The 144179-nt window shown below is 38.7% G+C and overlaps 1 non-coding gene across 1 annotated transcript; it reads right to left on the reverse strand.

Moving 5' to 3' along the window:
* Positions 1–116606: 116606 nt before the first annotated feature.
* Positions 116607–116713, reverse strand: LOC113898925. Its single transcript, XR_003512782.1, has one exon. It is a non-coding gene; the product is annotated as a U6 spliceosomal RNA (small nuclear RNA).
* Between the last annotated feature and the right edge of the window lie 27466 nt (positions 116714–144179).

Below are 144179 nucleotides of genomic sequence, written 5' to 3' on the forward strand. Positions count from 1 at the left end.
AACTGATGCAGTTCTTATCTATTAAAGAGATCCTAACTGAAGTGTAGACCAGATGTTGAATCAGAGACAGTATTGTTCAGTGGTTGTAGGATGGAAGTGAAAATCAGCATTCCATTTACAGGATTTACTTATTTAATAAGGATCAATTAAATCATATGCAGTGACTCTCATGGGTTCATTTGTTAAGCAGTTGGTAAACTTTCAGTGAGTGACTCCCCTTCCTTGACCACAGCAGGAGAAGCCTGACTCAAATTGAAATAGTCAGAATCTCCTTTATATAGGAACTGAGCTGGAGAAAGGCAAGGAAAGATAGAGATGGTGGAAACAAAATCACCTGATGGTAACATTTCCATGAATTCCTGCCACAGCAGCCTCTAATGTTGCATGACTTCCTTCCTTAAAGCAAGAGAAATAGTCTCTTTCCATTTTAGAATTTTCTGAGAATAATTGGAGTCTGTTTCTTTTGTCTGAACTGGTTCAACCTATTTTTTGCTTAAATAAGGTATGCTGCTGCTGCTGCTGCTAAGTCGCTTCAGTCGTGTCCGACTCTGTGCGACCCCATGGACTGCAGCCTACCAGGCTTCTCTGTCCATGGGATTCTCCAGGCAAGAACACTGGAGTAGGTTGCCATTTCCTTCTCCAATGCATGAAAGTGCAAAGTGAAAGTGAAGTCGCTCAGTCATGTCTGACTCTTAGTGACCCGATGGACTGCAGACTACCAGTCTCCTCCATCCATGGAATTTTCCAGACAAGAGTACTGGAGTGGGGTGCCATTGCCTTCTCCCAAATAAGGTATAGAATATGGCTGATTAAGAAACTTAATTTTCACATAACAGTAAAATATTTTAATTCACAAGAGATATTAACTCGCTAAAAATTATTGCTGTGAGATACAATTACTCATAGAATTGGAGGTAAACAAATTGTGAAGAAGCTAAATTTATCCTGGAGTTTTATGTCACATTTTTCTGGACTCTTTATTACCATCCTTCTCCTACTCATACTCCTCAAAAATTTTTCTTTAAAAAATTTTTACATTGTTTTTAATTTAATTTTTTTTTACACCAAAGACATTTTGTATTGGGGTATAGCCGGTTAACAATATTATGATAGTTTCAGGTGGACAGTGAAAGGACTCAGACATACATGTACATGTATCCATTCTACCCCAAATGCCACTCCCATCCAGGTTGGCACATAACATTGAGCAGAGTTCCATGTGCTCTACAATGGGTTATTGTTGGTTATCCATTTTAAATATAGCAGTGTGTACATGACCTTAGCCATTGGTATAAGTGACCCTATGCGGTTTGGGTTTATGTCTGTTGCGCTGGAGTAATTACTAATGACTCCTCCCTTTACTTTCAAAATCCCTCAGTTTATGGTCATCTTTCTTAAATGTTTTTAATAGCCTTGATAGAAACTTCTGCTATGAAGAAAAGTTGAGATGATCAAGTGATCATCTAATTATTGAATTTTTAAGCAATCTGGTTTTTAAAAGAAAATAGATATAAAGATGTCATACAACTCTCTACCAAAAACAACTACAACAAAAGAACAATATGATTTAAAAATGGGCAGAAGATTTGAATACACATTTTTCTAAAGTAGACATACAGACGTCAACATAAAAATATACTCAATATCACTAATCACCAAGGAAATGCAAATCAAAACCAAAATATGGTATCAACCTTATACTTGTTCGAATAGCTATTATGAACAAGGCAAAAAAAAAGATATGAAATGCTTGTAAGGGTGTGGAGAAAGGGACCCTTGTACACTGTTGGTAAATATGTAAATTGTGTGATTTGAAAAGCTATCCATTTATTGAAATAGCTAAAGTCATATTTTAATTAAGCAACTTTCTGATATCTGTGAAGAATTTCTTCATCCCATTGTGCTTATGTGCTAAGTTACTTCAGTCATGTCTGATCTTTGTGACCATAGCCATGGACTATAGCCCACCAGGCTCCTCTGTCCATGGGATTCTCTAGGCAAGAATACTGGAGTGGGGTGCCATGCTCTCCTCCCGGTCATCCCATTGTTCAGTTCAGTTCATTCACTCAGTCGTGTCCCACTCTTTTGTGACCCCATGAATCGCAGCACGCCAGGCCTCCCTGTCCATCACCAACTCCCGGAGTTTACTCAAACTCATGTCCTTCGAGTCGGTGATGCCATCCAACCATCTCATCCTCTGTCGTCCCCTTCTCCTCCTGCCCACAATCCCTCCCAGCATCAGGGTCTTTTCCAGTGAGTCAACTCTTCACATGAGGTGGCCAAAGTATTGGAGTTTCAGCTTCAGCATCAGTCCTTCCAATGAACACCCAGGACTGATCTCCTTTAGGATGGACTGGTTGGATCTCCTTGCAGTCCAAGGGACTCTCAAGAATTGCCAGTCCAGGTTTGATGCAGGATACAGAATGCTTGGAGCTGGTGCACTGGGATGACCCAGAGGGATGGTACGGGGAGGGAGGTGGGAGGGGGGTTCAGGATAGGAAACACATGTACACCCATGGCAGATTCACGCTGATGTACGGCATAACCAACACAGTATTGTAAAGTAATTGCCTCCAATTAAAATAAATAAGTTTATATTTAAAAAAAAAGAATCTTCTCCAACACCACAGTTCAAAAGCATCAATTCTGCAGTGCTCAGCTTTCTTCACAGTCCAACTCTTACATCCATATATGACCACTTGAAAAACCATAACCTTGACTAGACGGACTTTGTTGGCAAAGTAATGTCTCTGCTTTTGAATATGCTGTCTAGGTTGGTCATAACTTTCCTTTCAAGGAGTAAGCATCTTTTAATTTCATGGCTGCAGTCACCATCTGCAGTGATTTTGGAGCCCCCAAAAATAAAGTCTGACACTGTTTCCACTGTTTCCCCATCTATTTCCCATGAAGTGATGGGACCATTGTTGTAACTTGGACTTATTTCTTTTGTTTGAAACTTTTCTGCCTTAGCTTCAGTTTTAAACATGTCAGTATTTTTATAGGGTCCAATAATAGCTTATTCAGAAATAGGACTTCAATAACAACAGAAAAGAAGGTCTGGATATCCAATCACTGAATTTTGGGTATAAAATAAACTGAAAATTTTTCTTTAAAGGCAGCATTTCCATAAAAATGGTAGAAACTATTGCCCTTCTTTGAAAACACATGTATTTGCTAATCTGCCAAGTAAATGTACTGTTTCCACTTGGCTTTTTAGAAGTTTTTCTGTATTAAATGTAGATAAATAGAGCACAACATCATCTCCAAAATACTGCTCCTTAATTCTCTGTGCAATTGTCTTTATTGCAGATGTCTTTCTTTAAACAGATCTGATAAGCTTTATGAGGTTTTGACTTCAAAAGGGGCTCTTGAATTTTTAATCACCTTACTCAGGAACAATGTTTTCTTGGTGTGCCTTCTATTTCTCTTTTATATGGGGAAATTACACACATTTTTACTAAGTCATCAATTCCTGCTTGAAATTCTGCCCTCAGTTTCATGCATGCATGGCTTTATAAAAGTGGGATAAGTTTTCTGTGCTTCAGGGACTGTGCAGTGAAAGCAGGATCCAGCAGAGATTTGGCCATATCCAACAAATGCCTGCTGTCAAATTTTCCCTTCTCCTCTGTTTGACATGATGGAATCCCTTATAAATATGTCGATTCAGACCAGCACGCTGCATACTAAATTATGATAGCAGTATTCACACGTTAGCATAAAAAAAAGTGGACTCATCATGTGGTATTGTTTTGAAGTGAAACCTTGATGATGAGACAAGAAAAGAAGACTATCCATCAATTATCTCAATATTTTGAAGGCTGTAGCATAGGGAGGATGTTTGACTCTTGCCGTGGGATGGCAGGTTTGCTGTGATTTGTGTGAACTTCACTGTATGATTTTGGTTTTGATGACAGATGTTAGAGGAATAATATTCAACTTTCTGATGTGTTCTAATATCCTTGGGGTAAAATGAATCTACGTAGAATTGAAGAATATTGTAGTTGTATTTGTTAATTGAAGCTGCTGTGCTTTGTACTTTATTTCGGAGCATCATGCCTGAGCAGACACAGAAGAAAAGCAATTATTTTTAGCAAATGTGAGACTGGTTTGCAGCATGGCTGGCATGCAGCAAGCCTCTAGAACACACACAGGAAAGGGAAATGGGGGGAGGGGTCACAGGCTGGTTTTCACTTGTAGAATACTCTTGTCATTTCTGGAAAGCAATATTGTTTTACATGTGTCTTGTTCCAACCATTTATGCATGATAAACCAGTTTTAAATATGATGAAGTTAAGTGGACATGTCTGTGACAACTGAACATTCTACAAACATTCAATCATTTTTCAATGATTCAAAAACTTAGCTATTTTAAATACTTATCACAGTCGCATTGAAGAGTATACTTTCTTGTTCCACATTCAGGCTGGAAATCATTAGACTAGGAGAAATCCCTTAAATATATCCAGTGGAAGGGGTCTCAATACATGTAACAGGAGAGGGATAGTCTATGGGGAATGGACACTCAGGACCAAATGCTGAGACAACTGAAACAACCACACTGCTCTCTTTGTTAAAAAGGCAATGGGAAATGAATTTAACAAGACATTCTTTTGTTGAAACCATTCTGAATACCACTTCAGTATTAACTCTTAAATGTATTTTGTGTCACTATTTTGTAAAAACAGTTTAAATGACCCTCTATTTCCTAAAGGACAATGGCTGTGTGGCACATTGCTATGCAAGGTCTTTCTCAAACAGGCTGGCAAATCTAATCCCCTAGGTAGACTCTCCTGTTCTTACCTTTGGGTTTCTACTAAAAAACAATTGTGGTGTCTAGCCTAATGGAGAACTTCTTGCCCATCATTAATAGTAAGTGCTAACATTTTTAAGTGCCAATCAATCCACTGAATGTCACGGAATGCATCAGTTCCTTTATCTCTTTTAGCTCATTTAACTCATATCATGACAACACCGTGCAGCAGGTTTTATTTTCTTCATGATGGGAGTAAAATATCCAGAAGGATGGAACTTCCCTGAGGTTGCAAAGATCAAATGTAAGGCAGTCAGTCTGACTCTGGAATTTAGAGTAATCAAGCCACTAAACTGTACTGTTTCCATTCTGCTCCAGTTTTTCTCTGCCTTATCTCTGGATTCTGCCTTAGACCAACCTCTTGAGCTGGCTACCTTGGCTGATCTGTCTTTGTGACTTTCCATTTTGCACCTGAGCCCTGTCTCATGTCAAACTTAGCTTCACATTTCCTAATCCCTAAACTGCCCTACTTCCTCTAGATACAGTCTGACCTCTGCTTCCTGCTGGGGACACCCTCTCTGCCAGCATTCTGAAGAATGATTATATTAAATTGCCTATGTATGATCACATGCATATACTTCTTTTTCTGTCTTGAAAGCATCTCCATAACCATCAGTTAATGAGTTTCCCTACTGTGGCTTTCTGAAAACAGCATTAATCTGGTTCTTTCTCGTCCTCTCTACGTTTCCTCCTTCCTTTTCCCCCTAAACTTGGGCACTCTGAATGTTCTGAGTGTCTTTCATTGTATCTTTTCACTTATCTCTCCACATCGTATCTTTAGAAATCTCATCCACTTCCATAGCTTGTTAAGTTTGTTAGGTGGATAATTCTTAAATCTGGACTTTCTCCCAGGACCTGTTATATACTGCCTTGCTTTTATTTGTCCTCTGACTAGTTTTTCCACCTCAACTCCGTATTTCTGTAACTAATCTTTCATCCCCACATGTACTTCTTTCCTATTTGCCCTAAACCTTCTCCTTCTCCTTTTGATCCACCCCCCTCCATATTTTAAATACTCTTACTTCATATATCTAGGATTCAATTTCAGTAGGATTTTATTTCTCCCTATCTTTCTTAAAATGAATGACATCAATAACAGTACTATTACTATGTACCAGATAGTGCTCTAAGTTTTGCATGAATTATCTCATTTAAATTTGAAGTAGCTACCCATTGTTATTCTTCACTTTATGGACAGAGACCCAGTCAATCATACTTTCCTGTTATTTTGGTCACAGCTTCTCCCTTATCCACCTTTCTGTCAGTGGTATTAGCAGCAATAGTTTATACTGGTATAGCTCCAGTTTTACACTGGTCTTTTATCCTCTTGACCTTCTTCTCCTCAGCAGTGCCTTCATACTTGCCAAGGGTTATTATTCCTAAAATATTGTTTTGATAGTGCCACTCTCTGACCCCAAGACCTTTCATGACTTCTTTTGTTTCACATGTTGCAGTCCAAATTTTCCCCTTATATTCACCACCTGTATTTCCAAACTTATTTTCTACTGCCTTTTGCACAAAAACTGTCTTCAAACTAATTTCTTCCAACATCTTCTGAATTTTCAAAGTTATTTCTTTCCAACCTCCTGACTTTGGTTATTTGATTCTCTGAATGTGAGCGCCAGTCATCTCCCTCTTCCTCACTCCTGTCTCTGTCTATAGAAATCTTATTGAGTACAAGGGCTGGGCTTGAATGCCATTTTGCACACTAAGCACCCAAACAAAAGGGATGTCCCTTTCCTGAAATTTCATGGGACATTTGTGCCACTCGCATAAAACCTATTATTTGTTTCTGGTCATTTTTATGTGCTCCATTTTTTTCCTACGAGGCTGTAAACCTCTGGGGAAGTTGTAGCTGTCACGTTCACCATGTATTCCCCTTGGTATAAAGGATATTTTTATGGAAGAAACTGTTAGAAAACATTTGACTGTAGGACTGAATGAAGAATCTCTTTTATAATGTGTCCATTTTCTTAGTTCTTAGTGTTTTGGGCATAGTGCCTTTTTAGAATCTGATAATACTGAGAATTTTTGCCAGAAAATAGAGAACTACACATAGGGGCAAGATTTTGTATGACTTCAGTGCATTCCTGGATCCCCTGAAGCCAATTCAGGTTAAGAAACTTTCAATTCCATTCATTCATGTGTTTTATGGTCTGCAGTTAGGCAGCAGCATAAGGATGGGGGTCACTCAAGCTGGGAAGGGTCCCTTCACATTTCTGTGGCAAGGTTTCCAAACTATAAAAAATACTTCTGTGTCTGCCCCAGTGGAATGTTAGGTAATAATAAATACATCTGGAAAGAATTTATTGGACTCAGGGTACGTGGCATGTAGGGTACTATATTAGGGATAGGGAAAATTATAAAGACTGCTCTCCCCAATCATTCTTACTTTCTGAAGCTATAATTTTTATATCCTGATGAGGTAGAGAATGAACGACCTCAGCCACGTATGTAGGGTACAGTTGCTTGCTGCTGCTGCTAAGTCGCTTCAGTTGTGTCCGACTCTGTGCGACCCCATAGATGGCAGCCCACTAGGCTCCTCTGTCCCTGGGATTCTCCAGGCAAGAATACTGGAGTGGGTTGCCATTTCCTTCTCCAATGCATGAAAGTGAAAAATGAAAGGGAAGTCGCTCAGTCGTGTCTGACTCCTAGCGACCCCATGGACTGCAGCCTACCAGGCTTCTCCATCCATGGGATTTTCCAGGCAAGAGTACTGGAGTGGGGTGCCATTGCCTTGCTTACCTTATTATAAATAAAACTCATATCCACTTCACAATTCTTTCTTCTAGGATGCTTAATGAAAAGAAGCAACAATATTGTCAGTGACTATATCAGAATTATGTGTGGATGTTCCTTCTCCCTTTACTAGCAGTCCTCATCTCTGAACTCTGGAGAAAACAGTAATGATTTTGAAGAATAGATGTAACCATCAGTTCCACTAGCCCATCAATGTAGAGGGATCAGAAGATCAACCAAAATTCAAGATAAGGAAAATAGAAGGCAGAAGAGTAGGGTGCCTGACCTTCTATAACTCTGTGGGTGTCATTAGTGGCTGGCTACTGAGTTTATATGGGAAGTGTGGCTTTTTTTGGAATCACACGCTAACTTCTTGGTTATAACTCCACAGTTACTGCCTTGATGGTGATCCAAAGACTTTCTCCTTCCGTTGCTTCTTTCAACTGCTCCTGACCTTGCAAGAGAGCCATATTTGAAGTTTATTTCTAATAGAAAGGATGATCCACAAAACTCAAGTGTCTATGTGAATTCATTTTAACTTCTCTTTGTAAAGGTTGAAGGTAGGTAGGTTTTAGGGGAGGCAACATTGTAAGAGGGACAGATGGAATAAATAGCTAATTAAATCAACAAGTATTAAGCACAAATGAAGGCCTGTACACTAGATGTTGGGAAGCTAGAAATGAATAAGACATAATTTGTGTTTTTAAAGTAGTTAGAATCCAGGAAGAAAGGCAGGCATCTCAACATACAAGACTTTTCTAAGAGGAGTGACTAATATATTCTCTAGCCATTGTGGGAGTACAGAGAAGGAGCATCTTAACCAAACTGAGTGGGTTAGGGAAGACTGTCTTAAAAGAGCCACCATTGCTATTAAAATTCATATTCTAAATTGCTAACATTTGTGATGTTTTGTTGATGTTTTATAGAGGCCTATGTAGAAAGGATCCTGGTCCTCTGAGACCACATAAAGTAACATAAACATACTGATTTAAATAGAATGTAAGACAACACAAGAGCAGACATGTTTACAGTAGTAAACACCGCTCAGAGTGTGTCTACAGAAGGTAAATAGTTCAGTGTGTGTGTGTATGTATGTATGTGTGTTTATTCCTTAGGTCCACAGATCAGTCTAAAAATGAATGTTTTAACTAGTGTAAAATTTTATGATGTGATGGAAACCACTGAATGGGCTAAAGCCAATAATTCATTGCACAAAGGTCTCTGCAGCTAATTTCAGATAGGAATACCTTTTGCTCTCTGATGAACTGATATGTATGTGAGAGTTAATGTCACCTTCCAAGTCTCAGGAGCAATCTATCCCACTGTCACATCTTTCTTTTGAGCCATGACATTCTGAAAAAATTGTAATTCTTTCTTCTATTATTTCACAAAGGTTGTATTGTCAAGCACTCTCCAGGAGGCATATTTCTAAGATTTGGCTTCCTCTCTGGAATTGTGAACTCTTCAGATGCTATGATAATGGACTTGAAAGTCATCTATGAGCTGGTGATTCTATTAATTTGAATAACAGGTATTCTAATTTCTAGTTATGTTTTCAGTGATTGGAACTTTCCACATTTTTCTTCCTGGCAGATGAAACATTCTAGTTAGAAAATGGACCTCTGGCCCATTCCCCAAGGAAGTAACAAGTACTTTAGAAACTTTTAATTACAGACAGAAAATTTGGGATAACAGAGTGAGAATATATGTAATAAAATCACATAGTTTCAATTAGACTTGAGGAAAAGAACATAAGTCATTGATGACATTGATTTTATTTTAGAAAAAGATGCTGTGTAAACTTATCTACAGTTTATGCATCTACATAAATATTTGACTTGCTGACCTGATCTACATTTCCCTATTTGTAATTAAGTTTCAGGCATTTTTGCCTTGAGAAACATAGTCTGTTTATCTATATCCATTGAAATATCATCTATCTAACTATGCATCTATCAATAGCTATATCAATTATCTATGTTCTATCTCATCTATCTGTCTAAGCTACGTATTATAGATAATTTTGAATATACATAGGTACCATTTTCTAATGTTACAGTTACTATTGCACATGCTTAAAAAAACAATATTCATCGCATATTACTTTAGTTCAGTTCTGTCACTCAGTCATGTGTGACTCTTTGTGACCCCAAGGGTGCAGTATGCCAGGCTTCCCTGTCCATCATGAACTCCTGGAGTTTACTCAAACTCAAGTCCATGGAGTTGGTGATGCCATCCAACCATCTCATCCTCTGTCATCCTCTTCTCCTCCAGCCTTCAATCTTTCCCAGCATCAAAGTCTTTTCAAATGAGTCAGTTCCTCGCATCCAGTGGACAAAGTATTGGAGTTGCAGCTTCAACATCAGTCCATCCAATGAATATTCGGGATTGATTTCCTTTAGGATGAACTGGTTGGATCTCCTTGCAGTCCAAGGGACTCTCAAGAGTCTTCTCCAACACCACAGTTTAAAAACATCAATTCTTCAGGGCTCAGCTTTCTTTATAGTCCCACTCTCACATTACTACATGACTACTGGAAAAACCATAGCTTTGAATAGATGGACCTTTGTTAGCAAAGTAATGTCTTTGCCTTTTAATATGCTGTCTAGGTGGGTTATAGCTTTTTTTTCAAGGACCAAATGTCTTTTAATTTCATGGCTGCAGTCACCATCTGCAGTGATTTTGGAACCCCAGAAATAAAGTTTGACACTGTTTCCATTGTTTCCCCATCTATTTGCCATGAAGTGATGGGACCAGAGGCCATGATCTTAGTTTTCTGAATGTTGAGTTATAAGCCAGCTTTTTCACTCTCCTCGTTCACTTTAATCAAGAGTCTCTTTAATTCTTACTCACTTTCTGCCATAAGGGTGGTGTCATCTGCATATCTGAGGTTATTGATATTTCTCCCTGCAATCTTGACTCCAGCCTGTGTTTCGTACAGACCAGCATTTCTCATGATGTACTCTGCATATATGTTAAATAAGCAGGGTGACAACATACAGCTGTGATGTATTCCTTTTGCGATTTGGAACCAGTCTGTTGTTCCATGTCCAGTTTTAACTGTTGCTTCCTGGACTGGGTACAGATTTCTCAGGAGGCAGGTCAGGTGGTGTGGTATTCCCATCTCTTTCAGAATTTTCCACAGTTTACTGTGATCCACACAGTCAAAGGCTTTGGTGTAGCCAATAAAGCAAAAGTAGATGTTTTTCTGGAACTCTCTTGCTTTTTTGATGATCCAACAGATGTTGGCAATTTGATCTCTGGTTTCTCTGCCTTTTATAAATCCAACTTGAACATCTGGAAGTTCACGGTTCACATACTGTTGAAGCCTGGTATGGAGAATTTTGAGCATTATTTCGTTAGTGTGTGAGATGAGTACAATTGTGTGGTAGTTTGGGCATTTTTTGGCATTGCCTTTCTTTGGGATTGTAATGGAAGCTGACCTTTTCCAGTCCTGTGGCCACTGCAGATTTTTCAAATTTGCTGACATAGTGACTGCAGCACTTTAACAGCATCATCTTTTAGGATTTGAAATAGCTCAACTGGAATTGCATCACCTCCACTAGCTTTGTTTGTAGTGATGCTTCCTAAGGCCCACTTGACTTCACACTTCAGGATGTCTGGTTCTAGGTGAGTGATCACATCATCGTGATTATCTGGGTCATGAAGACCTTTTTTGTATAGTTCTTCTGTGTATTGTTGCCACCTCTTCTTAATATCATCTGTTTCTGTTAGGTCCATACCATTTCTGTCCTTTATTGTGTCCTTCTTTGCTTGAAATGTTCCCTTGGTATCTCTAATTTTCTTGAAGAGATCCTAGTCTTTCCCATTCTATGTTTTCCTCTATTTCTTTGCATTGATCTTGGGGGAAGGCTTTCTTATCTCTCCTTGGTATTCTTTGGAACTCTGCATTCAATTGGGTATATCTTTCCTTCTCTCCTTTGCCTTTTCCATCTCTTCTTTTCATACTGTTCATGGGGTTCTCAAGGCAAGAATACTGAAGTGGTTTGCCATTCCCTTCTCCAGTGGAGCACATTCTGTCAGACCTCTCCACCATGACCCATCTGTCTTGGGTGGCCCCACACAGCATCGCTTAGTTTCATTGAGTTAGACAAGTCTGTGGTCCATGTGATCAGATTGGCTAATTGTCTGAGATTGTGGTTTCAGTCTGTCTGCCCACTGATGCCCTCTCTCAGTGCCTACTGTCTTACTTGGGTTTCCCTTACCTGAGACATGGGGTATCTCTTCATGGCTGCTCCAGCAAAGCACAGCCACTGCTCCTTACCTTGGATGTGGGGTAGCTCCTCTCAGCTGTGCTTGCACTGTCGCAGCCTCCATGCTAGGACACTGAAAGATGAACTCCCCAGGTCGGTAGGTGCTCAATATGCTACTGGAAATCAGTGGAGAAATAACTCCAGAAAGAATGAAGGGATGGACCCAAAGCAAAAACAACACCCAGTTGTGGACAAGACTGGTGCTAGAAGGAAGATTCAATGCTGTAAAGAGCAATATTGCATAGGACGTGGAATGTTAGGTCCATGAATCAAGGCAAATCGGAAGTTGTCAAACAGGAGATGAAAAGAGTGAACATCGACATTTTAGGAATCAGTGAACTAAGATGGACTGGAATGGGTGAATTTAACTCAGATGACCATTATTTCTACTACTGTTGTCAGGAATCCCGTAGAAGAAATGGAGTAGCTATCGTAGTCAACAGAAGAGTCTGAAATGCAGTACTTGGATACAAGCTCAAAAATGACAGAGTGATCTCTGTTCATTTCCAAGGCAACAAACCATTCAATATCATGGTAATCCAAATGTATGCCCTGACCAATAATGCTGAACAAGCTGAAGTTGAACAGTTCTATGAAGACCTACAAAACCTTCTAGAAATAACACCCAAAAAAGATGTCCTTTTCATTATAGGGGATTGGAATGCAAAGGTAGGAAGTCAAGAAACCCCTGGAGTAACAGGCAAATTTGGCCTTGGAATACGGAATGAAGCAGGGTAAAGGCTAATGGAGTTCTGCCAAGAGAATGCACTGGTCATAGCAAACACCCTCTTCCAACAACACAAGAGAAGACTCTACACATGGACATCACCAGATGGTCAACACCGAAATCAGATTGATTATATTCTTTGCAGCCAAAGATGGAGAAGCTCTATACAGTCAGCAAAAACAAGACTGGGAGCTGACTGTGGCTCAGACCATGAACTCCTTATTGCCAAATTCAGACTAAAATTGAAGAAAGTAGGGAAAACCACTAACCCATTCAGGTATGACATAAATCAAATCCCTTATGACAATACAGTGGAAATGAGAAATAGGTTTAAGGGACTAGATCTGATAGACAGAGTGCCTGATGAACTATGGATGGAGGTTCATGACATTGTACGGGAGACAGGGATCAAGACCATCCCCATGGAAAAGAAATGCAAAAAAGCAAAGTGGCTGTCTGAGGAGGCCTTACAAATAGCTGTGAAAAGAAGAGAAGTGAAAAGCAAAGGAGAAAAGGAAAAATATACCCATTTGAATTCAGAGTTCCAAAGAATAGCATGGAGAGATAAGAAAGCTCTCCTCCAAGATCAGTGCAAAGAAATAGAGGAAAACAATAGAATGGGAAAGACTAGAGATCTCTTCAAGAAAATTAGAGATACCAAGGGAACATTTGACGCAAAGATGGGCTCAATAAAGGACAGAAATGTCATGGACCTAACAGAAACAGAATATATTAAGAAGAGGTGGCAAGGATACACAGAAGAACTATACAGAAAAAAAATCTTTAGAACCCAGATAATCACAGTGGTATCATCACTCACCTAGAGCTAGAGATCCTGGAATGTGAAGTCAAGTGGACCTTAGGAAGTATCACTATGAACAAAGCTAGTGGAGGTGATGGAATTCCAGTTGAGCTATTTCAAATCCTGAAAGATGATGCTGTGAAAGTGCTGCACTCAATATGCCAGCAAATTTGGAAAACTCAGCAGTGGCCACAGGACTGGAAAAGGTCAGTTTTCATTCCAAAACCAAAGAAATAAATGCCAAGAAATACTCAAACTACTACACAATTGCACTCATCTCACATGCTAGTAAAGTAATGCTCAAAATTCTCCAAGCCAGCCTTCAACAATATGTGACCCATGAACTTCCAGATGTTGAAGCTGGTATTAGAAAAGGCAGAGGAACCGGAGATCAAATTGCCAACAATTGATGGATCATGGAAAAAGCAAGAGAGTTCCAGAAAAACATCTATTTCTGCTTTATTGACTAGGCCAAACCCTTTGACTGTGTGGATCACAACAAACTGTGGAAAATTCTGAAAGAGATGGGAATACCACACCACCTGACCTGCCTCTTGAGAAACCTGTATGCAGGTCAGGAAGCAACAGCTAGAACTGACATGGAACAACAGACTGGTTCCAAATAGGAAAAACAGTACATCAAGCCTGTATATTGTCACCCTGCTTATTTAACTTATATGCAGTGTACAGCATGCAAGACACTGGTATGTATGAAGCACAAGCTCGAGTCAAGATTGCTGGGAGAAATATCAATAACCTCAGGTATGCAGATGACACCACCCTTATGGCAGAAAGTGAAGAAGAACTAAAGAGACTCTTGATTAAAGTGAAAGAGGAGAGTGAAGAAGTTGGCTTAAAACTCAACATTCAGAAAACTAAGATCGTGGCCTCCGGTCCCGTCACTTCATGGAAAATAGATGGGGAAACAGTGGAAACAGTGGCTGACTTTATTTTTCTGGGCTCCAAAATCACTACAGATGGTGATTTCAGCCATGAAATTAAAAGACATTTGGTCCTTGGAAGGAAAGTTATGACCAACATAGGCAGCATATTAAAAAAGCAGAGACATTACTTTGTCAACAAAGGTCCATCTAGTCAAGGCTATAGTTTTTCCAGTAGTCATATAGGGATGTTAGAGTTGGACTATAAAGAAAGCTGAGCGCTGAAGAATTGATGCATTTGAACTGTGGTGTTGGAGAAGACTCTTGAGAGTCCCTTGGACTGCAAGGAGATCCAACCAGTCCATCCTAAAGGAGATCAGTCCTGGGTGTTCATTGGAAGGACTGATGTTGAAGCTGAAACTCCAATACTTTGGCCACCTGATGTAAAGAGCTGATTTATTTGAAAAGACCCTGATGCTGGGAAAGATCGAGGGCAGGAGGAGAAGGGGAAAACAGAGGATGAGATGATTGGGTGGCATCACCGACTTAATGGACATGGGTTTGGGTGGGCTCTGGGAGTTGGTGATGGACAGGGAGGCCTGGCGTGCTGCAATTCATGGTGTCACAAAGAGTTGGACACGACTGAGTGACTAAACTAAACAGAACTCTCTTCTTTTCACAGCTATTTCTAAGGCCTCCTCAGACCACTATTTTGCCTTTTTGTATTTCCTTTCTTGGGAATGGTCTTGATTCCTTCCTCCTGTACAATGTCACAAACTTCATCCATAGCTCTTCAGGCACTCTGTCTGTCAGATCTAATCCCTTGAATCTATCTGTCACTTCCACTGTATAATCATAAGGGATTTGATTTAGGTCATACCTGAATGGTTTAGTGGTTTTCTCTACTTTCTTCAATTTAAGTCTGAATTTTGCAATAAGAAGTTCATGATCTGAGCCACAGTCAGCTCCTGGTCTTGTTTTTGCTGACTGTATAGAGCTTCTCCATCTTTAGCTGCAAAGAATATAATCAATCTGATTTTGGTATTGACCATCTGGTAATGTCCTTGTGTAGAGTCTTCTCTTGTGTTGTTGGAAGAGGGTGTTTGCTATGACCAGTGCATTCTCTTGGTAAAACTCTACTAGCCTTTGCCCTGAATTATTATAATTTCAACCATCTTATAAAAGGTAAAGATTGCATATATTAGTTATTCCAGTTGTTCTTGCTGTTTTCTGCTAATTTGGGGATTTTAATTGTGTTAAAGCTGATTAAAAAATGAATGAATTTACACATTCATTTTCCCACACCAAGTATTAAGAATAAAAATATTTATTTCAAACAATATGTCCCTTGATATAAACATGTGCTAGGTCAGTTTCTTTGCTATTTTTTGAAATATATCTAATTCAAAAGTTTTTTAGAACGGAACATTGTACATTTGATAGGAATTATGACTGATTTTCATGATACACTGATGTAGCATGTCAAATCTTAGGCAGTTAGTTAAATTCTGGGACAGAAATTAAATTTTTCTATAGTTGCAATTTTTTCTCCTAACAATGAAAGAAGGCTCTCCTTGTTCATTACTTTCTTTTAGCATCACTTGTGCTTCCTTGGTGGCTCAGGTCATAAAGAATTCGCCTGCAACGTGGAAGACCTGGATTCGATCCCTGGGTTAGGAAGATCCCCTGGAGTAGCGAATGGCTATCCACTCCCATGTTCTGGCCTAGAGAATTCCATGGACTGTATAGTCCATGGGGTTGTAAAGAGCGAACACAACTGAGTTACTTTCACTCTCACTTTCAAGGGTACTCTAATTTTTCTGTCATATTCTGACATCATTTTGTTGGTTTCTGTTTTCAATCCCAATTCTGTCCTTGAAATACTTGTGCAAATTCAATGTGGAATTAAGTGTGGGAAAGAAACTATTTCAATGTTCTGTCCTCTATTTTTTGAGAAAGAATTTTCTCCTTGCATTAGTATCTCCTGCCCAAAGCATGTTTTGTAGAGCAGTGAGTAATAGGACGTTGATAATCTTCTCTCTTAAAAAGTAAACATTTTTATATTGTCCATCTATTTTAGTTATTAAGTAAATTACAAAAGGAAATATACAAAGTGTTTTGGTTTTATAAGGCTAGTTATAGAAGGTATATGTTTGAAATAAACCAAGAGGTTTAGAAGACCATAGCATTAGTATTTAAACTATCTCCAGAAAAGAAATTTAGATTTCTTCATATTGGTCAATAAAATAAATTCCTAAGAAAAAATTCTCTTCTCCATGCCATCACCTTATTTTGTGCATGCTGAACAGGGCATAAAAGTAACACAGCCCAGACAGCCACAGCAGGGCAGGTAAAGTTAGTGCAATAGAGCTACATGACAGAACTCTATTACAGTAAGTCATGCAATTCCAGAAATAACCTATGTGGAACATATTGCTTCTGCTACACATGTCAGAAACTGAACTTTGATTGATGTCACAACACAAAAATATATACTAAAACTTGGTAATTATGATGACTGTGTAAAAATATGACTGTGTAAAAATAACAACCTTGCCAGTAGTGTCAGTGGCTCTTAAAATTAACAAATGGGCAAAAGATATCAATTTTGTATGCAGCTCAGGTCTTACAAATGTTTCTGGTTGTTGCCATCAGCATGCACATAAGTAGGAAGACATGATGGTCTGGTGATCATCACCTCTGAGATGGGGAGACATCCTCTGGGGATTGATTATTTACAGATAACCACACCACCTGGGGTGCCATATTGGTACTCTAAAAATTCATTAATGTGTGAGAAAAATGTGTCTTTTGTGCTGGAAGAGGAAGTTAGCAATTTAGAATACTAAACAGTGATATCCTGGCTATGGTTTGCACCCACTAAATCCTAGAGAACACTCACCCCAAAATTGAAATGCTCTTTCATTTAAGCAAGTTCATAGCTTAAAAAAATAGCTCTAACAAATGTTCACAGCATTTCTGTAGAAGCATTTGCTCACAGGGAAAGTGGCAACTAGGTTTTAGATTGTCTAGAGAATTGGCTTATTTTGAAAAATGAGTGATTTGATTTAGAAAAAGTTGGCTAAAATTTCTGAATTTTTAAAAAGTAAATTTTCAAATTGAAGTTAAAATGTGGGACATTTTTATTTGCTCCCTTTTTTTTATTGCAAAGCTGCCTTATAAAGGAAATTAAAGAAAAGAAAAAAAAAAAAAAAAAAGACACATGGGCTAAACCTATACACTAAACCTATACAATTTTTTCTATATTTCTTGCTGCCTTAGTTAGTCCATAGCAAGTTAAAAAGACAACTGAATACAATTTTGAAAAGAACCAATTATGATAGCAAATGTTTATAAGGAATTTATACACTTTTATAGTTTAAATAATTTCTATAACTAAATGTTATATTGTAATTAAATATTTTCCAGAATATATTTTGCCAATGAATATGCTGAAATAACTAATAATTTCAACATCTCATAGAAACAGTCTTAGTTAAAGTCATCTATATATTCCTCTAGCTTTGTTCATAGTGATGCTTTCTAAGGCCCACTTGACTTCACATTCCAGGATGTCTGGCTCTAGGTCAGTGATCATACCATCGTGATTATCTGGGTTGTGAAGATCTTTTTTGTACAGTTCTTCTGTGTATTCTTGCCATCTCTTCTTAATATCTTCTGCTTCTGTTAGATCCATACCATTTCTGTCCTTTATCGAGCCCATCTTTGCATGAAATGTTCCTTTGGTATCTCTGATTTTCTTGAAGAGATCTCTATAGTCTTTCCCATTCTGTTGTTTTCCTCTATTTCTTTGCATTGATCATTGAAGAACGCTTTCTTATCTCTTCTTGCTATTCTTTGGAACTCTGCATTCAGATGTTTATATCTTTCCTTTTCTCCTTTGCTTTTCACTTCTCTTCTTTTCACAGCTATTTGTAAGGCCTCCCCAGACAGCCATTTTGCTTTTTTGCATTTCTTTTCCATGGGGATGGTCTTGATCCCTGTCTCCGCTGGATCATGGAAAAAGCAAGAGAGTTCCAGAAAAACATCTATTTCTGCTTTATTGACTACGCCAAAGCCTTTGACTGTGTGGATCACAATAAACTGTGGAAAATTCTGAAAGAGGTGGGAATACCAGACCACCTGATCTGCCTCTTGAGAAATTTGTATGCAGGTCAGGAAGCAACAGTTAGAACTGGATATGGAACAACAGACTGTTTCCAAATAGGAAAAGGAGTACGTCATGTCTGTATATTGTCACCCTGCTTATTTAATGTCTATGCAGAGTACATCATGAGAAACGCTGGACTGGAAGAAACACAAGCTGGAATCAAGATTGCCAGGAGAAATATCAATAACCTCAGATATGTAGATGACACCACCCTTATGGCAGAAAATGAAGAGGAACTAAAAAGCCTCTTGATGAAAGTGAAAGTGGAGAGTGAAGAAGTTGGCTTAAAGCTCAACATTCAGAAAACAAAGATCATGGCATCTGGTCCCATCACTTCATGGGAAATAGATGGGGAAACAGTGGAAACAGTGTCAGACTTTATTTTTCTGGGCTCCAAAATCACTGCAGATGTTGACTGCAGCCATGAAATTAAAAAAGATGCTTACTCCTTGGAAGGAAAGTTATGACCAACCTAGATAGCATATTCAAAAGCAGAGACATTACTTTGCCAACAAAGGTTCGTCTAGTCAAGGCTATGGTTTTTCCTGTGGTCATGTATGGATGTGAGAGTTGGACTGTGAAGTAGGCTGAGTGCCGAAGAATTGATGCTTTTAAACTGTGGTGTTGGAGAAGACTCTTGAGAGTCCCTTGGACTGGAAGGAGATCCAACCAGTCCATTCTGAAGGAGATCAACCCTGGGATTTCTTTGGAAGGAATGATGCTAAAGCTGAAACTCCAGTACTTTGGCCACCTCATGCAAAGAGTTGACTCATTGGAAAAGACTCTGATGCTGGGAGGGATTGGGGACAGGAGGAGAAGGGGACGACAGAGGATGAGATGGCTGGATGGCATCACTGACTCGATAGACGTGAGTCTGAGTGAACTCCGGAAGTTGGTGATGGACAGGGAGGCCTGGCGTGCTGCGATTCATGGGGTCGCAAAGAGTCAGACATGACTGAGCGACTGATCTGATCTGATCTGATATATTCCTCTGTAAGTGTCTGTCTGTGTGGGTAAAATTTTAAGTAGATATAATTGCAAGGATTTGTTTTAAACTTTTTTCTAAAGAGTCTGTAAAACTAGGAATATTTGTTTTTGCATTGGTTACAAGACTGATTTTTCCCCCCAGATGAAATTCAAAGGTTGTTAAAGGTTTGGATCTAAATTTTAGAAATTGGAAATTAACTCATTTTTCTTTTCTTTTAAAAACAAATTATAATCCACCTGCTCTGTTTTTATTTCCTCTTAACTCATTTTAGTTTTTAAATATAAAATAAATAATACTACTACATTTGGTTTAACCTTTAATTTCCAAGGTAGAATAAGGAAAACAGGCAGAAGCATTTAAACTCTGTGAGGCATAAAGCTGTGCCTGTCTCGTTCCCTGCAGTGGTAAAGAATTTGCCTGCCAATGCAGGGGACACAAGAGATGTGGGTTCATCCCTGGGTTGCAAAGATACCCTGGAGTAGGAAATGGCAACCCACTACAGTCTTCTTGCCTGGAAAATTCCATGGACAGAAGAGCCTGCTGGGCTACAGTGCATGGGTTGCAAGAGTCGGACATGACTAAGCAACTGAGCATGCATGCACGTCTTGTTCTCCATTAGTCTCTCATCATAATGGTGAACATTTGTTGAGAAATTGATTTGTGCCAGTTGTGGTTCAGAGCTCATTCATGTGATATCCTGTTTGGTCATCTTGACCATTGCTCCTTTCTCCCTCAACATAACTAGAGTAAATGTTTTAGAGACCCACAGCACTGAGAAAGATTACACTGTCTCATCTCCTACTTTTTGATATATGTAATTCTTATTTTTTAAAGAAAAGTAAACAAATTCAAAGGCAAAACATGTTCGTAAGTACTGAAATTAAGTCCCTTTTTAACTTAGATTGTTTTGATCAAATAATGGTAAATCGAATTAGTTAAAGTTCATTTTAACCTGCCCCCCCCCCCAACTGATGTAGTCATTATGTGCTTAATTTGTCTTCTGTGGAATTTATCTATGACTCTCAGTGCCTACTGCAGTCCTGGAGCCATACTTCAGTGCCAGCTGATATGGTGATAGAAACAGGTCTATGACATTACCACTGTCTTCAAATAACTGGAGAGACAGGACATGCACATTTTTAAAAACAATTTATTTATTTATTTTAATTGGAGGCTAATTACTTTACAATATTATAGTGGTTTTTGCCATACATTGACATGAATCAGCCATGGGTGTATATGTGTCCCCCATCCTGAAACCCTATCCCTCAGGGTTGTCCCAGTGTACCGGCTTTGAGTGCCCTGTTTCAGGGCATGCACATTTTACGGAAAGCTTAAAAATAAAAGAACATTTTAAGGGAATGCCAATAAAAGCTTACTGGTAGAATAGCACCTGTTTCCATTTCACTTATTGGTTCATTATTATTATTATTTTTGGTTTCTGTATTGTTCTATGTAGGGAGTTTGGGGAAAAGACACATTGAGCCCATACAAGGAAGGAAGTGTTGATGGCATGCAAATGATACAAAATAAATGAAAGAAAATACACACTCCAAGTCCTAATAAGATTTACATGTTTCAGCATCAGCAGAGTAGGGTCAAAAGTGCCCAAGAGCACTGGGTTCCAATTCTGCCATTGAGCTGCTTGAAACAAGCTACTTAATTTATCAGGTCTTCAGTTTATCTGTAAAATAAAGTTGGTGAGTAGCAGACTATGATGATTCTTGTGGATTCTTGCTCTTGTGTTCTCTTTAGACTGTTTCTCTCTTGATGTTGTTTTCCTTTTCCAGAGATATCTTTCAGAAGCATTGGGGTATCAACTCATGGAAAAGTGAAAGTTGACATTCAAAAAAAAAAAAAAACAAAACAGATGAGAGTTATGGTTATTTTTCCAATAGTTTCATTCTGGCTACATGTACTGAGTCTGCACCTGTGGTGTGTAAAATATTGTGGTAATGCAAAGAGGTTGAAGGTAGAGTCTTTGTCCAAGACACAGTTCTAGAAAATGATCAAGGGGAGAAACATAGAATAGAATCTTTAAAGTGAGGAGAGTGGAATGTGGGAGGACTTCATGGCAAAGGTTACATCCGAACTTCATCTTTTAGTTGGTCAATTATCATTACATCTATTGAAAGGTGCCATGTTTTACCTGAAGCATATCGTGTGGTCATCGATATAGGAAACATAAGCAAGATATAGACCCAAATTTGATTTGCACCAAGTGAAATTTCAAGAAAAGTAAAGTTTATTTTAAAAATATTGCCTCTGATTTTCTTAGCATTTGACATTTAGGTGAGACGTGAATAACTTCACAGAGTTTTCAATAATTCATATTTTATTGGGAAAGAAACAAAATTATTTCCATTGTCTTAGTCAAATAAGATTTATCTCACTTGAATTATTGTTAATTCAGTAAAATGGCCTATAATTTCATGTTGGTAGGAACATTACTGCATCCAATAGAATGTAGTTTACTATTCTCTGTCCTTTCCAAAATCATGCTCTGCTTGAAACTTTTGGTTTATGGGCTTTTCCCCTCATGAGAGTACTAACCTGAATGTGTCCTGTGAAATGTCACACTACACAAAATTGGCTGTTCCAGCTTTCATGAAGAAGATTATATAGCCCATGGGTTCTGCTTGGCAAGTTTTTCCTCACTCTACACCTCTGCTTGTGGTGATCCCCACAGACTGCCAGCAGCTCTGCCTTTAATGGGTGTTACTACATTTCCTCAGTGACTGATTTTTATTAGTTTCAAAAGATAACAGCATATGTACACACACACGCTGATGTTTCTGAAGGGCACTGTGGTGAAAGATTAGAGTGATTTTGCTTTCTTCCTGATCAAACAATGTGTCTTGGAGAGCACGGGTGAATTTAGTTTTGTGTCACCAGAAAGAATAAAACCTGTTGACATTGTTACTTATCAGCTTTTTTCAATCTTAATGCCAAGGTCTGCCTGTTTGGTTAGTAAAGGTTGAGATTATGAGGTTAGATATTACATAAAATCCAGAATTTTCAGAATGTATGCTAATCCAGAAATTATTTCAAAGGGAAGAGGCAAGAAGCCCATGATTTAAGCACAGGTGTTTAATGGCCAACCATGGAGTTAGGTTCACCTCATAACAGTGAAAACCTCTACCTGGGGGACCGAAAATTGACACAGAGTGTAGGACTTCGTTAGAGTGAATACCAATGAGAGAAAAGCACAATTGTGAGTTGTGAGATTTGAACAAAATTAATTCAGCTACACCTGGCAAGCTGTATATTGTAAAAGACTTTAGCACACATACTGGCAGCAATATAAAAGAGCAAAAGGAAATCGCCAGGTCTGGCAAGATACATCACTGTTTTATCTTAGCCACTGAGATCCTTGGGGTATTTCAAATCCTCAGTTATAGCTTCTGTAATGACTTATTTATGCAGTTATGTCAAACAACCTAAGTATAATGTATGAAATGGCATCAGTCACATCCACGTGAAGCATAGGAAGTCTGTCTGCAAAAGCAGAGGACTTTTCTTTGCAGCCTAGAAATCTCATCTTAAACGGATAATGTGTGAAGCACATAAGGAACAACTTCTAATGTTATATTCACTCTACAAACATATATGGTGCTTCAATGATGTACTGGATACTGTAGTAACAGACTCAATAATAATGTGAATAAAATGCTTAAACGGTGGGCTCTTTCTTCAGACTGTTCAAGGGCTGATAACAGGGTAATCTTAAGCATCTTCCAACTAGATGGGACATGATCTGTACAAGGAAGGCAAATCATCCCCAAGCAGCACTTGCATAGATGGTTTAAGATAGTATTCCAGTGGGTGGAAAGTCTAGAAATCACAACTGAATGGTCAGTGAAGAAGAGTTATTTAATGATGATGGAAAATCTATATGACAAAAATTTGTATAGCTTCTATTTCATAAGTTTTGTCTTCTGATACTTTCAACATCTTGGTAAGAAAAGGTCAGCATCTTTGGGTTGTATTAGAAACCTGAAACCCCAATATCCTTTGACTTAGAACAAACAAACAAAACAAGTTATCTCATATACTTGCAAAATCCAGGGGTAGGCCTGACTGCAGCACTGATCTCTTCACATTTTGGGTGTGCTTTACAGGGGATTGGGGTCATGCCAGACTCCACCTGGTAATAGCTCAATGAAAGAGAACATCTTTTCCCAGCAGCTCCCAGGTAAGATTTTGAGTTCCCTCTACTTAAATGTCCGGAGAAGGCAATAGTACCCCACTCCAGTACTCTTGCCTGGAAAATCCCATGGATGGAGGAGCCTGGTGGGCTGCAGTCCATGGGGTCGCTAGGAGTCGGACACGACTGAGCGACTTCACTTTCACTTTTCACTTTCATGCATTGGAGAAGAAAATGACAACCCACTCCAGTGTTCTTGCCTGGAGAATCCCAGGGATGGCGGAGCCTGGTGGGCTGCCATCTATGGGGTCGCACAGAGTTGGACACGACTGAAACGACTTCGCAGCAGCAACTTAAATGTCATGTGCACATCCTACTTCTCACTCTGCTCTCTTCTGCTCTCCTGCCCTCTCTTCTTACTCTATAGCTATCCCTGGTGATCTCATCTATGCCTAACTTCAGCCCCCACCATCATGCTCATGACTCCCAAGTCCACTTTTGGAGCTCCTGTAGTGTTCCTGAACTACAGACCTATGTCAAATTGCCTGCTAGAAATCTTTATGAAGTGTCTCGGAGCTTCCTAGGTGTTTAGAAGGCTTTGTTGTGTAGTCTGCTATCTGCTTTATTTCAAGAACAGGTATGAGACTGTGCAAAGTGGATGTTGAGGAGAGGGGTATGTATCTGTAAACTATTCAGTCTGAGAACTGAGATTATGTCTTGCTTCTATACTTGCTACACTAAACATCAGTTTCATCATTTGCAAATGAACACCATTTATATTGCAAGGTTTTGTAAAGGTTAAGTATGCAAAAGTTTCATTTGAGTATTGGAAATTTAATAGACTAAGGCATGTTGACTCTGATTAATGGTGATTATTGGCATGCGCTGTTAGGAAGGTTTCTGATGAAATGTCCAAGCTCTTCTGGAAAGGGATTGGTAATTGGTCAATGATATCTAATCTGAGAATGAGATGGGGAAGAGTCAGTCCTCAGGCCTCATACTTGCTTCTCTAATAGGAACTGAAGGAATAGAAGTAACATTTTTATGTTCAGTTGTGGTTGTTAATATCCCCATCATTTTTATTAAAAACTTTTAGTATATAATTTTCAGGTGTGCAGCATTGTAGTTTAATGCCTGTGTACACTACAAATTTATCACCACCACCATCCCTCACCATACAGTTGATCTGACTGACCCATTTCACCTAATCCCCAACCCTTTTCCCCTCTGGTAACTACTGATTGGTTCCCTGTGTGTATGAGTTTGTTTTTGTTTTATTTTGTTCATTTGTTGGCTTTATTTTTTATTTACGTGTTTTTAATATAATTTAAAATTTATTTTTTAATCTTTGAAAATAAAAGTTTATATTTTCTTCAGATTATAGGGTTAATCACAATCATTTGTGCCTCCCTGTCCCTTCATTGTTCTTGCCTGGAGAATCAATCCCAGGGACGAGGGAGCCTAGTGGGCTGCTGTCTATGGGGTCGCACAGAGTCGGACACAACTGAAGCGACTTAGCAGCAGCAGCAGCAGCAGCAGTCCCTTCATTTTTCCTAGAGAGAACAAATTTCAATTATTATAGTTATTTCTTTCAGTTTTTACTTCTCAGACTCTAAATAATATGATTATAATGCTACTTATTGATTTTTATTTTTTTTGTCACTATCTGTAGTGATAAAGCCTAGCTTTCTTTTACAACCATTCCAACAAACACATATATAATTTCCATCATCCCAAACAAACAAACAAAAAAATTGGAGAAGGAAATGGCAACCCACTCCAGTACTCTTGCCTGGAAAATTCCATGGACTGAGGAGCCTGGTAGGCTACAGTCCATGGGGTCACAAAGAGTCAGACATAATTGAGTGACTTCACATAAATAAAAAATATTTCTAGATCAATGTTTGGTATTTGCATTATTATGGTTATTATTTATTATTCATTCTCTGATTACATTGTTATTCTTATACACCTTTTTGTTTTTCATATTCAGTTGGCTTCTTTATTTGCTTTTTCAATATATGTCCTTAATTCACCCCCAACTGTACCACACATACAACTGTCTCAGCTATTATGTTAGTATCATCTTTACTGTGATCCTAAGGATTCTTTTCACACCCCTCCTCCTTTGGATCTTCCATTTTCTGGATCCACTATCTTATTCCTTGTTCATCTTTTTGGTGGAACATATTTTCTAGAAGTAATTTTTCCCCAAAAAAGGATCCATTGGAGGTAAAGTTTTTGAATACGGTGTTTTTTGTTTTGTTGTTGTTGTTGTTATTGTTTTTGTTTAGTCACTCAGTCGTGTCCAGCTCTTTGTGACTTCATGGACTGTAGCCCACCAGGCTCCTCTGTCTGTGGGATTCTCCAGGCAAGAATACTAGAGAGTGGGTTGCCATTTCCTTCTCCAGGGTATCTTCCCAACACAGAGATCTACGTGATTGAAACTATTCTTTTTTCCTACCCTCACACATGATTCATGACTTGGCAGAAGATTCTCTTGAAAAAATGGCAGAGTTGCCACAAACCTTCTGTTTGTAAAATGCAGGATCTGTAAAGCACACTGTAATGTATCACAATAAAATGATGTATGTCTGTACAAATACTAACTTCAATGGGTGTGCACTTAAATGTAAAATCTCAAGATGTGAAACTTTATAAAGTAGAAAATCTTCAGAATTTAGGGAGAAGCAAAGTTTTCTTAGACTTGACACTGTAAGTATGGTTTATAAAAGGAAATACATGATAAACTGGACTTTATCACAATGAAAAATATTTTGTTCTGCAAAGTATTCTAGTAAGAGTATAAAAGACAAACTGCATACAAGGAGAAAGTGTTTGCAAATCACATATCTGACAAAGTATCTAGAATATATCAAGAACTCTCAATAGTCAGCATAAAACACCAAACTGTCTAATTAGAAAATATGTGAAAGACATGATGAGACATTTGATGAAAGATGAATATAGATGACAAATAAGCACATGAAAAGATTTCAACATTAGCCATTAGAAAATTGCAAATGAAAACCATGACTATCACCATATACCTTTCAGAATTGGGTATATAAATTAGGATACAAATCAGTCCTGAATATTCATTGGAAGGACGGATGCTGAAGCTGAAACTCCAATACTATGGCCACCTGATGTGAATAACTGACACATTAGAAAAAACCTTGATACTGGGAGGGATTGGGGGCAGGAGGAGAAGGGGACGACAGAGGATGACATGCTTGGATGGCATCACTGACTCGACATGAGTTTGAGTAAACTCTGGGAGTTGGTGATAGACAGGGAAGCCTGGCGAGCTGCAGTCCATAGGGTCACAAAGATTCAGACACAATTGAGCGACTGAACGGAAATGTAGACAAGTGGCATTATGTCACCTTCCCTTAAAGAGTACCCCCCCCCCCCTTTTTTTCCCTGGCTTGGAGTGAAATCATTGTTGAATACCTTCTATACTGTGAGGGTTTAGTTTTTGTTAGAGTTGGCTATTTGGTTTTGTCCTCAATCCTATGGCATTTTCTTTTCTCTAAAATTGATTCTTATTACTAAGCAATCATCTTTCTGGGGTCTCAAGGAATTAGTGGTGTCTTAGTAAGATCCCTCTAATCTGGCTGTGTTAGACCTCCCATAACTACCAGAATTGTATAACCGTGGTATATCCACTAAGCTCTCAGCCCCACACAATCTCTAGACTTTTCAGAATCCCTCCCTGGGCCATGATCCAGCTTTAGTTAAGGATCTCTAAAGAACCTACACAGAATTCTGGAGAAATTCTAGCTTATCTTAGCTCCTATATTTCTGGCAATGTGCCTGCAAATTATAGCTTCTTCAGAATCCACACTCTCATCTCTGCTTCTTTATCTCAAATTGTCTGCCTTGGCCCCACCTCCATCATTTGCTCCCAGGCAGAAAGCTGAGGCCAATCTGAGGCTCAGACCATATGTTACCTTCATTCCAGAATCATAGGTTTGTATTTATTATGTCCAACGCCTAAAAACAGTTACCTCATATACTTTGCCAAGTTATAAGCTATTTATGGGAGGAAAGTGTGTCTGAGACTGATAATTCCAGCATAGCCAGGAGGAAGTTTGGTTAGAAAATATTACATTAATTTTCTTCTGGCCCTATTTTATATGTTTAAAATTTTAAGTCAAGTGCAATTTTTTTTTGTCACTGTTGTGAGGTAAAAATCTAAACGTTTCTTCCTTAATTTATGGAACAAAATCTGTCAATATACTTACTGACTTTTGTTGTTTAACTTGTGGTATATTTAACTTTTTATATATTATGTTCTGAAGATATATAATATGCCGTATTATCTTGGTTCCTTTTACTCTGATATCTAATGGTTTTATTTATTGTTGCTTTATAAGAGATTTAATGTCTGTTAATCTACTATTACTCAACATGTAAAATCTCAGTAATATTTTGTTGTTGTTCAGTCACTAATCATGTCTGACTTTTTGCGACACAATGGACTGCAGCATACCAGGCTCCTCTGTCCTCCACTATCTCCCAGGGTTTGCTCAAATTCACGTCCATTGAGTCATTGATGCTATCTAACGATCTCATCATCTGCCACCTCCTTCTCCTTTTGCCTTCCATTTTTCCCAGCATTAGGGTCTTTCCCAATGTTCGGCTATTTATGTCAGGTGGCCAAAGTATTGGAGCATCAGCTTAAGCATCAGTCCTTCCAATAAATATTCAGCATTGATTTCCTTTAGGATTGACTGATTTAATCTCTTTGCCTGCCAAGACAGTCTTCTTGCATCTTCTCATGCACCATAATTAAAAAGCATCAACTTTTTTAGGTGCTCAGCCTTCTTTATGGTCCAAGTCTCACATCTGTACATGACTACTGTAAAAACCGTAGTATTGACTATATGGACCTTGTTGGCAAAGTGATGTCTGCTTTTTAATATGCCGTCTAGATTTTTCATAGCTTTCCTTCCAAGGAGCAAGTGTCTTTTAATTTTATGACTGCAGTTACCACACACAGTGATTTTGGAGCCCAAGAAAATAAAATCTAGCACTGCTTCTGCTTTTTCCCCTTCTTGCCATGAAATGATGGTATTGGATGCCATAAACTTGGTTTTTCGAATGTTTAATGTTGAGTTTTGAGCCAGTTTTTACACTTTTCCCTTTCACCCTTGTCAAGAGGCTCTTTAGTTTCTCTTTCTTTCTGCCATTCTCTTGGTTTAGAATTATTTTATAACATTAAAGAATTCAACCCAGACATTTAGATAATATTGTTTCATGCTTAAAATAACATGAGGAAACTGTTCTTATTATATCTTTTCATGGACAGAATTAATTTGAGGAAAAAGAAAATATTCGTGTCTTACTTCTAGAGTTTAGAGAGGGTAACTAAACTAGGGTCTTACTTCCTCTGGTTTAGAGAGGGTCTCTTTCACAAAGTTATTTCTATATATACTGTTAGAGATATGTTTACTCTTTTCTTTGATAGTACAGCAAGGACTGGGAAAGAGTAAATAAATGAAGGTGATTTAGCAGTCTATTTCAAAATATCTGCCCATGGTTGTATTAAGTTGTGTATCATGTTCTTTTTCACTTTATAGCGAAAGACTTTATCATTAGAATGAACCCATGTGATTAGAGTCTGGCACAATTTACCAGGCACTGGTGAGAGAATTCCTGAAATATATATTGTCACAGAGTTTTAGTTTATCAAATATGTTAATAGGTATATATTTAAAGCAAGTCTTTGAAGCAAACCCTCATAAAATAGTCATAATGATAAAAACTGTGATTGTTGCCATGGGAATGTGTTTACATGGTGATCAAGCTTTTCCTATTTACTTAAAATTTTTGTACTTTTAAATGAAGAAGTCAACTTGGATGATTGTCATCTCTATTTGAACATGTATTATTGAATACCAGCATGAGATTCTATAGTGTTGAAATCTTCATAAAACCTTCAGGTTAAATTCAAAACTTTTTCAGAGTCAGATTTAATAGGATATTTATTTCCCTATCTGTGTTTTGAAGATTTAGAGTACTTTCTACAGAACTGCTAAAAATACACATCTTTTAGTTCAATTCAATTCAGGGAGAACATGCTTCCTTCTCCATGTGTTTGTGTATGTTCCATAACTCATAATGACCATAACGAAACTCCATCATCCTTTTTACTTATCACTAGGAAATATAACGCTGGGCTGCCTTTAGCACTGGGTTAAAATTCATTTTAGGAAATGCTTAAAATGTCATTACCTCAGAGAAGTTATTCTGCTGAAATGAGAGAAAACAGCTTTCTGGTTACATTGCTTTTTTCCTACCTGAGGTTCACATGTATTTTTCTTTCTTTGTTCATTATTTTTTGGGCGTTGGTGACCATAATCTAGTAAAATGCGTCTGGTTGGTATGTGACCTGCACTGCTAAAGTTTCTAAAACTAATGTGTATATAATTATTACCTTTACGTTTTTGAAGCAAAGTTTCTACATTTCTTTATTGGAAAAAAGGGCAATGCTGTACTATTGGATAAGGAAATGGCAACCCACTCCAGTATTTCTGCCCGGAGTATCCTGTGGACAGAGGAGCCTGGTGGGGTGCTGTCCATGAGGTTGCACAGAGTTGGACACGACTGACGTGACTTAGCAGCAGCAGCATACTTTATTAAAATTAGACAAATGGAGAGTAGCTTTAGGGGAAATAGATAAAGATAAAATTCCAGGAGTATAATAAAAAAACGCATGTGTCACTTGGAACTAGATTAAATTAGATACTGGTACACAGTAGACATTGCTGAGATTAGAGTGAGAAGAATGGGATGATTCATAATAAAAATAAAATAATAATGATCATTTATTGAGCACTAATATGTCAGATACTGTGCTAAACACTAAACATGTATTTTTTCCAAATATAATTCTCAGGTAAACCCTGTCATCCAGATGCTATTATTATCATATCCTTTGAATCTCAAAAAGTGACTTGCTCAAAGATAAAGTAATTTTAATAATACAGATGTCTGTAGAATATTAGGAGAGGACTAGATCTGGAAGACCATTTAGTCAAATGATAAAAATAATAATGACAACAAGATCAGTCACTGTAATTGCTAATGTTTATTATGTGCTTACTATATGCCTTTCACTTACTGTACAGGTATTATCCTATTTATGGCCACAATTAGTCTATGAGATAGGTGCTATTGTTCTCATTTTACAGAAAATAAAATTAACACTCTGGAAAATTATAAAACTTTGTCTTTTAAAGTATCAGCACTTTCCCCCCAAATTCTGAACCTGTTGAAAAGGAATCCAAAATGTCAGATAGTGGAAAATCAAAATACCACATTTATGACTGATATTAGAACGTGGCTTATTTCTGTGGGCAACTGACTTGCTAAGAGCAAAGCTGAGGCAAAGCCCTGCTAACCTAGGCAGGCCTCTCAAAAATGGGGTGGTGGTCTGTAAGATGTGGGGCATTATGGAGCAGAGAAGCTGTGCTCTCCATTGGTGGGTCCATTCTGGAAAGAGAGAAAAAAAAATGCAGGTATTTAGCCTTGAAGTCTCACTTCTACCAACTCACTTTTCCAAACAGGTAGCCATCCCTTCCCAGGTTAACTAAGGCAATGAGATCCAGAGGACAAAGATGCCTCCAGGTGGAAGGAAAGAACAATAATGCAGAGCTAATGTCTTCTCCAACTGCTATGTGATGAAGCAGATCTACCCATTGGGATAAACCAGCATCTTTTCTAGTATGTCAGTAAGATAATTAATACAAAGCACTTAGTACAGTATCTGGTACTTGGAAGCACACAATAAAAGGTGGCTATTAATATTATTATCAATATAGAAGCTGATATTCAGTCTTGGAGTCAGGTTTCCCTGCCTCCTGAGCTCACACACTTAACCCTGTATTGCTTTCCAAGGCTTCCTCATGGGAGGGGAGTGTGTTTTCATTGTGATTAGCTGGTGATCATTCAATAGAGTAGCTTTGTCTTATACTCAATCTCATAACGCAGGACAGTGAGAGGCAGAGATGTACAACGTGCATCGACAGACTTCAGCAGCTGCACAGGGAGCCTTTGGCCCTCACTCAGTAGGAAGGAGTCTGTTTTGCAGTGGCCCAGCAGTGGTTTAGGAAACTCAGGCTTTGTTCTTTCCAAATCAGGCTTAAATAGGTCTCGAGTAAAACAAAAGTAATGGATTTTTAGCAAACTACTGCTTTGTCTATGAACACCTTGTCAACTTCAAAGACTTGCTTCTGTGGGAACTAAACAGCTTGAGCAGAATGCTGCCAATTTACAGGATGTTTGACTACTGTTGGAGGGTCTTTGATGGCAGCAACTACTTTTTCCATTAATTTGAAAGGCTCTTTTATGAGTAGATCACAGCTTGAAGAAAAAATAAAATGAAGTGAAAAATACTTTGACAAAAGTTTGTTTTTTTTGTGCGAATTTCTGGGTAGTAGAGTCAGGTGTTAAAGATTTTTAGGTGTGTTTATGTGTTCCATTATATATATATATATGTGGTGGTGGTTTACTTGCTAAGTCATGTCCGACTCTTGTGACCCCATGGACTGTAACCTCTTAGGCTTCTCTGTCCATGGGATTCTTCAGGCAAGAATACTTGAGTGGGTTGTCACTTCCTCTCCAGGTGATCTTCCTGAACCAGGAATCAAACCCAGGTCTCCTGCATTGCAGGCAGATACTTTAGCAACTGAGCCACTGAGCCACAAGTTCATACATATATGAGATAAATAAATAAATAAATAAAAACTAAAAAAACCCCAAAATATATATCAGTTCAGTTGAGTCACTCAGTCATGTCCGAATCTTTGCCTGTAATGCGGGAGACCTGGATTCAATCCCTGGATTGAGAAGATACCCTGGAGAAGGGAATGGCAACCCAGTACAGTATTCTTCCCTGGAGAATTCCATGGACAGAAGAGCCTGGAGAGCTACAGTCCATGGGGTTGCAAACAGTTGGGCATGACTGAGTGACTAACACACACACACACACACACACACACACACAAGAATCTACCTCAGTGCCAGTACTGTTCGCTTAACACATTGTCCCTGATCCTTAAAACATCCTGCAAGGTAGGAGTTATTATTTCAGTTTTACAGATGAGGAAAACTGGTCTCAGGAAGGAGAGCTGACTTGGTCATGCCATGCAGTTAGTGAATGAGGTGTACAGAGAACTCAAAGCAGGGCTGACTTCAAAAGCTTTGCCTTCATCAGCTGTTGCTACTCTTCATGATTTATGATAACATTATCAATGAATGTTTTATAATTGAATCTTCTTATTTCATTCATTTACCAGAAGCCCCTTGACTATTTATTATAGTCCTACTCTTATTTACTGGAAATATGGTTACTAGCCCAGAGAATCAGCAAAAAATTAGATTACATCAAAAGTATCTAATCCTCAGTAAATTCAAAATAGCTAAAAGTAAAGAAATGAATATTTTTAAATGTAATGGCAAAAATAGAGCATATAATAAAACTTGCATATTCTAAGCAAATAATAGATGAATTCTTTTGCATTCAGCTTATTTGACTCACATATTTTTAAATAATTTATCTCTAACTTCTATAAATAAAGCCTTTATTCTTTGATCTTAATCCTGTTTTTCATTCACAGGAAAATGATATTTTTATGGGCCAGTGAAGCTTATATACCGTTGAGTGACATTTAGGAACTATGGTTATTTCCATGTGAAGAGAATTAATCTCTTCAAGGAGAGGAGTCAGCCCTCTCCACTTCTGGTTCTGTCCAAATATCTCCAGTTATACTTGCTGCCTGAAAGAGCACAGTCTTCAGTACTGTTTTAAATCTTAAATATAGAAAAATTTTCAGAAAGCTTCAATATAATAATGTATCTTTTGAGCTACCTTTGTTCCTGCTTTGTGACTGATAATTAACAAATGTATTTTTCTATGTTTTGACTGTCACTTATATTAGAAATTAATCTTACTTGCTTCCTAGGATTATGAAAGGCTTGAATGTGATAGTGAGTGAGAAAGTGATTTAAAATTTTTACAGCTGTAAGCAAACAAAAAAATATGTATATATATTATAACATGTTCATGGAAATGGAATTGTAGATTTTATAGCGAATGAAGTGTTTTTAGAAGAATTAAGTATCTCAGGTCGATTCTTTTTAAATATTGATTTAATTTTTATGGTTTAATTTTATTTTCAATCTTGTTTCAGGGGATCTTTTCTGTTTTTTCTTTAATTTTTCTTTCTTTTTAATAAAGAACTGTCTGACTTTCTTCAGGCAGTGCTCATGTGTTTGTTAAATGTGCAATTTTTCTTTCTTTATCTGCCATTCTCCCTTCTTTCCTCCTCCCTGTCTTGAAGTCTTATTCCTTGGTTCCTCTGTAACAACACAGAGTAACCCTCTTTTACTTATGGCTAACCTGAATATAAAGCCCACTGGGGATGCTTTCAGTTTTGTGTTTAGTCTTGTTTAGTCTGGCCTTTGGCAAAGGTCCATGACAGACAGCAAATTGCTCTATGGAAAAAAAAATGATAGTTTAGTGACTGATTGGTAATTGGGAGTGGATTTTACCCTATAGATTTGTTTCAAATTTCCATAGTGGGGCCAGTGTTCCAATTGGAATTCAGTTGGCATTGAGCTTGGTTGTCTGCTGCCATTGGGACTTCCTGGGATTGCTTTGTCTGTCTATTTATATTTCTGTATCATTTTTGTAATTGAATCACTAAGCTGTGTTGGAAAATTGAATGTAACTCAGGTGGTGAGATTAAAAAAATGGGAGAAGAGAAGGAGAGAAAGGAGAAAGATTCATTTGTTTGTGGTAAAAATCCCCAAAGAAACTCAAATTCAGCGTGAACCACGTTTCCTCGTTAGTATTCAGCTTTTAGATAAACGACAGCAGTAGGATGTCTGAGGCAAGAGTGGAAGAAGGTGATGGAACTAGTCCTAATCATTAGAGTAAGAGACAAAAACTGTGGGATAGGCGAGTCCTCTGTGTCAGGAGCAGGCAAGTCTAATATATCTGTTCCTGACTGTCAGATACATCAGGTTGCACAAATTATAGGCTTTTACTGAGAGGATTTTGGGGCAAGATTAAGGTTTTAATATGAATTTCTTCTGGTGACAATTATCAGTTTGAAGAACCTATATTATACCTTGCAGAAAGAGGGCACCCATCTGAGGTCACTGAATGCTCAGTCTTCCAGTCCTGCTTGAACTATCCTCTGTAGCAAAATGCATGCCTGATTTAAGCAACTCAAACAGAGGCAGGTGTTTTTAGAGAAAGAATGTGGAGTTGTGCACAAGCCCTTCAGGCTTTAATCCTGCATCTCATGGGAAAAAATAGCTTCCCAGAAAAACAAACACCATTCTATTTACATCGTGCTCTTTAAAACATAATTACTTATCTTCAGTTATTCTTGAAGCAGGTGAATTTTCACATTGTTTGGTCCCCCCCTCCCAGAATAGATGTCAGCCCTTTTCCCTTAATTTTAGTGATTCAGTATGTGGAATTTTTGATGCTTAACATTTATTTTTTTGTTGGATTATTTTATGGCTTGGAAGGTTACTTTGAATTTTATATCTTATTCCCTAATAGATTAATAGGGTATCTGTACCTTACAAAGAGACTAATGAAATGTGTAATTTGAATGGGAAAAGGGGAAGGTAGAAATAGGAAAAAGCCATAGCTGGTTTTTTTCTTTTTTTTTCTATCATTGGAGGTACAAAAAGCATGGTTTGAATGAAAAAGAAAAATAAGGAAGTAAATACCAGGCATGCTTAGAAAAAGTGTAGTCAAATGTATGTGTGTGTACATGTTTGCTTGTATGTGTGTGCATGTGTGTAAAAGAGAGAGAGATAGAGATTATGAGATTGGTTTAAACACAATTGGTTTCAAGAATTGCAGAATTCCATTCATCCTGTATTAAGACGTAGTTCTTCAGACTTCCTTTCTGTTTAGTTGTTTTTTTTTCTTTTTTCTTTTCAGTTCGTTTCTTACGAGCCCTTCACTGTTAGTGTTTTTCTGCACCCTTATAATAATGAGGATAATTTTTTAAATTTTAAATGTGGAATTTAAGGTGGACCAGAGAGCATTTGCTTCAGGTCTTATGGATGAAACATAAGTTACATTCTCCATGGAGTTTCAACATGATGTTCTGGCACAGAAACCACTAGACGTCAACTTCACTGGGGACAAAGGATCTTCATGGGAAAAACCCACTTCTCAGTGGAGAGTCAGTGCTTCAAAATTTGTTCTAATGTCAATGCTCAGGGCTCCGTGGTGAGGGGTAAAGAGATGTCAGTCTGCTACATTCCTTTCCTTACCACTTCTTGGCGAGTAGAATATTGGGAACACAAAACATCTCTGTTTTGGTATAGACATAATATAGTGCCACACAGGAGTCATGGGGACATCACCCCATCTGTGGGCAGAACCCAGCATGGTTTTGTGTGTTCAGGTGTTCTGGAGAACATAGCACAGCTATGGCACATTGATGGTCCAGACTCCCAGAAATGATTCAGTCCCCAGATTGACAAGACCAGTACCTGGGTCCAGTAGAACAAGCACTGGAGTTGCCACCATATGTGAGGAATATCGCTGGTACCTTTTGAAGCTGCAGAAAGCATCACCTTTGCACAGAAGTCAGGGCCCTCATCGACATTAGAGGTTTATGATGCAGCAGCAGTTGAGACAAGACTTGGGCCAAGAAAGACCCTGGAGATTCCATCTAACTGTTGGCTTAGTACCTTGTGGAGCTAGGATGCTGTGGAGTGCCTTCTGTGTCAGAAATGTCAGGCACTGGACTGGGCTAACATAGAACTTAAACATATTCTTAAGAGAGTGAAAGCAGGGGAGGGGGAAAAACCAGATGCCCCTTGATAGTCTGGAGGGCTTGTTTCTAAACATATGGGATCTTTCCTTGGGTTTGCTGGGATAATTGGAAGTAGGAGTGAAGTGGGGTAGCAGTTAGGGTGACACGCGTCAGGCAATAATGGATAAGTCCTAGAGCCAAACAATATTGTATTTTTTGTAGTGTAACTTGACTTTATCCTGCCTGCCTCTTTGTTGCTCTTCTCACCTCTACCCTTCATCAGACTGGAGAGACCCACTGAAACATGTCATATAAACATTTATCACCTGGCACTACTTATATTTTGAGTGGGAACATGTACAAAATCCCTAGCTACAGAATTCGAAAGACCCAGAAGTAAAACAACTGCTTTGAAATTTCAAATTTCTTACATAAAATTCATTTTCTGCCTTTGATAACTACACTCCAGACTAAATAACTATTTCCCCAAATAACCAGTTAGATATGTTTTTTGAAATATTTGAAAACACATTGCTCTGCTGTTTTAATCAAATGTAAGCATAACAGAACTGAATAAAATCTTATTCACTATTTTTTCATCTAGTTAATGTCCTAATACTCAATATTAAACTCCTTACAGACCTTCATCTCCAGGAAAAACTTGTTAATTTGATTCGGCTTCTTATCCTGTCCTTCAGAAGTTATAGTTTTGCTAAACCGAAACATAATATTGAAATATTCCCCTTTCATTTAAAGAAGTTCTATAAGATAACAAAATTGTTACTTCGAGAGGCAATTATAACTTTGCCATAAAGGCCGTGTAAGAATTAGCAATTATCCTCTGTGTTTTCTGGAAACAGTTTCTCATGGCAGGGGAAGAACAAATATTAGACAGGCAGTTGGACTGTTTGCTTTTTTGGCTCAAGAACAAGCGATGATATCTCACAGGAGGCTGAGCAGTGTTCACAAGCATTCCACAGTATGATTTATTTTTATGACTTACTGACATATGTTATGGGCAGTGGAATGGGATGTCTTCTTTTTTCCCTGTGGCTTGTTAAGTATTTAAATGAGCAGACAGAACCATGCATCTCCTTCCTTCAAGAGCCCTGTGGGTCATGCTTTTTCATCTTTCTCCTTATTGAAATAGACAAGGAAGGAAATGTTTGCAAATGGGGCTTTCTTCCTAATTTAGCCAGGTTCAATAAAGTGCTAACTTCTTTCCAAGTATTATCTCCAAATGCTCTTTGAACAGATTCATTTTCTCTGTTCAGACTTTACAAGGCTGCAGGCCATGGAAGAAGTTTGAAGCCCTCCACTTCCTCTACTTACAATGGAATACTATTGTTCACCTCTCTAGTCTATCCAAGTTATAAGTTGCTGACTTCTCTGTTCTAGAATTTAAGAATTAGAAAGAAGAAAATAAAACCACTCAGAAAAAAAAAAAAAGTCCCCAAGTGAGTCAGTGTCAATTAAAGGGACTCCTTGATGCAAATACCACATCAGCATCAATTTTGTCACTTAAGAATTTTAAGATCAGAAGCAATTACATTCAATAGCACCTTGTTTTTATGTGTCTACCCTTCATAGCCTTGGCTAGTAAGTCAGCCTGCACCATAATTTACACTGACATCTAATTTCAGTGGATCTGCAAGCAATCTAACAGAAGATGGAGGCACTAAGAGGAGAGCAGTCCAACTTTATCACTGCAGACATAAAGATTCATTATTTTTGCCAATTTCAAAAGTGAACCTTATAAATATCTATGCTTCTCCCCTCTGTTTTGCATATCTCATGACTTGAATTAATTTATGTTTTAGGCAAATGATTTCTATTTAAAACTAGATGATTACATACTTTAGCTGGTTACAGAAAAGCACCTAAGTATGGTAACTACTTGAGTTATAGATTTTTTTCCACCTTAGATTATGTGCTAAAGAAAGAACAAACACTAAGACTTTTTTTAATGTATAGTTATTCTAAGAAAGTTCGATTTTGTGGTGCACACTATTGGAATGTCTACCCAGCTCATTGCCATTTTCCCACTCCGAGAATGGCATCCATACAAAGAAGGGGGCCTCCAGAGGCCATCCAGGCCCCTCCCTCCCTGAAACCTCTCCCTTCCTGGCTACAGTTGATTGGCAGCTGACTCAAATAAGTCTATTTAGAATACATCCTTGAGAGCTATAAAAATTGAAACTAGGAAGAAATTTTTTCTTTGATGGTGAGACCACTAGACAAATGACTTGAAAAATTTTGTTACTGAATATATGGAAGGAGTAGGATGGAGTAGCTGAGGGTTTCTCAACTGTGGGAGCTGTTGATACTTGGAGCCAGAAAATATTTTTTGTGGGGACTATCCTGGGCATTGTAGGACATTTAACAGCTTCCTTGATATCTACCCATTAGATTCCTGTAGCATTCCACAGTTTTAACAACCAAAAATGTCTCCAGACATGCCTGATGTCCCAAGGGGAACAACATGACCCTATGCCTCCAAGGACAATCATTAGAGTAGAGGAAAACAAAGGCAACACATGGAGAGAAACAGAAACTGGGGGTGGCAGAGAGTTTCTTACAGACATTGTCTGGAGAACTTAGAATTATTTTTCTTATCTTTAAGCCTCAGATGTATTCCTGCCCTCCTGTATTTCATTATTACATTAAACAGTTGGCATAGGTTTTTTTCTTTTTCTTTTTTTCATTCTTACTTCCTAAAAATTTGAGTTGAGCATATAATGTTGGGAAACAAAAATAGTCCTGCTTGATATGGTAATAGATTGTGGTAGATTAAGCTTATTTTAAAAGACCATTTCAGAAGGAAAAGATCTACATCCTCGAAGTATCCACCAATCTTCTCTGAGTTTTAGAAACAGAGGTTTTTAATAAGTAAATTTAAGAAGATAGGTGTGGGTGGGTGGGGTGGAATGGGGAAAAATTGTTAAATGGGCACAGAGCTTTAGTTCTACAAGATGAAAATAATTCTGTGGCTGAGTGTCGGTGATGGTAATTCAACATAATGTACATATGTACATAATGCCACAGAACTGTACATTTAATGCTGTTTATGATGGTAGATTTCTGTGTTATGTGTATTTTACCACAATTTTAAAAAACAGGTAGGTGTAGGTGAGAGAGAAGGAGAGACGATTGGGTTAGGCCAGGTTCAGGTAATGAGCTTGAAAGTGAGATGAAGTGGAAGTGTTAATCGCTCAGTCATGTCTGATTCTTTGTGACTGCATGGACTATAGCCTGTCAACCTCCTCTGTCCATAGAATTCTCCAGGCAAGAACGCTGGGGCTGGTAGCCATTCCCTTCTCCAGGGCATTTTCCTGACCCATGGATCAAACGTGGGTCTCCTGCATTACAGGTGGATGAGCCACCTGGGATGCCCGAGCAGGGGTGGGTGTGAGGGAGATGGATGGTGGTGGTGGTGGTGGAGGGGCGGCAAATTTATAAAATCATTCAAAGTCCCTTAACTCCTTAATCATTTAGTCAGATCACCAATTTTCTCAACAGAATCCATCTTTTGCCCTTAAATTTACAGATGGAGTTGTTGATCAGGCAGTAAGGCCATGATCAAATTTCTCCAAGAGTAAGTAAATAAAACCCCCAATTTTCATAAAAGTAGAAAATGAAGAAAAATGAGCAAAAAAGGAATACCCACCAGATTTTCTAATGAAATTAATATTTCCCGATAAACAACTGTATTAGAAATATAGGAAAGGCTTTGAGACAACTGAAATATTTTCCAGGTATTCAGCTTTCAATTATAGTTACTAAATATTCTGCACTTTTATCAGGATTATTATATCCAAGGCATAAACACAGTTAAAATGATTGAAGTCTTAATAGTATAAATCTCTCTTAAACCAATAATTCTCTGGTGTAGTATTTCTCAGTAACATTAGGTGCACAGAGTGCTCTGATATCTCACTGAATGTTATGTCACTGAATGGATGGAACACAGGATCCCATCTAAGGCGGTGCAGCCAAATTCTCAGTGTCACTTATTTGTTTTCATACCCACTGCCTTTTCTCATATCTATAATCTGAGGCAGCATGGTCTTTTGGTGAGATAGTCTTAATTGTAAAAGTCCTTGTTCACATGTGTTTTCAAAGGAGCAAATGTGTATTTTGTGAGAAAAAAATAAAAGATTTCTGTTTGTAAGTTACAGTACACTGCATAAAAGCTTGAAGAGATGTGGAGTTTGAACTTTGGTTGGACCATGAACACCTTTGAGAATCTAGGATAATCATATAATTTATCATATAAACTTGAACACTTTGAGAGAATAATGAATAATTATTCTGAGCAAAGAGGCAGCATAAATGAGAATTATCCCAGCCACACTGGGAGGTATAGCCATTTTAAGAATTTGATAAAAAGTATGGGCCCACATTTCATGCAAACATGGGCTCAATAAAGGACAGAAATGGTATGGACCTAACAGAAGCAGAAGATATTAAGAAGAGGTGGAAAGAATAGACAGAAGAACTGTACAAAAAAGATCTTCACGACTCAGATAATCACGATGGTGTGATCACTCACCTAGAGCCAGACATCCTGGAATGTGAAGTCAAGTGGACCTTAGAAAGCATCACTACGAACAAAGCTAGTGGAGGTGATGGAATTCCAGTTGAGCTATTTCAAATCCTGAAAGATGATGCTGTGAAAGTGCTGCACTCAATATGCCAGCAAATTTGAAAAACTCAGCAGTGGCCACAGTTTCACAACTGACCTGAAAAGGTCAGTTTTCATTCCAATCCCAAGAAAGGCAATGCCAAAGAATGCTCAAACTACCACACAATTGCACTCATCTCACACGCTAGGAAAGTAATGCTCAAAATTCTCCAAGCCAGGCTTCAGCAATACGTGAACTGTGAACTTCCTGATGTTCAAGCTGGTTTTAGAAAAGGCAGAGGAACCAGAGATCAAGTTGCCAACATCCATTGGATCATGGAAAAAGCAAGACAGTTCCAGAAAAACATCTATTTCTGCTTTATTGACTATGTCAAAGCCTTTGACTGTGTGGATCACAATAAACTGTGGAAAATTCTGAAAGAGATGGGAATACCAGACCACCTGACCTGCCTCTTGAGAAACCTATATGCAGGTCAGGAAGCAACAGTTAGAACTGGACATGGAACAACAGACTGGTTCCAAATAGGAAAAGGAGTACGTCAAGGCTATATATTGTCACCCTGCTTATTTAACTTCTATGCAGAGTACATCATGAGAAAAACTGAACTGGAAGAAACACAAGCTGGAATCAAGATTGCCGGGAGAAATATCAATAACCTCAGATATGCAGATGACACCACCCTTATGGCAGAAAGTGAAGAGGAACTCAAAAGCCTCTTGATGAGAGTGAAAGAGGAGAGTGAAAAAGTTGGCTTAAAGCTCAACATTCAGAAAACGAAGATCATGGCATCCGGCCCCATCACGTCATGGGAAATAGATGGAGAAACAGTGGAAACAGTGTCAGACTTTATTTTTTGGGGCTCCAAAATCACTGCAGATGGTGACTGCAGCTATGAAATTAAAAGACACTTACTCCTTGGAAGGAAAGTTATGACCAACCTAGATAACATATTGAAAAGCAGAGACATTACTTTGCCAACAAAGGTCCATCTAGTCAAGGCTATGGTTTTTCCTGTGGTCATGTATGGATGTGAGAGTTGAGTGCTGAAGAGTTGAAGGCTGAGTGCTGAAGAATTGATGCTTTTGAACTGTGGTGTTTGAGAAGACTCTTGAGAGTCCCTTGGACTGCAAGGAGATCCAACCAGTCCATTCTGAAGGAGATCAGCCCTGGGATTTCTTTGGAAGGAATGATGCTGAAGCTGAAACTCCAGTACTTTGGCCACCTCATGCGTAGAGTTGACTCATTGGAAAAGACTCTGATGCTGGGAGGGATTGGGGGCAGGAGGAGAAGGGGACGACAGAGGATAAGATGGCTGGATGGCATCAGTGACTCGATGGATGTGAGTCTGAGTGAACTCCGGGAGTTGGTGATGGACAGGGAGGCCTGGCGTGCTGTGATTCATGGGGTTGCAGAAAGTCGGACATGACTGAACGACTGAACTGACTGACTGATGGGCCCACTTGTCAGAAAAAAAAAAAGTGCTCATGCATGAACATTGCATGTTTTGCATAGATCACTTTGTAGAATTCATATTTTCATTTTAAGATCCCTGGGACCAGATACATTTGTCCAACATTTATTATTTTTTTTGTCAGTCTCTTTTGTCCCAGGCACTGTTTTTAAATGCTGGAGATACAGCACTGCACAAAACTCAAACATTCCTGCTCTCATATGATTTATATTACATGGAGGTAGTCTGACTATGTGGTAGGAAGAATTTTAAAGATGGTTCCCCAAGATTCCCATCACCTAATGCAATCAAACTCTAATTTAGATACTGCTGTGGAGGGACTCTGCCATTGTAATTAACGGTTGTTGTTGTTGTTTTAATTGCTCAGTTGTATCTGACCTTTACACGACCCAATGGATTGTAGCCCACCAGGCTCCTCTGTCCATGGGATTTCCCAGGTAAGAATACTGGAGTGGGTTGCCATTTCCTTCTCCAGGGGATCTTTCCAACCCAAGGATTGAACCCACTTCTCCTGCATTGGCAGATGGATTATTTACCACTAATTAAGGGAAGGCCCTTAATTAAGGGTAAAGGCCTTAAAATAGGGAGAGTTTCCCGATTATTTTCCCAGATAACCCAGTTGGGCCCTATCTAATCACTCGAGCCTTGAGAATCAGAGAATTTCCTTCAGCTGGAGTGAAAAGAGACTTGGAAGAAGACCTAAGGAGGGATGAGGCCAAAGGGTAAAGAGATTCAAAGCAGGATAAGGACTAGATCTTCTGCCTGAGCCTTTCAGTGTGAGGAAGAGGACTAAGAATGCAGACAGCTTTTGGAAGCTGAGGCTGACAGTCGAAAAAAGAGATGGGGGCTTCAGTCTCACAACCACATTGAACTGAATTCTGCAAGTAACTTTAATGAATTTGGAAGCAAATTCTAGAGTCTCTTGCTAGGAGCCCAGTCAGCTAACACTTTGATTTCAGCCTCACAAGACCTGGAGCAAAGAGGCCCATTGGACTACAGAACTGTAAGATAAATTTCTGTTGTTTTTAAGTTATTAAGTTTGTGGTAATTTGCTTTGCTAACAATTCAAAACCAGCACAGACAATAAACAAGAAAAACAAGCAAAACATTTGCTAGTAAATTATGAAATGCTAAGGAGTAAAACAAAACAAGAAAGGAAGATATTAAATGGAAGGGAAGGCCTTCCTGAGAAGGTAACATTTTGAGAAAAGACTTGAAGGTCTTGAGCGAGTGAGCCATGCAGCTACTACTGGGGGCAAAGAGTATTTCCTGGAGTGGGAACAGTAAGAGGAAAAGCCCTGAGCTGGGAGTAGGTTTGAGAGTGTGAGGAGTAGCAGGGAGGCTGGTATAGTTTGGCCAGAGTGAATTCAGGAAAGAGTGGAGGGGATGAGGTAGATAGTGTGGCGGCTGCTTTCTGAGTGCCATGCTGGTCATAGCAAAGACTCCGGCATTTATTCTAAGTGGCAGGAGTCATGAGAGCATTGTGAGGAAGGGACGGGGTGCTGTGATTTGCCCTGTGTGTGAACAGAATCACTCTGGCTTCTGTGTTGAGTGCACACTGCAGGAAGGTAGGGGTAGAACCAGGGGTATCAGCTAGAAGGCTACTGTAACTCTCTGAGCAAGAGATGATGTTGGTTTGAACTTAGTTTTGGGTAGTAAGGACTGGTGAAAAATAGTCATATTTAATTTTAAAGTGTAGCTGATAGGTTTCTCTGGCTGACTGTGGAGGATGTATTAATCATACCATGATCTCCAACCTTTTTGGCAGCAGGGACCAGTTTTGTGGAAGACAATTTTTCCATGGACTGAGGTGGGGGTGGTTTTGGGATGATTCAAGCTCATTTCATTTATTGTGCACTTTAATATAATGTCACTGCAGATCTGACAGGAGCTCCAGGTCTGAGGCCTGGAGGTTGGGGACTGCTGATGTAATAAACTTTTTAATGTAATAAACTCTTTAACAACTCTGGTCATAAGACAAACTCAAGATTATACAATGTGTTGGACAAAGGTCCGTCTAGTCAAAGCTATGGTTTTTCCAGTAGTCATGTATGAATGTGAGAGTTGGACTATAAAGAAAGCTGAGTGCTGAAGAATTGATGCTTTGGAACTGCGGTGTTGGAGTAAACTCTTGGGAGTCCCTTGGACTGCAAGGAGATCCAACCAGTCCATCCTAAAGTAGATCAGTCCTGAATATTCATTGGAAGGACTGATGATGAAGCTGAAACTCCAATACTTTGGCCACCTGATGTGAAGAACCGATTCATTGGAAAAGACCCTGATGCTGCGAAAGATTGAAGGCAGTAGGAGAAGTGGACAACAGAGGATGAGATGGTTGGACGGCATCACCCACTCAATGGACATGAGTTTGAGTAAGCTCCAGGAGCGGGTGATGGACAGGGAAGCCTGGCATGCTGCAGCCCATGGGGTCGCAAAGAGTCAGATACGACTGAACTGAACCAATCAGTTCAAGTGAAAGGGGAAATTATCAATTTTTGTCATGCATGTAGAGTGGAGTGATTTGGTCCATTTTGTGTGCTGTGTGCATGCACACACTTCTGAAGCATTGGCATAGTGACGTGGTTCCTCGTAGACGATCTGAGGTGCTGGAATTTAATGGCTCTCCTGGGATTCTGAGTGTTCCTTCAGAAGTGATTACACCTGTAAACTCTGAGCCCCAGTCCTGCCCCCACTTTAAACTGCTTTAAAACATGCATGTAGAGTGAGTGAGGAAATACAGAAGTGACCCAAACCCACAACACATAGACCAAGTTTTCAGAAGTTTGAAAACCTAATAAGAGACGGAACATAGGAATTTGGTGGAAATGTCAACTAACGTGAAACTTTTTAACCTGGAAAAGTCAAGTCACAGGCATGATTTAATAACTTGACTAAGTATGTAAAACATTACAGCTCAATCAACGGCGGCAGCTCTCCAGTGCATCTACAGGAGTAACCCTGGGGATTTAGGTCAGCTAGGAGGCAGAGCTTATTTGCAGCAAAGATTATTAAATAATGGAAGAAGTGCCTGAGGAATCTCTGGAGGCATTTTTATTAAAATACCTGAGGGACAGAAATCCTAACACATTAGTAGTGCTGGAACTCTCCACAAGATGGCAATCATGGGTTGATGCCAATTTTTGTTTTCTCTTGAAAATATCTATAGGGTTTACACTTTGGCAGGAAAAAATAAAGAATCATGACTTATGTGTCACTGTCGTATTTTGTACTTTATTATCTATGGATGAGTTCTATTTCTCCAAACTTCCATCTTCACTTAAAAAAATATATTTATTTATTTTAAAATATTAGTATGTAAGGCTGATACTTTGGCTACCTGATGCAAACAACTAACTCATTGGAAAAGACCCTGATGCTTGGAAAGATTGAAGGCAGGAGGAGAAGGGGATGATAGAGGATGAGATGGTTGGATGGCATCACTGACTTGATGGACAAGAGTTTGAGTAAGCTGGGAGTTAGCAATGGACAGGGAAGCCTGGTGTGCTACAGTCCACAGAGTCGCAAAGAGGTGGACGCGACTGAGTGACTGAACTGAACTGAAGGCTGAGGGAGACATGTTGCAGTATTGGGTGGCATATTCCTTCCTGCTTTCACATGCCAACAGGAGAATGTTGATCTTCATGGGAAGCTTGACAAACAAGAAAGTTTTCATGTGACTTAGAGGTCTAAGCACTGAAATGAGGCACTGCTTAAAAATTGGTCTATAGGAGAAAGTTAGAAACCTGGCTATTTCCTCAGAGTGAAAAATTATGATTTAAGTGAAGGCATGTGGAAATAGTATGTTTTACAAAATTCTGAGTTATGGTTCCTTTAAGAATAAGCATTGTCATTCTTCACATTCAAGATGAAATGCTTCCAACTTAAAATTCAAAGGAGAAAATGTTCTTTCATTTTTTTTTTAAAGGAAATTAACTGCTTTCCCCCTTGTGTAGCTGTTACAAAATTTCATGTACTGAGGGGTACTTCTTGCAAATTTATTCATCTATCACAACTTTATTCTCTATTTTGCCTGATGGCCACAAAAATTAAAAAGTATGTTACTGGTATATTCTATCAGTTCAGAATTTTCTCTGTCCTCCTTCCTGAAATTAGCCTCCCTGATGCCACCTTTATATTACAAAACTATCTGGTCCCTGGATTTTGTGCATATTGTATCTCTAATGTGGACATTGATATATTTGGGCCTGGAGTATAGCCAGTTCTCCATAGCTGGCATCCACAGGGAAGTCAGGATTCCCTCCCATTCCCTATTCACAGGGACCATTAGCTGCCTCTTCCTTGGCATCCCTTTGTGGCAACCACAAGATCCATCGGGTTTTCCAGCTTATTAGTAAGCCTCTTTCTCTCAGCTAACTTCCTTTCTTTCACTGGCAGAGGAAAGCCAGATTCTCTTCCAGGTTCCTCGGGTAACTCCTGCGGGGCACTGGCTGCCCTGTTTGACCACTGCTCCCTTAAGTGGCTCTTCTGCTACTTCCTGGCCAGCACAGGTGGGTTGCAGTGTGTTGCAGGTGACAGGTATATAACCTGCCTTTATAACCATCTCAAGACTGGAGTGTTCTTCCCTCTGCACGCCGCTGTGATGATTTCTCTGTTGCCTCCATTTCCTTATCCTTTGTTGCGTAGCACAGACATCCTGACATCCATTTCAGCTACTGTCTCATCAGTTAGAAAATCCAGAAGACAGTGTGTGTCAGGGGAGAGATTTAAATTAAGGTTTGCCTTTCTTAATGTATGTGAAAAATGATGAACCACTGCTAATTCAGGACACTTTGGGGAAAGAAAACATTATTGATTATAGCTAAGAGATACTTCGGGCTCAGGATCCTCCAGTTACTAGTTGCATGACCTTTGACAATTAAAAGATGTAGTTTAATAAAATTATCACTTTGTGAGGAGTATGCATGACCTTACAGACATTTTCCTGTTTAATTCAAAACAATGTATGTGGGTAAAATTTAAATGAAGACAAAACCATTTAAAGTCTGGGTTTCCGTAGTTCATGAAGGCACTTTATACACAGAGAGACTCCACATTTTGAAAGAAATATGTGAAACTTGCTCAATTTTAATGTCCTGAACACAAAAATTGTATATATAAGTGAATTCAAGGCTCTCCCATATTATTTTTCTTATAAAATTATTGTTATAAAAATTATGTTCAAAACAATATTGTTTTCAATACATCTGAGCATACAATTAAATACTACTTCAAGATTTAAATCAAAGAGTAAGGAAGAAGGAAATATGAATCTATTTAGGCAGAAGGAGGGAAAATGTTACTGGAAGCAACAAATTGTTACAGATGGTACTATAGATGGTGAGAGGGTTCTCAATATAAATATTTAAGTTTCCATGAATTTCATATAGTTAATAATTTACAATAATTAAATCATATGTTGCCAATAACACTTGTGGGTAACGACCCAGGTTCGTCACACCGTATTGACTTACTATACAATTCTTTCTTCAGGTTTAATGTGTCAACTTAGGTTTCATGCCAAAGGGAAATTTCACATGTGCTTTGCAGTATACTGGTTTCCAACACGATTCCTTTCCCACTGTGCTTATGTGTCGCATGTGTACTTGCCTCTGTGTGAGTGAAATGGCTTGGCAGCAGGGAGGGGAGGGCCAGCCCCCCTCTAGCCTGCCGTGGGCGGCAACTCCATAGGTTTTCACTGGAACTCATGTAAAGTTTTAGATACTGGCCACTGCCAGCTCAGAAGATAATTATAATAAGTGAATTCTGTCTGGAAGCCAAGGAGAGAAAATCTATCTGGCACTGAGATAAAAGACGACGACTCTATTGTTTTACTGGCCTTGTACTGGAATCTGTGGCAGCAGTAGGGGATGGAAATCGTGTTCTCCCTCCCGTGCCTTTTTGAACCCAGAACAAACCAATTACATTTTTAGAAGGAACCACTTAGAGGACAACCAATTTCACTGCAAGCGTCCTGGAATCCAACAGCTTTGACATGGCTCTGGTTGGAATGACATCTCTAAAATTGTCTCTCTGCTGCTCACTGTGTGACTCTAGTGTTTACTATAATTCGGTAGCAGAAGCCATAAGACTTGGTGCCTACTGTGTGCAGTCCTCTGTGGCAGGCTGCCGCCATCATAGCTGTGTGGCTGCATGGTGTAGGAAGCTGGCCTTACGTGGGCTCCTTCAGGAGGTAGGTGGGGTGGGGGGAGCTGGGGAGCAGCAGAGAGCAAGCAGGGAAGAAATTTCTTCACAACAACTGGGTAGGCAAGTGGCCAAGCCCATTACTGGACTCTGATTGTCCAGTGTGTCTCTTTTGAAACAAAATTTCTCATTCTTTAAGCAAAAGAATCATTTTACTAGTAAATGGGATTTTTCTCTGCAAAGCTGGTCTCAAGAAATAGCATATAAGTAGCCCTGAAGTAGATTCTGATGGCTTAATTAAAGCTATTGCAGAATGCAATTCCAGTGCACTGCTGTCTCAGGAGAATTGTTGCTTTGTACTAACTGGTAGTGCAAATCACTTGTCAGGGACAGGAATAAGGTGTAATATGAAAGAATTCATTCACAGTGACGTTTTATAGATTTGAATAAATATTGTTTGCTGTTTTGTTGGCAATGTATAAAATTCACATTTTAAGGACAATGGGAATCATTCAGGTATCGCTATACTAAGAACAGGCAGCTGGTATTCATGTGTTTGAAAAGTTGGCTATTGCTTCAGTTTATATAAATTAAATCCTTTCCATATTGATTTATGATCTTGGGTTATTGCTTGGATACTCAGACTTAAAGTAATATTATTGGTTTTAGAATTTAATGAAATTATAATCAAACTTTACCTTCATTGTTGCCTACTACTTTTTGATGGTTCCTTGTCTGACAAAAAGGAAAAAATTCATAATGTCAGATCAATGAAAACTCTCTGGGTCACTAGTGATATATTGTTCTTGCCTTAGTGCCTAGCTTGGTTTGTACAAACTGCTTTTCTGCTTCTAATGTGAGATGCCCCTCACATGTTACACTGTACTCTGGAGGTGAGTGTGGGCAGGGTTGGTTTTCATATTTGTGAGCAGATAATGTTTTTGCACATTCACTAACTTCTTGCCTCATGGATGGATTTAGAAAGTATGCTCGAGAATAATTTCCATTGAATGCTTCAGAAAACTGTGGTAACATGGTGAAAATGATATGACTTACTTTACAGAAATCTAGACATTTTATGTCTAGACATTTATGTGACATTTTATGTCACAATGTGGCACAATGGGAAGGGAAGTAAGAGAAATCCTAATAGGGTGCTTTCCTTGGTGGTAGGAAGGGCCTGGGGGTTAAACAGTACTCCTCCCTACTGCTCCTCTTATATGGGAGGGCATGTTTGATAAACACAATTGGAGAAAAAGCTCTAAACACTTTTTTAAAGGAAAGAAATAAACCATAACACTGAGTATATGTGTTTGCTCTGAGAACAGATTTTGATAAGCAGGACAGTCTAGGTAGAGAGGGGAGAAAAAGACCAGGAAAGAGAGAGAAAGAAATGGCCAGGTACAAAAAAAGATATTTATTAACTTTGGGGCTATGTTTATTAAGGAATAGTCTTCAATTCCCAAACAAGCTGTGTACCAAAGCAGTAGGGCTTACCTGGTAGCTCAGCTGGTAAAGAACCCTCCTGCATTGTGGGAGACCTCGGTTTGATCCCTAGGTTGGGAAGATCCCATGGAGAAGGGAAAGGCTACCTACTCTAGTATTCTGGACTGGAAAATTCCATGGACTGTATAGTCCATGGGGTTGCAAAGAGTTGGATACAACTGAGTAACTTTCACTTTTCATTTTCACCAAAGCAGTGGAAGTGAGTTGTTTGGTGTGCTTCCAATGAAACAATATCTTATGCGATCAAGGATGACCTCTTTGAAGAATTGATGTTTCCATTTGGCCAAGAAGGAAGAAGTCCTTCAAAGAGCAGGAGGGAACGTATATCTTGGCACACCCACAGCCTGTGTAAAGGTTGCAAGTATTGGGCTGGCCAGAAAGTTGGTTTGGATTTTTCATAGGATGTTATGGAAAAACCTGAATGAACTTTTTCACCGACCCTTAATATGAAAAATCCTGATATGCCCAGAAAGCTGAAAAGAACTTGCTGTGGTTGGGGAATGCTGATATGGAGGAGCACAGGTGAACCCAAAAGAGAGGCAGGTGCTGGGTTGGACTGCAACCCACCAGGCTCCAACGCCCATGGGATTTTCTAGGCAAGAGTACTGGAGTGGGGTGCCATTGCCTTCTCCAGTTTGAACTTTACCCTGTATTAAATGGGTGATTTTAAGCAGAGGAATGACTTGGTCTAAGTATGTTTTGATAGCTAACTCATAACCTGAGAAAAGTCAAGTATCTATTTTAGATACAAGTTTTGCCTTGCCTAGGCTATTGTATTTGAGATCTGAACATGGGAATCTGGGCATTGTCAATGTAAAAGTGGGATTTAATGCCATGTGAATGGATGGAGGCCATTTAGGATGAGGGGACAAGAAGACAAGATGCATGAAATCAGGAGAATGCGGTCACAGAAGCCCAGAGAGCAGAGAATTTCAAGAAAAAAAAAAAAAAAAAAGATCTAACTGGATCCAGTTTTGAGAAGCTGAATGTCAGGGCCTTTCACTGAGTTCAACACCAAACCATAAGCAGCCTTGCACAGAGCAGTGCCAGTGATGCGCAGATTTGGCAGCCAGGTGAGAGTGGGCTGAAAATACATTCAGAAGTGAAGGTGGTTCTTTCAAGAATTATACTCAGAGGAGGGAACAGAAGGCATGTTAGCTGGGATAGGCTTGAGATCAAGAGAAAGATTTCTTTTCCTTTATTGTTTTTGTAGAACAGAGACTGTTATAGCAAATTTGTATGCTTTTGAACCTAATTGAATGGGAAGGTAGTAGTTTATGAAGTGGGAAAGAGGGGGATACTAAGAAAAAGAAAGTTGAGAAGCTGAGTATACCATGAGGGAGCCTCTGCTTCAATAGAGCCCATTCCTGTTGGATCAGGCAGAGATGAAATTTCTTACTGGGCACTAAGTACCTCCCAGAATCCCCAGGAGAGATAGTCAGATTTGGAGACTGTCTCTCTAAGGAAAGATATTCCAGGCACACTGAGGAGTTCAGTAATGAAGTCCCATGCTTCCTGTCTTAGGGCCTGGGCTAAGGCCCACACTCAAGCTAGGTGTGAAAGGACTGAGTTAACTTTTTCTGATATCTTTTTGTCTTTTCATACTGTTCATGGGGTTTTCAAGGCAAGAATACTGAAGTGGTTTGCCATTCCCTTCTTCAGTGGGCCACATTTTGTCAGAACTCTCCACCATGACCCGTCTGTCTTGGGTGGCCCTGCATTGCATGGCTCATAGTTTCCTTGAGTTAGACAAGGCTGTGACCCATGTGACCAGTTTGGTTAGTTTTCTGTGCCTGTGGTTTTCATTCTGTCTGCCCTCTGATGGATAAGGACAAGAGGCTTGTGGAAGATCCCTGATGGGAGGTACTGGCTGGGGGGAAACCTGGGTCTCATTATGATGGATGGGACCATGCTCAGTAAATCTTTAATCCAATTTTCTGCGGATGGTTCCCTTCCTGTTGTTTGGCCTGAGGCTAAACTACAGTAGGGGTAATAGCTGTGACGGTGACCTCCTTCAGAAGGACTTACACTAGCACTGTTGTGCTCAGTGCCCCTGACCCCGCGGCAGCCCACTGTCAACTCACGCCTCCACCAGAGACTCCTGGACACTCACAGGCAAGTCTGGTTCAGTCTGTTGTGGGGTCACTGCTCTTTTCTCCTGGATCCTGGTGTGCACAAGGTCCTGGTGTGCTCTCCAAGAGTCTGTTTCCCCAGTCCTGTGGAAGGTTTGTCATCAAATCCCACTGGCATCCAAAGTCAAATTCCCTGGGGGTTCTCAGTTCCTTTGCGGGATCCCCAGGTTGGGAAATCTGCTGTGGGCCCTAGAACTTTCATAACAATGCGAGGAATTCTTTGGTATAAATGTTTTCTGGTCTGTGAGTCATCTGCTTGCTAGCTCTATGGTAGGGCTAATGGTGATCTCCTCTAGGAGGATGTATGTCACAAGGCGAGCCTCCCAGGTCTGCTGCAGCCAGAGCCCCTGTCTCCGTGGCAGGCCACTGCTGACTCATGCCTCCACAGGAGACACTCAAATGCTCAAAGTCAGGTCTGGCTCAGTCTCTGTGGGGTCTCTGGGTCCTAGTGTGCACAAGGTTTTGTTTGAGCCATCTGAGCATCTCTGGTGGGTATGGGGTTTCGATTAGAAAGGAAATCAGTCCTGAATATTCATTAGAAGGACTGATGCTGAAGCTGAAGCTCTAATACTTTGGCCACCTGATGTGAAGAACTGACTCCTTAGTTAAGACCCTGATGCTGGGAAAGATTGAAGGCAGTCAGAAAAGGGGAAAACAGAGGATGAGATGGTTGGATGGCATCACCAATTCCATAGACATGAGTTTAAGCAAGCTCCAGGAGTTAGTGATGGACAGGGAAGCCTGGCATGCTGCAGTCCATGGTGTCGCAAAGAGTAGGACATGACTGCGCAACTGAACTGAACTTTCTCTGATGACCCTGACAGCCAGATGCTTCTGCCATCAACCTCAACAAAAATGAAACATTTAGGGGTCCTGCTTCCTGTCTGCCATCTCCCAGATTGAAATAAAACTGGTTAACTTGGAGGTGAAAAAGACCATGCCTAACAGAAGCCCGGGGGTAACACCACATGTGAGCGCCTCCTCTGCTCTAGTCACAACTGCACAGTCCTCTCCCAGTCATGTTGGCAGCATGATCCATACACAGGCCTTTGCCAGAGGAACAGACATTTCTTCCTCAAGACTAGTGTTTTGAGAGAAGACAGGACTCATAGCAAAAGTCACTTGTATGTTTCAGCAGCCAGTGCTTTAGCTGGATGACATGTGTTTTCTAGACTGTGTGAAGAAGACTTTTGGGGAGGGTTTTTTTTTTTTTTCCACAAAGACAGGTCACAGGGGAAAAGTGCTTAGTTGTTTAGATTGAAGGCAAAAGGAGAAGAGGGTAGCATGAGATGAGATGGTTAGATAGCATTAGCAACTCAATGGATGTGAATTTGAGCCAACTAAAGGAGATAAGTGGAAATTGGCGTGCTGCTGTCCATGGGGTTGCAGAGTCAGACATGACTTAGTGACTGAACAACAAAGGTTGTTCATGCATAGAGTGAATGAGGTGCAATTAAAGGGCCAAAAATGAATTCATTTTTAGAGGTGGATGTTCTTAATGGAATGTTCATTTAACACTGCTTGAACTATTTAACTCTTTCAATACATTTAACTTTTTCTTTTCTGTTTTTAGTGTTTGACTCTGATAACCTTTTTTAGTATTCAGTAGTGTGAGACAGTCCCTCACATAATATAAGGATTCAATTTCATTTATATATACTTTATTTTTTGAAAGTCATTTTTTGTATTATAAAAGTGAGTTAAATTAAACTTATGGCTTAAAAATGCCCCATTTTGTAAATGTTTGTAGACAATTTTGAACACAATGAAGATCTGTATTATAGAGTCACAAATTTTGCTATTAAATAAGTGTAAGTTCTATATAGGTTTGTTTATATCAAAATATTAAAAATAATTTTATATGGCATGCTTTCATAATCTATAAAAGATTTGGTGAAATTGTGTGGAATATTCAAGCTAGACTCCTGTCTTTGTTAGAGTATTTGGAGGGATGTTCTGTTATAAGGAAATGTCATAGCTCCAAGTTCTGCCATGTCAGGGGGTGGGCAGAAGAGGGTAACAGAGAAATTCTACATAATCCTCTTTTACCAAGAAGCTCAGAGAGAAAGTACCAGGCAGCAAATGGTGTCTTTAGCAGAAAGCACAAACTTGCACAATGAGAACTCTGAACAATGAGAGTGCAGTAGGATTTAGCCAGGGATATAAGCTGCTCATGGTCAGCCAGGAAAGCAGGCAGCCAGAATATTTCAAAGCATATTGATGTGTTCGTAGAACTCAACTTATTTCTATCTTTAAGTGTAACCATCTGCACATACAAAAATTAATGACTTTGTACAAACAGCAATAAGGGCCCTGAATGGACAAAGCAATATTGTAGAAAAGAGCAGTGGGTAAGAATATGTAGGATGTTGAATCTTAGGTAAGAAATCGAGACTAGATAAGCAGGCAGTTGACAGATCAGAATGAATAGGTATTTTTGCAATTTCCAAAAAAGAAAGTTTATCCTAGAAGCCATACTACAGTATTCTGTAATGTACTTATTTAACAATAGTTATTGAGCACATCTTTGCAAGGTCAACAAAACAGACCATGCCCTTGTTCTTAGGGAGTTGACATTCTTGTAGAAGAAGACAAATATCAAATATATCACATGTGATAAGAATTTTGAGAAAGAAAGCTAGCTAGTATGTATAGAATGGATATGGACTAGAGACTATACTTGGGCACACAGGAATCTGGAAGAGAGAAGAAAAAGCCTCTATTACCCCATTGAACTAATTTTCCAGTGTTGTAAAAACTTTTTATACACCCTCCTACTCCTTTCCACACACACCTCAACAAAGTTGTAGGAGGCACGTCTTGGAGAAGATTGTGTGATCTGGAATGTTTGTCAGGCGCTCTCTAGTCTTCTCCTTTTTGGCTTTTTAAAGGATGGCTGGTGAGCGCACTGCCCAGAGGAGAATAGGGACTAGTAGACAGTGGTTCTTTTCAGGGCTGACCTGTGTGCTAGAAGGCTATTCATAATCCTTCCAACAGAACCAATCATTTTTCCTTCTCACTCTGCACCCCCACTCCTACCTCAGTGCTGAAATATTAGAAGAAGCAGAAATGAGAGGAAAAGATAGCTTAAAAAAACAAAACAAAACAAAAAAATGACAGAGTGGAAGCAAAGTTTCAGATGGCTTGGTACTTTTGGGGAACTGTAAGAAGTCTAGTGTGACCAGAGATGAATTTGTTTTTTTCTTATCACCTTCTGTCTCTATTATAAAATATACTTTGAATTTTAATTTGGATGTTGAGATTTTTTTCTGAATCTTTCATTTTTGAATGATATCACCTTGTTCATAATTTCTACTTTAAATATCCTTAGACATACTATGAGCAAACTTGTCGGATTTACTCACAGGAACTTTAACAAAAGGTACAGTGGTGTAGGGCTTCCCCGATGGCCCAGTGGATGAAGAATCCATCTGCATTGCAGGAGACACAGGAGGCATGTGTTCAATCCATGGATTGGGAAGATCCCCTGGAGGAGGAAAATGGCAATCCATTCCAGTATTCTTGCCTGAAAAATTCCATGGACAGAGGAGCCTGCCAGGACAGAGGCAGACATGACTAAGCCCACACACACATACACACAGTAGTTTACCTCTTGAAGTTCACTTACCAAACATGCTAAATCCCAGGCACTGTGCTAGATACTGTGTTCAAAGGTAAGTTAGACAAAGATGAGTTTTTCCAGTTCTTTTGAGTTCACCAAGAAAGGGCTTCCCAGGTGGTACTAGAGGTAAAGAATCTGCCTACCAATGAAGGAGACACAAGAGGTGTGGGTTTGATCCCTAGGTTGGGAAGATCCCTTAGCATAGGAAATGGTGACACACTCCAGTATTCTTGCCTGGAAAATTCCATGGACACAGGAGACTGGCAGGGTACAGTCCATGGGGCCACAAAGAACTGGATGCAACCCAATGACTGAGCATATACACTCATTACCAAGGAAAGCAAGTCAAATAATTTGTGTAATGGGATAATGGGCTTCAACAGAATGTTATTTTAGAGGCATAGAATAGGGAATACTTAACTACTTAACAGATATTGACTCAGTAGGAGGACTCGGGCAGGCTGTGTTTCCTGGTCTCCTGGGTCTTTGGGTTTCTGGTTGACTTTGGGCAATGAGAGATACCAGGAGGAAATGGCAGGGGAAGGGGTGCAGGAGAATTCTGGGGTTATTTGTTTCCCCACACTGTGCCTTAGATGGTGTCTCTAGCAGCAGCTAGATCTCTTCTGTGGCTCCAGCTGCTACACGTTAGCCCCTTCTGTGGTCTTAGCTTCCACGTGAAATGCAGTATGGCTCCAGTCCTTGCCGGGTGGTTTTCTCTGGACATTCTGGTGATGCCACCTCCCCTCTTGTGTCTCCAGCTGGAGGGGATGATAGTCTTTTTGCTATTGCTCTTCTTTGGGTTGCCTCTCCATCCCGTTTTACTTCTTAACTCACTACTCGGTAAATGTCCTCTGTTGAAATGCCTAGAGTAGTGACTAGTAGTATCAAATGCTTTCCTAAAAGCAGCTTGCCTTTCTGATGAGTATGGACAATATTCTAGGTCTGAAAGAATGAACTTTCTGAGGAGGTTTTACATTTGTCAGAGCGTTTTGAGAAATTTTATTTTCATACTTTTAAAATAATCTTCCTTATCTTTTTTATTGAATCTATCAACACTTGCTGCCCTCTCCTCGAAATGCACTTGGACTATGTTGCTTTTACTTACCTTTTATGAAATACTACTTCCTAATTGTGTGTTCCACTGCCACTGCCCCTGTATTTATTCTAGCCACCTGGGACCTTGGTGATCTGACTCTGGCCTTTCTTTCTGGTCTCTAACTGTACTCTTCTTTCACCTTTAATATTCTCAGTGATGGTATTCATATTTGGCTGAAAGCTTTCCAGCTTATCTATGGATCATAAGTTTTGTACCACCAAAGTACCAGTTTGTGACCCTGTGAGTAACTCAGGGAAAACTTGCCTATTGGGAATCCTTAACATACAATCCATTTGGCAGTCATTCTAATGGCTGTCATAATGTCAGAACAGGGAGCATCTAGAGCAAGCCAGGGGAAGACTTGTGTTGGTTTTCTGGCTCTGACATACGGCTGGCTGAACTGATACATGACATACCCAGAAGGAAAGAAAGAAAACAATGAGAATACCTGCCCTCCCACCTCACTGAGTTGTTGAGAAGGTCAGACAATAGTTGAATAGTTTAATGTTAGTCACCTGCTTGCTTTAAATATGCTATTAAAATTTTGAAATTGATTCTGTAAGTTAGTGGTAATTTCAGATGAGAGAACTCAGGCTAAGAAAGGCCACTTGACCTCCCCAAGGTCATATGTGGAATAATAGTGGGTATGGAACATCTAGACTTCCAACCTGCTGGCTTGCCTTCAATGCTCATGCTCCGTCCTTCTACTTGGATGCCTTTGGATGTGAAAAGATGATTCATCAATGTGTATTTGGGGAAAAAACAGTGTTATGTGCTGTACAAATTCTGGAGCAGAGTAGAAGTTGTTATCATCCTCCTCTGAATTAAGGCTGTCACATGCCAGAGAAAACCAACAGCTTAATTGTTCTCTCTAAACAGCTGACGTAATCAACAACCTTCTGAGCTGTTTCCTTTGAGTGAAAGCATTTTATTTTTTAATAATCTGCGTTTATATCATTGTCATTGCCTATGCAGCCTTTCTTTTGGATCTTTAGCTATAGACCCTGGTGGGAGCAGGAGTCTATTTGCTCTTGAGTCCGCACACAGATCCATAGCACTGTGAACAAAGAGTGAAGTATGCAATAAAAAGTGAGAGGTGACAGTTGTCTGCAAATCAACGTAATCTAGCTGTCGACTGTTTGCTTTAAGAGTTCAGTGAAATGCATTGGCTTAACTTTTGCTTTTGTTGCATCACAAAGAAAGACACTAAGAACTTTCAAAGGCATGCTAAAATAGTCATTCAAATCTTTTCCATATTTTCACTGCATTCTGAGCATTCTGAAAATGTTGTGCCACATTTTTGCCACATTTTAGCTGTCATTCTGTTTGCTCCATGTTATGTGTATTGCTGTTCATTCAGTTTATAGTTTTAAACTGAAGTGTGCCACACTGATGGTGTGTAGACATTAAAAGAAATATTTTCCCCTCTAGCTGTCTGACATTGTTGAATTTTCATTGCATATATCTTTCTTTTTTGATTGTGCAGAGAAATGAATAAAGGTGACCTTTTTAGCACAAAATTATGAAATAGATGAAGAGTTCATCAATGTGTGCTGTCAAAAAAAACCTGCCTATTTTATAGCAATAAAGAACAGCCTGCCTGTCAGCTTAGCCTTGATAAGCACACTCTGCTTGTTTCTTCATTCTGCTGGGAAGAAGAGCAGCTGTAGCTTCTAGGGCTCCATAATAAAATGTTGATTTCATCAAGATATTTATTAACTACCAATACTAATACTGCAAGTTATTTGACCACATTTCTGCTTTCTTTTTGCAATTAGATGAGAAATTTGGAAAGATTAATTATTATGATTTTCCAGTGCTATTCACCTCTAGGAATTTCATCAGAGACTTTATACCACTGTATGTTTTTATGCGGTAAGGTTCTTCTGGAGCAGTGTGAAGTGGGCAGTGGAAGAGAGCTGTGTGGAAATAGGGCAGAGACAATCTACTTTCTAATTCCTTCACATTGTCCTGCATGTGCCATTGTTCCACTTAGACAGACATATCTGTACATTTTGATTTATGTTCCCAGGTAACCAAAGTAATCATGGAAGACGTAGTATCCATTGGCCAATTCTGGCTGACACGATGGCAGGTCTTCTCTGGAACAGTCTATTTTCAGCTACTGCCCTAAAAATAGAGAAATGAAAAAAAGGCAGCAGCAACATAAAGGGGCAGGACAGAAGCAGAAGAAACGGAGGCATTTCTGGACTGATTGTTCAGAGGTTAACAAAGAAGGCATTGACCAGGAGCAGATAGTAATCTAGCACAGGGGTTAGCAGACTATTTCTGTAAAGGGCCAGATAGTAAAAATTTTAGGCTTTTTGGCCTTATAGCTCTGTTGTAACTATTCTGCTTTATCATTTGTGTGTGTGTGTGTGAAGACAATTGTAGACAATCATAAATAAAATGAGCCTATCTTTGTCAATTAGCTGACTTCAAGTTTAGGTTTTTGTTAAATAATTCCATAAACTTAGACTCCATCTGTAAGGAGATGGGAGTGGAGAGAGTGGTGCCTCATAAACATATTTTAGTTTCCATGAGTGTCTTGAGTGGAGCTTTAGCAGCATTGTGCCATATCCTAAATTATGGGTGACCAGGGTCCTCAGAATGCTATGAAGGTTGTAGGTATTTATTTCTAGAGCATCCTATTTATATAACATTTATTGATATGTAAATACTTCCTAAATGATTTCTACAAACTTTTGTCCGTCTTCCTGATTTCTCAAATTTTCTCCAGAGTTTGAGAACTATCTGGTTTAATCTTTTTAATATCTCTTCATCAATTACAGGATAAAATATTTCTTTAGCCTGTCATCCAAGTCCACAACTTGAACCCAACGTGTCTTTCCAGTTTTATGTCTGGCTTCTCCCATGTCTTAAGTTCCTGCTGTAAAGTGATTTTTGCCACTCCTCTGAGCACAATCTGACCTCTCCATTTCTCAGCTATTATCACCTTATCTGTCTGTGCCTTCTGCTTTGTCTACTTCTGAAAATTTGACCTGTATCTTAGTCTCCAAAGAATGTAATGATACTACAGTGCCATACATAAGTATGGCTAATTACTAAAAATACTAGGAAACTTATCTTTGCAAATATATAAAAATTTAGGCTTCTGTTTAATAATAAAACCAGAGAGCTCCAAATTATAGCAATTTAGAGTGTCAAATTTGGCCCAATGAGCTCAGAAGGTATAATAAAGATATCATACCAATTTCTGCAAATTGCACAGTTTTTATCTGTTAACACTTTCCCAGCGTGAAAACACCCCCTTGTGAGGACTATTAAGTTGCTTAAGTTGTTCAGACTGGAATGATTTAATATTACTGCTGTTTGCAGTTTAAATAATAGTAACAATAATAGCATGTAGATTTTGCTATATTGAAGATCAGTAACACAAAAAGCTAGGAACACAGAGGCCTGCAACCAAATAACACATTTTCTGCAAAATAAATGTGGGTTAATGATGAAACCTATTTTCTTTCCCCACCCTAAACTGCTTAAACATACAAAGTAATTCCAAATAGCAAAATGTTAGCATTGAATTGGAATGCCCTTTATAACACATCGCCTCTTACTTGGCTAACCTAACTTTAATTTTGTTTTCAATCCATGTATCACTCACTAGAGTTGCTACTGAAATCCTTATGCTAGAAATGTTTCTTTATGGGACATTTCTCTGCCCTGAGACATATAGTCCACAGCACAGCTAGTAGAAAACAATACCCATGTTATAGATGTTTCTGGGACGAATAATATCTAATTAACAGTCATTTTAAGTGAGTGAGAATTTATGTACAGGGTTTAGGATAATATATAAATACCATCTAGGATATATTCAGAGAAGGCAATGGCAACCCACTCCAGTACTCTTGCCTGGAAAATCCCATGGGCGGAGGAACCTGGTAGGCTGCCGTCCATGGGGTCGGGAAGAGTCGGATACGACTGAGAGACTTCACTTTCACTTTTCACTTTCATGCATTGGAGAAGGAAATGACAACCCACTCCAGTGTTCTTGGCTGGAGAATCCCAGGGACAGTGGAGCCTGGAGGGCTGCCGTTTATGGGGTCGCATAGAGTCGGACACGACTGAAGCGACTTAGCAGCAGCAGCAGGATATACTCAAGATAATATACCTAGAAATATTCCCACAGCATACAGTAGACATGGGCTTCCCAGGTTGTGCTAGTGGTAGAAAACCCTCCTGCAGGTGTGCTAAGACACAGACTTAGCACACACACACGCAGAGTTGCTATAATAAAACAAGAAAACAGTTCTTCTATTTCTACATTCAGTTCAGTTCAGTCGCTCCGTCCTGTCCGACTCTTTGCAACCCCATGAATCGCAGCACACCAGGCCTCCCTGTCCATCATCAACTCCCGGAGTTCACTCAGACTCATGTCCATCGAGTCAGTGATGCCATCCAGCCATCTCATCCTCTGTCGTCCCCTTCTCCTCTTGCCCCCAATCCCTCCCAGCATCATAGTCTTTTCCAATGAGTCAAGTCTTTGCATGAGGTGGCCAAAGTACTGGAGTTTCAGCTTTAGCATCATTCCTTCCAAAATTAGTTCCGATCAATTCACCTGCTGTCATAAAACTAAGTTTACTTAGTGTTTTAAGACCCAGGGCCTTTGTGCACCTTCATTCCTAGAAGACCCTGGTAGCTTTGCTCAAAGGAAGCACTTTACTTTGACTCTCAAGGTTTTGAAAATGTCTTTAATATCCGCTGCCATCCCTCTCCAGCTAATAAGTACACAGATAAGACCAGAGAAGCTGTGGTTCTATGAATCTTGTAGCTGAATGTCATGAGTCTGTATTGTTTTACTGGCTGGACTTTATTTAGAGGTGAGAAAAATCTATTTAAAATAACTTTCTGGTTGTTCAGACAAACCAAAGAAGGTATATTATATACTAATATTTCTGCCTAACAGGGAAAATCAAGGGAAAATTTGGAAGGAGTCAGGGAAATAAGAGATGATAAACTGTTGAGCATATTAAGTCAGTAATCCTCTAGTTGCTGGCAAGAAGAATTAAAGGGAAGAAGGTAGGGGCAGGGAGCATTGAAAAAAAATGGCAGAACCATAAATGAGCAGGGACAGGTGGATGGTGGGATGCCTAGTGAAGCTTAAGTATATGTTTCTTCACCACAGACAGGTCTTTTCTGACTCTTTTTGTTCAGAATCAGGGAACATCTGTGTCCCAGCTGTTGTTCCCATGACACAATACAATTAGTCCAGCTTAGCTCTGTGTTACCTCTGGCCAGTCAGCTATGGCTAAGATACAGGTTAAAGTAAAATTTAAAAAAAAATGTCACTGACCCTCTGTGATTTGATGTGACTATATGCCTGGAGATATTTCTTCCCCAATTCTACACTTAGGATAGTGACTAGCACATAGAAACAATAAGCCTTTTCCTTCCAATAATTTCCTTTATCTTGGAAATGCATGTTACTTAAGAGACAAGAATGAAACTAAGAGTCATTATAACATTCTTCCTGTAGCTTTTAATTTAACCTATTAAGCACGTAGTATACTTATAATCTTCAAGGGTCTCTGGGTCTAAAAGATAGGAAGCTGTGAATGTTTCCTTCAAGGACTGGTTTGAAATAAGCTTCAGTTCAGTTCAGTTCAGTCACTCAGTCGTGTCCGACTCTTGCGACCCCATGAATCACAGCACGCCAGGCCTCCTTGTCCATCACCAACTCCCGGAGTTCACCCAGACTCACGTCCATCGAGTCAGTGATGCCATCCAACCATCTCATCCTCTGTCGTCCCCTTCTCCTCCTGCCCCCAATCCCTCCCAGCATCAGAGTCTTTTCCAATGAGTCAACTCTTCGCATGAGGTGGCCAAAGTACTGGAGTTTCAGCTCTAGCATCATTCCTTCCAAAGAAATCCCAGGGCTGATCTCCTTTAGAATGGACTGGTTGGATCTCCTTGCAGTCCAAGGGACTCTCAAGAGTCTTCTCCAACACCACAGTTGGAGCATCAATTCTTCGGTGCCGGGAGCCGGCATATTGCATATTGAGTGCATATTGCATATTGAGTGCAGCACTTTCCACAGCATCATCTTTCAGGATCTGGAATAGCTCAACTGGAATTCTATCACTGCCGTAGCCAGTGTGAGGAACTCCGCCCATGACAAAGGTCATGAGGAAGGAGGCTTGGCATACGCAAAGGCGGGATCGAGCCTCAGGAGTCCTCCATCTACCCCCAAAACCAGAGTCTGCCTACTTTCTGCTTTGTGCATTCACCTATACCTCTGACTTTACGGGGGGCTGTTCCCCACTACCTCTCTGAAAAAAGAGTTAGCTTACAGCTCCAGTTAATAATTCCTGGGTGTGACAGTGTTTAACCTACAAACTCCTTTGGAAATCCTCTAGCCTGCCTGAATAGGTTTTTCCGGCCACATATGATTGTTCAGAGCCTCCCAACTGTGAGAGGCAGGAGATGTTCTAAACTGTCTAAACACAGATTCTTTTGAGTAGTTAAAAGATTGATTAGAAATTGTATTGGTGAAGGGATTTTCACTTGTTGGGCCAATGTTTGCTGCTAAGTCTCCATATCCCTTACCTGCTGTGTCCCTGGCAGTGTATTGATTAATATAATTGGTGTAAGTAGTAGCTTTAATGTTTGTAACCTGGGACCCTTGAGTTAATTCTTTTTCTTGTTATAGCCCACCACACCTTTGCGCTGTAGGAATGCAACTTTATCTAATGCTTTTGGAGGGTGGCTCCTGACCAATCACCTTCAGAGAAAAATAAGTTTTCTGAAGAAAAGGTCTTAAAATGTTAACAGGCCTCTGGGCCAGAAGATGATGCAAATCACCTAAGCTTTTGCATATGATAAGTCTGCAGGAAGAAAGCCTGGCTTGCTGCCTGACTCTACCCCTTCCCCCATTATCCTCTATGCATAACTTAAGGTATAAAAACTACTTTGGAAAATAAAGTGCGGGCCTTGTTCACCGAAACTTGGTCTCACCATGTCGTTCTTTCTCTTACCTTCTGGCTGAATTATTCAGCCTCTTTTCTCCACTGAATTTCCTCACTGAGCTATCCTTATTTCAGCCTCTTTTCTTCACTGAATCTTACTGAGCTATCCTCATTCTATTACTCTTTATATCCTTAATTAACATTTAATTAAGCAATTGTTTCCTGATCTTCGCCTACGCCGTCTCTCCTTCGAATACCCTGGATCAGCCGGGGCTGGTCCCCAGCACTTCGGCACTCAGCTTTCTTCACAGTCCAACTCTCACATCCATACATGACCACAGAAAAAACCATAGCCTTGACTAGACAAACCTTTGTTGGCAAAGTAATGTCTCTGCTTTTGAATATGCTATCTAGGTTGGTCATAACTTTCCTTCCAAGGAGTAAACGTCTTTTAATTTCATGGCTGCAGTCACCATCTGCAGTGATTTTGAAGCCCCAAAAAAATAGTTGGACACTGTTTCCACTGTTTCCCCATCTATTTCCCATGAAGTGATGGGACCGGATGCCATGATCTTCGTTTTGTTTTTTCTTTTTATTTATTTATTTATTTATTTTTGATCTTCGTTTTCTGAATGTTGAACTTTAAGCCAACTTTTTCACTCTCCACTTTCACTTTCATCAAGAGGCTTTTTAGTTCCTCTTCACTTTCTGCCGTAAGGGTGATGTCATCTGCATATCTGAGGTTATTGATATTTCTCCCGGCAATCTTGATTCCAGCTTGTGCTTCTTCCAGTTCAGCGTTTCTCATGATGTACTCTGCATAGAAATTAAATAAGCAGGGTGACAATATACAGCCTTGACGTACTCCTTTTCCTATTTGGAACCAGTCTGTTGTTCCATGTCCAGTTCTAACTGTTGCTTCCTGACCTGCATACAAATTTCTCAAGAGGCAGATCATAGATGCAATGGCCAAAGCTATAGGGAAAAATATGTTACTGTAGTTTAGTAGAGGAAAAAGAGTCATACCTATTTTATATCAATCAGAAGGCTTCATGGATGTCGTGTCATTTGAACGGAACCATTAAAGGTTTAGATGAAAATTAACAAAAAATAAAAGCAAGAATTGAAAGATAGTAAACATTCTAGATAGAAGGAACTGCATGAAAAAGTATGTGGAAAAGAAAATCTGCTGAATATGGAAATTCAGTAAATGATACAGATTGACTAGATCACTGGACATGTAAGAAAATATTGGGAAAAGATATTAGCACAAAGTTTGTTATTCAACTTGTTTGAAACCTTGAATAGCAGGTTTTGAAATCCAAATACAATAACTTTTATTTGTGTCTGCTTGCCTTTATTTTGACCTGAAAATTGTGAAAAGATGACATCTCCTGGAGGGAGGAGTTGCAGGTATGTCAGAGAGAATATCCTCTTGATGGACTTTTTTTGTAGCCCAGCTGTCTGCTAATATAGTAAACAAGGATAGAAGACAATAAATGTCAGCTGTACTCGACAGACACAACACATATTGATCAACAGTAACCGTTGACACCAGATGGCAGGGTCCCTGTAAGATGTTATTGCCAGGAAACTTCAAATAGCTTATTTCTTCTTGGAAGGATATTCTTGTCACTTTCTGCTGGAATATCACTTTATATAAATTAAATGGAACATAGGAAAAAAGTTTTCTCAAAGTGCACTTTAAGAGAATACAGGGAAAAGGGAACAAGCATTTGGGTATCCAAGCAACAGCAAATGAATTCCTCCTTAGAAGGAGCTGAAGGCTGTTCCCAACCTCTTAGAGAATCTGCTAAAGTTGACATTTCAGAGAAATGAGAGTGTCTTTCAACTCAGGTGTAGGAAAACCCTGTTTGATGAAAAATTCTTTCCAGAAGTCACAGTAACACTTAGATTTTGCCTTGATTCAAAGAAAAGTTAACATCTCAAGTTTCTTGAGGATGAAGATGGTACAAAATAGAACACAAGAGGCTGTGAAAATAGTTAATGGAGCAAGATTAAACCGAGAGCCAATTGTGATACTGGTAGAGAAAGGCCCTTCAACGTTCCCAACAAAAGTAGGCAAAAAGGATATTTCTGATTTGAAATTGGGAATGTGAGGACAGTGTTTCTTTTCATTTGGGGAATCACCCAAAGGTATATAGGAAAACCAGAAATGATCATGTAATCTCTTTCTTCTGAGAACAAGAAATAGATGGGACTTAGACTCTAAACTCCAGAAGAAGAGTGGTTTAAAGTTGGGGTATAAATGAGGTGGAGGGAAGATCCAGAGAGAGGAGGCCTGCACTGCAGAGCTCAGAGCCCTAAGGGGTCTGCCTCAAGTACAAAACCATCATCTCTTTACAGCAAGAGTCTAGAGAGACCAGAAGCTCCTTCCTAAGTAAATAAACTTCCTGAAACAATGTAGTCCAGAAAAAGATTGCTTTAAAATATGAATAATACCCAAAGAGCAAGGAAAATTGATACTATGTTTAAATAATGATGCCATAAAGCAAAGGAGCAAAGTAATGGGAAAACACAAATAGCAAAGCATCATAATAATATTGTTGCCATAAACTAAATGATGACAAGCATCCCTGGTGGCTCAGATGGTAAAGAATCTGCCTGCAATGCAGGACACCCTGGTTTGATTCCTGGGTTGAGAAGATCCCCTAGAGAAGGGAATGGCTAGCCACTCCAGTATTCTTGCCTGGAGAATTCTATGGACAGAGGAGCCTGGAGGGCTACAGTCCATGGTCACAAACAGTTGGATATGACTGAGTGACTTATCTATTTATAAATAATGATTGTTGATAATTCTGAACAAACATATTGTGATGAATTGTAAGGAATAATTTTGAAACAGTTTTCAGTGTAAAATATGAAGAAGAAATAAGACCTCAGGGAAGACATGGTGAACAATGGAAGATGGAATATGGAGCTTTTAGGAAACAAATGAAAGAAAAATAAATTACAGAAATTAAAATTATAACAATGAAGAAAAGTCACAGCTAAAAACATATTGGTTTTCGTGGAGGATACTATTATGAAGAGCAAGTGCTAGAGAGAATTTTGGATGTGGATTATAGGCCAAAGGAGTGATTATAACCCACAATGATGACTCTAACAAGAGAACTAAGATAATGGAACAAACTCCTCTTCAAACATAATTGTAGAACATCTTTAGGAGATTAAAATTAAACATGCAGAACTGGAGAGTTATTCTAAAGTTACAAATATAAATGAGAAATTTGTTTTTAAAAAGTGATACTAGTTGAATAAGGGAAAGATGCATATGAGCTAAACTATTAATATGCTAAGTCACTTCAGTCGTGTCCAACTCTGTGCGACCCCATAGATGGCAGCCCACCAGGGTCCACCGTCCCTGGGATTCTCCAGGCAAGAACACTGGAGTGGGTTGCCATTTCCTTCTCCAAAACTATTAATATAGCATAGCAATAAAAATCAACTGAAAGTGATAATGAAGAATAGTAGCTGATGATTATGTAGACCTGTACTGACCAATACAGGATCCATAGTCATATGTGGCCACAAGAGCAAGTTGCCTAATAAGAGAAATATATCAGTCTGGCCTCAGACTTCCTGTTGAAAAATTGAACATTGAAGATAAATTGTCTGCAGAATGTTGGGGGAGAGGGAATGTGTGACCCAGGAATTTTAACAAGCCAAATGGTAATTTAAGTATAATCAGCAAGATTTTAAAATATAAAAAGTTGGAGAATATTACTCCTAGTTTTAAAATCTAGTTAAGTGCATATGAATGTGTTTTCTTTCAGCTGCTTCAGTCACCCTCAGTGGCTGGGGATCTATCTTTTTCTCTTATATGCCTATTCTGCTAGTTCCTCTATTAACTCTACATCCAGTCCCTGAATTGTTTTATTTTCAAATATGTTTTCCGTCCTGTTAAAAACCAATTTGCCAGCTTTCTGAGTTTGTGCATCTTACATTTTATTAATGACATGGGCTCCTCTGTAGGGCTCTACAATAATGATTGTTTCCATGACTCTTGACTCTTATTAACTCACATTTGGCTTTAATACCTAACTTTAGACTTTATCTATCATTTTCTAGAATAAGCTTCCTTTAGCCTTACTTCTGTCTTTCTCAACTTCACCTATTATTCCCTTGCTCCAAAAGATGATTATTTCCTAATATAGCCTGTTCCAGGTGTATTAGCAAGTCTAAAACTTGCTTCATCTGGTTTCCAACACAGTATCAGAGAGTAACATTATAAATGTGTTTGAATGAAGATGATCATGATTACCATGAAGCTCTATCTCCATCTCCATAAGAGACTTGTCTATAATTGTAATTGTTTACAAGGACAGCATTAACATTAGCATTATTATAGTCAGGTGAGTGTCTGAATAATTGAGACAGTTTCCCATAGATGTAACATTAAATCATTGCATACAGGTGTCAGGATCACCAAAAGATAATTTATGTACATTTGTGAATATACATTTTTTAATATTTGAAGTTATTTTTATGGGCACATTTCAAAGGTGATTGAACCCACCAATTTATCTGTCAGAAAGGGGTCATAGCATTGATGCCATTGTTTTGACATATGATTAGAATGTGACTGAGAATATGACATAGGATATTAAGTTGTAACTAAATGAACAAGGGTAGCAGGGCTATAATCTGAGCAATGAAACCAGATGTGGGTGAAGCAGTACTATTAAGTTTTTTTTAAGAATATAAATGAAAAATCAATGTATATGAAAAGGTGTTTAAAACCAGGTTTCATCATGGTATAATTAAAATTATAAAGCAGAAATAATATTTAGCATACTGATGTTCATATGAAGTTATGAAGGAAACTTTGGATATGCTAAAGAGAAAGTAGAACGTCAGAAGTGATGACTTTCCTTTTCAAATTATGGTTTTCTCAGGATATATGTTCAGGAGTGGGATTCCAACATCATATGGTAGATTGTTTTTGAATTTTTTATTTATTTTATTTTATTTTTTTTCAATTCAAAAATTTTTACTCTCCATAATATTCTCCATAGTTGTTGTACTAAGTTACATTCCCAACAACAGTGTAGGAAGGTTCCCTTTCCTCCACACCCTCTCCAGCATTTATTGCTTGTAGATTTTTTGATTTAGTAGACAGTTTTTCTCATTTAAAAAATTAGGCTAATACTGACTTTGATCAAGACATGGGAGAGTACATTGCTAAAACAATGGGTATAAATATTGTCATAAATATCTATAAAATAGATATTCTATTCTTAAAAATCTTTTGATAACATATAAAGATAAATCAGTTCTAGATAATGAGTGATTCACTAACCTACAAATGAGAGAAGGAGACATTTCTGAAACAATTCATAGAAAATGTTTAACCTCTCTAGAAATAGTGCAGGATTGTTATACTCTGGTTCATTTTCACTTCGAGGGCAGAATCTTCTAAGGAATGTCACAACAGTTTTGAAGTTGTGAAGTCAGCTCAGGTGCTGACTGGACCACATCAATTCTGTGCCCCCTTCCCAGTGATTTTGTGGCTGGGTTCAATCACATTTCAGGATTTGGAATGGATACTGTCATGGATGAGGCCTCAAAGTGACACTACTCTAAACATGGTTCTTAAGTTGAGGTCTAATTCTAATAAAGTTTCCAGACTGCTCCCTTGTCCACATGTCTATCTAGTATCTGTTCTAACACTGGGTTCCCTTTGCTTAGATCTCTAAGTCAATCAGCCCTATCTTTTTTTTTTCTCTCTCCAGCAATTGAGCACTGTTTTTATTTTGCTCTCACAGTAGTTTATCAACCACTAACTAGGTTATGTAGCTAAATTTGAGATTCAGAAACCTAGAATCATGTGAAAGCATTAGAGCTGAGGAAGGATGGCAGACATACCATGCAAATCCAAAAGAATTTTCTGTGCTGGGCATTATCTGTCAGCATCATAAGTAGTAATGCAGGTATTGACAGAGAACTCTGGGCTTGTCTGATGTTCCCTGGGCACAGTTTCTTAGGCTTGGGTATCCCCAGCATTGTCTGATCAATTAGGCTTTCACAATACCAGAACCTGGCACTGGTCCACTCTATCTTGGTTTTGTTTTCTTTGAAATCAAAGCCTGAAACCAGGACTTGGTTACATAGACTTTTGGGGGAGATAACAACAAGTAGCAAGGAGAGAGTGGGTAGAGCATGACAAGAAAAATTGGTGCATTGAAAGATTGAAGACAGAAGGAGAAGGGGATGACAGAGGATGAAATAGTTGGATGGCATCACTAACCCGATGGATATGAGTCTGAGCAAGCTCTGGGAATTGGTGATAGACAGGGAAGCCTGATGCGCTGCAGTCCATGGGGTTACAAAGAGTTGGACATGACTGAGCGACTGAACTGGAACTGGATATCTCTGTTTTAGGCAAGGTAGACTTTTATTTCACCAGAACCTTGGTGAAGCAGTGAACACTTGCAAAAGGTGTTTGTGTGAAAAAATGGGAGTCTGGGAATTTCCCTGCCACTGCCATGCAATTAGTTGAGATACTCTCACTCCCTACACAGTCTTCCTTGAATTTCCAGATTCTCCTTGATCACTTTGGAATGGTTGGTTTTCTGTCCATTACTTTGGCTGGTGCATCCTCTCCAGCCTCACAATGAGTCACAAGGAAGTCCATGCAATTAGATAAATGGCCATATTGTAAGTGCCAAAAAGTCTATAATCAGCTCCTAGTTTTTACATTCACTCTAATCTGTTTTGACTTTTCTGTGTCATTCATGTGAATAGAAGAAAGAGAGAATGGGTATTTTAAGTCTTTGCATTCCTATAGATCTCTTTCTTTAAGACTTCCAAGGAAACAAAAGCCAGTCTACTCTACAATCCTTAAGAGTATACAGTTGCCCCATACCATTCAGTTATAGCACTACTCTCCTACCACATGCTTCTTCCTCCACTGTGATCACAGTCTTAATTACTGAGATGCTACAGCCTACACCTGGTTATTACCACTAGCAGTAGATTTTCTTTCTTTTTTTAAATTTATTTAATTAGAGGCTAACTACTTTACAATATTGTATTGGTTTTGCCATACATCAACATGTTGTCTGGGGAATGGTTTAGATCTAGAATTCCATCCTGAGGGCCTGTTCTCCCAGGACATTCCAAGGACCAACTGCCTTAATTTGAGTTCTTTTGAAAGTAGAGGCTGAAATAAGGTCTTGTGCACAGGTAGCTACTTTGAGAGGAGTATCTCCAGGAAATAGGAGTGTAAGAAACGAGAGACAATTGAGAAAGAACAAAATCTCATTTAAAAAACTAGGTAAACTGGACTAAATCATTTCACTCAGCATCTTCTGGTAGTCAACAGAAAAAGAAAGTTAGGAATAGATGAAAGATAGCAATTAAAAAACAACACAAAGAAATGATAAAATGATTGTGAACTAGAATGAGAGAGTTAGAAAGATGTTAAACAATAGGGATGTAATGAAAAGGAACAATAGAACAAAACACACCACAAAGAAAAAATCTGCAAATGTCACTTCTCCTAAAAAGTTCTTTTCTGTAGGGTAGGGAATTAGTGATTCAGGAGGAGGGGCATGGATCTGAGTAAGTGATTATTCTTCTCCAGGAATGGACTTACAACCCTATAAATTTAGTCTTTATGTGATTTGCTAAAGCTGTATTGGTTGACTTCCAACCTAGAAGGATATAGATCTGAGTTGAGATCAATATTCTTATTTGCCTCATCCACATGGATAACTGTTTTGCTATGACGGAATCTGAATTATCAAGCCATTTAATTTTTTTGGAAATTTTTCTTCACAGTAATGAAAACCTGCATGCATCTATAGCAAGTGTGCATTGTTTGTATCTCTAAGTCTACTTATCCCTAGAATTTGAGTCACTGTGGTAATAGACCCATACAGGGATTGTCCTGTTGGAACAGTAATAAAAATTCCTATCCCACCTACAGTAGCAATACTTTCACGTCTGACCAGTCATTCTTATGTCAGCAAAGGCAGTGCACAAAATTACATGTTGCTTTTTGACAACATATAAACTAGTGGCAATTTTTGAGAGCAAATGATTCAGATCTTCTTTTTTTCCATGTGTGGTGTAGCAAATATGCAAGTGAGATATTAGACGTGTCAAAGGAGTTTATAAACAACAATAGCAATGTCAATCAGTTTTCCCATTCTGAGAGGGGAAAAAAGGTGCCTGAAAATATTGGGATCACTCATCCATTTACATTGCAATCCAGAGACTCTGAGAAGGTCAGATGTTTGGTGCATTCAAATAAAAACTTACTGTTAGAAGGGTAGCTAAAGAACATATTTTAGAAAAAGATATGTAAGTATTCTTAAAAAAAAAAAAAAAACTCGGAAATGAGGCAAGTTCAGAAAAGTTCATATACTTGCACCGAACAGTAGGCACAAAGTAGCCCACACATGAAGCAGTAGGCTTGACCCTCCTGTACTCCCCTGCCCTCAGCCAAGAGGTGGGAACATAACATATTGAAACCTAGAAATCAGTGCTGAAATGTGTCATATCTAGTTATATGTGAGAGAAGCTCAAAATTGGTGCAGAACACACCACCAGCCCCAACCTGTAAAAAAAAGACTACACCAAAATATTGCCTCTGGATACAAAGTGGGTTTGTTTCTTTGACAATCCATGGCTTTGCTCGTGAAAAATTCAACTCACAAGGTTAAACTGTCCTTCAGACATCACACAGGAATTCTGTTCTAAGTTCTTCTGTGCATGTGATGGCCTTATATACATGGAGCTTAGGCTCACTGCTGTGTCTTTGCTGAAGACACCATAAAACAATGACAGAGCTCAATTCCATCAGCTGCTCTGCTGTCTGAATAAGCCCACCCTCAAAGGGCATAGACTTGTAGCTGAGAATGAATGGCTGGCTCTGAAAGTAAACCTCATCATGAGGTTCGAAAAATTTATTGAGTAATTTAGGTATTATTAGAATAAGTTCGGAGAAGGCAATGGCACCCCACTCCAGTACTCTTGCCTGGAAAATCCCATGGATGGAGGAGCCTGGTAGGCTGCAGTCCATGGGGTCACTAAGAGTCGGACACAACTGAGTGACTTCACTTTCACTTTTCACTTTCCTGCACTGGAGAAGGAAATGGCAACCCACTCCAGTGTTCTTGCCTGGAGAATCCCAGGGATGGGAGAGCCTGGTGGGCTGCCGTCTATGGGGTTGCACAGAGTCAGACATGACTGAAGGGACTTAGCAGCAGCAGCAGCAGCAGCAGCAGAATAAGTTCATGTTCTTCCAGAGAGGTTATTTTGAAAGGGTCAATACACATTTAAGGGGATAGTGTCTGATGGATTTCCTGAAAGAAAACCCTCAGGTCTTACTCAAAGACCCTCATAAAAAAGAGTATACCAGGCTTAAATATGGTTTGAGTGAGGTGAATCTGCCTTTATCTAACTTCTGCATCTCTAACTTTTATCAAGGATCTCTCGTGTTGCCTGCCACATTTTCATCTGAATTCCCTGATCAGGCTCCAGACGTCATTTGAACTACAAATGTGGCAGTCATATAATGGCTTTTTGAAGACTGTTATTATGTTGTCTTTGAAATACAGCCACATATGTCTTTCCCATGATTATTTCTTTTTCTGTATAATTTGGGAATGCTTCAGATATGAGTTTCTCCCCCTAAGAATGTTTTCTCATCTCTCATTCTGTCTGAACTCTGTGCAATGTCAAGGGCTTACCTCAAATTCTTTATCACTCCTCATGTCAGCAAACTCTGCTGTGTCTACCTCTTAAACATCTCTCCCAGATTTGCTCTTCTCTGCCTCCATCTCCAACACTTTTGTGGAAACCAATGTCTTCTTTGAACTGGCCTTCATGCTTGTAATCACTTTCTTTTTGTTCTTCCTGCTTCTATCCTGCTACCTACAAACACTTCTCCACATAAGCACCCTGCTCTGTGATGCTTTTCACATTTAGGCTAGGTGTAAAATCCTCCAATTTCTTCTTATTGCACTTTGGAATTTCTAGCTCAGGACTTTGCTCTCTTCTGTTTTGTGTCATCTCAAGCTATTGTTTTTTTTTTTTTTTTTAATTTGATTTTATTTTTAAACTTTACATAATTGTATTAGTTTTGCCAAATATCAAAATGAATCCGCCACAGGTATACATGTGTTCCCCACCCTGAACCCTCCTCCCTCCTCCCTCCCTGTACCATCCCTCTGGGTCGTCCCAGTGCACCAGCCCCAAGCATCCAGTATCGTGCATCGAACCTGGACTGGCAACTTGTTTCTTACATGGTATTTTACATGTTTCAATGCCATTCTCCCAAATCTTCCCACCCTCTCCCTCTCCCACAGAGTCCATAAGACTGTTCTATACATCAGTGTCTCTTTTGCTGTCTCGTACACAGGGTTATTGTTACCATCTTTCTAAATTCCATATATATGCATTAGTATACTGTATTGGTGTTTTTCCTTCTGGCTTACTTCACTCTGTATAATAGGCTCCAGTTTCATCCATCTCATTAGAACTGATTCAAATGTATTCTTTTTAATGGCTGAGTAATACTCCATTGTGTATATGTACCACAGCTTTCTTATCCATTCATCTGCCGATGGACATCTAAGTTGCTTCCATGTCCTGGCTATTATAAACAGTGCTGCGATGAACATTGGGGTACATGTGTCTCTTTCCCTTCTGGTTTCCTCAGTGTGTATGCCCAGCAGTGGGATTGCTGGATCATAAGGCAGTTCTATTTCCAGTTTTTTAAGGACTCTCCACACTGTTCTCCATAGCGGCTGTACCAGTTTGCATTCCCACCAACAGTGCAAGAGGATTCCCCTTTCTCCACACCCTCTCCAGCATTTATTATTTGTAGACTTTTGGATCGCAGCCACTCTGACTGGTGTGAGATGGTACCTCATAGTGGTTTTGATTTGCATTTCTCTGATAATGAGTGATGTTGAGCATCTTTTCATGTGTTTGTTAGCCATCTGTATGTCTTCTTTGGAGAAATGTCTATTTAGTTCTTTGGCCCATTTTTTGACTGGGTCATTTATTTTTCTGGAGTTGAGCTGTAGGAGTTGCTTGTATATGTTTGAGATTAGTTGTTTGTCAATTCCTTCATTTGCTATTATTTTCTCCCATTCTGAAGGCTGTCTTTTCACCTTGCTAATAGTTTCCTTTGATGTGCAGAAGCTTTTAAGGTTAATTAGGTCCCATTTGTTTATTTTTGCTTTTATTTCCAGTATTCTGGGAGGTGGGTCATAGAGGATCCTGCTGTGATGTATGTCAGAGAGTGTTTTGCCTATGTTATCCTCTAGGAGTTTTATAGTTTCTGGTCTTACATTTAGATCTTTAATCCATTTTGAGTTTATTTTTGTGTATGGTGTTAGAAAGTATTCTAGTTTCATTCTTTTACAAGTGGTTGACCAGATTTCCCAGCACCACTTGTTAAAGAGATTGCTATTCTCTGTGGAGTTGATCATAATGACTGCAGCTGCAGTCTTCTCCTGGCTCTGGACTGACTGGTTGGCTCTGACTGGGATACATTTCCCACTGACCTTCTTGTAGCTAATACTTGTCCTTCAGATACCAGTTCAAATGTCATCAGTTTAGAGCGCTCCCTCCAGGTTCTCATTAATCTGTATCTCCTGTTTAAGTTGGCTATTTAGTCACTCACTGTCATATCACCAGAGTTGAATTATCTAAATTACTAACTCAGATGTTTTTCTTTTGCATGTATACATTTTTTGTTTATTGCACATCCCATTAAAACATAAGCTCTATGGGAAGCAGAGATATGATCCTTACCTCTGACTCATTGACTGGAATGGTGCTGACATACGGTAAATATTGAATAAATATTTGTGGAATAAATGAACAGATATCAAACACAAGCCTGTCCTTGAAAACCTTGATATTTTCAGTATTTGATCTTTCTGAACTTTTACTTCAGTCTTATTACAGTTGTATTGGTGTCCTTTCTAAACTTCAATTTTGTTTGACCCCTATTATTATCTTTGCATGATGCATCATTTTGGGATGGTTATGAGCCTGGGGTGTTAATCATTGTATTTAAGATATGTCAGCTCCTCTGTGTGACCTTGGGAAAACAAGTTAAATTTCTGAGTTTTATTTTCCAATATATAGAACAGGCTACTAATAGTGCCTATTTCCAATGTTAAAAGAGATAATAATTGTACAATGTTTGAAATTGTGTCTGAAATGTAGTAAAAAGACAATACAGTTATACATGTAGCTCTCTCTATAGATATGTGTATGTGTTTATATATACACCCCCCCATATATATATATATATATATATATATATATATATGCAGTTACCTAGAGAGAGAAAATTTTAAACCAAGATTTTATTGTTTAGAGCAGTTTTAAATTCATAGAAAAATCAAGGGGAAAGATATAGAGATTTCCACATATTCCCTGACTCCACAAATCTATAGCTTTCTCCACTATCAATATCTTCCATCAGAGTGAAACATCTGTTACAACCGATGAATCCGTATTGAAACATCATAATCACTAAAATCCTTAGTTTATCTTATGGTTCACTCTTGGTTTTGCACATCCTGTGGATTTGGACAAATGTATAATGTCATATATCCATCATTAAAGAATCATACAGAGTAGTTACACTGTCCTGTAAGTCCTCTTTGCTCTGCCTGTCCATTTCTCCCTCATGTACTCCAACAACTCTGGCAACCACTGAATTTTTTTTTTTTTACTATTTCCATAGTTTTGCCTTTTTTAGGTAACATAGTTAGAATCATACAGTATCTGGCCTTATCAGATTGGTTTATTTCACGGAGTAATATGCATTTAAGTTTCCTTCATGTTTTTCATGGCTCAATAGCTCATTTTTTAATGCTAAATAATATTTCATTGTCTAGATGTACCATAGTTTATTTCTTCATTCACCTACTGAAGGATATTTTGAGTTGCTTCCACATTTTGAAAGCTGTGAATAAAGTTGCCATTAACCTCTGTGTACAAATTTTTATGTGGACATGTTTTCATCTCTTTGGGTAAATGCCAAGAAGCATCCTATAATTATTCATTTTTTTCCTTTGATAGTAATTATTTGTAATATTTTCCCTAATATATACTATGGATTTTAAAATATTTATTACTGAGAGCACCACTATCAATTGGAAGTGTAGCAGATTTAGCAATCTGGAGACTTGGGTTAGCATTAATTAGCTGGGAAATCCTGGGACAATCACTTTATTTTTCTGGGATTATTTTATTCTCCTGTAATGTGAATAAAGTCAAATCATACTCATTATAAAATTATAACTATTTTATACAATTTAAAAAAGCATTCCTAAAACAAATTTATCAAAAACCCCATTTTTCAAACTTATTCAGAACTCTAATTTTAATGATAGGCTTAATATAGATTCTCTAGTTGAAAGAGTTCAGCCATGGGCCAGGTCTGCCTGGTCTCTCCCCTCCCTTCCTTCCTTTTAGCATTATGGCAGGCCCCAAGCAAAACTCCAGAAGTTGTATGTTTCTCTTTGTGTACGTTTTCAATAGACATTGCTTTAGTTTTTTTATTTTTAATCATTAACTACAGACAATTTAATTTTTAGTTTATTTCTATTCCTACCTCATCTTTGACTACAATTCATAGCTGTAGGCTTCACAGCTAGTACAAATTTCTATTTTGTAATATGTCAAGTTGATTTATACTCATGGCATCACTCAATTCTTTAGTTAACTTGACTCTGTTCCTATTAGTTGGAATATTGGATGATAATGGCTATTCCCAAGAGCGTAGTTTCCGGTAACTGTTCTTATGGTTGAGAAATGTTGTGCATATTTTAAGTGGTACATATTTATTAAAATCTTCTGAGTACACTCACTTCACCATGTGCTTGTGTGCTGCTCAGCTGTGTCTGACTCTTTGAGACCCTAGCTGGCCAGGCTCCTCTGTCCGTGGGACTCTCCAAGAGTACTGGAGTGGGTTGCCATTTCTTCCTCCAGGGAATCTTCCCAACTCAGGGGTTGACCCACTTCTCCTGCATCTTCTTAATTGACAGGTGGATTCTTTACCACTGTGCCACCTGGAAAGCCCTCACCTTAGTCTGTGAATATTTACAATATCCACAACCTACAAAATTGAGAAAATATATTTCTATGTATAATGTCCTTACGTGAGACAAATGTGTGTGGATGGTTCTGGAACATGTTTCTGTTCAAATGCTTATGTTAAATGTCTCTTACTAAGAAGGATTCCATTTTTTTAAGAAAGGTTCTTGGCTTGGCAAGTTTTGATATATTTGGGATAGATACCCAGTGAAAATTCTGTATTTAAAGCAATCATAAAGTAACTCTTCTAGAGCAATAAGTCCTTTTATTTTTGACATTAAAATCAATCCGTAAGTTATCTGTTGGATTGGGTTTTTATGTATCTGGTTTTCCTAAAGCAAGGTGTACATGAATATTAAATATCATTTCCTTCTTTTGCTTCTGACTTTAATTCTTCTCTTATAATCAGTAGAAACTGTGACAAATGTGTCACTGTAACTGTATTATTATTTTCAATGTAGTTCTGAATTCTAATTATATTTTCCTTTGAAAAATTTTACCCTCCAGTTCTATTTAGTTTTTAGCTCTCTTTCATGTGGATGGGCAAAAAGTATTTTCAGGAAGACTTAATTCTCTCAGCTTCCTTTCACTTTTCTTGCTTGCAAATATGTGCTCCATATAAGCACGTATTCCACCCCCACCCCTTGTTATTAAAGATATAAACATCCTTGTGGAGTATTGTATTCTCAGGGGAGGCCAATGGAAAGATAGATCCTGGGAGCTCTGGTTGGTCCGGCCACACCGCTAAGCTTGCAGTCCACCCATGGCATGCCTGATCTCACAACCACCCCTGCCTGCCCTCCACCACGAAGGTCATCTTCACCCTGCTTTTTCCCATGTGTAAGGCAGTGCCCTACATGTCACATGGACTCTAGACTAGGCGTGGCTTCATCAGTTAGTCACATTCCTATCCACTGCTCTATCCCATCAGGCTTATTCTGTTTCTTTTCTGATATTTTTCATTGCACACACATACTCTGAGATAGTAAATATTTTACTTCTGTATCTCATTGTCTCCCTCCATTAGAAGGGAATCTCTGTGTAGATGAATATGTCATTACTTCATCTCTAGTTTCTAAAATAATAATACATAAGGAAACTTTGTGTTTTTTTTTGAAAAAAATGAATACATAAATTCCCTGCTGTGTTTTGTTCCCCTTTGTAAATTGCCCTTTTCTCTTAGGTTCTTTAGTAAGAGATTATGAGAGAGATGATGTATTAAGATAATGGTAGCTGCTATATCAGGTAAACCTCTTAATCTCAGTAACTTGGGACAGTAATTTATTTCTATAAAACTTCCATAAGACGTCTAAAATGAGGGTTCATGTCATCTGGAAGCTCTTCTCCAAGCAGTAATTTGGAAATTTAGGCTGTGTCTGTGTCATTTGGTTCTGCCCTCCTGACCAATGGTTTCCCTGGTGGCTCAGTCAATAAAGAGTCTGCCTGCAATGAGGAAGACCTGGGTTCAATCCCTGGGTTGAGAAGATCCCCTGGAGAAGGAAATGGTAACCCACTCCAGTATTCTTGCCTGGAGAATTCCATGGACAGAGGAGCCTGATGGGCTGTAGTCCATGGGATCACAAAGAGTCTGACAGAACTAAGTGATTTTCACTTTCACTCTTTACCACGGGCTTCTGAGTTGCCTACATACCTGCATCAAGACAGCAGAGGGGAAAGACCACAAATCATGGCACATGGGCTGTTTCATCATAGGCAATATATTTTTGGCTGGGACCTGGTTTATCTTTTCCCAACAGGGAAGCTGAGAAGTGCAGACATTCTGTGGGTCCCAGAGGAAGAGGAAAAAGGTTTGGAAACAGCCAATCTCTGTCATAAATGGGCACATCTCATTTATGGAACTTAATAGATTAATGCTTGCTTGTGTTGTCTAAGTGTTATTTCAATGCGATTCCATCCCAAAGAGATAATGGAAGTGATGCCAAACATGCCCTCACTGGGGAACTGCACAAATTCTTCATGAAAGTGTCTTCAGCAAAGCTTTAGTGTTCTTCTCCTCACCTCATGGACACATTTTAAAACAGTTTTTAATTTTAGGATGTCACAGTCTCAGAATCTAAATCACAACACTTTCTTGCCTTTCCCGTGTCCAATACCCCGAACCATTTTTGGTTTTTCTAATTTGACTTAATATGTGGCTAAGTAGTGCCAAGCACTTAATTATGAATTTTGGGAGGTGAGAGTTTCAAGGACTAAATTAAACTCTTGTGTTCCCAGAGAGTAAATTCTGCTCAGTAACCAGGTTTGGGAATGGAGTCTGAGGTTTTAAGTTGTCACCCAATATTATACCAAAATAGCCTAGATAATTACTACTTATTTCAGATGCTTAGTGGGTAGGCCAGATGTTTGTACACGAGAGGAAGTATTTTTAAATGACAGCTTTTTGATGACTATTAAACTGTGTAGAAGTAAAATGTTAGAAGATTGTTTATTCAAACAAGTAGTTAAAAAATATTTAAGCACATTAACCATTGAAAAATAGAGAAAGACTTTAAACAATAAAAGTCATAAATCTAGTATTTGATATACATATTTAGTGACCTAAAAATTATGATTTCCTTTAATGGCACTGGGCAGTCACATTAAAGACCAGGCTTTTCTGGAGAAACAGATTTGGTAATTCACACAAATACCCCCTTGAGTTTTAATTCTATGTGAAAAAAATGTCCATTTTTCCTTTTTATTAGGAATATATGGTGGTTCCAGATCAGAGATGCATGAGTGTAGGTGCTGGTAACCCATCTCTGTGCTTCTCCATGCTTCCCTGAGGGTTCAAACATAAACATACCTTACTGATTTAACAGCCTGGTGACTCCAGTGAAGCCCTTATCATAATTTGCCCCTCACATGTTTTAACAATATTTATAGACCTGGAGGATCCAGAGATGAATAAGAAGAGGTCTCTCTTGCAGAAGCATGTACCCTAGTGAGAGGCACACACATCACTGAGCAGCCATGATATAAACCAGAGGTTCAGATGAGCACCTGTTCCTCCTGATCCTGGGCTCCTGGAAGGCAGCACAGAGTCATTTTTATGTTTGTGTCCCTAGTGCCTTAGAGGGACATCAGGACAGAGAGGGGCTGCCTGCCCAGAGGGGCTGAAGAAATTATTTTCTTTCTTCTAATACTTTAAAATAAAGGGGGTGGCGATAATGAGAGGAGAAGCTGCCATTCCCAGGTTTTCTGGCATTGATTAGAATCTTCAGACTGAAACAGGATTTTTAAACCAGAGAAATGTTGATATTTGGCACTTGAGAATTTCTTTGCTGTGGGGCTGTCCTGTGCATTATAGGATGTTTAGCAGTATCCATGACTTCTACCTACTAGTTGCCAACAGTGGGTTGTGATAAAGAATATCTCCAGATGTTGCCAAATGTCTTTTGAGGGACAAAATTACTCCTGTTTGAGAACCACTCAACCAGAAGATGTAACTCCCCTCTAGGCTCTGCCTTTTACTTTCTGCATATTGATTCTATTTACTTGCTATAGGATACACTCAATTTACACCTTCACCTTAAATATTTAACAAATTTCTCATGTTAAATATCATCTGAGATAATATGGGTTATCAAGGCAAAAAGTGTGTCTGCTTTCTTTTTTTAAAAATGTATGCAGCTTTAACTACTGTCCTCACGGTGCCTCATATCTGCTATGAGGGTCACAATAAGAACTGGTAGTGAGTGAATGAATGAGGTAATTGCAAAAGTAGTTGCATGTTCTTTCCTTCCCTGTATCCACAGCCTTACAGTGAGACCGAGCATTCCTCCCATAAAAAGGTGGTCTATTTCCCCACCCTGTGAATTTGGCTTGGCCTCATGATTTGTTTTGACTAATAGGATGGTAGCAAATGGGATGCAGAAAGAGTCCGAGATGTTCCCTCACACTGGGACCTACTCTTTTGTTTCTTGGAACTCGTGAGGCCAGCCTGCTGGAGGATGGGAGACCATATGGAGAGACATCCCATCATTTTCAAATGTCCCAGCTAAAATCATTAGAGACCAGCCAGCCCCAGATGACCACCAACTGACCTTTGATGCATAAGTGGGTCCAGCTCAATTTGCCCATCTACAGAATCATGAGTGAAAGGAATGCGTGCTATTTTAAACTAACTTGGATGATTGCGTCTTAAATATCCAAAGCTAATAAGTGAATATTTCTTCATGTCTTCCATTCATTGGAGCTTGAGACTTTTTTACGGAGTGGATAAGAAGTGGTGCATTAGTTTACCAAGGCTGCCATAATGAAGTAACATAAACTAGATGGCTTAAACCAAAGAAATCTATTGTTTCACAAGTCTTGAGGCTACATGTCCAAAATCAAGGTGTCATCAGGGTTGGTTCCTTCTGAGAACTGTGAGGAAGGAATCTGTTACAGGTGTCTCCTATGGCTTTTAGATAATTACCTTCATCTTCACATGGCATTCTCCCTGTATGCATCTTTGTGTCTATATTTCCCTTCTTTGTAAGAACACCAAGCACATTGGATTTGAGCCCACTCTAGTGACTTCATCTTAACTAGTTACAGGTGCAACAACCTTACTTCCAAATAAGGTCACATTCTGAGGTTAGGACTTCAGCATATGAATTAGGGAGGCAAAGTTCACTCCATAACAAGTGGGGATAAAGATGAGCCAAAAATGATGCCAAATTGATTCTTATTGTGACTTGCATGTCTTCCTAAGGAATTGAATTTTATTAATGCTTACACATAAGATAGAGGTCCTCCAGAAATCTTTACTGGAGGTGCTGCTATCCTATATCACAATTTTATTATGAAGGACACTGAAAAGCATGAGGATTATAGTGGTAGGTGTTTCAGTAAGGAGGCTGTTAAAATAATTTCAGTAAAGAACTTGGCTCACACTGGAGGGGGATAGATAAGAGACAAAGATATTTGTGGGGCTTCATTGCTATAAATATGCTGTGGCTGCCAGTGGATACCTGCAGTTTATTCAGTTCTGGGCGTCAGACTTTAACAGGGTGATAGGCAAAGAGGGGCACACACAGGTGAGCGTGATCATAGGGGAAAGAGTCTTGATAACAAACCATATAGCTTAAGATAGAGAAAGAGGAAAAATGCAGTGAGGCTCATCACTGCTTTCAGCTCTTTGAAGGGCTGTCATGTGGGAGAGGGATTAAATTTGGTCTTGTGTGATCCAACAGAACGAGGACCAATGAGTGTAAACAGAGAACAGACAGCTTTCAGCTATAATATATGAGCTGAAATTCTTCAGTCAGAGCACTCCTATGAGGTAATAGTTGGGAGATTTCTTTTGGTCCTGAGATTTTAAGTTCCATAGCCAGAGAGAGGAGGAACTACTTTCCCACAAGGACTTAACAAGATGTATGATATTATAATACATTTAGGTTGGTAAACAGCTTTCTGTTGCTTGCTCTGTGAATGGATTAGACCCAGACTTCAAACACCTTAAATGGTAAAGCATTATTCTAATTGTCAAGTAATCAAATGATATCAGACATTGTTTTGTGAGTTAACTGAGAGAAAAGGAAATTAACCTCCACTCAAATGCACAAGATATCTAAAAGCAGTTTTATGTTTAAAATGTTAACTTCTTTCCTGTTAACATTTTGCCCTTGTAGTTTGTCCAACATCATTAGCTCCTTATCATATGTTGCCTTATTTTCTAGTCATTTCAGTGTCAGAATGCATAAATTTAGTCTATTGTTACATAATTGCAACACATATAAAACTTTCCAATTGTTCTTTCTATTCTATCCCACTAGATTTTAAACTGCTTTTGAACAAGGACCAAAGACAATATGCTTTCTTTTAACATGGCTTAGAAAAGCGTTTTCTTTGGTCTAATAGACATAAGTAAGATACAGCTTGAATATGTTGTTGCTTCATCTCCCAAATTACTTCATAAATAGAGGAACACACCACAAGTCAGTACACTTATTAAGCTAACGAAGTCATAAATCCATCAATAATATTTATATAAGTTCCTCTCTCCGCCCAGAGGAGTGCTGGTACCATGGGGAATGGGGAATGTCCTAAGATTCACTTGCTGTTAAATATCTCAGAGTCCAGCTGGGCAGGGAGAACTCGGAGATAAGAAACATTAACTTCTCAACTGCATGGCTACATGAAGAGATCTTAATAGTAGTTGAGGATGCTTTTAAACCTAAATTAGCTATGAAGAATGGGTGGGAAGAACAGAAATACAAGGTGCAGATGAGAAGGAGAGAATTTTAAGAATGGGAATCTGAGAAAACACCTAGTGTTGAGTGTTGAATTGTGTCTTCGTATTTTGATATGTTTGAGTCCTAACCACTAATACCTGTGAATGTGAACTTATTTGGAAAAAGCATCTTTGCAAATATAATCAAGCTAAAATAAGGTTAATACTGGATTAGGGTAGGTCCTAATCCAATGACTAGTGTCCCTGTAAAAAGAAGGAAATTTAGACACAGAATATCCTGTTATGACTTGATATCCAGGGCAGAGATTGCAGTGCTGTACCAACAAGCCAAGGATTAAAAGAACTGTCAGAAGCTGGGAGAGAGGCATGGAGCAGATTCTCCCTCATGTCCTCAAAAGGGACTAACCCTGCTTATCCCTTCACTTCAGGCTTCTGGTCTCTAGAACTCTGAGCCAATAAACTTCTGTTCTGTTAAGCTACCCAAATTTGTGGCCCTTTATCATGGTAGGCCTCGGAGAATGCAATGGCACCCTACTCCAGTACTCTTGCCTGGAAAATCCCATGGATGGAGGAGCCTGGTGGGCTGCATGCAGTCCATGGGGTCGCGAAGAGTCGGACATGACGAGCAACTTTACTTTCACTTTTCACTTTCATGCATTGGAGAAGGAAATGGCAACCCACTCCAGTGTTCTTGCCTGGAGAATCCCAGGGACGGGGGAGCCTGGTGGGCTGCCGTCTATGGGGTTGCACAGAGTCGGACATGACTGAAGTGACTTAGCAGCAGCAGCAGCATCATGGTAGGCCTAGGAAACGAGTACACTTAAAGACAGAAGAGTAAAGTACATCTAGGGGCAGAGGGGAGACCTAGGTGAATGAAACAGAGTAGGTGAGGGGGAGGAAGGCGCAAGACATGAGTTGAATTATGGGAAAACTTTGCAGAAATTATAATCAGTCAATGTAGTGAATACTTTTCTATAGCAGTGACTGTAGGCCAGACATTATTACAAATGCTTTACGTAGGTTATTTCATTTAATTCTCACAACAACCCTTAAAGGCAAGAATTAATATTATTCTCATCTTACAGATGAGGAAACTGAGGAACGATGGTTAAATGATTTTCTCAAAGATACATAGCTAGTGAGTGATGGAGTCAGGATTAGGACCTAGAACACTCGATCTTTTGACCTTACTTGCATTGCAAGTGATCTAAGAGGCAGGAATTATGTCTTCCTTTGGGTATAGACACAATCTGTAAACCCTTTTTGTCCCTTCCTCAGCATTCTTCTCTTATTAAAAATTATTTTTCTGATAAAATGTATAAAACCTTTTACATTGGTATAGCGATTTATTCTGTAACTGTCTATAAATCAGAGTTATTTCCTCTCAACTTATTACATTTTGTTTTCAGAACAATGACTAATAAGTAGTTCCTCTCTGTGTTAGGTCACCCAGTCCTCATAATTTTGCAGATTTCTTGACTCTTCTTGTCCAAAGAGTATGTTAATCGCTTCAGGAGTCATTCTTTCCCCAGCATGGTTATAATTAATTGAGAGGACAAGCCCTGGATAACGAAAGCAAAATCACTTCTTGTAGTCCATAGTAATTCCCCCCTAAGGATTTTCCCAGTGTTTCTAATTAGAGGAAAATGAGCCAGCACATTAGATACCCTGAAATATGACTGCAAAAAGTTTCTTTAAAGTGACTTAGTTTACTTCAAGTTTTAATAATATATATGTAGTTATATATAGCAATGGTTTTGTCTGCTGTCTTTTGAATTTAAAGAGAAAAATCGATATGAATGTCATGGTTAATTTAGATTAAACATTGGAAAAACTGATTTTCCATAATACTTAATGAAAATATAACACACACACAAAATTAATGCTTTAAGCTAGAGGGAAAAGCCACCAAACTTAAGGATAATAGAGACTAAAATATGCAATGGAAAGGGAGACAATTGTGTTTTTATCAAGGGGAAAAGTAAAGGATGTTATTTATTTAAAATAAGTAGTCCTTAATTTAAAAATTATATGTGGCTTCAGAGTTAATCAAAGCATAATACAAATATTAGACTGTCTGTTGTTTACCTTAAAGTTTAGTGTGGTGAAGAACAAGCATGTGTACATGGTCAGTTTCTTCAGTCATGTCCCACTCTTTGTGACCCTATGGACTGTGAGCCCGCCAGGCTCCTCTTTCTGTGGAATTCTCTAAGCAAGAGTACTGGAGTGGGTTGCCATGCCTTCCTCCAGGAGATCTTTCCAACCCAGGGATCAAACCTGTGTTCCTGCTCTCCTGCATTGCAGGTGGATTCTTTACCCACTGAGCTACCTGGGAAACCCCCAAGGGGCGCATAACTGTGTGTGCTGCTAAGTCACTTCAGTTGTGTCCGACTCTGTGTGACCCCATAGATGGCAGCCCACCAGGCTTCCCCGTCCCTGGGATTCTCCAGGCAAGAACACTGGAGTGGGTTGCCATTTCCTTCTCCAATGCAGGAAAGTGAAAAGTGAAAGTGAAGTCGCTCAGTCGTGTCTGACCCTCAGCGACTCCATGGACTGCAGCCTTCCAGGCTCCTCCATCCATGGGATCTTCCAGGCAAGAGTACTGGAGTGGGGTGCCAATGCCTTCTCCATACCTGTGTGTAGTTTCCAACAATTTAATTTTAATGGCTTATTAATTGCTAAGATTGTGATGATAATATCAATAAGTCATTGATAAAAAAAATTCCCTTGTTTCTTAGCCTACTTTCTTTTTGAGAGGGAAACCCCAGAGGTATACCCAGAGGTAAATTTTCTATACTAATTGGCATAGAAGAGTTTTAGCTGTGAAACCAGTCGTGGGCCTGCCCCATCAGTTACCCAGCTGCTGCTCCTCTGCTGGGCTATGGAAGGAGTGACTGCAATTGCCTGCTGGTAGACTAAGTACACATCACGTAGGCCCAATTTTCTGCATCTATTGCAGAAAACGGTAAAGACAGTAACTTACTTTTTCTCAGAAGCTTCAAAGAATGGATTCTTATCTATCATCTGGCAATTTTTGGATTTATAAGAGAAAATAATCTGTTGCTAATTAACTATTTTTAAGCAACACTAACATGCACTCATTACTCATGGTTTAGTATTGCCTGCCAGTTAGCTGTAATAACAGAAAGATGGTGCTTTAAACTTGGGGATACACATCTTAATTTTAAGAGGTGTTTAACACATACTCCTGCAATAGGGGGAAAATTATCCTTGCCTAAATTATAGTTTCAATTAATGGTATACCTTAGGATGGAATCATATTCATGGCACTTTGGATTTGGGGGAAAGGGCATAGGTGTGGTATGTGATAGAAAACATATTCAAAGGAAGAGATCTTGGTTGTATATTCTAACCATAACATGAACTAACCAAAATATAGGCAAATCTTTATTTATTTTGCAATGTGCTTGAATTTTTCAGTGCTTCAGTTTTTCTTTTTATGAATGTAGAGGAAAATAAAAGGATTAAACTTCATTATCTCTGAAGTTATTACTTCTGAAATCATTACCTCTTCCCTGGTGGCTCGGTCAATAAATAATCCACCTTCAATGCAGGAGACCCAGGTTTGATCCCTGGGTCAGGAAGATCCTGTGGAAAAGGAAATGGCAACCCACTCTAGTATCCTTGCCTGGGAAATCTCATGGACAGAGGAGCCTGGTAGGCTACAGTTCATGGGGTTGCAAGAGTTGGACATGATTTAGCAAGTAAACCACTACCACCACCTCTGAAGTAGTTTTCAGAAGTAAGAGTTCTTGATTCTATGAACATCTGCATCATACTTTGGCATATATTAATATGTTTTCTTCTTGTCTTCATATATTTTAATAGAATGTCACCTCTTTTATAAGACTGGGCCCAAAGAATTGCCTGCTGTGCCAGTCTCTTGAGCTGAAGGCTAGTCCCAGTGCTAAGACATAATTGGGCAGCCTTAGGGCTCAGTGGCTAAAGCCGTCACAGCTCAGGAAAGGGGACACTGGACTGGATGTAGTCAGAATTACTGTGAAAACTGTATTTTCCATTGTAACAAAATTGTCCATTTTATGCAGCAAACATTACGGTATTATTTGCTTGAGTAAAAGGCACAAGTGCCATCTGGCCTGAGTAAGCATCTTCTAGATCTCAATTTCTGTCTTTCATTCCTTCTCCATTTCTTAGACCCCTTCACTAGAGCAGTGAAGTGATGCCCTTTGGCTTTTCTGTTCCGCTCTTGGGCATTTATTTATTGTTACAAAGTACAGTTTCTTATTCAAATCTTTTTGTCAATAAGAAAATAACTTCCCCTATGGAAAGTATAATTTTTCATCTTTTTCTGCATTATGTGACCTCATGATTAAGAACTCTCTGGATGTTCTAACTTAAACAGTTGCTAGTTCTACAAAGTTCTGAAACACATTAATAATATTCTTGAGTTATTTTTAAGGAAAGCTCCTGATAGAGCGCAACCTGATAAATGAAATTTTCTTCTTCTTACTCCCAGTCACCAGAGAAAAAGTGACTGTAACTACAAGATGCATTCCAGACTCAGCCACGACTTCCTTAGCATCAGAACCCATTGAAAACTGCTCAGACTCTAGAATCAGCCAAGCAATGGGTGGTGATTAGTAATTTGGCATAATTTCAAATTGGAACTGACTCTCCTCCCTTCCCCACCCCAAAATTTTGTTTCCCATCTTGCACCATTCACACTTGGAAAACATGTCTCTGTTTAAAATTTTTTCTTTATACATTAGAACTACATCCTTTTCATATATTGAAGTTTTCCATTTTTCCTCTTGAAAAAATGATGAGGTTATATAACTTGCTATATTTAACTTGTAGTGTTTAAAGAATCTTGACTCTCCAAGTTAAGAATAAAATATGTATAATGATAAGAAGGTACAATGAAATTTATTTTCCCAATGGCACTATTATCACTGCTGTTTTATTGTTTTACTAAGTCATCAGACAGACAGTGGTGTTTAATTCTGTTCCGAGTTGTGTTTTCAATTGGCTTCTGCTTTTCCTGCCCCTCCTTGTTTAAACTCTTTGAATGGTGATCTTTCTTTAACCCCAAGGTGCTCTTATGTAGAAAGAAACATCCTGATATCACCACAAAAGATGATTCAACCTACCACTTGCCTGGGAAGTGCTATTTTAAAAGCTTTTCATTTTTTCAGCCTACCCTCTTTGATTTAGCCTCCTTTTCACCTTCAAAGTTTGTGTCTTTCTCCTCATCCGCTTCTGTGTCAGCACAGAGCTGTCACCAGAATCTGTATCATCATTCTTTTTCCCGTCCATGTGTCTGGGTCTGACCTCTGCTTCCCTCATGTCTTGGTCTTTGTTAAGCATTTCACGATCAAATTAAATTTCATGACAGCAGCCCTCTGGTATTTAAAGAAAAAAGTACCTGGTTAGGAGGTATATAGTTTTGAGCAACATTTCAACTTGACAGAAATCCATATATGATTTATGTAGCACATATTTCCCTGTGATGAAAACAAAATCTCTTTGTAATCATTAAATAATTTACCCCTACAAATGACCCTCAGAGATGGATAATGGAATCATTGTGTTAAGAGGGCTCATCAAAGGTTCACCTGCCTTCTGTCTTTTGGTGGGACTCCTGTCCTTGGAGAGAGTGTCCATTTTGAAACAATTCTAGGGGAGGACGTTTCCAGAATGCTTCTTGTCAACATGCTTCAGTGTGTTGTGTTAAGTTGGTCTTCAGCAAAGGAGGGCATGTTCCATGTGCCATTGTGTACTAGATGTAAGTTTAGGAAATGAGAAATAAAAAGGCACACGAGCGGGACAGTGTACCATGGAATTTGTTTTGTTTCTGTAGTAACTGTGACCATGAAACAGACCTTTCCCATAATTAACTTTCTTATTATCACACAGTTCCAAAGAAAGCAAATGGGTGAAGATTTGTGTGCAAGACTGTTATCTTAGGTAAAATAAAAAGAAAATGAAAATACCTTGGTGGACTGACAGTGGTTCAATACCAGAAAAAGAACTGTCACTTTCCATTGTTATCACCATCATTATTTCTGTATATCTTTCTCTCTCCCTTCACCCCACACCAATGCTTCTCTGAAGTCATTATCTTTCACTGTGTCCCTTGTTATTTCTTCTAGCCAGGTTCCAATTTGATATTCTTGAAATTCACCAGGAATATTTTTTTAATGCTTGTTTCTGTCTGGAATGTTCTTCACTAACATCTGTAGTGGGCTTTTTCACCCCACCCAGGTTTTTTATTCAGTTGTCACTTTCTGAGTGAGGTCTTTCTTAAAAACCCCTAACCAAAATCACATTCATCCTTGCCACACATACGCATACCCTCATCCCACTCCTGGTTTAATTATTCTTTTGTAATACTTATCACAATCTAACATACCATGTAGTATACTCATTTATCGCATTAACTGTCTTTTTCTTCCCTTTAGAATGTAAACTCCACCACAATAGAGATTTCTGTCTGCTAGGCATCTCTCTCCTAATATTCATAATCCATTCCAGAAAAACATGTGAAAATGTTAACTAGAAGTCTATTTCCCATTACTTCAAGTGATCACTATATGTCAACACAAGCCCCATAACCAATTTCCCGACGTGTAACCAGAACATTTATATAAAAGTAAAAAACAAAAACTTGACATATAAGAATGTAAAACACATGAAAAAAATCATTTTCTGTGCTCCAGTCAGATAATCTAAGTTTTAACAATCAGTTGCTTTATATGTGGGAACACCTCACTTTTTTGGACACACATGCCCTGGGTTGACATTGATTGTCAAAATGTCAACATGTGACTTGGATGTTTTGCAGTTGCTTTTGCAGATATGATATGAAAGTCCTCATGCACATTTTGTGAAAAACTTATATTTGAATTTTAGAAAAAAATTTTCCTACATATTTTATTACAAGATATCTTCCATGAAGTTTGTATGTAAAAAGTTCTACCTGGAAAATACAAACCAAGGAAACATATGAGAAGGAGGCCAAGATTTTGTTCATTGCTCACTCCATGGTTCTTAGAGCCATGCACAGTTATATGCACAATAAATATTTAATGAATGAAGCAAGAATATTTAGTTTACTTGGCTCTGATGTCTAAAACAAATGACCACAATGCAGATCTCAACTGTGGATCTGCACAAAGTCTATTTTGCAAATCTTTGGGAGACAGAATTGTGCCGGGAAGAAAGTGGACTCTGAAGGCCTAGGCTCTGCTAACCACAGCTTTGTTGATGATGACCCATGGTGCATGACAGCCTTCTGAAATCCAATTTCTCCGTTTATATAGAAGTATAGAGTAGGACTTCAACATACTTAAGGGCCATTGCAATTTAAGCATGTTACCATCTGTAAAATAGAAACCAAAATATTACTTCCTAGATAGGGTTTTGAGTGGACTAAATGAAGATTATCTTTAAATCACATAGTGTAGTGCATGACATATGTTTAGTACCAACAAATGGTAGCTATTGTTATTCATTGTGTATAATCTGTGCATAATGTTCATTTAATTTCTAGTTTTGTTTTAGCTACTGTTGTGCTTGGAATGCAATCAAGTGATATCTTTACAGTGTTTTAGGGAAGATTTTTTTTTTGCCAACACTTTACAAATAGATTGAGTGTATAGGCATGCGTTTTGTTGTTATAAGATGGTTAAATTATTTTAAAGAAGATCAAAACTTCAGACTTTGAAAAAAACTCCTATTGGACCTTCAATAGAATAATAAATGGTTTTGGTTTATTCACTTTTGTATATCTCTTGTCCTTCATTAGTATAAAAAATTAAGCATGAACCATACAAAATTTTCAAACAAGAAAATTCTTTTATCTTGGGGCACTTCTTATTTCAAACCTACTTCCTTTTATATTACATATCTTTTGCAGACTTTTATTTTTTCTCCCACCCCTCACTTTCCAAATTTAGATTTTAATTCTCTTGGGTTGGAAAAAGTATATTTCTAGGTAGGGTTGATGAAATGAGTGCTCTAACCTTTTCATACTTTATTGCAGTGAGAGGTGTGACAGTAGCAAAGAATAACTACATGAAGCAGAATCCCAAATCTTTTTAAAGGCATTATTTTGGAAGAATCCAAAAGGATATGAGGATGGAGGGGAGAGGCTTGAAATTACTATACACACAAATAAGCAAGTGTTACTTTGATACTCAGGAAGCAAAGTTTTAAAAGGAAAAAAGGAAAAAAACACACCATGAAAAGAAAACTTACAATTTTTCATTTATAGAAAAACACAGGGACAATTTCAAAGTTTCAGTTGCTAAACTTTGTCCCCCCACCCCACCCCAATGGCTTGACCACTGGCTTTGACCAACTCATCATCTGATTTCAGACTAAGGTGGTTTTCTTCAAACACTGGACTTGTTTTATGAAAGGACCAACAAGTGAGCATGTTTAAAGGGAAAAGTATTCTTTATTTCCTGGAAAATATGACTGTGGTTGAGATAGTGTAGATTTATATTGTGCTATCAAAGATCATTCTAAGGGAGAAGAAGAAGAAGGGATAACTTAATAAATCATAAAAAACTTGAGAGTTTTGAAAGTACTGGTAACCTGGAATTGACTGTGTACATATGTGTTTGCCAAATGTTGATACTGCCATTCTTGATACTGTATATCATTGTACAGCATTTTGAATGAAGGTTAAAGAACCATGCAAAAGTGGTGTGGACATTACTCATACTGTACCTCCCATTAATAATGAGAGATAAATATGTACATTTGGGAGCACTTTAGGTGTCAAGGGTGTGGTGATTCATTTAGCTGAGGAATTGTCACAGTTCCCTATTTTACAATGATGGGAGAGCTAGAGAGTCCCTTTGCATAGGAAGCTATCAGACGTTCTGTCATCTGAGGCAGAGGTTGGTGACCTATGGGGTGCAGGCCAAATCTGAACTGTAACCTATTTTGACATGGCCTGTAAACTAGGATGGATTTTATCTTTTTAAGTGATTCAAGGGAAAAAAATAAACTCATAAAAGAATAATATTCCATGACCCATGAAAATTATATGAAATTCAAATTTCAACACCCAAAATAAATTTTTACTGAATCACAGTGATGGTCATTTCTTTATACATTATCTGTGGCTGATTTGTAGTACAGTGGCAGAGATGAGTAGTTGCGCCACAAGAAATGAATTGTATGGCCCTCAAACTCTAAAATGTTTACTATTTGATACTTCATGGACAAAGTTTGTTGATGCCTAGTTAAAGGAATACACAGTCTTTGAAGTAGTCTAGGAGGTTAGGGCTCTTCTTTGCTTTAATCTGCCTATTTAGAATTCCCCAGGTGCTGGAGATGGTTCTTGTCTTTGTCAGGAAGAATTTAAAGAGCTATAACTCAGCAAGAAATTAACCTTGCTGTTGATATTACAAATCTTCTACCATGATTGTGATAGAAGGGCTCCACCCTGCCTTGGTTTTTGTGACCAAGTCTCTATCTTTTGATTGCAGTTTGTGTACCTGAGATTCTGGTTTTACTACAGTGGACTGGAGACCTTATCAGGGGACCTACTGTCATCCCTCTACCTGCCCCAACACCTGACCCTGCTGTTTTCTCCTTGCTCATATTAATCTTTCTTAAAACCTTAATATATCCCCTCTATTCATTCTGGTGATTGTTCCATGTCACCTGCTGTCAGACTGCCCTAAATCAGCCTTGAGTTTTTCCTTGAGTTTTAGCTGATTGGCCTGAGGTCAGTTTTCTTAGTCATTAACTTCCTGACTTTCTTCTATCCCCAGTAGAGGGACTTTCTCAGATGACAGTTCCTATTTCTGTGACTATAGTTCTTTAGCATAAATATCCAAGCCTTGTTGATGATGATTTTTGTCTATTAAAGCTGATAAATTGCTGTGAGTCTTTTGGGAAAGATGGCCCTTATTGACCTTATTGTCAAGGCTATGTGAGTTGTGAGTGAGTCTGACTCCCTTGGCCAGTCCTTAGGGCAGCAGATGCAGAGGGGAAGACTTGAAGTCTGTGTTCAGTGAAAGCGCTAAAATATTGAGACCTTTCCAGACTTGGCTGTGGGCCAAAATTTTTCTTGGATGAGAAGCTTGAGTGGTTTTGACCAGTCTCCCATTTGACAGGATCCATTCAAGCTGGTTTTAGAAAAGGCAGAGGAACCAGAGATCAAATTCCCAATATCTGCTGGATCATGGAAAAAGCAAGAGAGTTCCAGAAAAAAACATCTATTTTTGCTTTATTGACTATGCCAAAACCTTTGACTGTGTGGATCACAATAAACTGTGGAAAATTCTGAAAGAGGTGGGAATACCAGACCACCTGACCTGCCTCTTGAGAAACCTATATGCAGGTCAGGAAGCAAAAATTAGAATTGGACATGGAACAACAGAGTGGTTCCAAATAGGAAAAGGAGTACATCAAGGCTGTATATTGTCACCCTGCTTATTTAACTTATATGCAGAGTACATCATGAGAAATGCTGGGCTGGAAGAAGCACAAGCTGGGATCAAGATTGCCAGGAGAAATATCAATAACCTCAGATATGCAGATGACACTACCTTTATGGCAGAAAGTGAAGAGGAACTAAAAAGCCTCTTGGTGAAAGTGAAAGTGGAGAGTGAAAAAGTTGGCTTAAAGCTCAACATTCAGAAAACAAAGATCATGGCATCTGGTCCCATCACTTCAGGGGAAATAGATGGGGAAACAGTGTCAGGTTTTATTTTTTGGGGCTCAAAAATCCCTTCAGATGGTGATTGCAGCCATGAAATTAAAAGACGCTTACTCCTTGGAAGGAAAGTTATGACCAACCTAGATAGCATGTTGAAAAGCAGAGACATTACTTTGCCAACAAAAGTCTGTCTAGTCAAGGCTATGGTTTTTCCAGTAGTCATGTATGGATGTGAGAGTTGGACTGTGAAGAAGGCTGAGCGTGGAAGAATTGATGCTTTTGAACTGTGGTGTTGGAGAAGACTCTTGAGAGTCCCTTGGACTGCATGGAGATCCAACCAGTCCATTCTAAAGGAGATCAGTCCTGGGTGTTCTTTGGAAGGAATGATGATAAAGCTGAATCTCCAGAACTTTGGCCACCTCATGCGAAGAGTTGACTCATTAGAAAAGACTCTGATGCTGGGAGGGATTGGGGGCAGGAAGAGAAGGGGAAGACAGAGGATGAGATGGCTCGATGGCATCGCTGACTCGATAGACATGAGTTTGAGTGAACTCCAGGAGTTGGTGATGGACAGGGAGGCCTGGCGTGCTGCGATTCATGGGGTTGCAAAGAGTCGGACACGACTGAGCAACTGAACTGATGGAGTAAGAATTACCCATCAAAAAAAAAAAAAAAAAAACCAGCACAGGGACTTCCCTGGGGGTACAGTGAATAAGAATCTGAGAATAAGAATCTGCCTGCCAATGCAGGGGTTCGATCCTGGTCCAGGAACATTCCATATGCCATGGAGTAACTAGGCCTGTGAGCCATAACTGCTGAGTCCACACACTGGAAACTGCCAGCTCCAACACTCAGCCTGCATGCCCAGAGTCCATGCTCTGGGAGAAGCCACAACACTGAGAAGCCCACACACCACAAGGAAGAGTAAGCCCCTACTCTCAGCAACTAGAGAAAGCCAGTGCAATACAACAGAGACTCAGTGCAGCCAAAAAAAATTTAACAAAAGAAAATCACAGATTATACTTTAAACTTCTTTCACTAAGCCAGTTTGTGGTTTTAATTTAGTAATTAAAGATAAGAAATATGTCTTTGTGTGTACATGCTAAGTTGCTTCAGTCATGTTCAACTCTGTGTGACCCTATGGATTGTAGCCTGCCCAGGCTCCTTTGTCCCTGAGATTCTCCAGGAACAATTACTGGAGTGGGCTGCCATTTCCTCCTTCAGGTAATCTTTCCAACCCAGGGGCTGAACCCATGTCTCTTACGTCTCCTGCATTGGCAGGTGGGTTCTTTACCACTAGTGCTGCCTGGGAAGCCCCTCTGTGCTCTGTAAACCTAACTTTTGGGACATTTCTAGGATTTTACATATGTAACCTCACCCTATATTTGAAGGAAGAGTTACACATACTCAAGTTTGTGTTGGGGGCTCTGCCATTGTGTGTTTGAGAAATTTCCTTCTCTAATTCAGTTTCATATCCGTAAAGTATAACTCACTTCACTGTGAATATTAGCAGAATATCACATATAAAATGAGTAACACATAATAGGCACTAAATAAATGTTAATTCTTCCTAGTAAAACTATAATTTCCTTCATGGAACCAAGAGAAAAAAGGATATTTCTCCTCCTTAGACCAATAAGCTTCCCTGGTGGCTCAGATGGTAAAGAGTCTGCCTGCAATGCGGGAGACATGGGTTTGATTCCTTGGTCAGGAAGATCCCCTGGAGAAGGAAATGGCAACCCGATCCAGTATTCTTGCCTGGAAAATCCCATGGATGGAAGAGTCTGGCAGGCTACAGTCAATGGGATTGCAAAGAATCAGACGTGACTGAGCAACTTCACTTTCTTTTAGATTAATAAAGCAAGCAATCTTCCCTTACTGGCTTTGTATAGTTGAAGTAGTGAGAAATTTATGTCATAGCCCTGAGAAGAGCTGGGAAATTTGGGATGAATGGTGAGGGTAGAAAGAAGGGAATTAGGGGCTGCTGATTCAGCTCGAGTTTTAAGTACTTGAATTTATCTATGAACCTCTTACATAAGAATGCCTCAGTTATTTAAAATAAGATTAAAAATGAAAGGAGTGATATCTGGAGATATCTACAAGGAAAATGAATTCTGCCATTATAATGACCTTAAAGCTCTGGCTAATGATCAAATTCAGTTGGTTAACAGATGGGTTGAACACACTCAGGTTGTGAAGAAACCAAGGGGAGTAGGTCACAAAAATACAACTATCAAAATTAGGTAATAAGCCAGAAAAAGCTGCTATTCTTTAGAATTTAAATGGAATTAGAGGTTTTAAATGGCACTATCATCCCCATCTGAATGGCTTTGTCTTTGAGTTGCTGTTGAAGCAACTTGGCATACATGCACAAAGCACATATTTCGTATCTTTAATCACTTAATTAAAACCACAAACTGACTTGGTGAAAGCAGTTTAAGGTATAATCTGTGATTTTCTTTTTTTTTTTTTTTTTAATTTTTTGACTGCACTGAGTCTCTGTTGTAGTGCACTGGCTTTCTCTAGTTGCTGAGAGTAGGGGCTACTCTTCCTTGTGGTGTGCGGGCTTCTCAGTGTTGTGGCTTCTCCCTGAGCATGGACTCTAGGCGTGCAGGCTCAGTAGTTGGAGCTGGCAGTTTCTAGAATGTGGGCTCAGCAGTTATGGCTCACAGGCCTAGTTGCTCCATGGCATGTGGAATCTTCCTGGACCAGGATTGAACCCCTGCATTGGCAGGCAGATTCTTATTCTCAGAGACTCTGAAGGACTCATATGCTCATGTGACACTGAAGAAGATTTGCACTGCACACAGAGCTTCAAAGTACCTTCATGGTTATGAATCTCTGACCTGTAACACTGGATATTGTGGACAAATTTCTCATTCAGTATCCTTGAATGACTTTAACCTTGTTTCACCTGGAGTAAGTGTCTTTCCTTAGTAAGGGTCTTTCAAACCCAGAGTTTTTAGATAAAATTTTAAAAAGTAAATCAAGTCTCTGCTATTCCTACTTTTACACTAAATTTAGGAGTAAATTTCACTCTCATTGGAACAATTGAGGGGGTAAAACCTTAATTTTTCAATTTGAGATTTTCAATTGCTTTTAAACAACTGACGCTGATTTGGAAGTTTTAAGACACTGTGGCAGATTCATTTTGATATTTGGCAAAACTAATACAATTTTGTAAAGTTTAAAAATAAAATAAAATTAAAAAAAATAAAAACAAATTAAAAAAAAAAGAACTCAACTCTGTATGTGTGTTATGTACAAAATATCTTTTGTGTTTAAATATTTAACAGAAAAAGTGAAAATGTATATTAACAAATGATGTTTAAATATTTAAGGACACATTTAAATAAACTAATGAATAGAACTAATTTTCAAAATGGAATTTAAACTGTTGATTCATCCTCTCAGCAAATTATTTAATGAATATGTACTATGAATCAAGTAATCTCTTTAAGATTTGGATATATGGAAGGGAACAGCAAACCATTTTTTAGAATAAGACACTAATATATTGATGAATATATAATAGATCTGCTACTGCTAAGTCACTTCAGTTGTGTCCGACTCTGTGTGACCCCATAGATGGCAGCCCACCAGGCTCCCTTGTCCCTGGGATTCTCCAAGCAAAAACACTGGAGTGGGTTGCCATTTCCTTCTCCAATGCATGAAAGTGAAAAGTGAAAGTGAAGTTGCTCAGTCGTGTCCGACTCTTAGCGACCCCATGGACTGCAGCCTACCAGGCTCCTCTGTCCATGGGGTTTTCCAGGCAGGAATACTGGAGTGGGGTGCCATTGCCTTCTCCAATATAGTAGGTCAGGCAGATCTAAATGCTTTGAAGACAGCAAAAGTACATGTAAAAATGGAGAGCAGAAGAGGTGTCTGGGGAAGGCTATGAGTTTTGTTATACAGGGTGGGGCAGGGAAGGCTTCATTGATAAAAGGATGTTTCATCAGACTTGTACTCTGCATTGAAGATACAGAGAAACTGAGGTGAAGTGGAAGTTGTGGGTGTTTAGGTGAAGTGAAACTAACGAGGGTCACCAATTGAGAATGCAGAGTAAAGACATTGCAATCTGTATTTCTCTTTCAGTAAAGTTATGTGTGTGAAAATCTCAAATATTCTATGTGTGAGCATATCTAGTGAAAGAATGAAATAAATATGTTTTCTTTCCAATAGAGGATAAACCCATTATCTGGATAAACCCGTGTCTGCAAAATAAAGCACACTGACAAAATTACCGTTGAAAACAGAAAATGAGGAATTTCCCTTTAGCAGCAGTACTACTACAAGTTATGAAAGTGCTTTTTTGACTCTTAGAGTAAAAAAAAAATAAAGCTAACTTGGAATCAATCAACTTAATTTGAATTCAGTTTATAAATATATATAAGGTGTCTGGCCATCAACCTCTGTTAAAGGAGCTCGGATTTAAGGTTGTTTCGCATGCTGTGACGAACAATACCTCTGCTCAGTTATGCCGCATTTGTGCCTTTGCGATGCTAGAATTCAGCTGCTGCTGCTGCTGCTGCTAAGTCGCTTCAGTTGTGTCCGACTCTGTGCGATCCCATAGATGGCAGCCCACCAGGCTCCTCCGTTCCTGGGATTCTCCAGGCAAGAACACTGGAGTGGGTTGCCATTTCCTTCTCCAATGCAGGAAAGTGAAAAGTCAAAGTGAATTCGCTCAGTCATGTCCGACTCCTAGCGACCCCATGGACTACAGCCTACCAGGCTCCTCTGTCCATGGGATTTTCCAGGCAAGAGTACTGGAGTGGGGTGCCATCGCCTTCTCCGAGAATTCAGCAGTAAGGTATTATCTAATGTTGAAGAAAAGTGTTTTGACGCTGTAGCTTTAAAAGGACTATGTGTTAGGATATTATCCATGAAAAGAGTTTTCCCATAGGAGAACGAGCTCTGTAAAGCAAAGAATGACCACAGGGAATAAACAGAAATTCTATAGAGCATTTTTTTTTTTTCTACAGAGCATTTGAAGAACTTTAACAAAATAACTTTTTATGTTGCAGAATATACTTCCTAAAATGTTCCAGGAAAGTCATAACCATTTATTCCTCTAGTCATCAAGGTGAGAGAATATACTTGGCTAAGGAACCAGCTGTCCTTGGTGGCTGATTCTGTTCCCCACTGTGTTGCTGTTTGTTCTCCGCAGTAGGTGAGAGGTTCATGTAAAGCAGTCTTCTCGAGAAGGAAAACAGAGCCTTTAGTCTGCTTTCCTTTTCTCGTTCTCTGAATTTTGTTTTTAATAGATTATTTTATCTGATACTTAGATTGTTTGATAAACCTTTTACATTCTGGGTATATTTTTAGTTTCAGAAAATACATTTATTCAGTCATCTTCAAAAGGTGGCTGTACTGCGGTAAGTTTCCAAGTTCCCTTTCAGCCCTAAGTAAATATGTTTGACTTGGGACAGCCACCAAACAAGTTTGCTTTTGTGTATCTACTTCCCAGATGGCACAAAGAGGGTAGAGTGGCAAGTAGAATTGTTCAAAGTACAGTCTACTGTTTGTTGTCATGCCTTGTAGATCAGTCATATTGGGGGAATTGACTAACACTGATTATAGTTGCTTGTTGAAGAGTTACTGGGAGAGATAGATGAGAAGAAAGCACTGATTAAGAGACTTTCCTGTTTATCTCATTGAGGTGACTGCCAAGAAAAGTTGGCTGTTTTTAATTACAGCTATCTCTCTATTCTAGAGCCACTGAACACTGCAGATAAGCTGTATACAATTCAACTAATCATTGAGAAGTTTGCAAATAATTGAATGTTTGCTATCCTGCAGGTAAAATGGTAATTAACATGCTTAGTCCCATCAACATACTTGACATTATGAACACATAATCATAATCCAGGGCCAGCTATCTTTGCAATGGCAAAAATGGGGCATTTTTAAGCCAACATTTATTACTTGCCTAAAAATTACTCACTTTGTGAATAAAGCTATGGTGTTTTATATTATCTTCAATTTTCCCTACTTTTGCTGAATATACATTCTTCAAACTGATGCTTACATAGTATGAATTTTATTATGTATTTCACTCAAAGTTATAATTAAAGATCTATTATCTAAAAATTAAAGTAATAGTGGTTTTGATTTGCATTTCTCTGATAATGAGTGATGTTGAGCATCTTTTCATGTGTTTGTTAGCCATCTGTATGTCTTTTTTGCTCAACATCACTCATTATCAGAGAAATGCAAATCAAAACCACTATGAGGTACCATTTCACACCAGTCAGAACGGCTGCGATCCAAAAGTCTACAAATAATAAATGCTGGAGAGGGTGTGGAGAAAAGGGAACCCTCTTACACTGTTGGTGGGAATGCAAACTAGTACAGCCACTATGGAGAACAGTGTGGAGATTCCTTAAAAAACTGGAAATAGAACTGCCTTATGATCCAGCAACCCCACTGCTGGGCATACACACTGAGAAAACCAGAAGGGAAAGAGACACGTGTACCCCAATGTTCATCGCAGCACTGTTTATAATAGCCAAGACATGGAAGCAACCTAGATGTCCATCAGCAGATGAATGGATAAGAAAGCTGTGGTACATATACACAATGGAGTATTACTCAGCCATTAAAAAGAATACATTTGAATCAGTTCTAATGAGGTGGATGAAACTGGAGCCTATTATACAGAGTGAAGTAAGCCAGAAGGAAAAACATAAATACAGTATACTAACGCATATATATGGAATTTAGAAAGATGGTAACAATAACCCGGTGTACGAGACAGCAAAAGAGACACTGATGTATAGAACAGTCTTATGGACTCTGTTGGAGAGGGAGAGGGTGGGAAGATTTGGGAGAATGGCAATGAAACATGTAAAATATCATGTAGGAAACGAGTTGCCAGTCCAGGTTCGATGCATGATGCTGGATGCTTGGGGCTGGTGCACTGGGACGGCCCAGAGGGATGGTATGGGGAGGGAGGAGGGAGGAGGGTTCGGGATGGGGAACACATGTATACCTGTGGCGGATTCATTTTGATATTTGGCAAAACTAATACAATTATGTAAAGTTTAAAAATAAAATTAGAGAGAAAAAAAAAAAAAAGAAACAAACAAAAAAAAAGTAATAGCATTCATCCTGCAAATTAGTGTAATTGTACATGATTTAATATTTAGTTTCAAACCTTACAAAACTCAGGTTAATTCAACCACATTTAAAATATAATTTTTCTTACTATTTTATATGACTTATCTATGTATTATATCTATATTAAGTGTAAATTGATTATTCTTCAAGTATAATAATCAGAGAAAAATACTTGTGATAATATATCTTCCAAAATGCATACTTTTGCTATGAAAAACAGTTGATAAATATCTCAAATTATTTCAGAGAATATTTATATAAAATATGCACATACTAGATTTCATTTCTACTGTGAAACACTGCTAAATTGTACTGTGGAGAGCTAATGCTCTAAAATATCTGAGTACAAACTGATATGTAATGTGGCATGCTATGAAACATTGCTTCAAAGAAAGCTAAAACTTCAGAGGCTTTTTCAAAATAAAAATCATAAAATCTTTATTTTAAAAAGTGCTCAGAATTTTCAGACTACAAAGGATACTCTTTGGGGGCATTAACTGTATTTTTGAAATCTGAGTTTTAAAAGCTGGCAGTATTTAGAAAGTATATTTATTCTTTATGGTACCTTTTGTAAAGAATAAAAAACTGTGCAATTTTTATTGAATGTCTTTCATAGTTTAAGTCCAGGTGTTGGCCAGAAAATAAATCATATTATTACTCTACTATTTCATAAGGACCTAATTAGAACTTTAATTCTAAATCATAGTTCATTTGTATATCCACTGAAAATTCTTTATTAAAAGCGAATTGTCCCTTTATGGGAATATTTGTGAAAAGACTTTTTTAGTTTCTAAGATAAAGGAGGTTACTATCACTATTTTTCTTGAAAGAGAATACTGGTCATTTTTGGTACTTTTAAAATATACTTAAATAATACTTATTTTAATAAATCACTTACCAGGCTTGTTGCTATTCAATCACTCAGTCATGTCTGACTGTTTGGAATCCCATGGACTGCAGCATGCCAGGCCTCCCTGTCCCTCATCATCTCCTGAAGTTTGCCCAAGTTCATGTCCTTTGCGTTGGTGATGCCATCAGCCATCTCATCTTCTCATGGCCTGTTCTCCTTCTGCCCTCAATCTTTCCCAGCATCAGGACTCATTTCTTTGAAACCTATAAATCTTCTGTCAGGTGGAACATTCTCTGTGGAAAAAGGAATGTTAAGGGCCATCACTGGCCTTAACTTTGTTGAGGTGGTTTCCTGCGGACCTCTGGATACCATCTCTAGAGCATGAACACAGGAATAATTTAAGTATTTTATGATTTTTTTCTAAAGGTGTCGATTGGAATGATTTTTAAACTAAGATTATATCACTATTTGCTTATAGGATAAATATCTTTGAGATCATTAATGTTCTTTTGTTTTTGGTTTGACTTCTTTAAATTTCCTCTGCGAGTTCCATTTGGGTCACCTTACATAATTCATACATTTTCTGTGGTATTAGTGTTCTTTTAGCTTAGATCTTTGATCATCAAGTGTGTGTTGTGTATGTATCTCTTCACAGCAACTAGCATATACTAAGTTCTTTATAAATATTGTTGAATGAATGTATATTTATTATTCTCTCTATATTTATATATATATGGCTCATGGTTTTTGTGAAGTATGTTCAATGTCCATCAAATTATATTAAACAATCTTCAAGATTGATAGCATTTCTGGTTCTGATACTTTGATATCTGGAAAAGTAGTACTATACAGGTGACATAAGGCAAAGTGGATAATTCTTCAAGCATAGTCAATAGTACTCCAGTGAAATGAAATAGATCTATTAACCTGTTAATAAAATGAAATCCAATGGGATTTTTAAATGACTGAAAAGACAAGAGGGAAAGTTATAGTCTGATAGTGACAGCTGGCAAGCTTGCCTTAAATGCTTTTAGGGACAAAATTGATAACGTCCACAACTGGCTACAGTTCAGGGTACCCAATTCCAATGTGCTGTCAACCGTATATATTTACTATTGATTAACACTCTAGCTACATTCTTTTTGGACATTTTGATGTAGAGAAGTTATTTAATTTTAGGGGCAGCACCCATATAGCTTTTTTCCAGACATGAGATTAAAATATATGAAAACAGAATCAATTAATATGTTGCCATTTGTAAAGTTAACATTTTCATTAATCATAGCTTATAAATCTAAGGAAACTGCTTTGGAGTCAAAGAATATACCAATTTTATTAAAAAAGGAGGAAACCATTTGAAAATAATGTGTATGTTATTGGGCTAAATAGTGGATGAATATATACAAATAGTATGTTGCTTTCCAAGGAATATGCATACATGTGGATCACATGTACAGAATCAGGTGAATTCAGCATAAATGTTGATGTCCATTCCAGAGATCCACCTTATGCTATATATTAGAACTTTCTTTCAAGCCTTAATGACGCCTCAAATTTCACAATATACAAAAAAACCAAGCTTAAACAAGTAAGACTGTTCTTACTTGTGTACATAGAAATTTGCCTCATTTATTAAAGGGGTCACATGTTTTTTCACTTGAGAAATATTTGTTGGATGCTGCTGCTGCTGTTTACGGAGAAGGCAATGGCTCCCCACTCCAGTACTCGTGCCTGGAAAATCCCATGGACGGAGAGCCTGGTAGGCTGCAGTCCATGGGGTCGCTAGGAGTTGGACACGACTGAACGACTTCACTTTCACTTTTCACTTTCCTGCATTGGAGAAGGAAATGGCAACCCACTCCAGTGTTCTTGCCTGGAGAATCCCAGGGACAGGGGAGCCTGGTGGGCTGCCATCTCTGGGGTTGCACAGAGTTGGACACGACTGAAGCAACTTAGCAGCAGCTGCTGTTTCATTGCTAGGTTGTGTCTGATCCTTTGTAAACTCCTCGGCTGTAGCCTGCCAGGCTCCTCTGTCCATGGGATTTTCCAGGCAAGAATACTGGAGTGGTTGCCATTTCCTTCTCCAAGGAATCTTCCTGACCCAGGAATTGAATCTGGGTCTCTTGCATTGGAGGCAGATTCTTTACCACTGAACCACCTAGAAATTCCCCTATTTTAGTGGAATATAGAACTAAAACAATCCTATTTTTATGAGCTTACATTCTATAGAGGATTAAAAAGCAAATCGTAAATAGGAAAATATAGAGTCAAATGGTAACAGGTACTTTGGGGGAAAAAATAAAGCAGGAGAAGGGGAATAGGAGCAATAAGTAGTAGGGTGGCCAGGAAAAACCTCACTGGGAAGGTATCTGAGTAACAATCTAGTGAAAATGAGGTTGTAAGTCATGGGGGTCAAGGAGAGAGCATTTTAGAGGAGGAAATGATAGCCTTTTGAGAATTTGAGGGCCATCAAAGGCCCCAGTGTGGAATGGCAAACTGAGCCAAGGGAATTTAGTAGGACATTGTGCCAGAGGAGTGATGGGGTTTAAGGGAAATTGTTAAGAGCACTATGGGCTGCTGTCAAGATAGTTGGATTTTGCTGAGTGTGAGATTGGGAAACTGCTGGAAGGTTTTGAGCAGAGGAGTGATTTTCTATTTTGGAACTGAAAGAATCATTCTGGGCACTGTGCTCCTCAGGCTGTAGGAGCCAGAGATGGAAGCAGGGCTATAGTGAATTGGATAATGGATTAGTGTTCAAACTGGATATACAACCTCCAAGGCTGCCTGAAAATTTTATAGGGATATAGTCTTTAAAGGAGTGAATTTCCAGATCAGCTCACTGCCTGAAACTTAGCTCCCTGGTAATGAATCTGAGGTCAAGGCATTGTGCTTGCTCATCCTTCCCATCTCCCATCTGACATCTCCTTTTGCTTTCAAAAGAAAGGCTTCTTTTCTCATTCGTTCCAGATTGTACCATGGTGCATTTCCCCAGGGTGTAAAAATTTCTAGAGTGAAAAATGAAGGGACAGTCTCAAATACTTGGACTTGACATCTTCACCTCTTCCACACCCCTTCTATTGCCAGAAAAACCACCACTCCTGTGGGAGATCACTTTGAGAGCAAAAACAAAATGAGATTGAGAAAAATACCTGATTTTAGCTTGTCACAGATTTCTGTCTTCTGCTTTATCCATTTGTCTATTTATCTCTATATCATAGAAATTTAGATTATCATAGAAGCCCAAATTATCTGAATTTAGATTCAGAAGATTGTTTCCACATGGATCTTTATTAAAACAATTATTTAAATTGAAAAATCAAATCAGACTTTTCTGATAGAAAAAAAATTAATTGTGGGAAAACTGGTTTGATAATGAGAATTGATTTCCTAACTCCATATTTTCCCTGAATTAACAAAGTCTGTAACTCTATGGCTTTGACGAAAATATATTTAAAGCCTGTGATATGAAATATTTTATCTAAAAATTAATTCTCCAAAATCATTAGGAATATAATTTTGATTTTGTCTTTACCCTTTTTAATTGTGTCTGGTAGAATAAAGAGCCTTTAACTGAAAGAGTAATAGATGTACAGAGTAGTTTTTTGGTAATTCTTTTTTTTTTTTTTGCAGTATACTGTAAAATGATAATTCTTTTTTTTTGCAGTATACTCACCATAAATTAGAAACAAAATGACTCCAGTGATTAGACAAACAAACAAACAAACAAAAAACAGGTTGGATTTTGAGTTTCTTGTGTTCATCAAAATTAAATATTTAAATTATTAGTTGATTATTAAAACTTTATTGCTAGATGGATTTTTATAATGAAACTTGGATAAAGTTCAGATAGTTTAGTAACATTAAAAAAAACCCTAAATTTCTATCCCTACCCATTTGTATGATTAGAGTGTCTCAGTATGAAAATAAAAAATACCAAGTGAATTGCTGTTAAACGTTATTATACAATAAATTTTCATCTATGGATATACCAACTAATTTGGGGGGAAAAGCCCCATCTATTTCTTTAAGATGTACAATTCCAGTAAAATTTTACATTTACTTAATTATGAACTATTTTAAAGTTTATTGCCTCCATAAACGGTATTCCACTGATAATTGGAAAGATAACATAATTAAAAATCTCTTTTAAAAGAATTGAGGATGTTTAAGGCCCAGGAAATGAAAAGAAATTCAAGTTATATTTTTATTTCAGAAAATTGTTAGGTAATCAATAGAACATTCTAAACCAGCTCTACAAGCAAAAATGTAATTCTAACAGAATTACAAATGTGAACCATGTATTTTTAAATGTAACTTAAAATTTTAAAATAGGTGTGTTTATTTAAATTTCTTTTTTTAGTCCAATATATCAAAACATTATTTTAACATTATGTAATCAATAGAAAAATTATTGAATTTATACTCAGTTTTCATATTGATTTTTTGAAAATCAGTGGTGTGCATTTTGCCTTATAGCACTTCTCACTCTAGACTAGCTATATCTCAAGTGCTCAGTAGCCATATATTGCTAGTGGCTAATGGTTATTGGGTAACATGTTGTTATGTTGTTGTTTAGCTGCTCAGTCATGTCTGACTCTTTTGTGATTACAACATGCTGTACAGCACACCTCTAAGTTTTAAATTTCCTTGAAGCTTAGCAGCCAAAAACTTTTGCAGTCAAAGAAAATTGCCTACAATGCAGGAGACATGGGTTTGATTCCAGGGTCAGGAAGATCCCCTGGAGTAGGAAATGACAACCCACTCTAGTAATCTTGCCTGTGAAATTCCACAGATAGAAGAGCTTGGCAGGTCCAAGTCCATGGGGTCACAGAAGAGTTGGATACAACTTAGTGACTAAACAACAATATAAGGTAAGGTAAGATAAGTCACTTCAGTCGTGTCCGACTCTGTGTGACCCCATAGACGGCAGCCCACCAGGCTCCCCCGTCCCTGGGATTCTCCAGGCAAGAACACTGGAGTGGGTTGCCATTTCCTTCTCCAATGCATGAAAGTGAAAAGTGAAAGTGAAGTCGTTCAGTCATGCCTGATTCTTAGCGACCCCTTGGACTGCAGCCTACGAGGCTCCTCCGTCCATGGGATTTTCCAGGCAAGAATACTGGAGTGGGGTGCCATTGCCTTCTCCAAAACAACAATATAAACCCATATAAAATATATGTATATAATATATGTAATATAGTAGTATATGTAATATAAACTTCTGGGTGGTTACAGAATGGAAACACAAGTTTAATTAGTAAAGAAAAGAGTTTACTATTTCTACCTCTTTAAAAAAGTGCTTATTCATATTTTTAATTGGCAGATGGGGTTAAATTGATATGACTTTATGATTCCATGTTCAGTTCAGTTCAGTCACTCAGTCGTGTCTGACTCTTTGCAACCCCATGAATTGCAGCACTCCAGGCCTCCCTGTCCATCACCAACTCCCAGAGTTCACTCAAACTCACGTCCGTCGAGTTGCTGATGCCATCCAGCCATCTCATCCTCTGTCGTCCCCTTCTCCTCCTGCCCCCAATCCCTCCCAGCATCAGAGTCTTTTCCAATGAGTCAACTCTTTGCATGATGTGGCCAAAGTACTGGAGTTTCAGCTTTAGCATCATTCCTTCCAAAGAACACCCAGGGCTGTTATCCTTTAGAATGGACTGGTTGGATCTCCATGAGGTATATGTAAAATAAAAAAGTTCATCCTTTACAGCAATTTAAATGCATAATGAAATTTTCAGTTGTTGACTTAGAAATGTTTAGAGGAGTATGTAAGCAAATGTGTTTTGAAGACTACTTTATTGTTTTTGTTCAATGCCCAAATTGTGTCCAGCTATTTGCAACCTCAAAGACTGCAGCTCCCCAGGCTTCTCTGTCCTCCAATATCACTGGGAGTTTACTCAAGTTCATGTCCATTGAGTCAGTGATGCCATCCAACCATGTCATCCTCTGTTGTCCACTTCTTCTTTTGAAGACCACTAGGCTATTTCAATAATACTGCTAAGAGATGAAGGTAACTTGAGCCAGATTTTACAACACAGTGGAGTTCTCAGTTCAGTTCAGTTGCTGAGTCATGTTGGACTCTTTGAAACCCTGTGGATTGTAGCACGTGAGGCCTCCTGTCCATCACCAATACCTGGGGTTTATTCAAACTCATGTCCATTGAGTCGGTGATGCCAACCAACCATCTCATCCTCTGTCATCCCCTTCTCCTCCTGCCTCCAATCTTTCCCAGCATCAGGGTCTTTTCAAATGAGTTAATCTTCGCATCAGATGGCCAAAGTATTGGAGTTTCAACTTTAGCATCAGTCCTTCCAATGAATATTCAGGACCAATTTCCTTTAGGATTGACTGGTTTGAACTCCATGCTGTCCAAGGGACTCTAAAGAGTCTTCTCCAACAACACAGTTCAAAAGGATCAGTTCTTCGGCACTCAGCTTTTTTTAAGGTCCAACTCTCACATCCATACGTGACTACTGGAAAGACTATAGCTTTGACTAGATGGACCTTTACTGGCAAAGTAATGTCTCTGCTTTTTAATATGGTGTCTAGGTTGGTCATAGGTCCTTCCAAGCAGCAAGGATCTTTTAATTTCATGGCTGCAGTCACCATCTGCATGATTTTGAAGCCCCCCCCCTCCCCCGCAAATAAAGTCTGGCATTGTTTCCACTGTTTCCCATCTATTTGCCATGAAGTGATGGGACCAGATGCCATGATCTTAGTTTTGTGAATGTTGAGTTTTAAGCCAACTTTTTCATTCTTCTCTTTCATTTTCATCAAGAGGCTCTTTAGTTTTCTTCTTTGCTTTCTGCCATAAAGGTGGTGTCATCTGCATATCTGAGGTTATTGATATTTCTCCCAGCAATCTTGATTCCAGCTTGTGCTTCATCTAGTCCAGCATTCCTCATGATATATTCTTCATATAAGTTAAATAAGCAGGGTGACAATATACAGACTTGACATACTCCTTTCCTGATTTGGAACCAGTCTGTTGTTCCATGTCCAGTTCTAACTGTTGCTTCTTGACCTGCATCATATTTCTTAGGAGGCAGATAAGATGGTATTCTCATCTCTTGAAGAATTTTCCAGTTTGTTGTGATCCACACAGTCAAAGGCTTTGGCATAGTCAGTAAAGCAGAAGTAGATGTTTTTCTGAAACTCTCTTGCTTTGTTGATGATCCAGCAGATGTTGGCAATTTGATCTCTCGTTCCTCTGTGTTTTATAAATCCAGCTTGAACATCTGGAAGTTCATGGTTCACATACTGTTGAAGCCTGGCTTGGAGAATTCTGGGCATTACTTTACTAGCGTGTGAGATGAGTGCAATTGTGTGGTAGTTTGAACATTCTTTCGCATTGCATTTTTTAGGGATTGGAATGAAAACTGACCTTTTCCAGTCCTGTGGCCACCGCTGAGTTTTCCAAATTCACTCTCATACTGAGTGCAGCACTTTCACAGTATCATCTTTTAGGATTTGAAATAGCTCAACTAGAATTCTATCACCTCCACTAGCTTTGTTCGTAGTGATGCTTTCTAAGGCCCACCTGACTTCACATTCCAGGATGTCTGGCTCTAGGTGAGTTATCATACCATCATGATTATCTGGGTCAAACAGACCTTTTTTGTATAGTTCTTCTGTGTATTGTTGCCTCCTCTTTTTAATATCTTCTGTTTCTCTTAGGTCCATACCATTTCTGTCCTTTATTGTGTCCATCTTTGCATGAAATGTTCCCTTGGTATCTCTAATTTTCTTGAAGAGATCTCTAGTCTTTCCCATTCTGTTGCTTTCCTCTATTTCTTTGTATTGATCACTGAGGAAGGCTTTCTTATCTCTCCTTGCTATTCTTTGGAATTCTGCATTCAAATGGGTATATCTTTCCTTTTCTCTTTTGCCTTTCTCTTCTCTTCTTTTCACAGCTATTTGTAAGGCCTCCTCAGACAACCATTTTGTATTTCTTTTTCTTTGGGATGGTCTTGATCACTGTTTCCTATACAGTGTTACCAATCTTCATCCATAGTTCTTCAGGCAGTCTGTCTATCAGATCTAATCCTTTGACTCTATTTGCCACTTCCACTGTATAATCGTAAGGAATTTGATTTAGGTCATACTCTAATGGCCTCTTGGTTTTCCCTACTTTCTTCAACTTAAGTCTGAATTCTATGTATGTATAAAATATATTTTATTGAAGTATAATTATAGTATTTTGTTTCAGGTGTACAGCAAATTGATTTAGTTGTAGACATAATATATATTACATATATATATATATATAATATATATTTCAGATTATTTTCCACTATAAGTTATTACAGGGTATTGAATATGGTTTCCTGTGCTATATATTACATCCTTGTTGCTTATCTCTTTTTATGTACAGCGGTTTTTATCTGTTAATCCCATGGTCCTTCTTTGGGTCTCAAATTTTTTAAGAGAAAAAGATAAAAAATGTTTTTTCTTTAACCTTGAAAGTATTGCTAGTGAAGGGATTCCTTGGGTTCTCATTAGGAACATATCATGCTAGCAGCCCACAGTATATTATGACGATTACTTAAAAGGATAGAACCTCATGCTGTGCTTTTACCCTCAGTAGACCTCCCCAAAGTATTAATTTTTAATGCCGCTGAACATCTGATTATGTTGGAGGCAAGATAGCAAGTGTCTGCAATGGTTTGTCTGGACTTCAATCAACAATTGTGAGCATTTTCCCAATATCTTTAGGATTGTCTCCATTGTAATTGGAATTGTTTCTAGATTGTAGTTTGGTGATGAGCCTGTGTGGTGTATATATTTTAAACACTCAGACCCTACCACAGTAAACTGGAGATGACATACACACAAGATAGTTCGCTATGCTTTTCACTTTTTGGCTTACTACAGATAGACGGCTGTTTAAATGATTTGAAGTCAGGTCTTCAACCAATTTTTTCAGGATGAGTGCTTGTAAGTCTGAGCTACTTCTCATGGAAGCCTCTGAGGAAAGAAAAGAGCAATTCCTTTCTCCTGATTTCTGTTGATCTTATACCTCCTTGTGGAATTTGCAGTCTTGGAAGAAAGATATCTCTAGAAGGTGAAAGTCTTACTTATCTTGGTGTAACTGATTTCTTAGATCTTTTCCACTGCCCTTATGTGGAATGCCCTTACCTTTTCCACTTTCTTTGAAGGAGCATCAAGTTTCAATGTGTCCATGAGTCTATTCTCTTGCTTCAGGATTGAAGAGTCTTGTACTATTTTAAAAGAAGTCTTTGGAGTTTGGAATCATGAATTATTACCATTGCTTAATTTCCTTTAATATTTATATTTTTTATTTCTGCCAGGCCTTTTGCTTTGGGTGAACACAAACTCTTGGAGCAGATTTTCTTTTATTGCTGCTCTTAGAGCATTTAAAAAATAAATGATCAAATGGTATTCATATTTCTTGAATCATTATTTCTTGTAAAGTCTATTACACTACATATAAAATACATTGATTTTATGCTTTTGTTTGCTAGAAGTAGTCAGGGTGAAATGAATCAAATTTAATTTTTTTTCCTTTTGGATGAGACTTTTACTGACATTGGTTATATATATATATATAATATATATATATTTAAACTACTCATGTATGACACATTTTCTGACATGTGGAAATAAAGCTTAGGATGAGACATGGAGCTTTGACTAGAGATTTTTGGGCCCTAAGTTTTTGCATACTTAAAATTTTTTATAAGATCTATGATGCATTTTTTTCTCAATGTAGTAGGAGCAAAATCTACTGAGTTTTCTGGGTAATTCATTCTTAGGAATTTAAATTTCAATTTGTTTTGGGGACATTTTCTTTCCACTTATCTATATTTTCTTAACTGTCTTCACATAATGTGCTTGGTTATATCGTGTGTGTTAGTCACTCAGTTGTATCCAACTCTGCATGACCATATATACTGTAGGCACCAGGCTTCTCTGCCCAGGGGATTCTCCAGGCAAGAATATTGGAGTAGATTGCCATGACCTCCTCCAGGGCTCTTCTTGATCCAGAGATCGAAACTGTGACTCCTGCATTGCAGGTGGATTCATCTGAGCCACAAGGAAAGCCTCATTTATACCATACACACACATCTGCTCTAAGCATATGAATTATATACATATTATTCAAAACATATTTCTATATATGAATGACATTTCCACTATAAACCTACAAAGTTATAGACAAATTTAAATTAATAGTTAATTTTTGAAAATTCATTAGCTGTAATCCTTGAAGATTCAAGTATACTCTGTGAAAAACAACATTGTCAAGAACCCAGAATGGGCTTGTGGGTGTTTGGTGGGAGTGAATGGTGAGAGTGAAGTGTATTTGTTCTCATAATTGTATAAAAATTGAGGACTCTAGCCAGAATATGGATTCTTAGTTTGATGTTGTAGTTTATGTGTATGAGGAAGCTGATAAATATTTGAATGTGTTGTTCTAAAATTGTCATCTCTTTAAAAATATTTTGCTTGGATGATTTCTAGATAAGAAGTTCTTATTATTCATTGCCTCCTCAGGTGTTTTAGGGCTGATCTAGAATTTCTTTAAGTTAGACTAGTATAGAAGTATGGTTATATTCATGCATGATATAGCTCACAGTATTATATGAATTCTGCCAAAGTACTCGATTACTCTCATTTACTTATTTATTCCATACTGAGTGCCAGTTCTGTGTAAGGAACTTTCCTAGGAACTGAAAATAAAAATTGAAGTCATAATGCCCACAATTAAAAAACTTGATCTAGAGAAATGTATCATCATATAAGTCATTTCCTACATTGCTATCACCATATTTACATAAAATAAGGTAGAGATAAACCATGTTTGTGTGTGGGCTTAGTCGCTGAGTCATGTCTGACTCTTTGCGACCACATGAACTGTAGCCCTCCAGGCTCCTTTATTTATGGGATTCTAAAGGCAAGGAATCTGGTATGGGTAGCCATTCCCTTCTCCAGGAGATCTTCCCGACCTAGGGATCCAACCCAGGTCTTCTGCATTGCAGGTGAATTCTTCACCGTCTGAGCCACCAGGGAAGCCCAGATAAACTGTGTCTAGTTATGCATAAATAACTCATCCATTTTTTTTAGAACAAAATTATTAGTGAACTTTGTATCCTATGTTTATGCCAATGTTACTATATTTTTTGAAATTAAGAGTAGTTTTTGTAATTGGTTCATAAGCATTGTAAGAAAATCAGTATCTTTGTAATCATGCTTTTTTCCCCCATAGCCTGATGTTTAGAAAAACGGTCTCATGATTATTATGTAATTCATCAGATTTGTATCTGAATGACTCTTAGCTATTTTAAAAATCAGATTTACCCAGAGAGGGAGAAATGATTTGCTTCATTTAAAGTGATTAAGAGGTAACTTAGAAAAGAATCTTCCAAAATATTTTACGCAATGTGACATACCTCAATACTGTTTCTAAAAATGCAATCTAAGAGAAAAGTCTCCAATACCTATATGCACACATGCATACATTTTCTGAAATAGTAGTCTACCATCATTTGAAACCCAACAGAATGGCCAAATCTGAACATCCTAAAGCTAGAGGTACCTTCAAGGGTACTTTAAAAGGAATATCATTACAAAGGAAGTTTCAGTTTCAAATTATTTTATAAAGACCAAGGAACATACTCTAGTCTCTACTTATTTGTCTACCTAATCATTACAAACGAAGTTTCAGTTTCACAATTATTTTAGAAAGACCAAGGAGCATACTCTAGTCTCTACTTATTTGTCTACCTAAATATAATCTGTTATATAAAGCCCACATATGACTCTTCTGGAGTATGTTTTAACTTGGGAGGATTTTGATACATTTTGTCAATTGATATAAAATTATTTTTGACCTCAGAAGAGATTGGGAGCTGAGAACTTTCTTAGCCTAGTGATCATAAGGTTCATTCATCCCGCATTTAACGTATAAGGTTGGTGCAAATGTAATTGTGGTTTGGACCATGAATTTTAAATCATTATAAGTAGGCTCAAACACATCTTTGTTAATCAAAATAGGAACCATTACAATCAACATATTTTTGCCGATGAGAAATGTTTGTTTATTCCTGTAGAGTAAAAATCCGTGCTTTGGGAGTCGACAAACACTCGGAAAGCATTTTCTGCCTCCTGCTGGTTGTGGAAGCATTTTCCCTGTAAAAAGTTGTTGAGATGCTTGAAGAAGTGGTAGTCAATTGGCGAGAGATCAGGTGAATATGGAGGATGAGGCAAAACTTCATAGCCCAATTCATTCAACTTTGTAAGCATTGATTGTGCAGCATGCAGTTAGGCACTGTCATGGGGAATTGGGTCCTTTCTGCTGACCAATGCCAGCTGCAGGCATTGCAGTTTTTGGTGCATTTCACTGATTTGCTGAGCCTACTTCACAGATGTAATGGTTTTGCCAGATTCAGAAAGCTATAGTAGATCAGACAGGCAGTGGACCACCAAACAATGACCATGACATTTTTAGGTGCAAATTTGTCTTCCCTTGTGGCTCAGCGGGTAAAGAATCTGCCTGTGATGCAGGAGACCTGGGTTTGATCCCTAGCTTGGGAAGATCCCCTGGAGAAGGGAAAGGCTAACCACTCCATTATTCTGGCCTTGAGAATTCCATGGACCACATAGTCCATGGCGTCGCAAAGAGTCGGACACGACTGAGCGACTTTCACTTTCACTTGGCTTTGGGAAGTGCTTTGGCGCTTCTTCTCAGTCCAACTGAGTTGTTCGTCGATGGTTGTGGTATACAGTCCTCTGTGTCACACGTCCCACTGTCTGATTGAGAAATGATTCATCCTTGTGTAAAATAAGAGAAGACAACACTTCAAAGCAATGATTTTTTTTTTTTTTTGATTTGTGGTCAGCTCATGAGGCACCCATTTATCGAGCTTTTTCACCTTTGCTATTTGCTGCAAATGCCAGATGACCGTAGAATGCTTGATGTTGAGTTCATCACCAGCTTCTCATGTAGTTGTAAGAGGATCAGCTTCGATGATTGCTCTCAATTAGTTGTTGTCAACTTCTGATAGCTGGCCACTGTGCTCCTCATCTTCAAGGCTCTTGTTGCCTTTGCATAACTTCTTTTTTTTTTTAATTTTATTTTATTTTTAAACTTTACAATATTGTATTAGTTTTGCCAAATATCGAAATGAATCCACCACAGGTACACCCGTGTTCCCCATCCTGAACCCTCCTCCCTCCTCCCTCCCCTCCCCTCCCTCTGGGTCATCCCAGTGCACCAGCCCCAAGCATCCAGTACCGTGCATCGAACCTGGACTGGCGACTCGTTTCATACATGATATTATACATGTTTCAATGCTATTCTCCCAAATCTCCCCACCCTCTCCCTCTCCCACAGAGTCCATAAGACTGATCTATACATTGGTGTCTCTTTTGCTGTCTCATACACAGGGTTATTGTTACCATCTTTCTAAATTCCATATATATGCATTAGTATACTGTATTGGTGTTTTTCTTTCTGGCTTACTTCACTCTGTATAATAGGCTCCAGTTTTATCCATCTCATTAGAACTGATTCAAATGTATTCTTTTTAATGGCTGAGTAATACTCCATTGTGTATATGTACCACAGCTTTCTTATCCATTCATCTGCTGATGGGCATCTAGGTTGCTTCCATGTCCTGGCTATTATAAACAGTGCTGCGATGAACATTGGGGTACACGTGTCTCTTTCCCTTCTGGTTTCCTCAGTGTGTATGCCCAGCAGTGGGATTGCTGGATCATAAGGCAGTTCTATTTCCAGTTTTTTAAGGAATCTCCACACTGTTCTCCATAGTGGCCGTACTAGTAAAAATATGGAACGCTTCACGAATTTGCGTGTCATCCTTGTGCAGGGGCCTTGCTAATCTTCTCTGTATCGTTCCAATTTTAGTATATGTGCTGCCGAAGCGAGCACTGCATAACTTCTTGAACCACTGCTGCACTGTAGGTTCATTTGCAGTTCCTGGGCCAAACATTTCGTTGATGTTGCAAATTGTCTTCACTGATTTATAACCCAATTTGAACTCAAATAAGAAAATTGCTTGAATTTGCTTTTTGTCTAACATCATTTCGTTAGTGTAAAATAAATATAAAATAAACAGCAAGTAGTAAGTCATTAGCAAAAAATAATAAAGTGAGAAATGCACATTAGAATGCTGTACAACATACCACATTTATTTAAGAATGTATTAGGTTGAAGGTAGGAGGAGAAGGGGATGACAGAGGATGAGATGGTTGGATGGCATCACTGACTCAATGGACATGAGTTTGAGCAAGCTCCAGAAGCTGGTGATGGACAGGGAAGCCTGGTCAGCTGTGGTCCATGGGGTCACAAAGAGTCAGACACGACTGAGTGACTGAACTGAACTGATCCAAATATCAAACAACAAAATTCAGCAGTGTAAAACTGCAATTACTTTTGCACCAACCTAATAAAACCAGCTTTTAAAAGGTTATACATACTTTCTTTCAGTCTTTTTTCCCCTGAGTCATTACAAATTAATTACCTTTTGTTATAGAGTTGTCGTTATCAAATGTTGGCTTTGCCATAAAAATAGTTACATTTATGATATTTTATTTGTAAATAACATCCAATTGCTGTTAAATTCGTTGTTATAAATTTAAAAATCAGTCAGTACTTCAGAACTCACAAATCAAATAACTGTAAGCCACTGAAGGTGACATATTTTGCAAGGATGGCATTTATTTGGAGTTGTATGTTTCAGTCTGTTTACAAAACGTTCTGCTCTAGGTGTTCCCAGTAGTAATTGATAGTAATATGTGTGGCTGCTTTTTAGCACCCTCAATAATGGGATGCTTTTAAAAACATGCCTTGAGGCAGTTGTAAGCTACATTTAAATAATTATGACATACAGAGGCTAATGGAATTTAATGACATACATACAGTGGTGAAGTCAAAGTCACAGACCATGTGTTTCTTTCTCTGAATGCTTTCAAGAAGGTTCTATTATTATATTTGAGCAACTTCTGTTTTCTTCTGTGCACTAAAAACATCTCAGTGTAATTACTGTTTTGTATGCTGTCTCGGCTGGCTGTGTTTTGAGGGAGCAGAAGCTATGTCTTTTTCATTGTATTTCTAGCACTTAGCACCTATACACAATCTGGGGACTGTCCCAGATGGTCCCAGAAGTGTTTGAATAAATGAATGAATGAATAGCTGACATGCATTTCAAGTCCTTTTACTTAACTATACCCTTTGCCACAATTAGAAAAATGCAAATTCAGAACAACAATTGAAAATACCTGGAATAGATCAAGAGCAGTTAGGGCTCTCTTCAACTGCTATTCAGATTTGCAGATAGAATTTTTCTTCAATATAATGTCTGACTAAAATTACTGATACTGGTTTCCCTTTCTTTAGGATACTTGAGGATACATTTCAGAGATAAAAATAAAATTTCTAGAAGTGACAAGATTATTGTTGTTTAGTCACTCAGCTATGTCTGACTCTTTGCAAACCCATGGACTGTAGCCCACTAAGATCCTTTGTCATGGGATTTCCCAGGCAAGAATACTACAGTGGGTTACCATTTCCTTCTTGAGGGGATCTCCCTGTTCCATAGATTGAACCCTCATCTCCTGCTAGGCAGCCAGATTTTTTTTTTTTTTTCTTAAACCACTGAGCCACCTGGGAAGCCCCAGTGGTGAAAAGAGTTGCTGGTATTTTGGGGCAGAAGAATATTCCAGTGTCCCTGTCTGTCTACTTCCTCATTCTTTGTATGGATATTGGATGTTTTCTCAACCTTATGGAAAATATATGCTTGTAGAGAAACTCTTTAATCCCTCCTTCTATACAGACATGATTCTTTACCCCATACCTTGAAGAAAATTCTTTGTACCTCCCTAGGGTTTCTGTATTCCTTGTCTTCCTTGAAAAGATAGCTTGCGTGAGTTAATCACTGATTGCATCATTGCCCTGAATTAAGAAAAAAATGGGGTTTCAAAATTTCTGAAATAGTGGTTCTCAAGTTTTATTATGCATCCAAATCACCTAGAGCTCTTGTTAAAATGCAGATTCTGATTCAGTAGGGCCGGAATGTGTCTGAGGTTGTGCCTCTAACAAGCTCCCAGGTGACCACATTTTGAGTGGTTGCTAAAGCTACCCAAGATATTTGTGGAGTAGCAGACATGTACAGAGTGATGCTAATGCATCTGCTTGCTGAGATCACAAGATAATTCCTTGACAAGATGATTTGCTGTTTTGGTTCTGATGTCTTTCTATTGTCTCTTCATTTCCATTTGCTTATGGAATCATTTTTCATAGTAGAGGTCATACACTTTAATTCAATCTGCTCTATTGATTATAGAGAGGCAATAACCTTCATGATGTCAGGTTAGAACTTAAGACCTCTGGAATATTTAAAATCTAACAGCCAATTTATATCTATTATAAATAACTACAAATAAGCTTTTTTAAATTTTAAAGTATATGTTTTTATTTTTGACATGGGAATGGTTTACTTGTGTATTCAAGCTAACAGCCACGAGAAATTGTTGAAATTCATTTTTTTTTTTTTTTTTTGTAAATATGGGCTGAGCTGACTATTTCCTTTCCTGTTTTGAAAGTACACCTTTTAGTGGCTAACCTTAAATGTTATTATAGGGATTTTCTCTGAATTATGATCAAAGTCTTGTAGGGCTGGAAGAGTTCTCTCATTGAAAACAAGTTTGCATTCTAGAATTCAGCTCCAATAACAATAATACAAAAATGTTCTTTGGGCCAAAATTTTAAAGGTGTCACAGAGAGTGGTATAAGACCCTTTATTTTTTTAAATTTAATTTTATTTATTTTAATTGGAGGCTAATTACTTAACAATATTGGTTTTGCTATACATCAACATGAATCTGCCACAGGTGTACACGTGTTCCCCATCCTGAACCCCTCTCCCACCTTCCTCCTCATACCATCCCTCTGGGTCATCCCAGTATACCAGCCCCAAGCATCCTGTATCCTGCATTAAACCTAGACTGGCAATTTGTTTCTTATATTGCTATTATACATGTTTCAATGCCATTCTCCCAAATCATCCCAACCTCTCCCTCTCCCACAGGGTCCAAAAGACTGTTCTATACATCTGTGTCTCTTTCGCTATCTCGCATACAGGGTTTTCGTTACCATCTTTCTAAATTCCATATATATGCATTAGTATACTGTATTGGTGTTTTTCTTTCTGGCTTACTTCACTCTGCATAATAGGCTCCAGTTTCATCCACCTCATTAGAACTGATTCAAATGAATTCTTTTTAATGGCTGAGTAATACTCCATTGTATGTATGTACCACAGCTTTCTTATCCATTCATCTGCTGATGGACATCTAGGTTGCTTCCATGTCCTGGCTACTATAAACAGTGCTGCGATGAACATTGGGGTACATGTGTCTCTTTCAATTCTGGTTTCCTCGATGTGTATGCCCAGCAGTGGGACTGCTGGGTCATAAGGCAGTTCTATTTCCAGTTTTTTAAGAAATCTCCACACTGTTCTCCATAGTGGCTGTATTAGTTTGCATTCCCACCAATAGTGTAAGAAGGTTCCCTTTTCTCCACACCCTCTCCAGCATTTATTGCTTGTAGACTTTTGGATAGCAGCCATTCTGACTGGCATGAAATGGTACCTCATTGTGATTTTGATTTGCATTTCTCTGATAATGAGTGATGTTGGGCATCTTTTCATGTGTTTGTTAGCCATCTATATGTCTTCTTTGGAGAAATGTCTATTTAGTTATTTTTGAATGGGTCATTTATTTTTCTGGAATTGAGCTGCAGGAGTTGCTTGTATATTTTTGAGATTAGTTGTTTGTCAGTTGCTTCATTTGCTATTATTTTCTCCCATTCTGAAGGCTGTCTTTTCACCTTGCTTATAGTTTCCTTTGATGTGCAGAAGCTTTTAAGGTTAATTAGGTCCCATTTGTTTATTTTTGCTTTTATTTCTGATATTCTGGGAGGTGGGTCGTAGAGGATCCTGCTGTGATGTATGTCAGAGAGTGTTTTGCCTATGTTCTCCTCTAGGAGTTTTATAGTTTCTGGTCTTACGTTGAGATCATTAATCCACTTTGAGTTTATTTTTATGTATGGTGTTAGAAAGTGTTCTAGTTTCATTCTTTTACAAGTGGTTGACCAGTTTTCCCAGCACCACTTGGTAAAGAGATTGTCTTTTCTCCATTGTATATTCTTGCCTCCTTTGTCAAAGATAAGGTGTCCATAGGTGCGTAGATTTATCTCTGGGCTTTCTATTTTGTTCCATTGATCTATATTTCTGTCCTTGTGCCAGTACCATACTGTCATGATGACTGTGGCTTTGTAGTAGAGCCTGAAGTCAGGCAGGTTGATTCCTCCAGTTCCATTCTTCTTTCTCAAGATTGCTTTGGCTATTCGAGGTTTTTTTGTATTTCCATACAAATTGTGAAATTATTTGTTCTAGCTCTGTGAAGAATACTGTTGGTAGCTTGACAGGGATTGCATTGAATCTATAGATTGCTTTGGGTAGTATAATCATTTTCACTATATTGATTCTTCTGATCCATGAACATGGGATGTTTCTCCATCTAATAATGTCCTCTTTGATTTCTTTCACCAGTGTTTTATAGTTTTCTATATATAGGTCTTTAGTTTCTTTAGGTAGATATATTCCTAAGTATTTTATTCTTTTTGTTGCAATGGTGAATGGAATTGTTTCCTTAATTTCTCTTTCTATTTTCTCATTATTAGTGTACAGGAATGCAAGGGATTTCTGTGTGTTGATTTTATATCCTGCAACTTTACTATATTCATTGATTAACTCTAGTAATTTTCTGGTGGAGTCTTTAGGGTTTTCTATGTAGAGGATCATGTCATCTGCAAACAGTGAGAGATTTACTTCTTCTTTTCCAATCTGGATTCCTTGTATTTCTTTTTCTGCTCTGATTGCTGTGGCCAAAACTTCCAAAACTATGTTGAATAGTAGTAGTGAAAGTGGGCAACCTTGTCTTGTTCCTGACTTTAGGGGAAATGCTTTCAATTCTTCACCGTTGAGGATAATGTTTGCTGTGGGTTTGTCATATATAGCTTTTATTATGTTGAGGTATGTTCCTTCTATTCCTGCTTTCTGGAGAGTTTTTATCATAAGTGGATGTTGAATTTTGTCAAAAGCTGCCTCTGCATCTATTGAGATAATCATATGGCTTTTATTTTTCAATTTGTTAATGTGGTGAATTAAATTGATTGATTTGTGGATATTGAAGAATCCTTGCATCCCTGGGATAAAGCCCACTTGGTCATGGTATATGATCTTTTTAATGTGTTGTTGGACTCTGATTGCTAGAATTTTGTTAAGGATTTTTGCATCTATGTTCATCAGTGATATTGGCCTGTAGTTTTCTTGTGGCATCTTTGTCAGGTTTTGGTATTAGGGTGATGGTGGCCTCATAGAATGAGTTTGTAAGTTTACCTTCCTCTGCAATTTTCTGGAAGAGTTTGAGTAGGATAGGTGTTAGCTCTTCTCTAAATTTTTGGTAGAATTCAGCTGTGAAGCTGTCTGGGCCTGGGCTTTTGTTTGCTGGAAGATTTCTGATTACAGTTTCAATTTCCATGCTGTGATGGGTCTGTTAAGATTTTCTATTTCTTCCTGGTCCAGTTTTGGAAAGTTGTACTTTTCTAAGAATTTGTCCATTTCTTCCACGTTGTCCATTTTATTGGCATATAATTGCTGATAGTAGTCTCTTATGATCCTTTGTATTTCTGTGTTGTCTGTTGTGATCTCTCCATTTTCATTTCTAATTTTATTGATTTGATTTTTCTCCCTTTGTTTCTTGATGAGTCTGGCTAATGGTTTTTCAATTTTATTTATCCTTTCAAAGAACCAGCTTTTGGCTTTGTTGATTTTTGCTATGGTCTCTTTTGTTTTTTTGCATTTATTTCTGCCCTAATTTTAAATATTTCTTTCCTTCTACTAACCTTGGGGTTCTTCATTTCTTCCTTTTCTAGTTGCTTTAGGTGTAGAGTAGGATTATTTATTTGACTTTTTTCTTGTTTCTTGAGGTATGCCTGTATTGCTATGAACTTTCCCCTTAGCACTGCTTTTACAGTGTCCCATAGGTTTTGGGTTATTGTGTTTTCATTTTCATTCATTTCTATGCATATTTTTATTTCTTTTTTGATTTCTTCTGTGATTTGTTGGTTATTCAGCAGTGTGTTGTTCAGCCTCCATATGTTGGAATTTTTAATAGTTTTTCTCTTGTAATTTAGATATAATCTTACTGCATTGTGGTCTGAAAAGATGCTTGGAATGATTTCAATTTTTTTGAATTTACCAAGGCTATTACCTTGGTAATCTATCCTGGTGATCTATCCTGGAGAAGGTTCCGTGTGCACTTGAGAAAAAGGTGAAATTCATTGTTTTGGGGTGAAATGTCCTATAGATATCAATTAGGTCTAACTGGTCTATTGTATCATTTAAAGTTTGTGCTTCCTTGCTAATTTTCTGTTTAGTTGATCTATCCATAGGTGTGAGTGGGGTATTAAAGTCTCCTACTATTATTGTGTTATTGTCAATTTCCCCTTTCATACTTGTTAGCATTTGTCTTACATATTGTGGTGCTCCTATGTTGGGTGCATATATATTTATAATTGTTATATCTTCTTCTTGGATTGATCCTTTGATCATTATGTAGTGTCCTTCTTTGTCTCTTTTCACAGCCTTTATTTCAAAGTCTATTTTATCTGATATGAGTATTGTTACTCCTGCTTTCTTACGGTCTTCATTTGCATGAAATATCTTTTTCCAGTCCTTCACTTTCAGTCTGTATGTGTCCCCTTTTTTGAAGTGGGTCTCTTATAGACAGCATATATAGGGGTCTTGTTTTTGTATCCATTCAGCCACTCTTTGTCTTTTGGTTGGGGCATTCAACCCATTTACATTTAAGGTAATTATTGATAAGTATGATACCATTGCCATTTACTTTGTTGTCTTGGGTTCAAGTTTATAAATCTTTTCTGTTTCCTGTCTAGAGAAGATCCTTTAGCATTTGTTGAAGAGTTTGTTTGGTGGTGCTGAATTCTCTCAGCTTTTGCTTGTCTATAAAGCTTTTGATTCTCCTTCATATTTGAATGAGATCCTTGCTGGTTATAGTAATCTGAGTTGTAGGTTTTTCTCTTTCATCACTTTAAGTATGTCCTGCCATTCCCTTCTGGCCTGAAGAGTTTCTATTAAAAAATCAGCTGTTATCCTTATGGGAATCCCCTTGTATGTTATTTATTGCTTTTCCCTTGCTGCTTTTAATATTTGCTCCTTGTGTTTGATCTTCATTAATTTGATTAATATGTGTCTTGTGGTGTTTAGCCTTGGGTTTATCCTGTTTGGGATTCTCTGGGTTTCTTGGACTTGGGTGATTATTTCCTTCCCCATTTTAGGGAAGTTTTCAACTATTATCTCCTCAAGTATTTTCTCATGGTGTTTCTTTTTGTTTTCTTCTTCTGGGACTCTTATGATTCAAATGTTGGGGCGTTTAATATTGTCCTGGAGGTCTCTGAGATTGTCCTCATTTCTTTTAATTCGTTTTTCTTTTTTTCCTCTCTGATTCATTTATTTCTACCATTCTATCTTCTACTTCACTAATCTTATCTTCTGCCTCTGTTATTCTACTACTTGTTGCCTCCAGAGTGTTTTTGATCTCATTTATTGCATTATTCATTATATATTGACTCTTTTTTATTTCTTCTAGGTCCTTGTTAAGCCTTTCTTGCATCTTCTCAATCCTTGTCTCCAGGCTATTTATCTGTGATTCCATTTCGATTTCAAGGTTTTGGATCATTTTCACTATCATTATTTGGAAGTCTTTATCAGGTAGATTCCATATCTCTTCCTCTTTTGTTTGGTTTGGTGGGCATGTATCCTGTTCCTTTACCTGCTGGGTATTCCTCTGTCTCTTCATCTTGTTTATATTGCTGAGTTTGGGGTGGCCTTTCTGTATTCTGGCAGTTTGTAGAGTTCTCTTTATTGTGGAGTTTCCTTGCTGTGGGTGGGGTTGGACAGGTGGCTTGTCAAGGTTTCTTGGTTAGGGAAGCTCGTGTCAGTGTTCTGGTGGGTGGAGCTGGATTTCTTCTCTCTGGAGTCAATGAAGTGTCCAGTAATGAATTATGAGATGTCAATGGGTTTGGAATAACTTTGGGCAGCCTGTATATTGAAGCTCAGGGCTGTGTTCCTGTGTTGCTGGAGAATTTGCATGGTATGTCTTGCTCTGGAACTGGTTGGCCCTTGGGTGGTGCTTGGTTTCAGTGCAGGTAGGAGGTGTTTGATGAGCTCCTGTCAATTAATGTTCCCTGGAGTCAGGAGTTCTCTAGTGTTCTCAGGATTTGGACTCAAGCCTCCTGCTGCTGGCTTTCAGTCTTATTTTTACAGTAGTCTCAAGACTTTTCCTTCTATACGGTACAGTTGATAAAACATCTAGGTTAAAGATGAAAAGTTTCTCCACAGTGAGGGATACCCAGAGAGGTTCACAGAGTTACATAGAGACTAGAAGAGGGAGGAGGGAGTTAGAGGTGACCCAAATGAGATGAGGTGGAATCAAAAGAGGAGAGAGAAAGCTAGTCAGTAATCACTTCCTTATGTGCAGTCCACAGTCTGGACCACTCAGAGATGTTCATGGAGTAATACAGAGAAGAGAAGAAGGAGAAAGGAGACAGAGGTGGCCAGGAGGATAAAAGGGGGGAATCAAAAGGAGAGAGACAGATCCAGCCAGTAATCAGTTCCCTAAGTGTTCTCCACCATCTGGAACACACAGAGATTCAAAGAGTTGGATAGAGAAGAGAAGGGGGAGGGAGGAGACAGAGGCGACCTGGTAGAGAAAAAGGAGAGTCCAAAGGGGGAGAGAGCAGTCAAGCCAGTCATCTCGCTCCCAAGTAAAAATGGGTACTGAAGATTGGGTTCTTAGAGGTACAAAATTGATAACAAATACCAAAAAGCAAATATTAAAAATCTAGAGTAGAGGTTGGATTTTCAAAAATACAATATGAAAGGAAAAAAAAAAAAAAAAACGAAGTCACAAAAATTATTAAAAAAATAAAATATATATGAAGTTTGCTTTAGAAAATAGTGTGTTTTTTTGCAAAGTAATTATAGGTTATAAAAATGAAAATTAAAGGAGTAATAGAGGACTTAAAAAAAAAGAATGATCATAAAAATAGTAAGAATATATCTAGGACTTTCTCTGGTGTTGTTGTGGCTATTGTGGGGCCAGTTCATTTTCAGCTAGTTCCTTGGTCTGGCTTATATTTCTCAAGATCTATAGGCCCCTTCCTATGTAGTTCGTACTAACTACAGGATTTTAATCTATTGCACCTGTCACTTCCAAGGTGGTTCCCTCTGTTTTAGCTTTTGTTTGCTGGTCTCTTCAGTGTCTGATTTCCACCCTGACACAAGGGGGCGGTGGTGGACACTTTTTAGGCTCACTTGTTCAGTTGCACTGTGGGGAGGGAGGGACGCTGCAAACAAATAACACTGGCATGTGCTCGCAGTGTCTCAGCCACACTGGGCCTGCCCCCACTCATGGTGCATGTGCCCTCCTTGCCCACACTGCTCAGGCTCTAGGTTGCTCCCCCGGGAACCGTCCGAGGCTGGCCCTGGGCTGCATGCACCTCCCAGGTCTAAGCTGCTCAGGTTCAGGCACTCAGGTAGTCCTCAGAGGTGCAGGCTTGGTTGGGCCTGCGTTTTGTGCCCTTCCCAGGTCCGAGCAGCTCAGGTGATGAGGTGTTTGGTGAGCGCCACTGCTGCGACTTATCGCCTCCCCTGTCCCTGCCGCTTGGTTTTCTGGGTGTACAACCAGCGCACCTTTGCAGGCGGATGTCCAGAACCCCAAGAAGTCTTAGTTAGCAAAGAAGCCTGCTTGCAGTTTTGTAGATAATGTCTCTCTGGGGCTGCGATTGCCCCCTTCCGGCTCTGGCTGCCTGTCACCTGAGGGGGATAGTCTGCAGGCTAGTTCTGTTCAGTCCTTTGTTCTGTGAGTGAGCCTGGAGGTGTCTTAGGTTAGGGCTTTGTGTTTGGTAGCTATCCTACAGTTGGGTTTGCTAGCCCAAGTTATTTAACTCAGATTGCCTTTGGGGCATTCAGGCCTGGTCCTTACTCTAAGCAGTGCAGCCCGGGCCTCCCTGCCCAGCCCCCCGCTTGCTAGTGGCGGGTGCAGGCGTCTGTGCTGCTTCTCTGCTGGGGGAGTTACCGTTGGGCACATAATCTGTGGGTTTTAGTTATTTATTTATTTTTCCTCCCTGTTATGTTGCCCTCTGTGGTTCCAAGGCTCGCCACAGACTCGGCAGTGAAAGTGTTTCCTGGTGTTTGGAAACTTCTCTCTTTTTAAGACTCCCTTCCCGGGTTGGAGCTCCATCCCTACCTCTTTTGTCTCTTTTTTTGTCTTTTATATTTTTTCCTACCTTCTTTCAAAGACAACGGGCTGCTTTTCTGGGTGCCTGATGTCCTCTGCCGACATTCAGAAGTTGTTTTGTGGAATTTACTCAGTGTTTAAATGTTCTTTTGATGAATTTGTGTTGGAGAAAGTGGTCTCCCTGTCCTATTCCTCTGCCATCTTAGGACTGCCTTGGTATAAGACCCTTTTAACTCAATAGACCTAAATGTTATTTTCTCCTTTGCTTTCAGATGGTACCTTCTCTCTGAGTTAATTCAGGGTTAGAGTTATTTTGCTTACTATAAAGAGATGTGATTTGTGGAAACAATGTTTCACATGATGGTGTAGAGGGTATTAGTTGTGCAGAATGACATAGTCACACGTTTTGTGAAAAGGTTAATAAAGACTGAGAAAAGTATTGTCCTCCCCATAAGAGCTTATATTATCAGAGCTACATTTATGCCCCAGCAGGCAAATGTACCAGCCTTGTGAATACATATCTTTTATCAGATACAACTCATTTCTGATATACACTGGCAGAGAATAAGAGATGTGGTCATAATTACGAGTTCAAGACATTTTATGCATTTTGCATTTGGCCTTGAGTTCTGTTATTTCTTCTGGTCAGGAAGGCTCAAGTATCTCAGTAGTAATGAAAATAGTAAAGTCTTTTCTGGAGCATCTTTCTGGAAGATACTACCTGATAAGTATTCATGAATCAAAAAGACAAGTGGATGAATGCTCTCTAATTCATGTTTATCAAGAACAGTAATTACTACATTTTACATATCCGTTTTGGGATAATATATGCATGCATAAAAATAAACACAGTTCCAGATGAATAAATTCTTGTCAGAAGAATGATTTTAAGACTGTAAGCCAAGTGTTTTGCCTATTATTAACCAAACTACTTCATTAAGTAACAGGGAAGGAGGCACTGAAAGCACATTTTGTAAAGAGAAATGATTTCATTACAGTGAATAGTTTTTCACAGTTGTCCAACTAGATCAGGAAAATAACTTTGCATTATACCTGCAAGTTCATGGGGTTCTCAAGGCAAGAATACTGAAGTGGTTTGCCATTCCCTTCTCCAGTGGACCACATTCTGTCAGACCTTTCTACCATGACTTGCCCGTCTTGGGTGGCCCCACAGGGCATGGCTTAGTTTCATTGAGTTAGACAAGGCTGTGGTCTGTGTGATTAGATTGCCTAGTTTTCTGTGATTATGGTTTTAGTGTGTCTGCCCTCTGATGCCCTCTCGCAACACCTACCATCTTACTTGGGTTTCTCTTTGGCTACCTCATGTGAAGAGTTGACTCATTGGAAAAGACTCTGATGCTGGGAGGGATTTGGGGCAGGAGGAGAAGGGGATGACAGAGGATGAGATGGCTGGATGGCATCATCGACTTGATGGACGTGAGTCTGAGTGAACTCCGGGAGTTGGTGATGGACAGGGAGGCCTGGCGTGCTGCAATTCATGGGGTTGCAAAGAGTTGGACACAACTGAGTGACTGAACTGAACTAATCCCTGTAAGTATCTGTTTAGAAGAGTATAGAAAAAGCTTATTTTAGCAGAAATTTCTGTTAAGAACTGAAGTGATTGAAACTTGATTCTTTGTGTGGCTCTGTGAACATCATTTCATTCTTGGTAAAGTGGTAAACTGCAAGAATAAGCTTTTTATTTTCCTTATACAATCTTCAAACTGAAGTCACATCTCTAAATTGAACTTCACCTGTGGATCAAACTCTGTCTTTGAAGTAGTTATTGAGGCTTTTTACCCTATTCTTGGGAATGATTAATGCAGTTAGACTACTCCGCTACCCCAGATTTGTTAGTGACTTTTACACGATGGAATGGAAATTTTGAAATAAAAAGGAATAATAAGCTAGTCAACACTTTTCCTGATGATTTGTTAGTGAAGAATATTTTGTTTTGTCATATGTATTGGAAAGAACATTCTACTAAAGCAGTAAACCTTACTTCCCTTGACCTAAGAGGTATTGCTCTTTGTTTGTGGTGATATTATTGATCTAAACTTCCTCTTCCTATGTGCATGTTACGTTGCTGTTGCTTAGTCACTAAGTCTCGTTTGACTCTTTTGTAAGCCCATGGACTGTTGCCCACCAGGCTCCTCTGTCCATGGGATTCCCCAGGCAAGAATACTGGAGCGGGTTGCCATTTCCTTCTCCAGGGGATCTTCCCAACCCAGGGATCAAACCCATAACTCCTATATTAGTAGGTGGATTCTTTACTGTTGAGCCACCAAGGAAACTCACATATGTGCATACAGTTCCCCAAATCATACAGTATTTTTTTTTCAGAGTTATTTTGTTTGATGGTTCTTTTTATTTGTAAGCATTAGCAGTATGTCTAAGTGACCCTGAAGTGTTTTGCTCAGAAGTTTGAGGTTATAGGTCTATAGATAATTTACATGAGAACTCTCATTTATGCAATAGGACACTATTTACATGATCTAAGTGATATGCTCGGATATACTCATGAATAACAAGTTGGTGATTTGTCATTAGCTTCTCTCTTTTTATCTGCCTTTCTATATGGTCTGTTTCATTGGCAACTGACACATTTCCCACCCCTTTCTCCTGTGCTGCTTGCTCCAAACTTCTCACAGACACGGAAATATTTGTAGAAGGTGAAATATCAAATTGGGTAAGTTACCAGTACAGGTGTAAATGTAGATGACCAAAGTGAAGGAGGGCCAGAGATGGGTGAGGAACAATCAAACAGAACCACATTGATCATGAAATATGGTGAGGGGGTGGGGAGGCATGAATCTGAAATGCACAGACCAATTTAGTTGCCTTGGTGAGCCCTAAAAACCAGTTTGTCAGAAAAATGATGGCTAGTTCTGGCAGAACATAATACCTTCCAAGCACAAACTTTACTAAACTTTTCACTGGGCCTGGTAGAGTTCAATGAAAGGTAAAAGGAAGGGCAGTGCAGTGTTTTTTTTTTTTTTTTTTCCCTAAAAAGATAGACCATAAAGGCTGCTATGAAAAGCCCTTTGAAATAACTGCTGCTTATGGTGTAGCAGAAGCAGGAGCAGGCGGGGAATTAGCAGTGGAAGTTGGGAATTTTTAAGTAGAAGGGGGATTGAGTGGGATGTGTGACATAAACTTACAGAAGGCTTTGAAACATGTGCAGCTGGGTAACATGCTGGGAGAAAAAGTGCTGGGTTGAGGGGTAAGCAGATTTGCACAGGAAAGAGGTCAGTGATGATAACTGGAATTAATGAAGTAAAAATTATATATCAGGTTTGGATGGGAGCATGGCAAACTCAAATTAGACTGAAATAGACATCCAAAGGTGTCTGTTATATCTGGGAGGAGGGGTGTTGGATAAAGTAAGGGGTACATAAAGTAATAATGAAAGCATCAAGCCCATTGAGGCATCCTGGGGAAAATGAGGCAGAAAATGAAAAAAAAAGTCTAGCCTCTGTATAGCAGGGTAGTGGGAATGAAGAGGGAAATAGGCCCTAATCAGTAGACTAGAATACAGGGCAAGTCGTCAGTAGCTTGAATACTCTCTTTGTGCTAAAAGACTGAGAGGCGAGCCATATAGTCTGATCTTTTCATGTGGGTGATGAGGGGCTCCACTATTTTTTTGTGTCTCTGAAGCACTTGGCAATGCATGTTTAGTGTCTGGACCTGCCAAGCATCTTTCTGAGACATAGCCCAATATGGTACTCCCCATTAGTTCCAGGGTAGGCTGAAGAGCATGTACATGACTAGTGTTCCAGGCGAGTAACTTGGATGGGTGTGGCTTGGATTGAAAGACTACATGAGGGGTTGGTGTGGGGAGGAGGAGGGATGAGGGTTCAGGATGGAGAACACATGTATACCTGTGGCGGATTCATTTCGATATTTGGCAAAACCAATACAATATTGTAAAGTTTAAAAATAAAATAAAAAAAAAAAGAAAGACTATATGCTACACAGGCAAAGTTATAATTTATGAATAGGTACAAATAGCCCAGTAACTATTCTAAAGTTGGAAAAATCTTTTAAAGCATTTGCTATTATTTACTACTTTGTTTTAAAATTGAAGCTTGGGGCTGGTGCACTGGGATGACCTAGAGGGATGGTATGGGGAGGGAGGTGGGAGGCAGGGTTCAGGATTGGGAACACGTGTACACCCACGACAGATGCGTGTGGATGTATGGCAAAACCAATACAATATTGTAAAGTAAAAAAAAATAATAATAATTTTAAAAAAACCCTTAAAAAATAAAATTGAAGCATAGTTTATTTACAATGTCATGTTAGTGTCAGGTGTTGGAATTTTTAGAATGAACTCTGTTGGTCTCCTTCTATAACCCTACTTAGGTTCTAATATTAAGCTATAAAAGCAGGGAATTTAAGTAGATAATGAGAAGATCCAGTCCCATATGATCACTAGTCACTAAGCAGTGGACAGCTTGAGTTTCATCTTTGATTCGCCAGTGCTGTTTAAGTCCAGGTAAGTGTTGAGATCAGCAGCATCACAATTCTTATTCTGTCTGAGACCTATACAAAATCCTTCACCACTACTTTAGTCAAAAAATAGAAGTTATTTATAGCACAAAATGAATATCATATTTAAAATTTAATGGTGCTATATTTATGTTAGTAAAAATACAATATTAGTAAAATTTCATTATCATTAAGATAATCCAAATGAAAATTTGATAAATACTAATTTAAATTTAGGGCAGAGTTTTCACTGTTGTGAGGATGGTGAATATAAGAAATAGGTAAGTTTGTTTTCAATTGTTTTTCAAACTCCTCCCTGTGTCCCCATCACCTTCCTATGCTAAGTCGCTTCAGTCGTGTCCGACTCTGTGCGACCCCATAGATGGCAGCCCACCAGGCTCCCCTGTCCCTGGGCTCCTCCAGGCAAGAGTACTGGAGTGGGTTGCCATTTCCTTCTCCAATGCATGAAAGTGAAAAGTGAAAGTGAAGGCACTCAGTCGTGTCCGACTCCTAGTGACCCCATGGACTGCGGCCCACCAGGATCCTCTGTCCATGGTATTTGCCAGGCAAGAGTACTGGAGTGGGTTGCCATTACCTTCTCCACATCACCTTCCTAGGAGCAGGTAAAGATCAGAGAATGCCTTTAGGGCCTCTTTTGAAGAGAAAAGGATTCTGATCACACTATTTATATAAAGATGAGCATGTGTGCAAAGTCACTTCAGTCGTGTCCAACTCTTTGTGACCCCATGGACTGTAGCCTGCTAGGCTTCTCTGTCCGTGGGATTCTCCAGGCAAGAATACTGGAGTGGGTTGCCATGCCCTTCTCCAGGGGATCTTTCTGACCCAGGGATTGAACCCAGGTCTTCTGTACTGAAGACAGATTCTTTACTGCTGAACCACATGGGAAGCCTCATATAATGGTGTGAGGCACTTAATTTGTTACCTTTCTGAGATATCTGTGTTTTAAAATAGGGACACAGAATGTGGGAAATGCACGGTAAAGCCATGATTTACCAACTTGTAGAATTTCTGGCAGAAACAGTGGGGGCAGTAAGTGATAGAAGATGTATCGCTGAACAGAATTTTTCCTGGTGCCTGTAGCTAGTTGTTATCTATTCCAGTTTGCTGGGAGCCGCTGAGGCATTCCACTCGTGACAAAGGTCATGAGGAAGGAGGCTTGGCATATGCAAAGGCGGGATCAAGCCTCAGGAGTCCCCCTGGATATTCTCGAGCATCTACCCCCCAAAAACCAGAGTCTGCCTACTTTATTGTTTTGTGCTCTCACCTCTGACTTTACTGGGGGCTGTCCCCCACCACCATCTCGCTCTCTCTGTTAGAGTTAACTTACAGCTCCAACTAATAAAGTTCCTGGGCAATTAGGAGTGTTTAAATCCAAACCCCTCAGATAGCTCGCTAACTCGCCTGACAAGTTTACCCGGACTCCTACAGCTATGCATACGATTGTTTACAGTCTCCCAGCCTCGAGAGGCATGGGAAGCTTAAGATATTCAAATAGCTTAGAGCCTCTCAGAGGGTTAGAAACTGTCAGAATAAACTAGTAAAGGATTTCATTGATGAGCCAATGCTTGCTGCCAAGTTTCCACGTCCCCTGTATTGTATCCTTGAATGTGTATTAATTAATATAGTTGGTATGTAGAAAAAATAAGTAGTGGCTTTAGTGTTAGCAACTTTAGACCCTTAAGGTAATAAATTCTTTCCTTTTTTGTAAACCCATTACGCCTCTGCCCTATAGGAATGCAATTTTATATAACACCTTCGGAAGATGGCGCCAAACCTTAGAATAATTACTCTTAGAGAAAATAAGTCTTATGGTTGATAAACCTTTGTCAAGAGTCATAAAATATTAATAGGCCTTCTGGCCAGAAGATGATGTAAATCACCTAAACCATTTGTATACGATAAATTTGCAGGAAAGGAACCCTGGTTTTTGATAAGGATCAAAGACTGCTGGCTTTGCATCCCCTATTATCCTCTATGTGTAACTTACAGTATAAGAACCCCTGTTGAAAATAAAGCTACGGGCCTTGCTCACCAAAGCTTGGTCTCCCCATGTCATTTTTCTCCTTAACTTCCAGCTGAGTCTCCATCTGGAGCGCGGAGGTCCTCTGCGACCATTTATTTGCCTGGGCTTCTAAGACCCACTTGAGAAGGTGTCTAAGGTGGGGCACCTTCCGCTATTTGAGAGGGTGCCTGCGGCCTCCGTGGTCAGAGCTAACCTGGTGTCACAGGTTATACTGATTTTCCGCGTAAACCAAGCTACTCAGCCTCTTTTCTCCACTGAATTTTCCTACTGAGCTATCCTCATTCTATTACTGTTTATATCTTTGATGAATAAATAAATAAATAGGTCGCTGACGCCGTCTCCCCTTCAAATACCCTGGATCAGCCGGGGCTGGACCCCGGTACCAATTATTTCTGAGATGAATGATAGTGCCTTGAATATCCTGAATGAAAACTGTGTCCTCCTAAGCCCCAGTCAACTTGACCTAACCCAAATGCTTCATTCTTAGCAGCAAATTACTCATTTCCTATTGAAAAAAGATGCCGAATTATTTTTTCTCAAAGAATAATTATGATGCACCTGTGGTTTTTTATTTTCTAAAACTTTATCTTTAGCCCTATCAAGATTATGCAAAGTGTATATTTTTAAAGAAACTTAATTCAATGAAAGAAGAGACTTTTAAAATTATATTTTTACATTGCTATTTGTAATGAAACAAATGTCTCCTATTCTTAAATTAGAATATATATTAAGAAGAATATCTTGAATACACACACACACACACACACACACACACACACAGACATACACATAAGATAAATCATTTGAGCATTTTTAGTTTTCTCTAGAACTGAATAAATCAACTCTTAGAGATTTTATTCCTTGAGCAATACAATCTCACACATATCTGGGACATATTTCGTTAATTTTATGAAAGACAAATGGTTTATTTTTAATAAGGAGAGATCTGTCATTGAGCTACAACCTTGAAAATAGGGAGAGCAAAATAAGCTGCCCAGAATAGTTATCATCAACATTTGTATTTAGGATAATAAAATGAACATTTTTACTTCTGAATATGTTACTTTTCTACCTCCTACTCAGATATTTCTGGGCAAGCAGATAACTGGTCCATTTAAAGTCACATCACATTCAATATGGATAAGATTGAATCATGCTTGGACCAGCAGTCCAGTTTAGAGAATTCAAACTTCCACTAGGAACCCACTGAAAAGATAATAAACATTTCTACAAAGGCATATTTCTCTTGGATTGATCTGGAGAGCAAATCAATAACTCAGAGAAAAGGCAAATAGTAAGACAAGAGGTCGAAGTGATTGTCTTAAATCTATTGTGTAAATGCCTGAGGACTTCAAACTGGTTGTGTTCATTTTCACAGTCCTGGTGAGACCAGATTTTGAGCCAAGTGGTCATTTTGGAACTGTTCATCCTGGGGATGAGGTGAGTTGGATTAATAACAGATCAGCTCTTCTGTGGAGGGTGTGGTCACTTTTATGTTTGTGTTTTGGACTTAAAAAAAAAAGACATTACCATTTTGATATCTGTGAAAAATAAAGGTTTCCATTCTAGAGGATGAAATAATAAACACTTAGCCTCTGTTAATTTATTCAAATGACTCTAATGATATCCATCTTTGCTGTCATTTGTGGTTGTTCATGAACTTCTCTAATTCTGTTCCCTGAAAGCAAATTACCACCAAGCAAGAGCTAAGATTATTTTGTCTAATGATTCCAGATCTTTGTAGTACTGTTATATTGCAATTTGATTTATATTTCGCCTTTTGTTTGAAGCTTAAGCTATAAATTAAATACATGTATTCATAATTCTTTTAATTTATTTATTTTTAATTGAAGGATAATTGCTTTATAGTATTTTGTTGATTTCTTCAAGTGGGTTGGACATGGGTAGACCTATGGCTGATTCATGTTGATGTTTGGTAGAAACCAACGTAGATTTATAAATTCATATATGCCAGACAGGATTCTGAACTGGTAGACTATATAGGGTACACTTTGGCCTTTTAAAAATATTTAGTTTGTTGCCATACTAAATTTTGGAAGCCTTCACTTAAAATATGATTTTCTGACTTGAATTCAAAATCATAGCAGTATCAGCCTTCAAATTCTGCATGGTTACAATCAACCACCCCTGGACAGCTGCTGTCTTCTGTGGTCTGGACAGTGGTACCTCCACATTGTCTCAGATCCTTACAGACCCACTTCACTATGCATGGCATATTCCTGGTCTCTGAGGGCACTTGCTACAGATGAGCAGAAGCAGCTCAGATATTATCTGTTCAGCTTCATAAAAATCATTCCTTATTTTTTATTTTTAAAGGTATTGGGACTTGGACTTTCACACTGTGTATACATTCTTTATATCTGCAATAGACAGGTTCTGCCCTAGTTACTGTACCATCTTCTTAATGAGTAAGTCACAGTATCTGCATTCCTTTCCATTTGTTTTCTGAGCTACTATGTAAAGTGAGAAGATTGTGCAATACATTTTCTACTATCTTATTTGTGTATGATGAGTGTGTTAAGGGTCTCCAAGAATCTCCTCACGTGTGGTGATATACTGGAAAGATGCAGAGGACTCAGCATATAGTCATGTACATGGCTTAGATTTATTACAAAAAAGGATAAGGGAAAAATTAACAAAGGGAAAATGAAATAGGACAAACCTGAGGAAACTATGCACAAGTCTTGAAGACTCCACTCTCTGTTGTATCACACCAGACCTGCTTAATTCCTCCAGCACTGGACTGTGACAGCATATATAGAATGTTGAGTATAGGAAAGCTCATTAGAGACTTGGCACCCAGGATTTTGGGAGATTGTAGTACCCTCTGCTTAGCATGTACACACATTAAGGACTCCTAGGAGGAAAGTAAGCATTTAACAAAATCTACATTGTTTGCAGAATCTAGAAACATAAACCAATCAGCTAGAGAATCGTGGAAATACTCCTGAAATTCAAGTTCTCAGATGTCAGTCAAGGAACAACCTTGAAGGCAGGCCCTTCTAAAGATAGCCAACAAGACTTCTATGTCAATCCTTTTGTGCAATTAGACACTAGATTATTCTTTGCTTACAAGCATATACCAAACTGTTGGGCAAATTGTTCCTTATTAAATGGTAGAAATGATCCAGTTAGGAATTCCAGTATGTTTCCTTTAGTAGACAGTTAGCTGTGGACAATATTTAGAGGTAAACTCTATTGTTTGTCTCTGAGAGATCCACCAATCACTAAACAGAGGAATACATCTCAGACTGAGCTATTTGATTAATGCATTCACTTCATTCATCCAACTTATATTAGGCACAATGTCCTTGGGATATAAGATCTCTGTTTTTGTAGAAATGGTACTTAAACTCTAAAGTGAGTAGAGAGAAATTAAACAAAAGACTTAATAAGTTATATATATATAGAAATAGGACAGTGTTAAAAACATCAGGACGGTCAGTTCTTATGCTTGTGTTGAGGGTGGAAGTGGTAAGGTTAGGCCTTCTGGAGAGAATGAGATTTGAGCAAAGATTTGAAGGACTTCAGCAAGATAGGGGGATAGATACATAAGCAGAGAATTCCATGAAGACTGAAAAGATATAAATGAAGCTCTCAGGTGGGAGAGGAAATGACATGAAAGCAGCAAGAAGGCCAGCACAGCTGAAACAGAGTGAGCTAGGGAAATAGTAAGAAATGAGACCAGAAAGGTAATGAGAAGGAAGCCAGACTGCAAGATGGTGGATTAGGAAGACCCTGAGCTCACCTGCTCTCACCGGCCACACCAAATTACAACTGTTTACAGAGTCCTCATTAGAAAGACTGGCAGATATCAGAAATGACCTTTTACAAGAGTGACAGGTAGGAGGGGTGGAGTCAAGGTATAGTAAAGACCCATACTGTAGTGGTGCTGCTGCTGCTGCTGCTGCTAAATCGCTTCAGTCGTGTCCGACTCTGTGCGACCCCAGACGACAGACCACCATCCCTGGGATTCTCCAGGCAGTGACACTGGAGTGGGTTGCCATTTCCTTCTCCAGTGCATGAAAGTGAAAAGTGAAAGTGAAGTCGCTCAGTCATGTCCGACTCTTCACGACTCCATGGACTGCAGCCCACCAGGTTCCTCCGTCCATGGGATTTTCCAGGCAAGAGTACTGGAGTGGGTTGCCATTGCCTTCTCTGCTGTAGTGGTGAGTGTAAGAACATTTGCATTTGTAAAGTGGTGAGTGACCCACAAATAGGAGAATAATTACAAATGCAAATGTTCTTACCAAGGAATAAGGGCTCTAAGCCCCACATCAAGCTTCTTAGCCCAGGGATCTTGCACCAGGAAGATGAATCCCCACAGTATTTGGCTATGAAGACCAACAGGGCTTTCTTTGAGGAGGCCTAGATGGCTCTAGAAAAGTAGAGACTCCACTCTTACAGAGTGCACACAGAATTTCATGTGCTCTGGGATTCAGGGCAGAAGCAGTAATTTGAAAGTGTTAATCACTCAGTCGTGTCCTACTCTTTGTGACCCCATGGACTGTAGCCTGCCAGGCTCTTCTGTCCATGGGATTCTCCAGGCAAGAATACTGGAGTAGATCGCCATTCCCTTCTCCAAGGGATCTTCCCAACCCAGGGCTCGAACCCAGGTCTCCTTCATTGCAGGCAGATTCTTTACTGACTGAGCTACAAGTTATTTGAAAGGAGAGCAGTAATTTGCTGATCTCAGAGAGTCTCCTGGAGAGGCAAGGAGGAAGCTGGAACTCACCTTAGAGGATGTGGACACCAGCATAAGCAACTTTTGGGAACTCATTCTTTCTGATGAGCACTGGTGCTTTCAAGCACTATTTTAGAATCCTCTCTCTAGGCTGTGAGCCTTGGGACCCAGCCCCGCCCACCAGCCTGTTGGTACCAGTACTGGACCTCCTCAGGCAAAGCAAATAGTTGGGGTAGAGTGGGGAGACACAGTTTCACCTACCAGCAGGCAGGCCACCTAGAGAGGCCTTGGGCCCACAACTGCCCCTGGACACAGCCTTGCCAACTTGAGGGCTCAGGACCTGACCCCACATAACCAGTGTGCTGGCACTAGACTCAGAGAAAATATTTTCAAATGATATAACTAAGAAATTAATGTCCAAAATATATAAACAGCTCATACAACTCAACATCAAAAAAAAAAAAATTCAACTCTATGAAAATAATGGACAGAATATCTGAATAGACGTTTTTCCTATGAAGACATATAGGCAAATAGGAAAATGAAGAGATGCTCAACATGCTAATCATCAAAGAAATGCAAATCAAAAACCATAATAAGATATCACTTCACTCTTGTCAGAATGGCTATCATCAAAAAGACCAGAAAAACAGATGTTGGAGAATATGTTGAGGAAAGGGGACCCTTGTACATTGTAGGGTTGGAATATGAATTAGTACAGCCACAATATGGAGGAAAGTGGAAAGCAATATGGAGGCTCCTCACAAAACTAAAAACAGAGCTACCATATGATCCAACAATTCCACTCCTGGGTATACAGCTGAAGAAAATTAAAACACGAATTTGAAAAGACCAAATGTTCATACGCTGCCTCCATATTTTAAATATGATAAATAATGCTTCTGAGTGTCCATTAACAGATAAATGGATAAAGAGGATTAGTTATATTTATACAGTAAAATATTAGTCAACCATAAAAAAGGAAATTCTGTCATTTATAAAAATGTGGTACTATGCTTAGTGAAATAACTCAGAAAGACAAATACCATATGTTATCATGTATGTGGAACCTAAAAAATAAAGTGAATGAATATTGCAAAATGGAAACAGACTCAAAAATATAGAGACCAAACTAGTGGTTACCAGTGGGGAGAGTAGGAGCAAAATGGGGAAGAGGATTAAGAGGTACAAACTACTATGTATAAAATAAATTGCAAAGATATATTGTATAACATAGGATTGCCAATATTTATAATAATTTTAAATGGAGAGTATTCTATAAAAATATTGTATCACTATACTGTATACTTGAAACTAATATAATATTGTAAATCAGTTATACCTCAATTAATTTAAAAAAAAGGTAATAGAGGGCCAGGGTATATAGAGCACTAATCCATTATAGGGCTTTAGGATTTTACTATTAAAATATGTGGAGCTATTGAGGAATTTTAAGCAAAGAAGTGGTAAGGTTTTTGATGTATAATAAGTACAGAAAATGCACAAATTGTAAGAGCACAAATTCCTGAATTTTCACAAAATAGGTTCACCAATTTAATCAACATTCAGATCAGGAAACATAGTATTAATACCCATAACCCTTCCCATCTGCCATCTCCCAGTCACTGCTTCCTACCAAGGAAATCTCTGCCTTGACTTCTAAAACCAGATTAACTTTGTGGTTAAAAAAAAATCATAAGTTTTGTACTCTCTACCTGGTATACTTTGTTTAATATTACATTTATGAATTGTATTTGCAAGTTCCTACAGTCTCATTACTGATTACTATTCTATGATGCTATAGTTTATTATCCATTCTCCACTTGATTAACATTCAATTTGTTCCCACTTCTGACTATTATGAATAATGCTTCTTATGAACATTTTTATGCTTCTTCTGATGAGTGCATACAGGCATTTTTAAATTTCACACACACTTAGTACTGAAATTCCTGGGTCACAGAATGTGCTTTTGTTCAAATTTAGTGGATACTGCCAAGGAGTTTGCCAAAGTGATTATACCAATTTCCATGTCTATTAGTAAGAATTGAATTCTAATTGTTCCATATCCTCAACAACACTAGAACTGTATTTACTTCACATTATAGAGCATTCTGGAGCATGGGGAGAAGAATTCCATTGTGATTATCATTTCCTTGTTGGCTAGAAATTTGAAGATGTTTCATAAGCTTAATAGTCACTTAGCTATCTTCTTTTGTAAAGTACCATTCAGATCTTTTTGTCCATTTTTTCCTACTGGCTTATCTTTCCCCATATTGATTTATGAAAGTTATTTTATATTGTATTTATATATGTGGTAGGAAGATTAATAGTCTTCAGGAGTGTCCACATTCAGATCCATGGTGCCTATGAATATGTTACCTCTCTTGGCAAAAGGGACCTTCAGATTTGGTTAATTAGTTTGAAATAGTGGAGCCTGGATGACGGGACTTCCCTTGTGGCTCAGGTGGTAAAGAATCCTCCTGCAATGTGGGAGACCTGGGTTCGATCCCTGGGTTGGGAAATTCCCCAGGAGAAGGGAAAGGCTACTCACACCAGTACTCTGACCTGGAGAATTCTGAATACTAGATTCTGTTCTGAACAATAGAATGGGAAAGACTAGAGATCTCTTCAAGAAAATTCGAGATATCAGGGGAACATTTCATGCAAAGGTGGGCGCAAGAAAGAAAAGAAATGGTATGGACCTAACTGAAGCAGAAGATATTAAAAGAGGTAGCAAGAATTCACAAAAGAACTATACAAAATAAGATCTTCATGACCCAGATAACCACGATGGTATGATCACTCACCTAGAGCCAGATATTCTGGAATGTGAAGTCAAATGGGCCTTTGGAAGCATCACTATGAACAAAGCTAGTGGAGGTGATAGAATTCTAGTTGAGCTATTTCAAATCCTAAAAGATGATGCTGTGAGAGTGCTGCACTCAGTATGAGAGCAAATTTGGAAAACTCACCATTGGCCAGAAGACTGGAAAAGGTCAGTTTTCATTCCAATCCCAAAGAAAGGCAATGTGAAAGAATGTTCAAACTATGCACAATTATACTCAACTCACATGCTAGCAATGTAATGCTCAAAGTTCTCCAAGCAAGGCTTCAACAGTACGTGAACTGTGAACTTCCAGATATTCAAGCTGGATTTAGAAAATGCAGAGAAACCAGAGATCAAATTGCCAACATCTGTTGGATCATCAAAAAAGCAAGAGAGTTCCAGAAAAAAAAAAAAACAAAAAACACATCTATTTCTGCTTTATTGACTATGCCAAAGCCTTTGACTGTGTGTATCACAACACACTGTGGAAAATTCTTCAAAAAGATGGGAATACCAGACCACCTGACCTGCTTCCTGAGAAATCTGTATGCAGGTCAAGAAATAACAGTTAGAACTGGACATGGAACAACAGACTGGTTCCAAATAGGGAAAGTAGTATGTCACAGCTGTGTATTGTCACCCTGCTTATTTAACTTATATGCAGAGTACATTATGAAAAATGCCAGGCTGGATGAAGCACAAGCTGGAATCAAGATTGCTGGGAGAAATATTAATAACCTCAGATATGCAGATTACACTGCCCTTATGGCCTAAAGTGAAGAAGAGCTGAAGAGCCTCTTTATGAAAAGAAAGAGGAGAGTGAAAAAGCTGGCTTAAAACTCAACATTCAGAAAACTAAGATCATGACATCTGGTCCCATCACTTCACAGCAAATAGATGGGGAAATAGTGGAAACAGTGACAGACTTTATTATTTTGGGCTCCAAAATCACTGCAGATGGTGATTGCAGCCATGAAATTAAAAGACGCTTGCTCCTTGGAAGAAAAGCTATGACCAACCTAGATAGCATACTAAAAAGCTGAGACATTACTTTGCTGACAAAAGTCTATCTAGTCAGAGCTATGGATTTTCCAGTAGTAGTGTATGGGAGTGAGAGTTGGACTATAAAGAAAGCTGAGTGCTGAAAAATTTATGCTTTTGAACTGTGTTGTTGGAGAAGACTGTTGAGAGTCCCTTGGACTGCAAGGAGATACAACCAGTCAATCCTAAAGGAAATCAGTCCTGAGTATTCACTGGAAGGACTAATGCTGGAGCTGAAACTCCATTATTTGGCCACCTGATACCAAGAACTGACTCCTTGGAAAATACACTGAATTTGGGAAAGATTGAAGACAGGAGAAGTGGACAACAGAGACTGAGATGGTGGGATGGCATCACTGACTCAAATGACATGAGTTTGAGCAAGCTCCAGGAGTTGGTGATGGACAGGGAAGCCTGGCATGCTGCAGTCCATGGGGGCACAAAAGGTCGGACATGTCTGAGTGACTGAACTGAACTGAACCTGGATGATCTGGGTTAGGCCAGTCTAATGATGGGTTGTTCAAAGTACAAGAGGAAAGCAGAAGAGAGGATCAGAGGGACCTGATCCCTCTGAGAAGATAGAAGGACCTGACCCACCAATGCTGTCATTGAAGTTGGAAGAAGGGGGCCTTGAGTCAAGGAATGTGTCAACTTTACGAAACTGGGCCTGGCTCTATATCTGACAGCCAGGCAAGGAAACAGGGACCTTAATCCTATAACCACCACTCCAATGAGCAAGAAAATAGATCCTCCCTTGGACTGTCCAGAAAGAAAAACAGCCAAGGTATCAAATCACTAATACCTTGATTTTAGCCCAGTGAAAGCCATGTCCTAATCCTGATTTGCAGAACTGTAAGATAGTAGTGGTGGTGTTTAAACTGTTAGCTTTTTGGTAAAGTACTATGGTAACAACAGAAAACTAATGCAGAGTCCACTGTGTATATTTATTGCAAACATCTCCTATTCTGTGGCTTGCCTTTACACTGTTTAAATGCTATAATTTTAAGGGAAGTTCTTTATATGTTTTATTATGTACTTCCTGAGTGTTAGAGTCTGTGCTAGTTTCTTTTCTCCCCACCAGCTTCAATGACATAAAATTGATGTATAACATGTGTAAGTTGGAGGTATTTAACAAGTTGGGTATCCATATATATTATAAAATGATTACCACAATAAGTTTAATTGACATGTTCATCACTTCAATAACCATATTTGTGTGTGTGTATAGTGAGAACTTTAAAGATCTACGTTCTTAGCAACTTTCAAGTATATAATGCAGTATTGTTAACTATAGTCACCATGCTGTAATTAGATCTCTAGAAGTTATTCATCTTATAAGTAAAATGTATTCCCCTTGTTATCTACATCCATCCCCCTCCCTCCTGGCCCTAGTCTCTGCCTCTGGCAACCACTAATCCATTCTGTTTCAATGAGGTTTATCTCTTGGATTCCATATATAAGTGAAATTGTGTGGTATTTATGTTTGTCTGACTTATTTCACTTAGCAAAATGCCCTCCAGGCTTATCACGTTATCACAGATGGCAGAATTTCCTTCTTTTTATGCCTGAATAGTATTCCATTGTGTGTATATACTACATTTTCTTTATCCATTCATCTGTTGACAGATACTTAAATTGTTTCCATGTTTTGGACATTGTAAATGCTGTAATGGAGAAGTTCTTAGTTTTTAAGATGTTTGATTATAGTTAGTGCCTTCTTATACTCTACTTAAGACATCTTTGCCTACTTCAAGATCCCCAAAATATTATACTATGTTGTCTTCTAATATGTGTGTTATTTTAACAGCCACATTTGCTTAATACTCTACTTGGAATTTATTTCTGCTTCTGGACTGAAGTAAAGATCAAGGTTATTTTTTAAAACTGATCTAACTGATACA

The sequence above is a fragment of the Bos indicus x Bos taurus genome, chromosome 9, assembly GCF_003369695.1.
Source record: "Bos indicus x Bos taurus breed Angus x Brahman F1 hybrid chromosome 9, Bos_hybrid_MaternalHap_v2.0, whole genome shotgun sequence".
NCBI lineage: Eukaryota > Metazoa > Chordata > Mammalia > Artiodactyla > Bovidae > Bos > Bos indicus x Bos taurus.